Raw genomic sequence first — 120,463 nt, 5'->3', positions numbered from 1 at the left:
GTACTCTGCAGGTGATAAGCAGTGCCTGGTTTCCTTCACACATGATGCTTAGAATTGAGGTTCATCAGACAAGAGAATCTTGTTGGTCCTTAAGTGCTTTTTTGCAAATTTTTTGCAAGTGGGTTTTCATGTATCTTCACTGAGGAGAAGATCGACTCAGGCCACACCGACATAAAGTCCAGATCGGTGGAGTGTTGCAGTGATGTTTGTCCTTCTGTAGGTTTCTCCCATCTGCATATATGATCATGGAGCTCAACTAGAGTGACCCTTCTCCATCAGTTGCTCAGTTTGACCAGGAGGCCAGCTCTAGTAAGAGTTCTAGTTGTTTCAAACTTCTTCCATTATGGATAATGAAGGCCACACAGTTCTGTGAACCTTCAATGAAGCAGATGTTTTTATGAACTCTTCCCCAGATGTGTAGCTTGACGCAAACTTGTTTCTGAGCTCTACAGGCAGTTCTTTTGACCTCAGGGCTTGGCGTTTGCTCTGATATGCATTTTCAGCTGTTAGACCTTTTATTAAGATGTGTCTGCCGTTCCAAATCATACCCATCCTATTATATTTGCCACAGGTTAACTTCACTTGAAGTGTAGTAACATCTACAAGCAATATGAATGTTTCTGAGCTAAATTTCAACTGTCCCAGATAAGGGTTTGAATAATATCAAATTTTAATCTGATTTCTAAATCAATTTTTTGTAGGTTCTATTCAGCAGTGTTGGGGCTAATACATTATAAGTAATGTGAGTTATGTATGCAGGTTACTTTTTTCAAGCAATTAGTAAAGTAATGCATAACATAAATAAATAATTAAATAAATAAATAATGCAAGTTACTTTGTTTTCCCATTTATTCACTGACAGCTCTCCTGTCCAATGTTGAGAGAAATTGGGAGTGAGGTGTAAACCAGAGGCACTTCCTTCAGCCTGAGGTTTATTAATTTCACTTTTTATTTGGTGTGAAAGGACTTTTACAGTTGCCAAAAATACAACTTTTTTTTTTGTTATTAAAAATAAATAAGCAAGCCCAGCCCAGGTGACAAAAAGTAACTGTAAAGTTAGTAAAAGTTTTTTATGGAGTAATGCAATATTGTGATGCATTACTTTTAAAAGTAACTTTCCCCAACTCTGGTATTCAGTGACTCACTCATCTGCCATTTAAGGGGCTTTTCTCAACAAATATGGAGAAATGTGATTAATTGTGACTATTTTATTTAAATGTTTAATTGATTGACAGCCTTCTGTACTTTATACACAATCCACTGCCACTCCATATTCAGTTCTGCTCCATCCTGATATGGAAGAATGAATTAGTCGAATCCTGGTGGATAAAATAAGTTTATTGAATATCTTGTTTCACTCAGAAATACCACACTATGAAAGTAAAATAAGATAGAAAAGTTGTTTCTGTCACAGCATGGTGGCAAGCAAAGGATAAAAAAGCAGTCTTTATTAATAAAAAAATTAAAATAACAAAATACTCATGTACCTCAGAAAGTTTCAGAAACGCAAACAGCTTGCAAACACAGACAATAATAGACCTAACTGAATTTCAGGGCTATAAATACACAGGGAAACAATACAGGCTAAACAAAGATAATTAACATGTAACACATGAAGGCAAATCAAAATTCATGACAACTATTGAACAGGGACAAAGTAAACATGACCAAACACAAGAAACAGCGCAAAACTATACCTCAGTCCAACTCAAAACAGAACTCAAACCCAGATGAGATGTTAATCTTTAATTGTAGCTTTAACACTAACATTGTGGGTGGTTGATTGCTATTCCACTTTTTTAATGTTAGTGTGTAATGTTGCTGCTTGAGCATAAACAATATCTGCAAAGTTACGACACTGAAAGTTCAATGCAAACGGAGATAGCGTCTTTTAAAATGAAGGCACTTTAATGCCTACAAAAATGGCTCATAGGGACTATAACGAGATACTTCCCGGGTTTGTGATGTCACAAACCCAGATAAACCCTGCCCCCGAACATGCAGGGTGTACGAAAAAATCTTTTCATATATGAATCGCAATTCTGTCCTCTAACAATAATGGATTCACAAGTTTTAAAATCAATGTTCTAAAGCAGTGATTCTTAATCATGTTCCTCACGTCCCCCTGCTCTGCATCTCTCTCTCTCTCTCTCTCTATCTCTCTCTGTCTCATTCAGATCATCAGTTCAGCTCCGATAATAACCTGTTCCATTTATACACTTATTTTCACATAGCTAAAAGCAGGATATCATCAGCACGTTTATAGGAGAAGGGAGCTGTGTTGAATAAAGGTAAATTATGTGAAAAATAATGTTTTTTTTTTTTTTTTACGAAGCATTAAAACAGACTGCACCCCACAAACACAATCAAGCCTAGAAAAAAACAGTCAACCACCTCTTAAACCATTCCATATGGATTCCTAGAACCAAACTAAGTGCTCTATACTAGTTAGGTTGTAATGAATTCAAGGCTGTTATTAGGATCAGCAGGCTAAGATAAGAACATCCAGTAAAAGCTTAGATTGCTGCAAATCGATGGGGTTTCATTCATTCAGAATATACAATGGTCATGACATGTGACATGGAAACACAGTTCTAAATGAGAACATCAATCATCTATAGTTCACACGTCAGTTCATTAATAGCAAATGGATTATCTGTTGCTAAGCCGGTGGGGTATCTGACCTTTCATTGCGCATGCATCAGCATTCAGCAAACATTGGGGAAAGTAGCCTACTATCACTAGTACAGTGCAGATGCAGCTTTCTTAACAGCAAGCCAGTATTTAGCTTCACAGTATCGTAAAGAACAATGGCTGCCTTAGATCATTGCCAGCACTGTTTTGCAAATATTGCATGAAACAATGCAGGACTAGAGTAGCCTATACATTACTCTAGATTAAAAATCCTGAGGGTCTCTATCTTTTTTCCCTGAGCTTTGCCCCTTTAGTGTTTATTGTGTTTAAATGCTACAGTGTGGTTTTTTTTTTCATTTATCATATTTAAATTTTATGGTCTATATTTAAAAAACAAGTACATTGTTATTTTTGTTTATTGTTTCATTCTCATTTTCTCTGGGTGTTATTTGTTTGAGATTATTGTTATGCTGTGTTACTCTCAGTTAATGCATCGGAGTCCCCTCTCATGTCATGCCCTTTTGGTGTGCTTTCATGCAAGTTTGCACCAGCTTTTAAATAGTAGGTGAGATTCTTTAAATTATGCACATAAAGACAAGTGCTCAGAGAGACAAGTGCTCTGCCTTCTCCTGTATATGTATCTCTCAATGCAGATTTCCGATGCTGTCCTCCATTTAAATAAAGTTAAAGAACTTGTGGAAATGTTTCAGAATCATGCATCATTCAAAGGCTTAGCCAATCGTCTTCATCTTTGACAGACATCAAAAACTGATGCTTCGCTTCATGGAGAGTGAAGGTCTGCATGAATGATCTGACAATTTTGCTTGACTTAGAAAATAACCCACACCATAGATCATCTCCCCACTGTCTGATGCTGGTCTAGCTGCTATTTATTAGCTTAGCCATGCTAACAAAGCTGGTAACAGCCTAAAATGATGCCTGCATATCTTGTTTAATAATGTTTAATGCAATTGTTTAATATTAACCAATGACCTGTATGGCCTAGATGATGTCATGACTCAAACAGGGTCAGATTTAGTTTCATGTTGATATTATAGAAACTACATGTCTCAAGCAACAGTAGTATTAAAGTGTTAAGTATTAAACCAGCAGATCAGCAGGAATTTGTGAGTTTTAGCGTAACATTAGAAGTGACCTTTAATTTGGCAAACCAGTCATGAAGTTCAGATGGGTTGTCTTTTATTGCTCTGTACAGGTCAGCAATCTGGTGGACACAACAAGGATGGATAGGAGGGATGGAGTGAAGAGATGTGTTTGTTTATATTTTTTTTATTAATTTGTTTGGTTGGTTGAGTGAAAGCCCTGAATGGCTCTTTCCCTTCCTCAAAACTACAGGCACTTTAGTGCATGTTGCTTTTTAGTCTCTGCAGCTCTTCCAAGAGCAATATAAATCTTGCAAATGTAGGAAATGGCTTGTTCGAGCAACATTATTTAGCCAATGTGTTCCATATGGGTCATCCCTCTGAAATGCTCAGTTCATGTTTGAATAGAAATTAAAGAAATAGTTTACTCAAAAATGAAAATCCTGTCATCAATTATTCACCCTTACGTCATTCCAAGCACAAACAATTACTCAGCCTCATTGGTTCTTGTGCGTCAAACATGCATGTTTGGATGTACCATAAACAATGTTTATAAGTGAATAAAGGCCTACAATAAATCTGTAAATCATCAGTGTTGGGGGTAACGCATTACAAGTAACAAGAGTTATGTAATCAGATTACTTTTTCAAGTAAATAGTAATGCATTACTTTTTAAATATCTGGGTTACGTTTTTCAAATACTGTACTTTTTACTTTTTGTTTTTTTCATTTTTTTTGTGTGAAATCTCCTCTCATGATTTTGAGAGATATTGTGTTTTTGTGAAAATTTTTCTTTAGATAAACATAATATTTGTGTTTCTTTTTTTAATTGCTGAGGAGTATTGAACTTTCTTCTCCAGCGTCCTTTTCTTCAGGCAGTCCAGAAAAGCAGCACAACCGAAACCCGACTTATTTCCTTTATGCCTGAGGCTTATTCAGTTCACTTTTGGCATGGAAAGGCTTTTGCCAAAAATATTTTTATAAAGGTATTAAAAAGAAACCAGCAAGCCCAGCCCAGATGAGAAAAAGTACATTCCACAACAAAGTTTATGAAAAAATGATCATGTCTTATCAGAAAACATTATTCACAAGCAGTGACAGAGTCAGAATCTCATGTAATTTGTGCACAAATGTTTATTAACTAAGCACTAACACACATAACTAATCTAAACATACAAACACATACAAATCATACATACAGTACATGGGGGAAGGGCAAGTGAGACTGGATGAACCATTAGAGAAACAAGAAAATGCAGCTATAAAAAAGGAGTCAGTTAACCTTTGAGTGAAACCATCAGTACCATTTTACAACGGGGTCTATAGCTTGTGCTAAACCTCTGTTTTGTTTAGTTAAATGTATGATACTTGCATTGTCTTGGTCGTTGACGAGTGTCCGGATGCAGTCTCGGATGAAAGTCTTGATGGTTTCAAGGTTTGGACTTGCGATCACATTCTTCCAGGTTTGAAGGGTGATGAACTCCAAAGATGTTCTGACTCGATGGTGATTGGGAGTTACTTCCCAGGTGGAAAGTGAGGAAGAGACAAGAGAGACATCAGCTGAGATCCTAGGATCTTTGTTGAATGGAAAGTCAAGGCCGAAGCATGGCACAAACTTAAGGGTTCTAGAAGAGTTCTAGCTCACATCCTCATCTTCTCTGAATCTAACAGAGCTGCAGACTGGCTGTGTCGAGGTCTGCCAGGCACGGCTGTGTCTGCTCTGGGACTGTGCAACCAGAAGATGGGAAGGTGATGAGAGACTAATGAAGAGACTAAAAAGTGAGGCAGGTCACTGAAGGGAGGCCTTTTAAGTTCTGTGGAGGTCACACCTCTCAGGGGTCAAAGAGCCAATGGTGACTTGCACTTTTAGACGGAAAGTTTATGACTCTTTGTCTTTTGCATATGTAATTCGATTGGGTACTGATGCAAAAACTACTAAAAATTCTTAGAACACTAATATGTTGCATAGGTATAAACATATAATATACACTCTCAATTAGATCATCCGAAGACGACTTCATAGAGACCAAACTTGGTATGGGTGAGGTTACATTAACTAGTGATCTAACATAAGCATGCATAAAACAGTATACAATACACAAGACCATATACAAGGAGGCAGTAATCATACACAAAGACCTGGGGATATGCATGATAGGAAAGTCATAGAAAAATTTGTCTATGACTTAATGAAAGAAGTAATTTCTTATAGCAGTATGTGTCTGTTTTAGAGAAAATTAAGTAGGGAGGAAGATTCTCTCTACATACTTTTAGGCCTCCGTCCACACAGAGACGCGTTTAGTAGTATACGCAAAAATTTTGTATCGGATTGGCGTTTCGTCCAGACAGATCCTGCGTTTTAGGAGCGTGAAACTGCTATTTTTTAAAACCAGGTGCCAGAGTGAATAAATCTGAAAATGCCATCCTTGCGTTTTTGTGTGTACAGCCAATCAGTATATTTTGTGAAACAATGATGTCATCACCCCACGTCTCGACCCTAGTCAGTCACCGCTGTGTCACGTCACAGCAACAACAACATGAACAAACACTGAACGATTGTCTTTTTATTAACTTACATTAACACAGATTAATAAATGTATTGTTCCATGTTCGTTTGTATACCGCGTGCAAGGTTTATGCGCACAGTCCAAGTCTTCTTCTCCATTTTTAGTGAATCTCTGTGGCAGAATTACAGCGCCACATACTGGTCTGGCATGTATACTACATCTTTTTGTTAGTTATATGGTTTTGTGTGTATGCAGATATTTCTTGAGATGAGAGGGAAAAAAAGATAGGGAAAGCTCTGGCTTTGTGTGGATGTAGCCTTAGGTAGTAAAGTTTATCTGATCTGGCTGAGGTGTCCTGGTTACCATAGTAACCAGGGGCCTGGAGGTCGTTCACAGACTTATATAAGCACAGAGTCTGGTGTTGGGTGAGGGGTCTGTGTTTGTTTGTTAATCTAATGAATAATTGATTTGTTAAATCTAATGAACAACTGTGTTTCTGATTGGTCCAGACACTACATATGTTAAATTCTGGCATGTATTAATCAATTTTGAGACACCAAAGAAATAATGTTTTTTTTTTGTTTGTTTTTTTTTGGTCACTATGTGCATTAAGTTCTATAGAAAAGAGCAGCTCTAAAATTCAAAATATCTCCTTTTGCATTTCATGGAGGAAAGACAGTCATTCAGGTTTTAAATAATGTTAAATACACAACAAAAATTTTAACTTGTCCATTCTTTGGATTACTGGAAGCATTTTTTCCCTCTCTACACCTCATGTACAACATACAATCATGTTAAGACCACAAATGAGCCTCATTTCACACATGTTGGCAGATGCATTGTTGGAAGGTAACAGGACACCATTCAGAGTTAGTGTTCTGTACACGAATTGTATCAGAATTATGAAGTTTGTTCCCATGGATCAGTTGTGTACAAGGAGGGTTATGTGATGCTGTTGTTGGCTGCTGTCTCCTCAGTGAATGGTTAAGCACACCTTTAGTTGAAGGGTATGAGGAGTTCTAGCACAGGGTAACATATTTAGAAGTCTCTGGGGTCAATCCGAACACCCCCTGCCTCTCCCACGACTGGAATGATGGATGAGGGGGCACTAGAAGAAAAGATAACGGAGGTGGAGAAAGACAATCCAAGAAAAGCCAGAATTAGTAACAGTAAATGGGCATCTTGGAAGGTAACTGCTCTAAAGAAAGAATAGAACTGATGAGACGATGCCAATGTGTTGCCAAACTCAAATGAGTTTTACATTTTAACTTTTTTAAATGTCTATAATGCTAAACTGTAAGCCTCTAATTCACTATAACAAAGTGCTATTGTTTGTGGAATGGAGAGTTGTAGAGAACATGAAATGGGATTTGTAACCCATTTTTTTATTTCGTAATGTGACATATTTCTGGGTAAACAAAGAACCCAGGTTCATTGAAAACAACAAACAAACAAAATACTTGTGGTGACATTTCTGTAGGCCTATATAACATTGCTTCTTGTGAGCAATGCTGTTCAGGTTTATCTGAAACGGATGAAACTTGAATCTAGCAAAGTATTGTTACGTTGGTGGTTGTACATTGCAGCAGTTCAGAAATGAAATGTCCGTCGGGTTAGGTTAATCACATTTGAAAAAAATTACCACCTACAACAAACTAGATGAGTAAAGTTTGTGATCAAACTTTAGGTTGGCTTGAGAAAGCCTAGCCTGAAAGTTTGAAGCTGTTGTAAAAGCTTTAAGTTTGAAAGTTTAGATAGATAGATAGATAGATAGATAGATAGATAGATAGATAGATAGATAGATAGATAGATAGATAGATGGATGTTTTAGCTTATTGCTAGTCTCAGCCTCAGACGTCATGCTCACGGACCGTTGGCTAAACGTCTGATGCATATGGGATACAAAAGTGGAAACACTTCAGGAATGTCAAAGTCGTCATCGGACTGGTTGAATTCTACAGGATTTCCGCGAGACATTTGTGTCGTGTTCTTTAACATTCTGTCTGGAAACAAAGATACCGTGGCGCCAAACCTCCTCACAAAAGAAGAAAGCCGCCGTGTTTACATATATGATGACGAGCGCTTATCAGGATCAACTAAATGCTGGATTTTCAAAAGTATGTGAAATATTTAACGTTCGTGGCATAGAATCTTTAATATATATCCGAGAGTTTTACGCACCGGTCTGTTATTGTGGCGACATTTCCGCACCCCGAAACGTGATGCTGAATGAAATGAACTGTGATTGGTTGTTTGACATGTCGGTCAAACGGCCTCATGGGCGGGCCTTGGCCAATGAATGCTGCCATGCTGCGTGAGACTAGCTTGTTGCTAGCATGATTTAAAATTGCTATCATGTTTTAGCTTGTTGCTAGCATGTTTTAAAACATTGCTAGCATGAATTAGCATGTTGTCCTAGGATAGTCATTAAACTTTGCTTGTGACAGATAGCTAAACACTCGACAAGTCTTACTGAACAAAAGCTTTGACCCCCTCAATGAAAGTCTATGGGACTTTTTCATTATCCGTTTAATGAAAACCATAAGTCTGATGATATAGCAGTCCGAGTCACACAAGTCTCAAGGTCTGACCCAAGTTTGGTGGTTGTAGCTTCAAAAACTCTAGGAGGGGATACAGTCCAAATTTAGTCTTGAAGAAGAAGAACCTTAAATAGTACATCAGTTGGCTCTACATACTGTATATACATTCTTATGAGTTTTCATAATTAGATTTGTTTTACTCTGAGAAATTGAAGTTGACTCCATTTCAAAACCACATTCTTTCCCCAACTTGTATTACCTTGAGATCCACTATTTTCCTGAAGAAAAAAATCTTTTTTTTTTTTAAAGTCATCTTTTAATGTTAAGAAATGGAAAAGTGTGTGCATATTTCAGGATAACTGATTATGAGCCCATTAGACTGTCGTGAGTTCTGACAGCTGTGGTATTTTTATAGCTCTGGAACTTCGGCCCTTAGAATGATTGTAAGGTAGAAGGCACATTCACAACCAACACTCACACCATCACTCCAAACAGTCAGAAAGTACTGAATTGATTTACATATGTAGTAGATGACGCTTATAAAATAATAGCACAGCACTCCTCAAGCCGCATAATTTGAGTTTAAACACACTGAGTTAGACACTGAAGGTATGAGCGATAAGTATGAGCAATGGTGATACTTGTATCTATAGTATGGCATGGCATAAGCCTATATATTATTTCTCAGATAACAAATAATATTTGAACAAATCTGCTTTACTGCTTTTTAATATTAATTGCTTTTTAAGGCCATCCAACCAAAGGCATATTAATGAATTAATCCACTGCAGTTTTTTTTTTTTTTAACTTTTATTTTTGTATAAATTTGGAAAATAATGATTAAGATGTGGACACTCACATGTATCCAAAGTGTAAGGTACTTTTAATCATTTTAGACTCATTAATTTGGATATGGTATAATGTATGAACATGATTATTGAAAATGGTATAAGTTTTCCAAAATCATAAAAAAGGTGTAGAATTTACTTTGAAACAATTTTAATTTAGAAACTGCTAGTAAATTTTGTAAATAATTACTAAGAAACAGCAAGTAACACATTGAATTAAATGTGAAATTTTGAAGCACAAAGACTGAAATAGCATTTTCGTGTACAAGAATGTGTTTATAGAATTTCAAAAGATTTTTTCCTTTGTGCACTGTAAAAAAATATTGCACAATGTATTGTACTGAAATAAAGGATTTTTTTTTTTTTATTTTACATTTCATTGCATTGTGTTTTGGGGTTAACAGCAATGTCTGTAAAATCTATGGATAATGTCCAGGCAGAAAATGTCAGTTTTCCATTTTTTTTATTTAGTCATTTATTTGTTATTTGCTTGTTTGATTTTGTTTATTTATTTAACAGTGTGAACACACTTTTTGCAAATAATTTAGAAATAGAAATTCTCAATATCGTTCACATGGCTTTATTTAAGGTTGTCAGTTCAAATCTTCCAGTGGTGGATCATAAACAAATACTCTGGGAATGTGTCTGCGTGACAGTTTGACCAATTGTGCCATTTGGAGACATGTACACTCGCTGTAAATCTCACTATCACTGTAAAACCTCCTCAATTAGTTAATTAACTAATTGAACATGCAAGACCATTGATTTAGACCACACCACTCTTTCAAGTACACACTTCCTTCTGCATAGCCAGGAAGGACATTCATCAGGCAATTCTATTATCCTTGTGCCAAAAAGGCAGACAGACCCCAGGTGCTGGGAGTAGGGCAATTCATTCTGTTCTCCTTCCAATCATCCTTTATGACAGCTCTTCTGGGAGATTTGCCATCTTATCAGCCTGTTGTTACTGTGGGCTCTGATGGTAAAGCAAATAATGTGAGTGAGAGTGCTTCTTTCAGTAATGTCCACCTCCAGCACTTAGAGGATTACATTATGAGAAATAATGAGTCGAACACATATCACACGCTTAAATGTCATCACATTTACATGAAATGCTATTCTTTCCAATAACACATAATGGAGCTGAAGTCGTAAACAGAGACATTTTCAACATAAACAGAGCAACTGCGAAAAAGATGTGTCTTGCATATTTCCCCAAAGGCTCATAATTAGCCAACAGTGATATCTAGCTTGATTATTTATTATTTCATTGTAATTTCTTGCAATCATAAAATAAGATATTTGTGTTTGGAAACTTAATTGTTAAGTACTTAATATTTAGTTTTGGTGGCTTCTGAGTCAACATGAAATCTTGATCCTATTTATTTCTCAATGCAAACTCCTGATCTTATTGTGCATATATTATTGCAAAGGAAAAACAGTCTATGAAATCTCTGATATATTGCCTTTTGAATATTAAGTTGTTTTTACTTTGTCTTTCACACATGCTAAAGTCGCCTTGACAGTTGTAAATCATAAATAATTATTTGGAGTAGCTAAAGGATAATGGTAACCAAACAGCTGACGGTCTCCACTGACTTCTATAGCAAGGAAAAAAATAAAACAGAAGTCAGTGGGAACTGCTTGATTACCCACATATGCTATTTTGTGCTTAGCAGAAGAAAGAAATTTATACAAATTTGAAATGACTTTGAAGCAAATTTACTTAACTAAAGCAACTTCACTTGATTATCTAGTCATCCGTTTTTTTGATAATATTAAAATGTAAGTATATCAAATACGGATTTTGAGGAACGTACTGTATATTCTCAATCATCTTTGTATTGTATCACACTGCATATCTTGCCCTCCCAAAATAAAAACTGAACTTTGACCATAAAACAAAATCATTTTAGACATACTATTGGGAGACATAGAATGATAACTGATATCCATATGCATTTTATGTAAGTAGTCTGCTATGCTATTAGAAAGATCTTATTGATTTTCAATTCTATATCATTCTATATCGACCATAAAACCTGATGTATCAAATGATACGAAATAAAGCACATTGTATTGCACACTTTATATATATATATATATATATATATATATATATATATATATATATATATATATATATATATATATATATATATATAAAACAGGCTTTACAGGGTTAATGAAACCTTCATGTATCACAGAACTCATTTTGTCTATAAATCAGAACCCGCTGAGTCAGCATCAAATACGCTGTGTACTTCTTCCCTGGTCCATGTCACAGAGAGCAGTGATCTGATGTGATCTCCATCTGCTCGCAAAATTATGCATGTTCATTGGGCAAAAGCCATCAAATCAACTGTCTGTTTCCCGGCTGTCCATTTGTCCCCAGCGCAACTGCAGAAGAAGGACATTAACTGCCATTGCAAAGGAAATATGAACAAGATTGCTTGTATACGTTCTCAAAACAACCTACTCAGCCTTCAGCGGTGACATCTGTCAAATTTTAACCCATCTTATTGTATAATACATCCAGCCAGCTGTTGACACTAATATCTAAAGGATAATGAAAAGCTTACATTGAGCCCATAGGACGCAAAAGGAGGTTTTGTACTCATTGCTTTTGCTGCATTTTATTTTCACCAGTCCTGAGACTGTTAATGTCTTCTGGGTTGATAAATTCTCTTGCTAATCAATGCGCCTTCTTGTCTTGATGACGGACTGGTTAATCTCATTTCAAACCATGTATTTTCCCGGCTTTGTTCCTAACAATTATATCAATAGATTTTTATCCTCCTGTCTCATTTGCTTATCTTCCCATGTCACTAACTGTTTTCTCTTATACCCTTCTATGGCTTTTCATGTTTTAAATTTTTTTTAATCACATAAATACTGTTCATTTTTATATATATATATTTTTCTATGCTCATGTATGAAATTAAAAACTGCCTTGCTTCAATATGACTTGAATGGAGACCCTGCTCTCGGTGGACCCCGACGCACTATTCACAACCCCATCTCGCTGCCTCCCTTATTGATTGCTTCTTCCCACGAGAGATGCATGTCTCAGCGCAACACACAGCGCCTCTCTAATTCACGATGGGGATAATTTAACTCGTTTGTCATTGACCGGCCTCCTTCTCTCCCTGCTTGCCAAAGCAGGCATTCTGGGAATAGTGAGGAATGGATGTGTGCAGATTAATCCATCCCAAAAGTATGGCCTGTTATGAAATTGCCACTTATTGACCATTACTCTTGTCCTTCACAGAAAGATCAGGCCGTAATTGATGATGATTGATGGCCTGTTGATTATTGATTTCTGTCATGCCTCGCTGGAATTATGATTTAAGATTGATCTTGTGGATTTGCCTTTTCATATATACTTAACTTTGTAGTGCAGACTCACATCATGTTTTTCCTCTGAAAGCTTGCTCTCTCCTCTTTCCTTGTTTTCTTACAGTGCATTTAAAGGATTGATGTGAAATGTGATGTAGAAGTGTCAGTCAGAGAACAAATTTTTTTTGTGTTGCACTGTGCATTTTCACTGTGCAGTTGCCTATCCATTAACCAATAATGATTTTTCCTTTGTTTACACTGATTTCTATGACCCTTCAAAATTTCATGCATCATTGCTTCTGACAGTGACTAGTTACTCACACTTGTGTGGTGTGGCATTACTGTTGGATCCAATATAGTAGGGATTTGCATCTCATGACTCAATACGATAGGCCAGCATGATACGCATCTCGATGCATATCCAACCAGACGATACATTAAAGATGAAGGAGCTACCGATGCAATGTGATACGTTTCACCCGTTACGATGCAGTGCGATCCGATTTCGATTTGATTCGATTCATCACAATGAGATTCGATGCAATATGATGCAATGGAGAAAATATGATCACTTTTAATGCCTTGAGGTCTGTTCCATAAAACAAGTTTACCAAATAAGCCAGGCTTATTTCAGTTAGTCTGACTCATTGTCAAATGATTTGGTTCCATAAAGCAAATTTAACATAGGCCTCGATCAAGCGTAGTCACCGTGGCAACTTATGCTGTCACAATCACACAGCAGCAGCGGTAATGAGAGAGCACGCTTGAGAAACAGTTTAGAGAGGAGAAATCAATTTACATATAAAATATTGATCACAGATTATTGGTCACTTTCTAAATAATATAAGTATAGCGCATTGACTAGTAATTATATATAAATGAATCGTTTTTTACAGATGCAAATATGTTAGAAACTATGCATGTCGATATAAATGATAACTTGTAGCCGATGCACACTTTTTAAACCGATGCATCGTTAACTTTTTATGCCGATGCACCAAGCGAATCGGGGAATCTTCCCATCCCTACAATATAGCATCGTCTTTTAGTTGCAATCTTTCTGAAAATCCCACGCTGAATTGTGCTTTGTTTGTAAATGAATCGTTGGTAAATGAAGGGAACAAAAGACCAAGTTCTACCTGACACGGTCTGGCACTTCATTAAAAATAAAATTCATCCACTCTTTCCTAATGCTGCGATCAGAAGGAAGGCAATGCAAAGACTATGTTTTTCCACAACCTGGCACTGCACTGCTCAGCTCAGCGTCTTGTCTTCTTGTTGTCATTGCCTCTATTGTTATTTACACTACATGCGTGAATCAGTGGGCGGAGCTAAACAGGCAGCGATGTAGAAGCAGGCGTTGATGTTCTTCTGTGGAGGCGGTGTTTGTCCACACTATTACATCACAGAGTGGCACATTCCACAAGTTGTCATTTTGGCCATAAATATGTATTAGTAGAGTTTCAGGATGCAACAACTACATTTAAATTCCCTAGGTAAGAATGTTTCACAGGTAAGAATGTGTTGGTTTCTGTTTTTAATATGTATTAACTCATTATTACAGGTTTTTAAACTATACCTTTTAAATGGCTAACGGCTTCGTCTTCTGTCTACTGAAGTCTACTGAAAATATAGATATTCATATAAGCATATAACTACAGTCGCAGTGCAGATTGCGTGTTCATGGACCGGCATTGACATTTCCAATATGGCAGGCAGCTTGCGGATAACAGCCGCTAATAGATCATATAGACACGTCTATGGTTTTGGCAGACTGGCTTCAATATAAGCTGTTTTTAGACTAACAAGAAAGTTTTGAATTCTGAAACTTACAGTATGTTTTTTTTATAGTACAATGACCTCTTATATGTCAAAAGATCAAAGGAATTTTAATTTCTCAGTTCATTTTTTAGCAGTATCGTCTCAGTACTGAGCATAACTATATTGTTGCAGAGATAAAGAGAGTAGTATTCAGCTGGTCATATGATCTTAATGTGGCAGCAACCCTCGAAACACCATGAAAATAAACCAGCTTTTATTAGGCTTCTCAGATGACTGGAGTCTTCCTCTTATGAAAGTGCATTATATAAAAATATTTTTCAAATACTGTAATTTCTTTATGTACAACATATTTCCAATTGTAATTGTAATTTAGTCATTGTATTTCTGAGCGCTTCATTATGAAAGGTTTGTTTTCATGACTAGTCACGATATGCATGCAGTGTAGGCCAGCTCATGAGACGCCTTGTGTTTCTGTGCTTCATAATGAGAGTTCATGCATAATTATGTAATAGCTGTCCCTGAACATTCTACTGAACATGAACCAGCATAAATCGCCTCAGTTATTTAGAAGCCTGATAAATATTGTTTTGTACAAAATCCTTAAGATAGTATAATCTTGCTTGAGTACAGAACATGGGAGTCATTGGACTTTTTACTGGGAGTGATAAATCAACAGTGCAAAAAAAAAAAAAAAAAAGCTAAACAAATTTTAAGAAATATGAGATAAGGTAATGGGAAATAAATCAATAATGTTTCTAAAATAACATTGTCTAACAGTGAAACCTACAGATTGTTTTTAGAGGGATAAAGTGTCTATTTTGACTCCCATCTCAATGTGTTCTCATGGTAGAAACATAATCTAGAAACATATCTGGTGCAGAATAAGATAATGACTGAGAAATTGGTGTATTTTGTACAAGCAAACCTGAGCAAGTGTGCTATAAGCATTACTTTGCTGCCCTCCAGTGGGTATGAACGGCATGAAATATTGGTGGTCCTGAAACAACACTGATTTCCCACTCCAAGCCTGGAATGATATTTATCAAACCCACAGAAACAAATAAATGTAAATTGAAATTCAGCCAGATGCCGACTGCAGATCATAAATGAAGCAACAAATGTTGAATTTCCTAATTAGGATTGCATAATTAATACTTGTTATGTCTCTTTGGGATTGTTTTGCTTTATTAAAGAGCTTCAAAGCATAACTTTCTAAAGTGCACAGTAACTGTATTACAGATGTATATGCATTTTCATATATCCATTCCTGATTAGACATCAATTCTTTGACATATTATTTATTCTAAATATTTTTTCAAGAGCTGCATCTTTCAGGTGATTTCACTTCCCTCAGGAAGTTGTGTTGTGTAGATTGGGGTCCCTGACATTTTAACCCAGACTGATGGTAAAAGCTACAAAACATTTGTCTTTTTTAGCAGTGATTCAGCTAAAAGCTTTTTTGGAGAGGTTTGGAGCATATTGAGCTCAGCAAGAAATGTTTTATCCTTACGGAAAATGTAAATAACTTGGAAAAGAATGCACTATATGTTCTGTTGTAAACATTAGTCGAATTACAAATTATTCTATTTACAATGAAGATATCAAATAGGGATTTTCTCAGAAGAGGGCTTGAATAACATATAGACCTATGATGACAGAGATAGTTCTAATAGCTAAACAACAGGAAGATAAAATAAGTGACCATCCGTCCTGTGGCAATGTATAATGTATTTTTTTAGTATGTCCTGATACTTTATTTAAAGGTAAACTACAGAACCTTTGGCTTTCATGCAAAATCCAGTTTGATACCTCAGATTGTAAGTTCTTCTGTAGTTCACCTAAGTTTTATATTCAGTTAAATTGTTGCAGCTAAGAAATTGCTTTGCCTTTAATATAGTCAAACCACTGCATTATAATATCAGTTTCGTTGCATGTACTGTACTGTAGACACAGATGTCTTTTCCGCCGCTTCTTCGAGCCCACAGGACAGCTGAGTTATGTAACTCCATTACCCGTCTTCATGGCTCGTCCCCACCTGGTTGCCTGCTACAGTCATCAGCCAAAACCTAAACCCTGGGGCTCCATAAAAACCAGCCGTTCGGTTGGGAAAGTCCTTCACCAGAGTTTCTCTTCAGCTGTTTGGGGAAACAGGAGCACCAGGGAGCTCACATCACTGAAGCTCACCGGCGTCATGCTGTACAAACAAATGGATACTGGAGAATGAGGTTGGTTGAGTGTAAAATCACCTAAACCAGTGGGTCTTAACTGTTTTTCTTCAAGACCCAGACTGTGCAGTACTTGGACTCATCCCAACAAAGCACCAAAACTGTTTATGATATAAATTCAACAAAAAAGTGCCTAAAATCAAATGTTGAAGGCCCAATGATATTCTAAATTATTCACATATTTATATTCTAAACATCTTGAATTTCAATAGTGTTGTGGTGTCTGCTATCAATAATTCACCATATAAATCATGTGGTTGACACAAGCCATGTTTTTCCTTTTTGCAGTTGGACCCAAATTTAATGTGGGTCTTATGTTCGAGTAGGTTAGTTTATGGTTTTTAAGGGTGAGGCAGTTCAATCAGCCTATCTATGTTGGCATCTGACCCATATTATAACAAAACAGAAACCCATTTTTGGATCATTACCCATCAGTTGAAAACCACACCTTAAATCTGAGTCTACTGTCATTAAAAGCTCATTAAAAACTAATTGTTGGAACAACAAACCATTATTTTTTTTTAATTGAATACTTTATGCAGTTTTTTGCTGTAATGGTCATACAGGACACTAAGTTATTTAGGGGAAAAAAATGTAATTATATTTTATAAGTAGAAAGTTAAAATAGTTAAAATATGCAGCTAAACTTACAGTTCCACTGAGAGGAAAGATTTTGTTTGATCTTAACAGATTGGATGCCTGCACGTTTAAATCCAAGGATGCTCAGCAGGTTGCCAGAACCATGTTATGGGGAATGAGTTGATTTGTTTCTCATGAGTTGGCAATTTGTCAGCTTTTTAAAGCCTGAGTTTTGATTATTACATATTTTTCCAGATCACGTTCAGACATACACTACAGATGAACCTAAAATGCTCCAAAAGTTGTGCCTTGATTTAATGGAGAAATTCTGTGTGTAAATCAGTTCGCAAACTTTCACAACCATAATTTAAACTTGTGTGTGAGAAAAGTGTAAAGAATGCAGCTTGAAAGAAAAGGACCATCCAATGTGCATCTGGAAAAACATCTACACTGCAAAAAATCATTTTGCATGTAGCAAATCATGTTTTGAAGAAAAAAGCATACTTACAACAAGATAAATTTGCATTTTAATTAAATAGTTCACCCCAATATATAAAGTGAGTGACTTAAAGTGATACATATTTGGTCGTAATTCGTCTTAGCCAGTCTGTAAGTATGAATAAGTAATAAGTATGACAATGAATAAGCACCATAAATTACCATATTATTTTCTATACAACTTTTTAATTGATCTGAAGCTCTGTATTTTTCAATTCATTTATCATTTTGAAGCTTGACCAAACAAAAGACCAAACAATGCATTCTTTCCATCAACAAAGATTGGCTTTGGTGAGTAATAGCCCATTTGTCACTTTTATAGACAAATCCATCCCTCGCAGCAAGTACAAGATGGTCACATGATTTACTTGCAGGAAAAGAAAGCTGCAATGTCTGGTAAACCTTTAAAATGAATGAACTGATAGTGATGTGTTACAAGGGCAGAGCATTCAGCAGGGCTGAGGGTCATTCAGTTTAAACAAAGACAGTCCAAATTTGACAGCAGTTCTGAGTAGTCTAGAGCTTTAAGTTTAAGAGTAGAAATAATTCACCCAGCATAAGCCAATATTGTTCATTTTTCTCGGCCCCTGTCTTGTTTATGATGAGCAAACATCTGGTTTGGATGAGCGTTTTGAAAAATGTGTCTTGTGAATAGCCGCATCTGCCCTGACATTTCCAAGCACGCCTCTGTTTCCTCTATTCCCAGTAATAAAAAGGTAAAACTGTAAAAATGAAGGTACATTGCTTTCTAAGACAAACATGACCAAGTCAGCTGTCATTCACATTGTTGTTACTGGTGAGCAAGCAGTTTGAGTTCTGGTGGATGCCTCTTTTAGTGTGCACTTTTTTTTTCACTTTTTTTTTCACTTTTGGTACGAACTCAAATCTGTTTGACGTCAGAGTTTGGTTTGTTTGGTTGATGTCTGAAGTCACCCACTTGAGTACACTTGAACATGGTCTAAGGTACAGTTTTTCTGGACTCCAGTACAGTTAAGAACGAACTAACCCACATAAGTGAAGACACAAGTAAGACACAAACCCTAATTGAAATTCTTTGATGACTGCAGTGTAAACATGGCTTTAATGTCCAAATAGATCTGAAGTATTCATAAGAGTGAGAAGTGTCAACATCTTCTGGTCCTGAGGTTCTTGGCGTCTGTTAGATGAAAAGAGCTGTTTGAAGTTTCCATAAACTTTCTGGATTGATTTCTGCTTTGCTTTGCCAGAAATAAGTTTGCATGCAAACAAAACTCCAGCAGTCAAAACAAGTGAACATTTTTCTTTGAAGAATAGCTTCAATTCACACGCTTATGTTTCAGACCTCATCTCAGATATTGAGGTTTATTCTGATTAGGTAACAATTCAACCGAAGGACCTGCTCCATTGTTAATGATTTCATCCACTAGGTTCTTTCTCAACCTTTTTAATCTAATGTCCTTCTTTCCAAGTCCTTTTTAAGGCCCCTCTCTTTAACTTATGTGTATGTAGGTTACCTCTGGTACTTCTGTTTATTTTTATTATTGTTGTAATATTGCAACTAGGATTTGTCAGGATTGTGGACCTCCTTGGTTTGTTAATTTGATTCCAGGTGTGTCTAGTTTCTTCCCCATGAGTTCCATGTCCCCGTTTAATTAGTCATTCCATGCACTTGTGTTCCCCTATTATCCTGCCTTTATAACCCATGTCCTTTCAGTTAAATTTTGTGCAGGTCTGTAAGTCAGTATGTGTGTCTTCCTCCTGTTTCCGGTGTTGGATTTACCCATGTGTTGGATTAATAAAGACTATTTTGCTTATCCTTGGCTCTGTGTTCCTTCCAGTACAGTAGTGTGACAGAATTATGTTAGTATAACTAAATTTAACTAATTGTAAAACTCATTGAGTCCCTCAGGAAATTTGCAGAGGCCCCCTGGTGGGCCCTCTAGTTGAGAACCACTGTAATAGAAACACTTGTTTTATGCTGACTATGTCACTGAATTTGCGATCTTTATATTTTTGCAAGATTAGAACTGCTGTTTATTTTATTTTTTTATAAGCATTTCATGGAATAAGCAGCATTTTCATAACAAAACAAATGTTATTAATGTCACATATGCAATGCTAAACTCCCTTGAGCAATGTATTTGACATTTCTCATTGTATATAATTGAATTTCCCATGGCAACAGTTCAAGACATTTTCCAGCTGTTCATTGTACATCTGCTGATTTGTCCGTTCAACAAGCCAAACCAACCCCATATTTCTCATGTGTTTGCATGTTAAACAGCTACAATGCTTCTGCAACTACTTTATTCTTCTCATGCAGTTGATTTCCTGTATCAGCTGACGTCTGCCACACGGGCACAATTTAGCCTTAGGCTGGGAGAATCAAGCTAATGATTGCAAGAATGTAATTGCCGCTCCTTATCACTCTAATTTTTGCAAGGATAGAGAGCGAGAGAACAAGAGAGAATTTAATGTGGAACTGAAAAGTGTATAAAATGAAAGCACTGGAAGACTAATGGAGGTGAAGAGACAGAGGATAGCAAAAGCAGCTGGTTCAGTGGGGGAGAGAGTAGAGGGAGAGCGACAATGTACAAACATCGGTGTTCTTGTTAAGGAGGCATTTCCTTGAGTGCCTGCACACTCTCTGGCTCCCGACTGTTTATCACACAAAGATAACAGCAAAGGAAGAGCAAAGTTCCACAAGCTTGCAGCCAGCACTTCAATGGCAGTCCCATTTGTCACTACTAATGTCTTAAGATGGCTTAGTTGGATTTGAGGGCCATGGAGGGGGATTGTGAGCCTGTTGGGACTTATTGGGTTATCTCTACACTGGAAATGCAGGCAGTCACGACACAGTGAGGTCCTAGCACCGGTCGTAAATGTGCATGACAAGAGAAAATGAGATGAGATATTGTGGGGGAAGGGGACATGTTGTAAGGGTTCTCTCCATGGGAACATTCGTCTTTGTAGTTGTGGTGTTATGACCAGCTCATCTCCTCAGTACATACATCATCTTCGCACCCACATCAACAACATTCAATGCTTCCAGAGATGTTAAGCTGTGGTTCGGTTGAAGGCCAGTGCATGCCAGGTGTGACATGCTCTGCTGAATTGCTCTATTACTCTAGAGCTAGGTTAAAACTACATGAGTAACAATACCTTGGCTAATTAAGGTTGCAGGTGTTGAAGTAAAACAGAGGGTGATATGACTGCAAGGTTGATGATACAGCAAAGTGCCTGTGGGCACTGATAAATGTCCTTTTTCCCTGATTAAATGATATTAATGGCAATCATACTCTGAGCCTGTGGTACAGTATCTTAAAGGGATAGTTTACCCCAAAGTGAAAATTCCGGCATTAATTACTCACCCTCATGCTGTTCCAATTCTGTAAGACCTTTTTTTCATCTTCAGAACATAAATGGAGATATTTTTCTGACCCTGCATAGACAGCAATGCAACTACCACGTTCAAGGCCCAGAAAGGTAGTAAGGACATCATTAAAATAGTCCATGTGACATCAGCATGTGCTGTGGTACTCCCATGAATGGTGGCGGAGACTGACACAGAAGAGAAGAATTGTTGAATAAAGTCATCCTTTTTGTTTTCTTTGCGCACAGAAAGTATTCTCGTAGCTTCATAAAATTACATTTGAACCACTGATGTCACATGGACTATTTTAACAATGCGCTTACTACCTTTCTTGGCCATGAACGTGGTAGTGCCCTTGCTGTCTATGCAGGGTCAGAAAGCTCTTGGATTTCATTAAAAATATCTTAATTTGTGCTCTGGAGAAGAACGAAGGGCTTACAGGTTTGGAATGACATGAGGGTGAGTAATTAATGACAGAATTTTAGATGTTGTGGGTGATATCCAGTGTGAAGCTACTGTTTGTGTTCACTAGGGTGTTTCTAATTAGTTGTTCAGTATGAGTGATTGCTAGGTAGTTTCTTACTTGACCAAATCAATTGACCCTAACCCAAATATGTTATTTTATGATATTCTGGCCTGTAGATATAGCTGTTCCTTTTTCAGGCTAAGTGTGCTAAATGTGATTTTGCATACTTCGTCACTATTCTACACCATTTGGTAGTATAGGTTGTATGATTAATAACCCTGACAAGCATAGTACACTATGAGTACCACAGATGATGTGCTTCTTTAAAGCCATTAGTAACATATAGTTATATTTGACACGTTGGGCTCATCTGCTTACCTGTAAACAGTAAGCATTATCAATAAGGTCTGTATTGTATTTTATCTTTTAATATCACTTTCATACTACATTAAGGCACATTAAGCATATTGAAATGATTCAATTGTTTAAAATGTTGATTAAAATTCTGCACTGTATGCTGTTTATGGATTGCAAGTACCCAAATTTTTTTTATTTAGTATTCATGGCTTGAAAGAGAGTGAAGGAACAAAAAAATATCAATACACAGAATGTGATATTGTCTCTTGTGCCATAGTCTTAGGTGAGAACTCATACAGCGGCCTTGTTGCTTCATTCATCCCTTACCGACACTATTTGTTGGGCTGAGTGAGCATGGACATGGAGAAGTTATGAAGTAAGCGTCCTCTTTCAAAGGTTCTGTCCATTTAGTTTATATGGGTATGTATGTGTGAAAATCACTTTTAACAAGTTTCAAACATGTTGTAGATGGAAATTAAGAATCTAGCCAGTGTACTCTTTTAAAGATTAATATATATATTTCATCCCTCACCATCCTTCAAGTTTGTGCTTGATGAAAGCATGAAATAACTACATTTAGAATGTATTTTCATTAAGCATATACATCAATCTATTTTTAGTATACTTATCATGAATTAAATATATTTTAAATACAATTTTTTTTGTGTGCTTATTATGAATATTTTTCACTAGAGTATATATATATAATATATATATATATATATATATATATATATATGTATATATATATATATATATATATACAGTACAGTATATATATATATACACACACACACACACACATACATACCTTTTTTTAAACACCCCACTATGAAGGAAAGCTGTAAGATGGCTTTGCAATATCTTTCATTCATGAGTTACATACCCAAGTTGGTACTTTGGCTAAGGGTTTATTATCAGTAACAATAGTGATCCAAGTCTTAGCAAGCAAGCCTGTCTAACTACTGTAGCTAATTACCCTAATCTAAAATATCCCAATACAAATGCTGCCCTTGTTTGTTCTGTAATGAAGATTGAGTATGATAAAGTTTTAGCAGCTTGCCCACAGATCACAGATGCCCATGAGCATTCGTGTTTGACGTAAACTGTCATCATTCTCAGATTGGTATCACACTCTGTTCATTATTTCTTTTCCTCACTTTACATTCACATACACATTTAAGTGCCAAATTGTGCATGTGCTGTTGGTATAAAACATATGTAACCCACTTATCTGAAATTGTGAAATGATTAGCTGTTTTCAATATGTTATGGCTGGCTTAATCTCTGATGGTCAAGATATGTGGTGATTTTTGCTACACAAAGCTTTGTTGTTTTGCTACCCAAAAATTAAGCTTATCTATTCATTAGATCGGAAGTTATTCACTTTAAAACTTTTTCTACAACATGGGAATATCTCGGAAAACATTTATGATAAAAATAAACTCACTTATTTTCCTTTTAGAGCTGGGAATGACTGAAAATTGCACAAGTCTACAAAGTAGCAATAACAATTTATGGTTTTGTTTGAATTAATGTGCAGGCAGCCACTGAAGTTCACTTTGTCTCAAAGAGCTTCCCTCATCCTTGGAAGTGCCCTGATCTGCGCTTTCTAGATCGGTCCCCTCTGATGGGCCATTCACTGTATGCAGCCTTCCCTTTCCATATCTGACAATCTTGCTATTAAGAGAGGAACTTTGCCTTTTAGAGAGCACCAGTAATACTGGTTCAAAAGTTTAGCACTGAGTGTTTCCTTTGGCCAGCATATAAGTGCCTTCACCTAAGCCAGTAAGAAAACAGGTAATGGGGTTTTAGGTTGATGTGATGTCAGAAAACCATATTCACCCTTTATCTTTGCCAGTGCATCCTGTTTCATTAAAGTGCAGTTTAGCTAAAACCATTATTAGAGATCTGATGATATTCTTAAGATGACTACATCAAATATTGCTTTTTGGAGAACTGTGTATTTAAGGGAGGAATACCTGACCTTCTGAATGACCTTTCCCAAAACTTTAATTCCCAGTGAACAGTGTTATCTAAAAGGTAGGTGAACCTGTTCTGACTGCATTTATACCATGGAACAATTCCATGCTCTCTTGATCCTTCTGACGCAGATGTGAGCCAGATGTTTTGCCAAGAAGTTTCCCAATGCATCCAAGTTCTCCTGGTTTAGGATCTCAGTCCCCCGGCTCATTGTAAGGGAGTGATGTGGTTTCAAAGTCCAACTGAAACATCCTCTGGTTTGCCCTGTATCACTGAATCTTTGCCACTATCTGAACTCATGGGATTAGAACATTAGCAAACAGAATCAAAGCTTGGCAGTTTGTTTGTTCATGTCATGCTAATGTACATCTCTATTATTAGCTGGAAGCTTTATAAATCTGGTTTATTTTCCATACACGCAAAAACATATTTGGGTACCTAATTTAAAAATGTATGAACTTCATTACATGGATAACAAAGTTTGAAAGCAAATGGCATCTACGAGAATATGATACTTCCGCATTATTCACATTAGAGGTGAACTTTTCAGTTGTGTATTTCAAAATTGCTGTATTACGTTTTTCTCCTCAATCACGAAAATGTGATTCTCTTATCAAGGAACATTTTTTTTCTTTACAGCAAGAAGTACTACATGAGTAGCACAAAACACCCATATAATGCTTCCCAGTTGTGACTGATATCTCATCCCTTTATACACAAACATACACAAACAGAAACTTCCCGCCATATTTGTTATAGTACTCCATAGGGAGTTCCTGTTCCCTCTACCAGCCCCTTGTTTACAGACAGCTTGTCCAGCAGCCCTGTGACCACTCAGAAAGAGCAAACCCACAGATATGTTTATATCGAGGTCATTGCCAAGAGTATTAGCCCAAAGACCTCAACAAAAGAAGCCACAGAGCTACTGTTTATAAGAGTCCACACAGAATTGGTGGTAGTGGTTTTAAAAATAGGTGCTTGAAAAGGTGGTGATATTTGCAGCACTGGAGGGTTCAAGAGGCCATTAGAAGGTAGGGTCCACACACTACAGTACTTAACAGATCCCCAGACAAAAAAAAACTCTTTTAGGAATGTCACAGTTCACCTCCAACAAAAACAATAGTTACAGAAACATAATTGACTTGGGTTAAACACAGATATTTGTTTTACCTAGAGTCTGCCAGAGTATATTCAACTGGGAATTGTCAAAAGCAGACCATTTCACCGAATTGCCTTGTTTTTTGTTGCTCCATGAGAAAGTACAGGAGCTGTTGGATGCAGTCCATGAAGTTTGCAGTTCCACCTTACCATCAGCACTGTGTGCCTCCCACGGAAAGGCGGGTGCTCTGAACATGTGATGAGGTTTCTAGGGACTTTGTCCTTCCCATGGTGCTTGTGTTCTTTCGGTGTACCCCAGGGAATGAGGAGGCTGAGGGACTTGTTTCAGGAGGGGGCCTGAGAGACTGAGATAGATTGAGATAGTGAGAGAGGCAGTCAGATGCAGGGAAGGGGGGAATTGAAAGGAAATGTGTAGGGGTGAATGAAGGAAAAAGGGTAAAGGACAGCCAGAAACCAAGAGAGAGAGGGACATGCTTTGACGTCAACACAAGTTGACAATTGACAAAGTGAGGGAAGTTAACTGGGAGCGAGATAAAGAAGTATATGGAGCGAGGGAGAGACGTAGACATCTGCTTCTCATCTGATATGGGAAAATCCCCCAAATCCGGGAGGATTAGGCTGGGATTCCTCTAACAAGTTTGCCCAGTCAGTTGGAGATTCTCAGATTGTTAATCAGGCCTGCAAGATGCATCTAGTGTCTGTGCATTCAGTCTATATTCAAGAATAATACTAAACCAGGTATTCACATAATCTAAACAAAATGCTAGAGCTGTGCGTACCTTACCAATGCAAGAGTGGCTTTTAAAATGACAGTGTGTCTTGGGTGGTTGCCAGGGCATTGCTATGCAATTCCTAATGTGTGGCTGGTTGGTTTTGTAGGATTTTCTGCACTGATGCTCATGGCCCATTCTTAGGTGTCTGTGTTATTTGAACTTTTGATATGACCTGGATCCCTTCTTCAGTGTAGGTGCATGGTAATATTTCACACTTTTTATGGTTCACTAGGCTAAATGCTATAGTCTGATCACTTAGAAAAGTAATAGCACACCACTTCTCAACAAGCTGCCGGATTCTAGTTACCATTCATACCCATAACACACGGTGCAGGTGTATGCAGTCCAGCCAAGGCCACTTTCCTGCAGAGTTTAGATTCAACACACCTGTTTATTACAGCTGAAGCCAAACTCTGTTTGAAGGTGGCCCTCCAGAAGCTGGATTGGTCGCCCCTGACTTAATAAAAGGTAGGGTATATTTAGTTTGGTTCCTGGAGTGCCACAGCATTTAGTTTTAATGCTGCATTTCATTTACATCTTAAGTCAGAGCTGGGAATGACATCGCACCCAAGTGGACCGTATTCCAGTAGAGAAATCAGAAAACCAAGATGGACACCATTGTTAGCAATACCAGTTGATTAAAAATACATAAAAAGCAGTATTTTTTCACAGATAATGCCACAGTATCATGTCCACAAATAATGCTGTGTGCACCACTGAGTTTGAGACAGACAAACATAATTGCTAATAAACAATATATTACTACTGTTTCTCTGCTGTTGATGCACTGAGCATTCTGAAGTTGGAGTTGTTGCGATTCCTCCAGTATTCCGAATCAGAACTCTGACTTGGGTGGGAGTTCCATTTAAAAGTTCCTACTGGGAACTTGGAATTTCCAACTTCAGAATACAATGCAGCCTGTTTGTAATAACCAAATAATGCTGTAGACCTTAGCTGCCTTCCTATCGACCTACCCTGTGCTCCCTGAGAATGTGATATCTGTTTTCTTCACTTGATAAATGCATTTATGCAGAACACTTTGCAACATCATCAAACAAACATAGATAAAACTATTAGAGGAGGTTAGGGTTTGATGCCATATTTCAGTCACAATGTAAATATCACATCTGCCACACTTTATACCTGTAAACAACTGTGTACAAACCACACCATAGACTAATTAAACTCAAAACACCTGAGCTTTGTTCTCATCTTATTTATTTTAGTAAAACATCTTGCAGTACTGTGGTGATGTGTAATGGCAGCTGGGTAAATTTCCATCTCTACCTCCTGTTGTGTGACGTATTGATGCACCCTTATTCCCTTTGCTGTTTGCAGTGCTCTTCACACTGAACATGTACGCTACCTTCAGATTGAAATCTCACTTAAGTTGGTAGAATACCCTGAGAAACCTACTTCGCAAGGCACTTGTGGTTAAATGGAACACACCTCTCGATTAGCTAATTCTGATAACTATTGTTAGAACTGAACTCTGCAGGTCATGGCTCTCCAGGAACACAATTAAATAGCTCTGGTTTAAGGACTTCAAATCCCTAAATCCCAGCAAGCACCTTTAAAATTAGTCTAGTAACATATTTGAGATTCTTCAAGGCAGGGGTGTGTTGTTTTCTCCTGGTATTATTCATTTATTCATGTTCTGTAGTGGTGGTGTAGGGTTGGTTTGAGGGAGCAGGATAAATACATTTCACTAAAATAGCTCTCTATTTCTTGGAAGTAATTTTGCAAGATGAATGCCAGCCCTCCAATCCACTTCTCTCTTATGCCTGCTTGATAAATGTGTTGTGTTGTTGATTATCTCATAAACCCTCCAAAAGCGCAATCACAACCTTTCTAAAAATCGCTTAGAGCTCTGCTTTGCCAAACATTAGCCTCAATAATATAAGTGAAAACAAATGTCTTCACAACGTTAGCATAACAGATCTTGTTCACTGGCCAAATACACAATTTAAATAAATCTAAATAAATAGAGGTAGCATCACATTTAATAAAGGGGGACATTAAGCTGCTTAAAGAAACACTTCAGCCAAAAATCATTTGTAATCTTTTATGCAATGTCACAAAAGACACAGCAGTGTGTTTTACAAAATATATTTTTGTCTGTTAATTAAAAGGATCCTACATATGTATTTTCAGACTTTATTCTGAAGTATCACCAGCGGTAGTGTATGAACAGTAATGTGCTGCATTCGGAAGGAGGCTAGGGGTGTGTGTGGTTGTGTAATGATTTATGCCCCGGGGCATGTCCTGTTTCTCTGATAAGATGGCTGTCTTCTTTGTAATGAGTCTCAAACAGAGATGACTTCTGAGTCTCAGAGTGAGTGTAATACAGCTGGCTCAAAGCTAGATTGTCCAAATCTATTGTATGTAGCATTTAGTGTAGCATTACAGCAGAATGACAGAGACGGACAGAAACAAAGAGGGCAAATAAAGACAATACAAAGATACAAAAACGGATGCAGACAGTCATGCATTTACTTTTGTACTCAGTCCTGACTTGGATCAATAACTCCCTTTGTCTTCTACAAGAAAGAACAACATCAGCATGGTTTAATATTTCTGGTGTAGCATTTTATAAAAAAAAAAATCTTACAATTTAATGATGCAATTTAAAAGATCCTTTTAAGGAAATTCTTTTGGCTCGGAAACTGACACATTGCATGTTGGTTTTTCAGCATGAGTCAGGAATAGTGATACAAGTTGTATGTTTCAGCAAACACAGAAAGACTGAGTTTGTACAACCAAACATTTGTAACCACTGGGTATTTAAGAAACAGGCCAGGCCTCTCCATTCTCACAATCCTGCTCGCGCCATCCTGGAGCTTCTCTGTTTATTTGTTTACACAATGTGAGGGAACCGGTCATGGAAAATCAAACATCACATTCAAGGCAATGTGACTGAGAAGTCCAACTGACATACGTCAAGAGAAATGCTGGTGGACAGGCACAATCTGTGGAGTTATGAAGGGAGAAACACGATAAAGGTGTTCATATTTCATAAAGGCATATGCAAGAGGGAGAAGGTGTAGAACATTCCAATTCTGGAATTCCAGTCAATTCCGGCCTGCTAATGAGCTAAAAACCCACTTTGGATTCTTTTTTTTTTTTTGATATAACTAATAGGATAAGCATTTATCTGTGTACTCATTTCTACATCAAGCCTCCCTCTATATTCCATGCCAAAACCAAATTCTGTTCTACAGTGGTGGTCTTTAAACTGAGGTTCCCGAAGGGTGTACGTCCATCTGGGACCAGTCCTCTTTACCAGCCCTCTAGGACACATGGCACCAGACCAGTCCATTATGAGACAGGAGTAAAACAACAAACAGACAATATCAGAGGAAATCAAATCCAGTGTATCAGCAAGTGCACAACGGCCCTGGAGCTCTTGTCTCCGTTAATAGCCAGATCAGCCACGGTGAGGAGTTGCGCCGCTGCCAAATTCTCATCGTCCGGTTGCGCTGTGTATTGTTTTAAGATATTAACTTTCCACAGCTCTAAACCCATCGTCCTATACACCCCTCCTTTCCCTTCAGCGTTACATTTTTCCCTTCGACCCGCAACAGACCGCCACCTCCCCCGTTCCTTCCCCCCATTCTTGTTCTACAACTGGAGGCAGTGGTAATAACTATTTAGGTAGTTGTCTTTCCCCACACAAAAATAAACTCGAATAAATAATTTAGCTTGGCAGCGGTTCATATAAACACAACTCCGGCAGATGGATTTCACCTTGCATTCGCCTCTGGCATGTCCTACTTTAAACGGGATATGCTGAGGCTCTCAGCCTGACAGCCGTCCCTTAACCTTACTTTTGTACTGATAAAGATTAACCTTAGTGTTTGTGGAATAATTAGACCAACTTCCTGTGAGGAGCGACTGAATTTCTTTGGGTTTCGTCACGTAGAAGAAAAATTTTATCATAAGGTTTAAAGTGGACCAACAAGCCCTCACAGGAAATAACACCACTGTAGTTGAAATATGAAAAAGGGGAAAAATTATTTATGTACAGTCAAGATTGGGGTGAATTTTAACATCCATCAGTGTACCTTCACATTTACAGTAATGTAATAATCTGAGTCTTTGAGCAAAAATATTAGCTTCACATGTCTGGTTTTAAACCCTCAACATATGTTTAAACTATACTGTGCATGCATTTCATAAATTCAAAATAATTTGTCATACCTGGCAGTATGTTTCATGCACTGTTTTGATCATAACCCAGAATGTGTGTGGTTGTAAATTTATTTATAAAGAATACAAACATTTTAAAACACTTCCATTTCACCCTGGGGAAGAATAAACCTATTAGCAGAGAGAGAAGAAATATTAATATATTGTAATAATAAGCAGTGCTGCTCCAGCAGAGCAGATGTTTTTGTATGACTCTTGCATTTGCTAATGTCATTCAAAACAAATATAATTAAGCAGTGCAACCTTCCTCATATTAGCTGCCGTCCTGCAGCATCTGTGTGTGGGAATACTAGTCATTAAATAAAAGGTTTCTGTGCAGATATTTTGATTCACATTTGCTATTTGAATATGAAAATGTGGGTTATAGGGATAGTTTTGATAGTTTTATCCTGATTTACTCACCTTTGTGTTTTTTCTGTATGTCTTTATTCTGTGGAAGAAGATATTTAGGAAAACTGTGGGTTTGTTGAACAAACAATAAAAATCATGGGGTCCAATGTTTCAACACCAACATACTGTCTATGAAATAAAATTAGATTAGGTCCACGGAAAACAGAAATGCTTTTTTATATCATTTTTTCAGTAGTTGATATGACCATCAACTTTGACTCATAATAACATCTAGCAGTGTAAATAAAGCATCATAAAAAAAGCTAATGTTTTCAAAAGAATCCACTGTAGAAATTTTCATTCACAATGAGATATGAATAATTTTTTGAACTTATGAAAGTGTCTGATAAGTGTAATTTGAGTTGTATTTTCCATGAATGTGATGTCACAAATCAATTATTTTCAAATATTATCATTTCTATTTTCATAATACCTTATTATTAATAAAAAGTAAATATACACCACCATCAAAACATCTGGAGTTGGTACATTTTTTTGTTTTTGTTTTTTTTGAGAAGAGGAAGTCTATTATGCTCACTAAGGCTTCATTAATTTGATCAAAAATTATTCAGTAAAAATACTAATACTGTGAGATGTTATTACAATTTAAAATAAAGTTTGCTATTTCAATATATTTTTTATTTCTTTCTGTTATGGCAAAGCTGAATTTTCAGCATTTATTACTTCAGTCTTTATAATCACATGATTATAAATTATTTTATGTTTATTTGTTTCTCAAGAAACATTTCTTATTATAAGTTTTGAAACAATAATATCAATATTATTATTGAAACTGTGATATTTTTTGGTGATGATTCTTTGATGAATAGACAGAATTCATCTGAAACAGAAATATGAAATAACAATACAAATATCACTTTTCGTTTAAAAAAGCATCCTTTCTAATTAACTGTATTAATTTATTAAAAATATGATAAGTAGTAATATTTAACATAAAATTATGTTTTGAGCCTTCAAAAATGTAATTATAGATTTTTTAATAATGACAACCTTCTGTTCTCTATGGATGAAACACATACTGTATGCTTATACCAGAAGTGTCTTATACTGTACATAAAGGATAGATGATTATAACCAAACCAGCCTTATTTTAAAATAGAAGCTTTCAAGGAAATGACAAAGGTGTCAAAAACAGTGGCAATTTAACTTATGAACACCTGAAAGATGTTCCGACTGCAGTTGTGTTTATGTAAACAAATAATGCCATGTGACACATCATTGTCAGACAATAACCACACGTCAGACATGTTGAGGAGGACTTCCTGAATAAACAGAAATCACCAGCCCATACAATAGAGTGGAATGCCTGAGGAAACTGCTCAACACCTGTCTGCCTTCAAGACGTGACGAACACTGTCACCTCAGTCTTATAAATAGGAAGTGATATGGAAAAACACAAAACTATTGCTGTAATATCGAAGCCATTTTCAGCAACAATGAAGAGGGGATTTTACTGGTGACCGGGTCACTTCCAGGGCTGCCAGTCTCCTATTCGCGCTTACGCTGGAAACAGCAGGTGGAGAGATGCAGTGCAGACGTATACATGACCGAGACCGGTCAATTGCAGGAAGCTGACTCATGTAATATCCGGGTGAGGTGCTGGCCAGATGGTCTACGGTAATGACAGTCTCCAAAACACACTCCAGTAATAGAGATTGCCGAATACCTTTAAGCTTCATGATATCCGATAATTTTGTTCCAATGTTTATCATGTCAACTCAGATTAGTGTTCCCATGTGTAAAATGAACCTTCCTCAGAGGAAATCAGACCTTCTAAACAATGAGGAATGGATAACTTTAATAGATTGTGCATTCCCCCTTTACAGTCATAAAGATCCAAGGGGAATATACAGTACAGTCAGAACATCCATTACACTGAGAACATAATGCTTCTGATAATAACAGAAATGTGAGAACTGATGTTCATGAGCCCTTTTTCTGAAAGACTCTGTTTGTTGTCTCTTTCAATGGAGAGCTTTCAAAAAATATGTTACTCAGGCCAGTGCTTCTGGTTTTGCTTTAGGACCCAAAAACAGAATCAGATCAGTTCTCCATGGTACCATGTTCAAATGTTGATACATTTCTTTACATACATTTGTATATTTTTAAGCTACTTTTGTTAGGTATAAATTGCTTATAATAAGGAAAGCAAACCTTTTAAGAAAATTTCAATTGATTCATTATTGATTATCAATGCTAGCTTTTCTTTTAAGTAGACAAAGACATGAATCTCCCCTCAGGGACTTCTGTACTGAGAGTTCAGTGCATCAGTGTAATGTGGTTTTCTTGAGTTTGCGCTTGTCTCCAAGTCTTGCCTGCGGCTTTACACCACCCTACACTGTTACACTGGGTATCTTATTGATTCTTCAAATAGTTCAGAAAAAAACTGCTGACACTGAAGCTGTATTTTTCCAATCCAAACAGACACATTCAAATGTGAGTGAATATGGATGAGACAGCACATAGAAAAACACTGAAACTTCAGTTCCTCTGTCTAAGCAACACAGGATTGTTACAATGCATTGAGAGATTATCTCCAATAAAGATTTTTTCTTTTACCCTTGCTGATCTTCGCAAAAAAAGCAATTTATACTACAAACACATTTCAATTCCTTGTTATATGATCTACATTTTCCAAAACCAGCATATTAGCTTAGTACATGATCAGGCACGATTCATCCAGACGTTCTCAAAACTAACATCTTTTCCTGTTTAAATTTTTCCTGAATAACCCCCAAGGTTATTCTAAGCCTTTAGTTAATCTTCAGAATACAAATGTGGATGTTTTTAATAAAACATAATAGTTTTTTTTTTATTAAAAGGTTACTAAAACTTTCAAAAGTTCAAAAAAGCTTATAAAGATGTCTTAAAATTCATATATTCATTTTCACAAGTTTTGGTAACCTAGACTTTCAATGAAGGTACAGAAAACTCTCAGGCTTCATTACAGATATCTTAATTTTAAGTGTTTGGAACAACATGAAGGTGAATAAATGATGACACAATTTTCATATTTGGGTGAACTTATTTGTTCTAAATGCATAGCAGCTTCAAACATGAATGATATCTCAAATTGTGCAGCTTTTTGAGTTGTGTTTTTACTTTCCTAATGGATTAGACATTGATTTTCACCTGGCAGACAGTAAAACAGGCAAATACATCAATACCGCAAGTAGAATATCGTAGAGTGGAAATTGGCTCTTTTGATTTTAAATATACTAAGATTCCATCAGTATACCCAGAATACCTAAGTAAGCACTTAGTAATGGCATGGCAACCTAAAACATTTGAGATGGACAGGCACTACTCAAATTACCCCTATTTTGAAAAAGATAATCTTCATGTTGAAATATACTAAATAGCATAATTCATTTCAAAGCCTTTCCGGGCCGAAAGCTCGCTGACTTCTTCCATTTGGTTGGCGCCCAAGAGCAAGTGCTTTGAGAATGGGGGGGGGGGGGGGGGTCTGAGGCAGCAGAACTCGCGCTGTTTGCTGACACCATCTAGCAAAGTGTGCTCTTTACAATAGCACACAGAGACCCTGTCAGTCAACATGGTGTGAAGAATGCAGTGAAACTGAAGAATCTTCAGACTGTGCATTCCAGTGCTACTGCAAACAACACACACTTATATATATACGCTGTGTGAGTAAGGAAAGAATCCTTACAGCTCAACCCATAACACAGTCCTTAACCCCACACTAATAAATAGGCATGCATACATGACAGAGCATGGAACAGTACATCTCCATGCATCACTGATTTGTTGCAATAATACAGTCTCACATGTCTTCTTATGAGTGTGCTTCACTACTGGGAGGCTACTTTATAATAATACAGTGTACTCAGAGAAAGTCTTTGTTTGTTTCTCAGGGTGTCTATTCTGAGCTTGTGCTTTTTCTGGTCTGAGTGACTGTGGACCCCATACAGCTTTGCTCAAAATACTACTTTTGACCACATAAACTATATCTGAAAGGATCAACATGCATTAAAGTTTGGGTATTGTTTTATGACGTGATGACAATTGCCAAACCCGTAGCATGAAAGTATCAGCATGAAGACGGGAGAATGAAATGGGAAATGCAGTTTTTTTTTAAACACAGAGGGTGCAAATTTTATTCATGTAAAACTGTACATTATACAAAGTTACAGATATACATAAATGTATATAACTGAAACTGCAGCAGCTATTAAGATAAATTTATTTCAACAACAACAACAACAATAATAATAACAATAATAATTACCATTCACAACTGAAAATGCCCTCTTTTGCCATTAAAAAAAGTTATACTGTAGGTAAGCTCAAATCAGGTACAAAAATATAACCTGAATCTGGATTTCCTGAATATTATTAACTGCAACTTCCAAGTCGGCAGCTCATATATACAATAATTCTGACAGCATGTGAAGCATATGCACGGTTATCTTCTAGATGCATAACTTTCTCAAAATTTAGAAGAGTTAGCCTACGTTTTGAACAAAAAAAAAAGTGCTTCATTCATGTGTTTTGTGGGTAACGCTTTGCCTTACAACTTTAATGTACTGCAGTTAACATATACAATTTACTAAATTTAAATCATGCGAATCTCAACATTTACTAAAACATTTTTAAGATCTGTTAACATTAGTTAATGTACTGGGAACATGAACGTTGACATCTTCATGAACTAAAGTTTAATAAGTGCTGTGAAATATTTTGCTCCTTGTAAGTTTGTGTTGATGCATTAACTGTTGCTAACAAATTAAATCTTATTGTAAAGATCTCATTTATGCACTGAGAGCAATAACCTATTTATCATTAGAGATTTTTATTATTAATTATAAAGGCTTAAAACACTGAAATAATATGCTTAATATCATTGTAGATGTTTACCCCACACGGGTAACATGTCAAAATGTTATTTAACATCACTGAATCCACCTAAATAGGCTATATTACGTCACAGCAATAGAACTAAATCTGGGGATTAGACCAGGTAAATCCTTAATATAACAATTATAGGTTACCACTTTTTACAGGGCTTTTTTCACAGTTTTTCTCTACTTTTTTTGTGGCTCTACACATAATTAGTGAGAAAAGTGAAATAAAGTGTGAGATGTGAGTTCATGGAGGGGAGGGCAGTGGGAGGACAGTATGAATATGAGCAAGGCTTCAGGAGGAGGAGATTTAAATGATCAACTTGTTGAAAGGTAGTCAGGGCGCTCATATGGAAGTGTGCCACTGTATTTGGGAAATGCATGAGCAGGAATCTTGCACTAGGAAACAGACGCTGGATCTCCAGTGGCGCGTGAGGACGATTAAAACCGGCAAGCTATAATTTAAAACACTGTTTACTTCATAAGGACCTATTTTAAACACTTTACCGGTGGCATTCGCGTACATCTTCCGAGGGAGAGCTAGATTGGATGCAATTAAGTGACGTGTCACCACTGATATTTTATGAAACCAAAAAGAAAACAACATTTCGAATATGTTTAGCGCATTTTCCGGATTGTTTCATTTTATTTGATATCTTTGAGAAAGCAACGCACACTTTACTACAGACGAGCAAGGCGCGAACTGGCCACCTAGAACAGTTTTGTGGAATTTATGGTGAAATTTCCATATTGACATCACCATTTGGATGGACTACTGTTTGGATTTTTCTACGATTAGACCTGCTTTGGCAGTCGAGATGGGTTATTTGACGGCACTGTTACAAATAGTTGCTGCGGTCCAGTTGAGCCTTTTACCTGCACAGGTGAGCATATGGGCCGTCCTTTTTTAAACTTAACCTGCATAAATTAAAAATAGCCCACACCACATGCGCTTCAAGCGAGTGATGGTATGTTACAAAACGAGAACGCTATTTTGAATCAATGAACGAGGCGACTCGATCCTAGCGTTATAGTTTTACCGCCTGAGTGGGAGAGAGTTCACAAAAGACGCATTCTTTGTCAAATTAAAATTAACTCAACTGTAAAAAGTTAAAGAAAAACGTGTTTAGAGACCTATTCTGTTGCTCAGTTCATAAACATACTGTAAGAATGCGTCCAGTGTGAATGCTCCATAATGACCCTGTGTGAATGTAAGCCTAAACGTTCTGTGAAAGTAGCTTAGGCTACGTGTTCATATCAGAGATACTCACTGATTAGGCATCCTTAATTAAAACAGAACGAGGAGGATCTGAACGTGTCTACGTGCAGCTGACAGTCAGAACTGGCTTAATGAATGGAGTCAGTTTACTTTCGACACGGCTTCCAGTAAAGCCTCCAGACGGCTGTTTTTATAACACCCTCTATAACTTGATCCCTTTTTTATAGTGCTGGAAGAGAAAGCGTTGAGTCATGAAACGGAACGTGACGAACTGCATCTCCCTCTTTAGCCCACAGGCAAATGTGATACACTGACTCGTTCTCCTTACTCACTAATGATGAATGAATGCCAAAATCATCAGACAGACAGATTAAGTCTTTATATGCCTTCTACTGTTGTCAAAGATAATGAGAGACCAGTATATAAGTACAGTATAAGTATGTTTCAGACATAACAAGCATGTGCTTTTAAGATATAAACAAAAATTGCACATTGTCTATATCCATTCAGACTATTCATTTTGAAATGTCAAAATGTTAAATAAGAAGGTCATTGCCCCACAACTCGAGGTAAAATATCACACCTCATGTTCTGTGAGATGGCAAAGTCGAGCTTTAAAGAGAAATGTTGGCAGGAGAGTCCACTCTTATCTGTTCCTTCATAACAGAAAAGCAGCATGCTTTGAATAATGATATTTCATTGTGTTCACAAATGGGCTTTTTATATGTCGCATTGTATGCACCTGTTAATAGGTGTAGCCAAAAGTTGTTATAGACCTCTACAGTTCATTTGTGGAAGCGACCTCAAGCTTGACAGTTTGATCACTCACATTATCTTTCAGCTGGATATAAAACCTCACATCCAAGAAAATAGTCGAGAAGATAATGTTTTGCTGCAGATTTGAAGCTTAAAAAGAGCAGAGATGAACATTAAAAGAGTGTAAATTGTATGTTGCCAATCAATATTAATCCTACTACTGGCAGGTCAGAACAAGGTTTATAGGGCGTAGTAAAACATAAAACCACACACTTCTTCCAGACCCCACAAATGACTTACGCCTCCATTCACTTTTACCAAATGCACATATTATCACATCACATTTTTTGGACGTTCACATTGCTTTTATGTAATGTGTTCATCTCCTGTTCCTTCTTTGAATCTCCTGTTCTCTATTTCAGGAGGATCAGTATGTAGTAATTTTGTAATGATCACTTGTGTAGGGAAGGGAGTTGCTGTATCATTTCCAAAGTTGGATAATCGGCTCACAGATGGTTTCTTTAAAGTTGAGTAAAATCTGTCAGGGAAACTTCAATGTTTGTGTGACACAGGTTAAAATGCTGAACACAGCATAAATCTCGTCAGTATGGTATTACATGGGATTGCACATAAGTATGTAAATGCAAAAGTTGTAATTAAGCAAATTCAATTTTATGCAGTGTTGCGTTACATAATGTGTCATCCTGCAATTAAAATATGTCACAATCTCAGGCTTGCAACAAGGGGCGCTAGTATAGCACTACACAGTTATCATGGATAAAGAATTCACGATAACAATATTTCTGCAGACTAGTGTGTGTGTGTAATTTTTATGTAATCCCAAAAAACAAAACAAAACAAAAAAAACCCTAAAGCACTTTTCAATTTTATAAGTAGCAACCAGCATTAAGGTGCAATACTGCCACCTACTGTTTTGGAGTGTCACCTAGATCACATTTTGCATGTCTCCTCAATCAAACATCTGATTCACCTCATCAGATCATTAGCGACTCAAAGCAAAGCTGTTTTTTTTTTTTATTTTATGGATGTCAATAGCCATCCAAAGTTGCGAATATAACTTATGCACAAAATTGGAATATCACATAAAACATACAGGTCCTTCTCAAAAAATTAGCATATTGTGATAAAAATTCATTATTTTCCATAATGTAATGATAAAAATTAAACTTTCATATATTTTAGATTCATTGCACACCAACTGAAATATTTCAGGTCTTTTATTGTTTTAATACTGATGATTTTGGCATACAGCTCATGAAAATCTCAAATAATTAGCATATTTCATCCGACCAATAAAAGAAAAGTGTTTTTAATACAAAAAAAAGTCAACCTTCAAATAATTATGTTCAGTTATGCACTCAATACTTGGTCGGGAATCCTTTTGCAGAAATGACTGCTTCAATGCGGCGTGGCATGGAGGCAATCAGCCTGTGGCACTGCTGAGGTGTTATGGAGGCCCAGGATGCTTCGATAGCGGCCTTAAGCTCATCCAGAGTGTTGGGTCTTGCGTCTCTCAACTTTCTCTTCACAATATCCCACAGATTCTCTATGGGGTTCAGGTCAGGAGAGTTGGCAGGCCAATTGAGCACAGTAATACCATGGTCAGTAAACCATTTACCAGTGGTTTTGGCACTGTGAGCAGGTGCCAGGTCGTGCTAAAAAAAACGAAATCTTCATCTCCATAAAGCTTTTCAGCAGATGGAAGCATGAAGTGCTCCTAAATCTCCTGATAGCTAGCTGCATTGACCCTGCCCTTGATAAAACACAGTGGACCAACACCAGCAGCTGACATGGCACCCCAGACCATCACTGACTGTGGGTACTTGACACTGGACTTCAGGCATTTTGGCATTTCCTTCTCCCTTCTCCCCAGTCTTCCTCCAGACTCTGGCACCTTGATTTCCGAATGACATGCAAAATTTGCTTTCATCCGAAAAAAGTACTTTGGACCACTGAGCAACAGTCCAGTGCTGCTTCTCTGTAGCCCAGGTCAGGCGCTTCTGCCGCTGTTTCTGGTTCAAAAGCACACGCCTGTGCACGGTGGCTCTGGATGTTTCTACTCCAGACTCAGTCCACTGCTTCCGCAGGTCCCCCAAGGTCTGGAATCGGTCCTTCTCCACAATCTTCCTTCCCACAGACTTCCCACTGAGGTGCCTTGATACAGCACTCTGGGAACAGCCTATTCGTTCAGAAATTTCTTTCTGTGTCTTACCCTCTCGCTTGAGGGTGTCAATGATGGCCTTCTGGACAGCAGTCAGGACGGCAGTCTTACCCATGATTGCGGTTTTGAGTAATAAATCAGGCTGGGAGTTTGTAAAAGCCTCAGGAATCTTTTGCAGGTGTTTAGAGTTAATTAGTTGATTCAGATGATTAGGTTAATAGCTCGTTTAGAGAACCTTTTCATGATATGCTAATTTTTTGAGATAGGAATTTTGGGTTTTCATGAGCTGTATGCCAAAATCATCAGTATTAAAACAATAAAAAGACCTTAAATATTTCAGTTGGTGTGCAATGAATCTAAAATATATGAAAGTTTAATTTTTATCATTACATTATGGAAAATAATGAACTTTTATCACAATATGCTAATTTTTTGAGAAGGACCTGTATATGAATAAACACCGTTTCCATCCAACGAGTCAAAGAGAAAAGAAAATAGTCACTTCCTAATAATCTGACACCAAAATATTACTAAGAAAAGTAGGAAAAGCCTGAGTTTAATAATAAACCTCATATAGACTTTGCTCAGGCATTTAAGAATGACTTTAACAATATTTCTGATGCTGTGCAACGAGATCTGTCCACTGGTTAGTCAGGATGTGCCGTCCATAGTGCAAAGTTACATTGACTTTTTTGATGCACATGGAGAAATGTTTTCGCTAAATGCATTTCAATCTCTCATTATTCACATTAATCTTTTTTCACACAAGTCAAAACCCACCTCAAGCGAGCCTAATAACTTTTTTGGGAAGTAAGGAATTTTTTTTTTTTTTTGGCATTTCCATTACATATTTCTGATGCAATACTTCAAAATGCACATAAAAACAGGGATGGAAACATTGCAACTGAAGGAGAGACTTCATTTTGCTGAATAAACTGCTTTGGTGAGAGAAAAGCATATGATTTAATGAATCAACAGCCTTTTGGAGCATTTTGAGTTGTTTTCAATATGTTTTTCATTTATGGTTTGTTTTTTTTTTGGTCTTTTCACAGAAAAAATGCTGTTTTTAAGAGAAGGATAATTTCGCAACAGGTAGGATTCAGTTTACGGAACTTGTTATTAATTTCTGTGGTATCCGCAAACAGTAATTAACTGTCACACAACTCTGACAGAAACTTACTGACAACAAGGCTGTTTAAAAAGCTTATTTAAAAAAAAAATAAAAGGCTGTGATGTGATTGGTTATCAAGGCACACATGAATTTTACATTTTCTCTAATGGTAGAGACGCAGACTTTGGTATGTCCCAATAATAAGACCATCTCTGCTCCAAGATCTGAAAGGGGTGTGTCAAAGAAAGGAGACATGAAAACTGGAACATGGTTGGGAACCACTAACATAGATAGTTAATGGTGCTGGATTATTTACACTGCATACTCTCTGAATAGGTACTTCTTTTGAATAAATAATAACTTTGCGCCAGTTAAAAAAAGTATGTTCTATATAGTATGCATGTGTGTAGTATAAATTTGATCTCAACGTACTACATTCACCATGTTGTCATTTACTGCCATTTTTCTCCCAGGGTCCATGGGATAGTAAAGCATCCATTGGATGTGCACTTCAGAATCTTTAGGAAGTAAAAGTAAGGTTTTATGAGCATTCAGACATGTTACTCTTTCCAGATACAATTTTTGCCTGCTATATGGCTGGGAAGTATGCCATTTCAGATGCAGCCAATATTATCATATGTGTGGCATTAAGTATTACAAGTAGGCCTATAATTATTTATATAATTATTTCATTATGTATTATTATACCCATATCTTGAAGGGAAATTTGCTAAACTTAAAGATACTTGCACAATAACACATATGGCCCTCTTGAACACTGAAGTTTGTTAACAGAACACAAAAACTTTGTGTGCTGTCAAATGAGTGCTATTGAATTTAGCACTTTTTTCCACTTTAAATAATTATATGGAGACAAGCTAGTGCCAAAATGCACAGATGCTTTAAATTATAATTTTAAAAAGCTCCATGAAGAAAACTGCATAATAGTAAATTCAGTGGATTGAGCATGAAATACCCTTTAAATGGTTTACTTATGTGCAAGCTTAGATGATGGAAAAGTTCGAAGATCGTTCGATGCACCTAAAAAGACATGCTCTTATTCCAGTATTCCAGCTGCACTCTTCCAGTGCAAAAATACAAAGCATTAGTCTTCAGTTTGTGAATTTTAATTAACCAAGGCACACATGCAGATGCTGTCTCGTTTGGATAAGACCAACCATTTAGTGCCAGCTGAAGCTATTTTGGTACTGATACTGAATCACTATTAAACCCGTTGCTGTCCAGACTGACCACCTAGTACTAACTGGTGCAGTGCATTCGGATCACCTTCTGCCCCTGGGTGGAATGAAATGCAGGTCCCAATGGACTAGGACAGAGTCTTGCTGAATAATGGGAGCTCCCTCCCATGAGTTTCTTTTTTTCTTCTCAAGGGAGGGATGTCTCCTTTGAGCTGTCTGTCTCACCCGTCCCTTCTGTCTCATCTGCTCTGCCACTGTTAGCCATCTCTGGAGAAAAGCAAACAGAATGAGAAAGTAAATATTGTCCATGTGGTTGTAAAGACCATTTATAAATGTCTTCTCCTGCCCTCTCGTGTCGGGTGGAGCGTTCCAGAAATATGTTGAGTCAGGCACTGGGAAAAATTCTTCCATGTGTCATTGTTGTATATCCTGTCCTCAGCATAAGCTTACGTGTCAACTGTGATGATGTGTCTGTAATGGCAGCTGAGGTTTAAAGGGCTGCGTCACCTTTTTTTTCTCTCTCTTTTTTTTTTTATTTATATTTGACGTAAAATGGCAACTTTTTATTTTGGTTTATGTGGGTGGTCTGGCTTAGTGGTAAACGAGAAATATCCAGTAACCGAAAAGTCAATTGTTGGTTGAGCTTTTATGTCTGTGGTATGGTTTAGTGGTAAAATCTAGGCTAGTAACCCAACGGATTTGATATATGAGCTACTGTGCCATCAGCATGACTTTTAAGGTGCTTACTCATGTTGTACTAGTAGAATTCTAAAAAGTGTCGGCTAAATAAAGAATAACTGATTGTTAGGTGTAATATATAATGCAATGTGGCTGGCATTATAAATCATGCATTCTAAGTTGTACATGAGACAACAATAAAAATTTACAATAAATATTCTTATTTTTCTAATTAATTTCCAATTTTTGATTAGAATACATATCCTTACACACACTACCATATACCATTTAAACATCTGGGGGTCAATGTTTTGTGTGTGTGTGTGTGTGTGTGTGTGTGTGTGTGTGTGTGTGTGTGTGTGTGTGTGTGTGTGTGTGTGTGTTAAGCAATGATAATAAAAAATAATTTCAACAATTATAAATTTCTTGAGCGCCAAATTAGAAAGACACTGAAGACTTGAGGAATGAATGCTGAAAATGCAGCTTTGCCATTACGGCAATAAATTACATTTTAAAATAAATAAAAATAGAAGACAGTTATTTAAAACTGTAATAATATTGTACAAAATTACTGTTTTACTGTATTTTTGATCAAATAATTGTTGCATTGGCGAGCAGAGGAGATTTTAAAAAACATTACAAACTCTTCCTTACAACAATTATTTGACATTTGGTTTATTAGAAATAAAACACTACAATTACAGACGAAGTTATTTAATTTAAACTTAATTTAGAGACTCCACACCCATAGCACAAATTGCTGTTGTTTTATTTGTCTGCTTTAAAGGGTTCATGAACTGCTTTGTTATTATTTTGTACTGTCCTCTGAGGTCCACCTATAATGTTATCAAGATTTTTACATAAAAAAACAGCAATTTAGAAGTACAAAGTTATTTTCTGTCCTGTTTTGTCCCCCCTCATCAGAACACTCTGTTTGAATAGGGGTGGATTGTAGACTCAGAAGTAAACACCCACTGCTATAATCGGCTAACACTTGTGTATGTTTGACAGCCTACGTCCTTCACAGAAGGATGCTGCTATGATTTAGGTTAAAAACACATACTGTAAATACTCAGTACAACAAACAATCTGTAATAACAGGCAAAGCAATAGTTATCACGTAATAAAAACAGTTACTCACACTTGTGGTGTGACATTACTGTTGGATCCTGTCTTTCTGAAAATCCCATGTTGAATTGTGCCTTGTTTGTAAACAAATCTATGCTTAAAAAAAAAAAAGTGAACAAAGGAACAAGTTCTTACTGACGCAGTCTGTGTCTTAATAAAAAGTGTCTTTCCTAACGCTGGGATCAGAAGGAAGGCAATGCCAAGACTTTTTTTCCCACAACTTGGCACTGCACAGCATCTTCTTGCATTCGGAGCCATCATTATCATTTATTTTCTGTGTAGACCTGCATTTGTCTCTCTCGTTATTTACACTGCATGTGTGAATCAGTGGGCGGAGCTAAACAGGCAGCGATGTAGAAGCAGGCGTTGATCTTCTGTGGAGGCGGTGTTTAGACACACTATTACATCATAGAGTCATACATTCCACAAGCTGTCGTTTTGGAAGATTGGCATCAATATAAGTTGTTTTTTATGGGATGTTTTTATAGTACAATGACCTCTTATATGTCGAAAGATCAAGAAAATGTTGATTTCTCAGTTCTTGACCCTTTTAAGTGCAACATGTTCTGATATTTTGCCAGAAACTTTCAGCTAACAGGAAAGATTCTCACATTCACTAATATTTTTTAACAGTTATATAAATGTTAGGACAAAGTATTCTTAATGTTTACGTTCTTATAACTTTTTTAATATTTGATATACATTCTCACAAGGTTAAGAGAAAACATTCTTGGAAAAACATTCTTGGAAAGTTCCCATGATTATATTTTTACTTGATTCTGAGATCAACATTCGAAACGTCCTTATGATGTTATTTGTACATGATGAAGGTACTTATAATGCTAAGAGAAAATGTTCTAACATTCAACATTCAAATAACATATTTTGGGTTAAAAGGTCATAACCACAATAAGAAAACTGGACATTTCAACATTTTAGAAACATTTCAAAACAATGTTCCTACAAGGTTTTTATAACCTTAATTTGTTTCCTGACTTTGTCTAAAATGTCTCCATAGCATACACCTAATTTGATCAAAAGTGGTGCTGAAAAGTTTGAGAACCACTGAACAAAGTTAAAAAGTATTTCAGACTCTTAAAAGTCTGAAACCTCTTATTGTCCCCGAGTGTTTAGTGAGTAAGCTCTGATATTTCTCTCTAGGCCTAATAGCCTTGTAGTTAGTTTGAGTGATGGGCTGAACATCTGGGTCATGCTGTTAAATACATCCACAGTCACCTTATTATAGATTCCTTGATTGCTTTACCGAATGTGCAGCTTTATTCCTTCTTTGCTAATTTTGCAGCCATTCTGTTTGCTTAATATCCTGTCTTTTTTACCTTCCTGTCCCTGTCTCCTGTCTCATCTGCAGTGTGCACTTCCATAGTCTTTCCTCCGAGTGTTAATACATTTTCTTTTCGGGGGGTCATGCGACATGCCATCTTTCATTTCCTTCCTCATTGTATCATGTACATTGTCTCTCTCCCTTCGTGTAACTTTATATTTTGGTTCTACATGTTTGTGTTAGATCTTAGTCCCTGTGGACAGGACAGTGGGGCTGGAATATTTTTGAAGCTTTTGTGTTAATTCACAGATTCCAGCGTCCTGGTAGAGTGAACTTCTTATGTCTGCTTTGTTGGATATTTCGGTCATCTGATCTTATGTCAGAAGATGTTGTTGGCAATGCTCCCTCTAAGCGCACTTGTGATGTTGCCGAGTTCCAAAATAATTTCACGTAGAGGGCAGACACATAAATGGGCTAGAGATTCTTGAACCAGAAGTAAATCAATAAGCAGTGTGGATGGAAACTTTGAGCAATCTGTGTGAAATATGCAGATTTATTTGTGAAATAAAGGCAGTGCCATAGAGCAGAGAATTCAATGAAAATTGTAGGATCCCAAGTTTCCAAACCCAAGGTCATCCTTGCGATCTATGGAAGCCTGTTTCCACCACTGAATTAAAAATAAAAAAGGTAATTGCGAGTTTTTATCTTGCAATTCTGACTTTTTTCCCACAATTGCAAGTTTATATCTCAAAATTCTAAGGAAAATAGTCCGAATTGTGAGATAAAAAGTCGCAATAACCTTTTTTCTTTTTTATTCAGTGGCGGAAATGGGCTTCTATAGTGATCTCTACATAATATCGCAAATGGAAATCTTTAAGAAAATTCACTTTTTGCATAATGTTTCTTAATAATAAAATAAGGACTGTCAGTTTTAAGGTGGGGTATGTATTTTTTTGAAAACGCTTGAGAAAACTGAGTCGGGCCGAGTACCAAAACAAACTTGTAGCCAATCAGCAGTAAGGGGAATGTCTACTCATGATGGGGACGAGAGAGAGAGAGCACTCAGTGCACAGGATGGACATTAGCCGAGCTGAGCGACGACAGAAAGATAGAGATGGCCGATAAAAATCAAAAGAGGAAAACGTCTGCGGAACAAAAAAAGGCTCACTATACCTCAGACCCATACAGTGTTTCACAAGTATGTAATATAAAATCTAAATCTTATTTATTACTTAACTGACCACAGACATTTTCCTCTTTTGTTTTTTTTTGTCTGCCATCTCTATCTTTCTGTCGTCGCTTGGCTCGGCTAATGTCCGTCCTGTGCGCTGAGTGCTCTCTTCTCCACATCATGAGTAGACACGCCCCTTACTGCTGATTGGCTACAAGTTTGTTTTGGTACTCTGCCTGACTCTTTCTAAAGTGTTTTTGAAAAAATGCATACCCCACCTTAAATTAGTTATAAAAAAAAAAATAAAAAAAAACGCGATTTAAAATATTTTAATGCAGTTAAAGCACTGGCCCCGCCCCCAGACCTGTACATCATCTTACATTTCATACATTTGACTGCTGAAAAATATAGTGCACAGGGCAAAAACTCCATAAATGCAGTTATGCCCTAAATATTCAAGATAATGGGACAAAAAATGCCCCGTATGAGTTTTGCCTCATACTCATATCATATGATAAGCGATATCACACCAGCAGCAAGAGCAATAGGCTATCACACGAGTGCTGTTTTTGTCACAAGGAAGAACACGAGTGCAAATGTGATTTTATCCATCAGTTCAGTAAATAAGAATTTAATATTGTGCAAAATCTAAACACTATATTGTGCGTTTTGTTCAATTTTGCCTACGAAAATATTACCTAAAAGCCACAGCAGAATTGTTGTGCATCTCTGAGCAACACAGCGATGTTTAGTTTAGTTTAGTTGATCGATTGATTGATTGTACCAAATCAGCATATTATAATAATTTCTGATGGATCATGTGATACTGAAGACTGGAATAATGATGCTGAAAATTCAGCTTTGCCATCACAGGAATAGATTACATTTTAAAATATATTAAAATTGAAAACAGTCAAGTAATAAATAAGATTTTGATTTTATATTACATATTTGTGAAACACTGTATGGGTCTGAGGTACATGAGGTCTGCCTAAAAAAAAATAAAAGGTTGAGATCAAATCTTTGAAAGGCAAGATCACTGAAAATCCTCCAGAATTGTCTCAGACAATAAAAGAAACATGGTGAAAAGAAAAGAGGATGTGATTCAGACAGCACAAAGAAGTATACCATAAAGACATACGGCAGAGAAAAAAGCTAAAGAAACAAGTCGAGAAAAACCTACCAAATAAGGGAAGAGAGGCACGAAAAAGTGACAGGAGCAACAGCACACGTGTCTGTTATGTGCACTGAGGCTCGGGACAACATTCAGTGCAGGTGCTTCCTCTCCGTCAACACATACAGCAAAATAATACTTGAGGCTGACCATCTGTGTCTGCTCGGCCTTCCTCTGCCTCCATAATGTGGAGTGGCAGCTATTTATTCAAGCTCCATTGACGGACTTGGTGGCAAAGTAAACACCTGAGGCGCCACTGTTAAGTGATCCTGCTCAGGCTTCCAGCACTTCAGATTATGTGATGAGTACGAAGTGTTCCTAACCCTAACCACACCTGTTCATGATCTGCCAGCCACAGAGTAATGTTTCTAGTGACAGCACATTCAGTGCATATTGCATTTCTGTGTTGAAATTCATCTGAACTGTGTGCAAGTATTGTTGTCCTTTCCAGCTGGTTCAAAAGGACACTCCACTTACAACAAACATGTCCACTCATTTCCACAGGCCATCACCTTTTTGTGTCAGTAAAACCAACAGAAAACATGAGTCAACATGCACACAGCGACACCTCCTAAATGTTTCCCGCCAAATCGAATTTAGGCATGAGGAAGCATTTAAAGGGATAGTTCACCCAAAAATTAAAATGGTCATCATTTACTCAACTTCATGTTAATCCAACCCTGTATACATTTTTTCTTCTGCTGAACACAAAAGAAATTTTGAAAAGTCTGTGTAACCTAACATTTGATGGTCCCCACTGACTTCCATAGTATTTTCGCTATGGACTTAAATGGCTATCATCAGTTTTTGGTTATCAAAATTCTATAAAATATCTTCTTTTGTGCTCCATTGAAGAGAGAAACTCATACAAGTTTGAGTCAACATGAGGGTGATTAAATGATGACAGAATTTTTTCGGAGAACTATCCCTTTAAGATGCTACTAGGTAAGAAAGAAAACAAAATTCACAGATATAATATATTTGTATTTGTGATTTTAAATTCTACCATTTATTTATTATTTTCAGCAATTTTTAAATGTATTTATTGTTTAATATAAAAAGTGCTGTGACCATGAAGTATATTGGAATTTTAATTTATTAATCGAGTTTGTCCATTTAAAGTACATAAGACTAAATAACCTTATTAAATAATAGAATTGAAAATTAAAAATAAATAGATTCTTTATCATTTAATAATTTGTAAATAGTAAATAAAGTAAAATAATTAATTTTATGAATAGTAAAAGCCCTCAAAACATAATAATTATTAATAATGTCAATCATATTAATATTAATGCATTATAGTAACATTATCCTTTGTGTTTCCTATAAATGTAGTAATAAAGTAATGTGATGCAAGTAAATATTAATTTATATCTTAAATAAATTGGTAAAAACACTTTTTCATGTTACAGTATATGGAAATGTTTAGCTTGAAAATGTATGTATTTTTTCTCCACTGTTTTATATATACTGTACATACAGTAGTTAACATTTTAGAGCTCAGTTGTTACACATCTCAAAATTTTTTAGGCATTTCATATATTTCTTTTTAACACACTGACCAAAGAGTTTTGTATCAGTGCAAGTATCACACAATTTAGTACATTAATTAATACAGTGAATTAATTTAACTATGCAGAATTTATTTTATATGGAAATATCAGGCTTGTTGCCTTGAATTTTATATAGGACAGTTTTATGAACGGAGCAACTTCTACTATATGGATCAACTACATGCACATGCATTAATTAACACGCATACGCTTCCAGACGTCTCAGTCAGCGGGAGTTGTTGTAGTGACAGGACCTTGGCTCTTTCCTGTACAGGCCTGGTAATGGCCCAGGGGACAAGGTGCAATCACAATCAGGAAAAAATGGATCTGTCCTTCCTTCAGTGGCACTCAGGGGACTGTCATCCACTCTGTAGGCTTTAATCTCTCATCTGGAGGCAATTTGCTCCCATTTATACAGCCACAACAGGGCTTACTGTAATAAGGAGCACAATTATCCATGGTTGGCCAATTTCAAGGGAGTTTATGTGGAGATGTTTTTAACCAAGAAAATATTGTTTGTGTTGTCCTCCAGGATCTTACTCACTGGAATCTGAATTAGAATAATCTGAGCAATTTATAAAAATGTTCATTATGGTATATATTCTGTATTAGTGTTCAAAGTTATTATTTTGCTGAGCAATTGGAAATCATTGTCGATAATGAAGCATTCCTTTGCACAATACATTTTCATTTCAATTATCGTTAATTAAAAAATGCTTAGTGCTTAGATTAGTGTCTTTTATTGTATCGTCGTTCATGATTTATTCAAAAGCAGTCACTTGACTTTTGTGCATTATAATGATTTTACCATGGGTAGAGAGATTATATGATTATTGCTTTAATCATTTCAATAAAGTACCATAATATTAATAGCAGTAATAATATATTAGCCAGGATATTAGTACAGATCTGCAAGTGTAAAAACAAAACAAAAATTCAAGAACAAAATTTCCTCTAATTTTATTGTTTTGTACATTTTGTATTATGTAACTCACAAATGTGTTGCAAAAGCTGGATAGCAATTGAATGTGAAATATTTCTGTTGGAGAAACAATGTTTGTTGGCTGTTTGTTGGAGTAATGCGAGGCTGGGATTTGACAGATTTGCACTCGGCCAGTAAAGAAGCACTATTCCTTGGGTAGCCTAGTTATTTGTGAAAATAGCAGAAATTCTTCTGGAGAATGCGTTTTTGTTTATTTATTTTGAATGTGCCTTTTATTGTGTGGTCATAGAAGTATGAATTAATGTAACCTCAAGCAACAGCCTGCATGAAACCATGATCACAGGATTCTGTTCTCATTATTAAATATAAAGGAGCTCGTGATTATTATGTGTCACTGAAATGTTCCAGTGATCCACGCTGTCTCACTTAGTTTTGCCAATAAAGGCGTGCAGTCTGGCACCAGTTTTATAGATTTTTTTGTTCTAATTTGTGATGTTGAAGTAAAAGTTCCCATAGACTTTATGTCTGCTTGAAGTCTCTTTTTCAGTTTACTCAGACTCTTCCTGTTGAAGCAGGCCAGCCCTCTCCCACACTGCTGGATCAATTGGAAAAGACAGGATGGAAGGATACTCTTGCTGCATGACTTCAGGTCACTGTGGATTATTATTTCAGAGACAGGTCTTTCTCGTAGACATACTGACCTGAGCGATATCTCTCTGAGTTACAGCTGGGAGTGAAAAAAAAAAAAAAAAAAATAGCATGATTTATAAATTGATCTGATTGCTTATATATAGTTGTCACTGCATTTTAACATTATTATTATTTTCCTTCCTTAGCCATTCCAGAGTCAAATTATTCAAAAATGACTAATTTCTGAAAGCGCTTGACACGGTTTGCAGTGTCAGTAACCAAACACATCACAACCACTAGTATTTCAATATATATTTCACCATCACTGGAGCCAGCACATTTTCCCAAACAACCTCTCATATTTTCCTATTTTCATGTGTAATGCACTGAGTTTCTATCATAATCCACATTTTTAAGAGGAGCCAAAAGTCTGCAGAATTGTTTGGTTACCATTTTGTTTGCTTTCCTATTTTGCTTCAAACTTCCTGCCTTGCATCCTTCGTACTGTATGACTGGAGGTTATTAAACCTGATGTTTTGTGTTGTAAGAGACCCTAAAGTTCAGTATGCACTCAGAGTCCTAGATAGATAGATAGATAGATAGATAGATATTTCTTATATAGAAAGATATAACTTTCTACATCTCAGTGTTTTCCAGGGCAGTCTGTAATGTCTGCAATTTAAGCATTGGCCTAAGGCACTAACATCATGGACTCTTCAAAATAATCTGAACAGAATGAGGAGCCATTAAAATATTAGACACAGATGGATGTCAAAACTTATCCCAATTATGGTGACAAGTTAAAATGATCCACTGAGATGACAATAAATATAATACATTAGAATAGTAAATAGTAATCAGCATGCTGGGAACTCAAGTAGGCATAGAGTATTCCAATTTGTAGTGTTCATTAGCATTGTGAAAGAAAAACAAGATTGAAATTGATTTTTTTTTTACTTCTTTCTTTGTTTTTTGTTGTATGTGTGGGTGGAAATAAATAAAAACACCAGCATTTTTTGTTGTTGATGATGTTGTAATAGTAGACAGTACCTTTAAGCATTGATCTTGTTTACAGAAGTTCCTGGTGGTGACATTAGGGAGGTTCTCTCAACATTCCTATTCAGTATTTATGACCCGTATAGAACCTTCAGGAGTACTTTACTTTCACACAGTCCATCTGGTTTCACACACAAGGACAAAGAGGTGCTACGTGAGGTCCCTCACATAGCTGAGTTGATGTGCCAAGTTTTTGAGAACCTTGCTCTTCTGTTCAAGACCAAAGGAGCATGGAGATGCCAAGTGCCTGTCTTCTCATGTCTGAAAGTCCTGCATTGTAGAAACCTCCTGTGAATAGGCCTACCTTTATCCTTGACTGTCACTGAACACTTGCTGCCTACCTAGATGGCATAATCCAAAGTCGCAGCAAAATTATTATGCCTTATAAGCATATTTAAGACTATATGCAGCCTATGCAGAAAAGTCTAGAATGCACAGTGACAAGCCTAGTGAAAAACATTGATCATTATTAACATTATTCCTTATATATGGCACAGTCAAGAAAATGGCTCTTGTGTCTTTCCATAACACACACTCAAGTAAAAGGATGCTCAACTTTTATAACTGTGTTATATGTGTTTTTAATGAATGGGCCCTTAGCCTTGTTTAAGTTTTTTTCAATAGGGAACAAGAAGTTGAAACTTCTGCTCTGCCAGTTGTGATATATAGCATGGGGTTAATGGAAGTACTTTCTCTTTACTGAAAATGTCTCAGTAAATTCCCTCTTTTCAGAATGAAAATTGCAACACAATGACCACATTTTGACCCTGCAGCATTTCCCTTCCACTTTCACAAACTAGTCTAGCTGTGGTGGATGAAAGTTTTGACCTAGGCATTTAAATTCTTAATAGTAAAACACAAGAACACTATTGATTGCGTATACAGCATATGTGGTGTATTTAGGATATATGGTCATTTTTTCAGTCATTTACAGGGTTTAATGTTTGAAAGGGGCTGTAAAGATGGAGAATGGAAATGGAGACGAGCCCAGATCATTTTTATTGCCTAATCATGACCCTAGTTTTTCTCATTTATATAGGCTATAATTTATTGACTACAAAGTTCTGCAAAGAGCCTGTAGCATTATCTGTAGTATACTGCAATACAATATAACATAATACATTGCAGAGCAAAGGTTAAGAGATTTATTTGATTCATTTAATTCACAAACACTTTTATATTTCCTAGGGGTGGAGAGCTTGGTGGATGTACTGTATCTATCTCCCATCCAAAAGTATTGAATGCAGTATCACTTAAGGCACTGACTTAAAACCACACTGATTTCTACATTTTTTTTAATAAACACAGAGGGAGATGGACAATGGGAAAATAGCTACATTTAATACTACAGGAAGGAGATGTTGAACTTGAACAGACACACACAAACGGGAATATGATAGGGCTCTAGGATCCTTGTCCTGGCACACGTGAAAGAAAGATTTTCATAGAGCAGATGTCCTATAAAATGCATTATTGTTTCTTGCCACCAGTGAGTGCTTTTGCCCTGTTATTTAAGTGTTATTTATTGGTTGTTGAAGAAGTGATATATGATCCTTTTTGATGACAAAAAGGGGGACTGTTTGATGGGACTGTGGGATGACAAAAAGAAAAAAAAACACCAGAAACACCGCTTTAAGAGTGTATTGAAGGAACACTCCACTATTTTTGAAAATAGGCTCATTTTCCAACTCCCCTAGAGTAAAACAGTTGAGTTTAACCGTTTTCGAATCTATTCAGCCGATCTCCGGTTCTGGTTGTAGCACTTTTAGCTTAGCTTAGCATAGATCATTGAATCTGATTAGACTGTTAACATCTCGCTCAAACAAAGAGTTTCGATATTTTTCCTTTTTAAAACTTGACTCTTCTGTAGTTACATTGTGTACTAAGACCGACGGAAAATGAAAAGTTGCAATTTTCTAGGCCGATATGGTTTGGTACTATACTCTCATTCCGGCGTAATAATCAAGGAACTCTGTTGCCATACCATGGGTGCAATGATATTACGCAGCACCTGAATATACTGTAGTCTCTCCAGCTAGTTTGTGTAGTTGCAGAGTTGCAGCCGGCAAATTTCAGGCGCTGCATAATATCATTGCATCTGCTGCACCCATACGGCAGCAAAGTTCCTTGATTATTATGCCGGTCAAGTTTTAAATAGGGAAAATATCAAAACTCTATGGTCAAATGTGCAAGGTCTATGTTTCTAACCTTTAGTGTATTTATTTTATTTACTTACTTTCCACAAATATCATTAATTTGTTTAAATAAGGTCAAATGTAACTATATAATGTTCTTGGTTGAAGATGTCACTTGTACTCATGTATCACCAACCTTCTGTTGTCAGTTTCCTTTATTTATTAAAATAAGGCTTATTAATAATAATAACAATACTACTACTAATATTATCATGGTCTTTGTTTATACTTATATTGAGACTATATTATAATCTGTCTCTTTTTACACTCTTTTTTGCAGAGTTCTTCCTTAGTAAACGTAAACAACACTGCTAAAGGTAAGAGAATGACCTCATGATGTAAAACATAACAAATACAGTCTTATATACATCAGTGTGTTTGCAAAGTTTAGAGCAACTACGACTCAATAAACATCTTTTTTTTCTGTTTTACATTTTTTGTCTTGGTTATGAGGATCAGACACACATGAGAAATTGATATTTTACAGCAGGAACTGTACAAAAGATTTATTTATTAAGTATTTATTAAGCAGAACCCTTTTGGCTATTTTTGAAACAAATATGCTGTCAGATAAATCTCTATAGTCTCTGTATTTCAAACGTAAATGAGAAACTATATTATTTGTACATTGTATATATACATTTGCCTTGAGAAATAATGACAAAAATATTTTGATTATGAGGTTTGGACCTTTAGTAACTACATATGATTCTTATGAAAACTAATAAGTCTAATGATGCATATTAATACAAATTTCTGTCATGAAACTCTGGATGGCACAGGCCCGATCGGTTCTAACCCAGTCTGATATAATCACATGATTATTCACATGGCACAGCTGATTGGTTTCTTTTACATCAGTAACCAATGAGATTGCTGCTCAGCTTCAGAAACCCTCCACCTCCCCCAGCTCCACCTGTGTAGATCTGCTACAGGGTGATTTCATGTATGTTATAAATGGGGGTTGTTTTTTATGTTATATGTGCAGCAGTAGTATTTCTTACATGCTCACAGCAGCATGTTGTGGATGTATTGGCATTAGCAAGTCTCTGTACTTGCTCTGCAGCAGCAGCAGCAGCAGCCATGTAGCAGATCTATTTCGCCAAGACCAGACAAATTAACATTGCCAAGTATATTACCATGTTAAACTCTCCAAGAGTTGTCATGACAGAATTATTGTTAATTGTGCTAGAATGTGGATCATGTGGCAAATAGATATAGTAATCTCATCTCAAATGAGTTACTGCCATTTTGATAGATAGATCTCACACTCACTAATCAGTTCATAGTTTGCTCAGTGATTGCTTCCAAATGCTCAGTAATTTCTTCTTGTATATTCTTGTAAAGGTCAATGCCTTGTATTTCTCTTGCTGTGTTGCAGTGATGCTGTTTCAAGAGGTTTGGGGGAAAAGCTTCTGCCGCACTATAGAGAAGCTAGTGGAAGTGGTTCAGGAGTACCCTGGGGAGGTGGAGCACATTTTCAGCCCCGCCTGCGTGCCATTGGTCCGCTGCGCTGGTTGCTGTGGAGATGAGAATCTGGAGTGTCACCCTACACTTACTTCTAACACCACCATGCAAGTACGGATTTTTCATTCGTCAAGGCCAACAAAATTTACTGTTTCAAAAGTATCACAAAAGATGGTACCAATAATTATTAATACTAGCTCATGCTTTTATATATCGACTGTTTGGACTTTCACTTTGGATGCTTTTTCACTAAAGTAATATCTATGTACTGTAGGAGACTGTGTCACATGGTTGCTATAGATATTATTATTATGACTTTTTGCAGTTATTAAAGATTAAGCCAGCGGAGCAGGGCCAGGAATATGTGGAGATGACCTTTGTGGAGCACAAAGCCTGTGAATGTAGGTAAGGAAGAGATCCATTTTGTTCATGTTTTGCATTGTGGCACAGCTTTGTATTGATATTGTAGATATGAATATTGAACATAAATGTTGAATTTAAAATATGCATCAAGTTCATAATGATCTCTCCGCTTTTCTCTCTGCTTTCTCTTACATTGTGATGCCAAGACAAAGAAAGCCTACAAAGAAACAAGACAGGTAACAAGTTTGTACTCTGACGCAGTTACACTTTAGCAGACAAACAAACTGAAATTACAATGATGCTTCATTTTGTTGTAGATTGAAACCCAGAAACAGGGGGAGAAAAAGGAAGGAGAAAAAGAGAGTGAAAGATTGTGACACGTAAGTTAAATATTGATTGTTTTACATTAGCATGTAGCTAAGCTAACAACTCAGTACTCTAATAAGCATAGATAAGCACAAAATACGCACAGAAATTAAGTAACCGTCTATTTTAAGAGGACTGAAGTCATTTTTAACAAAACTTTCCTGTACCGAATGAAATCTAAATATATTTGTTATCAGCATCTGCCATATTTGATTCATTTTTTGGTCACACTTTATTTTAAGGTCCAGTTCTTACTATTAATTAACTATTAACTATGACTTTTGTCTCAATAAACTCCTAATTACTGCTTAATAAAGTAGTTTTAAGGTAGGTCATGTACAGTAGGTCAGGATGTAGAATATGGTCATGCAGAATATGTGCTTAAATTATAAACACTAATAAACAGCTGATATGCTAGTAATATGCATGCTAATAGGCAACTAGTTAATAGTGAAAATTGGTCTCTAAATTAAAATATAAATGATATACAAATGAACCTCTACTTGATCTGGCCCTTAAAAATGTTCTTGTCCTTTTTAAAGGCCCTCATTGTCCAGAGCAATATTTAAAGGCTTCTAGTTCACTGTGATGTACACAGCTCACAACAAGTAATAAAATATTCGCTTAGCATAGTTCGATTTTTTTTTTTAAGTACTTTGAGAAACTAAGAGAGGGTAAAATAAGAAATATCTTTAGTCAATTTACTTATAATCCTAATGTTTGTTTTGACTTTATTTTTAATTTTTCAAGTCATCTTGAGGCCCCTTTAGAAGTTTAATGATGCCCACTAATGAGTTAAGAACCACTGGTGTAAACTAATGTAGTCTGGTTGATTGAAGTTTAATGATGCCGAATTTTGAGTTAGTTAGTTCATATATAACCTCATGAAGAACCTCTTCCCTCTAGTTTAGGTTCTGAAACAAAGCTGTGATGAAGTCTCAACATTTCAGTGACATTTTGATAAGAACAGGGGAGTTTTATGCACTTAAAGGACACAGAGTACAAAGAGTGCATTGTTCTCTGAGCGGCAGACTTGTATTAATTTGTGCTCTCTTACAGGTGTCAGCCTCCCCGTAGGTAAATGCTGTCTCCCCGTGATGCCAGCCAATCGCGTGCATCTGCCCCCTTCTGTGCAACCCTCACCATCATCATCATTCACTTACGGACACTGCCACTGCTCTGCACCCCATCATCCCTGATGCAGAGTTGTTATGGTGACGGGGCTTCTGTCAGCACACGGGGGGCCTTCCAGTCATCTATACAGGAAACTCCTGTTGTGAAGCTCTCTACAGAAGAAAAACAACCAAAGACCAAACCTAAAATCTGAGACTGAAAAAAAAAAACCTAGGGACTTATATTATTACAATATTATTATTTTATAATAGTAGTAGTGAAAGTAATAAAGTAATAGTAGTGATAGTACTGGTTTAGCTGCCAAGTCTTCCCCTTTTATTTATTAAAACCCACTGAAGTAAAACTGGTGCATTCCATTAATCAATACATTAACAAAGCCATTGTGTATTTGTTCATAAATCTAGAAGGAAGCACAGAACAAAATGCCAAATGTCATCTCTTTAGATTCTATGTTACTGCTATACTAAGACTATATTACAGTTTACTAATGTGAAAACCATCTTAGAAGATTTTTTTAACACATAGTATTTTCTGTTGACGTTCTAAAGCTTCTCGACTTCAGCATTAAATTGACATACTGACCTCTAGTGGTGATAATAAAATAATCACGTTTAGTAAGTGTTTTTCAAATAATACTGATCTGAAAGCCATCCCATTATGATATATATTACTATAATATTTCCACTTTGGCCAAGATAAGAGTGTGCACTGTGTAAGGACAAAGACTTTGCTCTGAAAGGGCCAGTCAACAGGAACCGAGACAGACGTTCATCACGATATGAGTGAATGTTGGTGCTTTGTATTGTTTTGTCAGTGAAAATGACTGAATTTTCCACACTTTAGACTCAGGTCTTTAAAGTGTTGGAATTAAACCAAAGAAGAATTATTATCTATGCTGCTGGCCCTAAATATAAATACAATAGTTTTCACCAAAGGGCTATTTAATTCCCAGTGTATATAATGTTTTTGTTGTTATTAATATTATACAACTTTAAGAGTACCTTTCGTAATAGAGTGACTATTGTTTGTTATTTCTGATTATTATTAAAAAATATTTTGTGAAACATTTGGCCTATGTGTGTGTGTGTGTGTGTGTGTGTGTGTGAGAGAGATTTTGATCAAAGAATGGAATGGGTTTTTGTCTATGATTTATGTCATATACAAAACTTACTAAAGTTTCACTTTATTAATTGCATATAATTAACATAAATATTGAACAAATTAAATTAAATAAGTATAGTGCCATGTTCTTCATATAGTCAAGAAATTCAATAAAACAGTAAGTAAACCCAATAAAACATTTTTAGAATGATGTTTGTGTTTCTTAGGTTTTGGTCTTTTCGTGTATGCAGTGTTCACATTGATTTGATGTATATGATTTCCATTTTAATGCAATATATATTTTGGTATTATATTATTGCTGGGGCTGGAGTTGTAGTGAAAATACTCAAGAGACTTTTCTAAACCTGTTGGGAGGGCAATTCTGTGGTGGTTGCACTTTGCCAGAATCTATGTACTTTAGGCATGTGGAAATTAATTTGTGTTTAATATTTCCATTGACTTTGAAAGCAAAGATCTTAAGGATCAGTTTCCAAGTGAATTCAGGGCCATCTGGACACGTGATCGCCATTCAGAAAGGAGGAACACCTCTTAATAAATTACTTTTAAAGTTTACAGCACTTGTGGACATGGCAAATACATAAATAAGATGTGGTTCAAATAATTGCAATATATATATAATTGTGAAGCAAACTTTTTGCGTGTCATTGACGTTTGAATTGCGTAGAAAACAACAACAGTTTTGTTTGTTACGTGGCTTTCATTATGTGAACTACGTTTTTTAAACATTAAAAATGATGGGATGGAGAGGATGACGCTGCAGCGCGTGCTAGATTCGCTGTTGACGCTGCAGTGCAGATTTCACGCCACACTTCAGAGTCACGTTTACAGTCGCACGGGTTCATCTCTGCACCAATCAGAAGGCGCTATGCAAATATAAGGCGGACCTTGCATAGTTAAGCAAGTGACGATTCGGCGGTTTCCCTGGTAACAGGCATTTAAACCAGTCGAGAGGGCGGAGCTGTTTGTAAACTCACGTTGCTCTCTGTGCAATCCAGTTTCCAAAACAACAGAAATATAAGCTTAGGTTTCTCTCGCCAAGCGTCGTTTCATACACAAGCTTTATCAAGAGAAGGAGTTTGAAGAGAATTGTTTTCGGTAAGTAAGGAAAAACGTGCATTTTGTGCTGTAGTGTGTGTTTATCGGGAGAGTCTCGTGTTTGGCACCGTGTATCAGGCGCTGCAGCGGCGGGTTCGCGACACACAGTCTCCCTTCATACTGTCTGTATGTATAAACTATTCTAAAACCAGGTGCCACTGTGGTTGTCAAGCTATATTTTAAGATGTTAAGATTTTTTGTTGTTGTTGTTGTTCTGAATGAGGGTGAATAAGGCCAGCACTTGTATTCGTGGACTTGTTTACTTGTTTTCATGGTACTCTCAGTCTCTGTTTATGATTCATTCATGGGCTGTTTATTTACTATGAGAAACTTTGCATAGTAATAGTTGCTAATTCATGAGAAAGTGTTTTTTTAAACCTTATATTTGGTCTATTAGTGAGTAGGAGCTGCATTTCATTGGCTTGAATCATAAATGTGCTCATGTTACACTGGATAATCATTTAGGTTTTTGACTTTATTTAATCCATGACTCTGTCCTGTTTTCAGTTATTGCCTGGATCAGGGCTGTACCGATGGACTGAAATCCAACAAATTGGACCACCAGAGAAGATCCAACATGGGCAACAAACGGAAAGCCTCCAGTGAGATCGACAGAGATTCAGGTTTGTTGTTTATAGATTTTTCCAGCTTTGTCTTCTTTCTCAGCTTGCGTCTGAAAGTAGATTTCACAGCCCTTGTTTTTTTCTGTGTAAGTATTGTGGTTTTAAGCAAAATATGGGGACAGTACTTATCTTTCTAAAATGCCGTGGTATGATTATTACTAATCCCCTATTACTGATTATATTTATACCATATTGCCTATAATTACTTTGTTATAAGTGTATAACTACACATAATTACTGGGTTTTACCCTTACAATATTACAATATTTTCTCTCTGTAGATGCCAGCTCAGGATATTTTAGTGCTTTGGACCAGACAGAATTGGAAGACGCAGGACCAACCAGTACTGCAACACAAAGCATGCCGACAGCTCCTCGGGTGTCTTTCATTCCTGGCTCACATCCAGGAGTCTCTCCCATGATCGTAATGAACAACCTTGTTCTCAAGCAGGTATGACACATTTCTATAAGTCTCCTTGTCTCTTTATGTTGCTTTTCTGGAAAAGCTTTAGCTCATGACACGTAGCGGTTTGTTGCAGTTACGGTGCTGTTTTGGTTTCAAAGTTATATTTACTAAATTTGTTGGTAGTTACAGCTCATTACAGACATTTGCTTTGTGATTCTTGGATTGAATACTTTCCAGTGCTTTCTGTTCAGCATCTTTGGCTAACAGAATATTAACTAACAATAAGCTGAATAGGACGTTTGTAAATGATTTAAACTGTTTCTATGTACCTTTCTTAACGTAGACAAACATTTATTTCTAATATTATATGTATTTAATCTTAATTTTCATTAAATCTATATTAAAAACAGCGATTTATTCATAACGAAAAGGCATTTGAATTACCCTTTAAAGCAGGTTTTCCCTACCCTTTCAGTTGGGATATTGATATTGAGTAGATATTTCACAACACGTTTCTTCAGCGGACCTAATTTAATTTATTGGTGTGGATAATTAAATGTGTCTATGATATGCAATAGGAGACAGGCTTTGCTCATGCTCTTATTGCCTCTTGTGTGTACAGCTGTTTTCCATACACACAAGATGTGATGATATTGCGCTTGCACATTTAATGCCTGCTGCTTCTTATCAGAGCTAACAAGCGAAAACATGCTGCATAACTGAATGAGGCGATTACTATAAATATTGTTTTATAAATTTTGCAGCTGGGTCAATGACATAAGGGTATTTGCAATGAAGAAAATTAAAAATCTAGTCATACATTATATAAAAATTGACTTTCGTGTGGTTTTGAAAAAGCTTATATATTGACAAAAGTTTGTTTTAAGAAGAAAAATGTCATGTCATGTAACATCATATATAAAAAATTATATATTTTTCACCTGGAGTTCATGTGAGAGCTTATGTATATAAACATACACAGCACATATACATATATTATATAAACAAAAACTTTTATTTTTTATTTTTTATATTTTTTTTTTTGTGTTTTTTTTTTATATATTTATATATATATTTATATATATATATATATATAATTTTTTTTGAATTATATTTTTATATAATTCTTTATTTTTATTTTTATAATTTTTTTTTTTAATTTCTGAACTAACTTTGCCAAAAGTCAAATATGTTTTTTAAAAAACTGACACACAAACATGAGGATCTGTTTTTGATACCAAGACAGTAGCATCACCTTGACATTTTTTTTATTTGCGTGTCCCCCTAAAATAATCAATTTTAATAAATACATTTTAATTCAGAAATTACAAACATGCTACTCATAGAAGAAGTGTATTGAAGTCATTTTATGAGTTGCATTTTAATCTATTATTGAATAAGACTGAAAAACATGTGACTCGTTGTTGACCCATCCTGTTATTGTGAATGAGAACTAAAGAGTATGTGTCTGTTTTACAAAAATGTTCATTGATAATTCTTGTTTCAGCGTAACTCTGTGGCCCCTGCATTAAAACCTTGGTGCTTAAACACTTCACTGGATGTGGTTCCTCAGTCCCAGCTGCTTTTCCTACAGCCAGTCATGCCAGATGGTGACTGTACCGGCCAAAGCTCTGAAGAGCAGAAACATTCCAGAAAGCATGTTCCCATCCAAAACACCTGTCCAAAAATGTCCCCACATCTTGCACAAGGGTCTACAGTTAACGAAGGTCCCAGTGCCATCAATAAGAGGTCAAACCACAGTCATGCTGGAAGACATCAACGACGCCGTTATGATGAAAAACCTTTCCATACTTCCTCTTTGAAACAGGATGTGTCCGAGACATTTAAAGATTCCGATGTAGACCCCAACATTGCTTCTTTGGGAGAAATTGGTCATGCTATTGAAGACGTGGCTGTGGAAAACTCCTCATCCAGGCTTTCTGACCTTCAGGAGCCCCACACCACCACTTCACCATTCTCACTTTGCACTGACTCCTTCCTCGCTTCATTCCCTCAAAAGAGTCCCAAAGCTTCAGTCACCCAGAGCAGTGATATGGAGAATATCCCAGAGGCCCTCTCTCCAAGCTCCAGCAAACGCGAACGCTTCTGCAACACCTATAACATTTTGAATCGGTCAGGCCTGCTGGGTATCACACTGCGCACAAAGGAACTTATTCGACAAAATAAACGTTCCCAGGCCCAGCTTCAGAGTCTGCAGGCTCAGACTGACCTCTTCTTGGAGGCCATGTGTAGTGGAGATCCCAAAGTCTGGACGAGATTGCAGCTTATCCTCCAGAACTCTGGAAACAGCGAAGAGACACCCGTGGACCCACTGGTGGACTCTGTAAGGGCTGCAGAGCAGGATATCACAGATGTGGGTTGTAAGGGGTAGTAGCAAATTCGGATTTTATTATTTCAGCTGTTGTATTCTGCGGTTTTCTAGAATAGCCACCTTTGCTCCATCCGCCACTTTTCTAATCAGTCGCTTAGCAAATTTTCAACATCTTGTCATAATATCAGTAGGAAACATCAAAGATTTGAGTCTTGGGTAGAGTCCAGAGATCTAGTTATCACTCCAAGCATTGTCTATCCAACATTAATCATCATTATCCTTGTTTCAAAAGTATATAAAAACAGTGTTTAGGTTACATTTGCACCTTTTTCTAAATAAAGTGATACAGTGATTCAGAATTTATTAGCAAACTCAATTTGAAAAGAACGCTATTAACTGTTCTGATATTTCAATCTAACTGGTTACTATTTGGAAAGAAGGCCTTGGAAAACCAGAACTGGAATGCAAAAATAGTTTCTGCTCAGAATCAAACAAAATGGAAAAGTTATTTTCTAATCACTGTAACTAAAAAATGCCTTTAACAAATGATAAAGATATGAGTACTTATACTTAAGTGCATAATAATGATTTTTTTTTTTCAGATGAAAATGTGAAATTCAGTATCATCCTCATGAATATTTGGCAATTTGTAGAAATGTGTTTGTAATAATATTGTTTGTGTGTGTTTAATGTGTTCTCAAATGCATCTCCAAGTAAATGTTTTTGTTGTTATCTATGAGAAAGACCAATGGACGTTAAAGAGTAAGGCTACTAATAACCGTTTGTTCTGGTCAGAATGTATTTGAAGTAGCATTTCAGATGTGGTTGTTATTTGTAATGCCTTGATGTATTATTAAGTGAGTTGTTTACATTCTTAATGGAGGGTGTGATTTTCGTTAGGATTGGATGTGAATGAGCGAAATTGGCAAAGGTACAATTTTTTTTTTTTCTTTAGCAATCTGTCATATTGCATGCATACAGACTGTTTATTGTGTTTGGAAAGCAGGTACTAATAAGCTTTGATGACAGAGGTCAGGTTTAATGAAGTAATGAATGCACTGAATGAATGTGATAGCATGTACACTGTGCAAGTGTACTTTGCTGTACAAATGTTCTTTTTTTTCTTTTTTTTTCTTTTTTTTTGTCGTTTTCTGGATTGCATTTGTATTTGCTTTCCAAAATTATAAACACATTGTGTTGATTTATCAGAACCCGATACTAAATGACACATTTTTGCTGTAGAAATCTATGCAATAGTCTTGTTTAGTTTTAGCATTGTACTGAAGTGCAGTTTTGTATTCTGTAGGTGTCGTTTGACTCTTTATGTGCCTTCAAAAATAAAGGCATTTTAAATATATATTCAAGCTGTGCCCTGGTTATTAGTTATTTTAAGTTTGAACAATTTGTTCAGTAAATCATAAATTAACATGTTTTAAGATTGAAGCTGATCTCCAAGAAAAGCCCTCAAGGTTGTTTTTTGGTTAAAGTCATTTTATATAAAGATAATGGTGGTAACCTAATTAGTTACAAATTAATCAATCACAGAAAAATATTCATCAACAGAAAATGTTCATCATCATTGCATGCCATATTTTTCATGCATCAAATACAGGAACGTGATATTAATCCACAACAGTATAACACTAAAAAGGTGGTAGAAATTGATTATATGAAAATATCATTTTAGCTGTGATAGCATAATAAATTCCAGCTTCTGAACAGCTAACCTGCATCTAAACCAAGCACAGACATCTGATCCAGTCAAGATAGACATGAAGGATATTTTGATAAGATATGATGCTCAGTTCAACTGCAGCCAAAGGATGTTGAGGGCCATGTTTCAAAACATCAAACTGGACTGAGCGCAGAGCAATTGTAAGCGTGCACTTATAAAAATTAAAATGCTGACACGAAACTTAATAGTGGATTGCTGTTTTATAAGAGGGTTTCAGTTACAGAACAATGACCCTCCATTATTACTAATTACTTTGTCCATGTTGGACAGATCGCAAAGAAAAAAATGTGCACAAATTTACTGCTTGGTTTGCTGGAAATCTTTTTTTTTTTTTTTTTAGTATCTGTCTTCTATGGGAAATGTAGAAATAAATTTTAATGCTTTCTGCAAGCCTTAGTGACAAAACCACAAGATATCTGCCATTTACTGTAAGTAACAGAAAACAATCCTGCAATCGAGGGTTAAAAAATGTTTTTTTAATATTTTTTATAACTAATAAAATAAAAAGTAATTAGAATTGATTATAATATTTAAATATGTTATGATCAATAACTTTTTAATGATATGAAACCACATATTTTTAGAAAAATGACGTTGTTATTAAGTACATGTGTGCTTATGAATTGACAATTTAATTCTGGTCCAGTTGAAGTTAACTGAAATGAATTTGAATTGAGGAAGCAAACAGGATGAATTTACATTTCAGAAATTTGAATACTGAATGGAAGTGGTATTAAAATAATTGGAATTCAAATAAGTTTATATAACTGCAATGTTTAAACAGAACTGCTAAGTATGTGAAGACACTTCATGTTCACTAAGGCTGCTTTTATTTGATCAAAAATACTGTAAAAACAGTAATATTATGGTAATATTACAATTTAAAATAACTTTCCAATTTATCAACGTTGAAAATTGTTGTGCTGCTATAATATTTCTGTGTAAACCATAAGGATGATGAATATAAAGTTCAAGTGAACAGAAATTATTTAAAGTAGAAATCTTGTTGCATTCTAAATGTCAATTGAATGCATTCTTGTTGAATAAAAGTATTAATTTCATTAAAAGTTTTAAGCCATTAAAAGGATACTCCACCCCAAAATGAATATTTTGTCATTAATCACTTACCCCCATGTTGTTCCAAACCCGTAAAAGCTTAGTGTCTTCGGAACACAATTTAAGATATTTTGGATGAAAACCGGGAGGCTTGTGACTGTCCCATAGACTGCCAAGTAAATAATAGTGTCAAGGTCCAGGAAAGTATGAAAAGCATCGTCAGAATAGTCCATCTGCCATCAGTGATTCAACCGTAACATTATAAAGCGACGAGAATACTTTTTGTACACATATAAAACAAAAATAACGACTTTATTCAACAATTTCTCTCCTCTGTGTCTCTCCCCACATCAGTGTAGCGCCATTTTTGAGAATATGAGCTGGAGGCAAGCGGCGTACGCTATACTGTGTCAGCCGTCTTTCATACCTTTCTGGACCTTGACAGTGTATTTTACTTGCCAGTCTATGAGACAGTCACAAGCCTCCTGGTTTTCATCCAAAATATCTTAAATTGGGTTCCGAAGAAGAATGAAGCTTTTATGGGTTTGGAACGACATTGGGGTTAATGATTAATGACCCAATTTTTTTTTATTTTGGGGTGGAGTATCCCTTTAACTCCAAAGGATTTATAGTTTTTTTTTCTTCTTCATTTTCAGTTTTAGTATTTATGCATTGCCTAAATAAATATGCATTGTGTTTTTTTTTTTTAATTGCAAGAAAAATTCTATTTAAGTTACAATTGAACTTCCTGTGGTGTGTGGCCATTTCACTTCAATATCTAACTAAATGTCACCCACATTTTAGCAGGACACTTGTGTTGTGTAATAGTGTGCTGATTACTTAGTGTGCGTTGTTTTGACAATACCCATCCAACCTTTAATCCTGGCCTCCTTCTCTGATGTTACCACTGCTAATCACTGCTGCCCTGAACTAGGGCTGAAATTGAGTTTCAACACAGTGCTGATAGACATAGATATGGGTGTTACAACCTCTTTGTGACATAACGCTCTCCTAATTTGCGCAGCGTTGACAGAAATCCACTGAAAAGCTAGATCAGTTGCATGCACTGAAGCCCTTATCACATTTAATAACTGGTCGACTCGGGTCAAATCATGATGAACACACTGATATGGCAAGTTCTTGGCTTTTCAGTCATGTTTGTGATCATGGTAGACCTGCCAGTTCCCAGGTTTGGTCTCCACAGTCTGAACTGGCAGGAAAAAGCCCAGAGCCCAACGGGAACCGAAAACATCAGTCAGGTTGGCACGCCAGGTCCCACGACTCTCTGACAGCTGCCCTTTCTGCAGCTCGCACCAGGTCTGCCCTCGGGCTACTAGTAGAAGCTGCTGACAGCAGAAACCGGCGCTCACCAGTCCGATACCCAGCCAGACATACAGCATTATAACCAGAAAGAAATGGAGACCTGAAATCAAACCTGAGGGGAGAAAAGAAAAATGTTCTTCTCAAGGATATTTGAACTACTGTAGGAAAGCCTCAAGCAAACAAAATTAAACCTACCGAGGAAGAAGTAACCTGTTGAGAGCGGCAGAAGAGTGAGGAACGTCAGTGGGTTCTCAAAGGAAATGGAGTATTCCGTTGTAAGATACGCCACCCCGATTACCAACGAATACAGACAACAGCAGGACGTATAGATGCTGAACATAATAAAGTAGCGCATGTTCCTATTCCCGATGCAGTTTCCTGTGAAAAAGCAGTGGTGGTCCCGTTTTAGAATCACTTTCTTACACACTTTACAGAAGTGGCGTCCATTCAGGAGGTAGTGGGCGTCAATTCGGTCCGGGCAGTCGGGTGAACAGACTGGAATTACTGCCTCGTTGGCACTCTCAGATGGGTACCATATAGTCATTGTGTAATTACCCAATGCGTTCCCCATGAAGAAGAGAAAGACAGCGATGTGGACCAGCATGGTGGGATTCAGCGCCACATCTGGACTTCGGAAAACAGTGGGCATGAAGAGGAGGAAGTGGAGGGCGAATGTGACCACTGTTGCAGTGTAGAAGTATGCAGGTGCAATCGTGTTGAGTAGTCTGAGTTTTACCATCCTGAACAACATGCCTGTGTTAGATTAATAAAAGAATGTCTTAATTGAGAAAATGCATTCAGCTAAAGATGATAAAATGATACATTTCATGATGGCCTTTGAAGCAATTCAACCCTATTGAATGAAAATGATAAAGGAAAGTTATATGTTACTGACATGCTTTATGATGCTGTAGAGATTTTAACTGGCTGTCAATAAATAATTTTTCTCGGCCAACAAGTATCAAGCAAGTTCAAACAAAATTTGTGTTACAGTATATCTGAACCAAATGAAATTTCAGATATAAAGGTGTAGTGTATTCCAATATGTTTCCCAAAAACTTCCCAGAACTCTTCCATTGGTCGGCAAAACAGATAGCCCCGCCCCCAACTCACGCCATTGGTTCAGTCTATGTTGCTAAGTAGGGGTAGTCTATAACAAAAAATAAGCAATGCTGGAACAGCCACAGTGTTTACATTTTATATGCTGGAATAAATTAAATTTGTCTCTTAATCGTCTCTGCACATTAAACTGTGACTGGATTTAGTATTTTTAACAGAAAAATGAATGAATAAATGCATGCATCAGCTTGTATACAACATATCATCAAGAAACGGATAGCCTACATAACCCTAAAACCCTCAATCGCTCAGAAATCACATTTTTATACAGACTACCACCTTACACAGAACAGAATCGACATCATTTAGGATTTAAATATATACACCATGTTTTTATTAGTAATAATGAAGCTAAAATGCATTGTTTTCAGACAATGGAGTGAGAAGAGATGTGATGAACCGTATGATGCATTAACTAAATAGGTATATCCTAGAATTAATCGCAATTTCAAATTTTTATACAAACGTATATATTACAGACAGGGTTCGTGACAAATAGATTAAGGAAGAACAAAGCCTGAAGCATCTCATCTGTTTGAAACAGGAGCTTGATGATGATATTTCTGGGTTATTACCTGACGCCGGCTAGACCAGAAGAGCCTCGCTCACGCTGCTAGGACAGATTAGCCTATAATTCATTCAGAAAAAGCAAATCAGTTATAATTTCGTAATACTGAGAGCATCTGTTCGCGGTGTGTCTCGGTAGTTTAGCACCGCCTGTTGGTGTGGACACAGCATCCAGCTCAACTGGAAATAAGAAAAAACAGTCAAACCTGTATAGCTACACTCGTTATATGAATATGTTTAGGTGTTTATTCATTATTCTGCATTACTATGTGAGTTATATCAATATTTTATATATGTATGCCGCTGAATAATACTGTTTTCCACACAAAATGTGCATTTACAACGTTCACCAACAGATGGCAGTGCAAATCAACGCTTATTTTAAGCAGATAACGATTATTTAATTATTTCTGCAGCGTTTGATACACGTAAAACCATGCCTTAAGATTTAAAATGAGCATTTTAAGACGTGGTTCGTGCAAACAAGCCCGTGTCTGCGATACGCAGAGACACAACGTCAAAACTTTTCGTTTTCGTGTTTGTTGAAGGCGTGTCTCTTTCCAGACGGTCCCTGGGCGGTGGGCGCTCCCCGAGTGCGCTGGTGCTGATGCAGACAGACAGAAGCATCCAACCGGACGTACACCACAGGACGTGTCTGAAAGGTAAGCCGCACTATTGTTATATTCACCTCGCTTCTGATGAACTATTCTCAATTATATCCTTCAAGAAAGGATTCAGCAAACGACTCAATGATTCATTCCGAACTTCAACGGGTTTTAAAAGTGGGCGTTTTGATGTAACAGTTATAGACATTGCGTTTTAAACGCTATTGCTGCAGAGACCTGGGCTATGCTCGGGTGCTAAACACAGAGGAGGGGTGATACTTAAATAAATGAACTGCTTGAGGTGTCTGGCAATACTATGGGCGTATTGATGACATGAGAATGGTTTTACTTTGGCTTGTTTGTTTACCGTCTCATGTACAACATCTCCAGGAGCCCCGCTGTTATTGTGCGCACGTTGTGCGTTCATTATTGTGAGATCCTAATATTATCTTTTTAAAGTTATGGTTGCTGTGCTGCTGCTTCTGCTTCTGCTGCTGATAATGGCTGTATTAGTTCTCACATGCTGACAGCTGGGAGTTTAATGTCTGGATAATGTATTGAATGGGGATCAAGTCAAAGCTGCGCGTTACAAATCAGAGGATGGGGGCGGATAGATTTCTCCACGCTGTTGCCAAGAAGCTGAGATGATGCTCAAGCAGATAATCATAATAACTTTCACAATTAGAAATGCAGTCTCTAATCATCCCTTTGAGAATCAAACATTACTTTAAACAGGTAGAGGAGGAAACACACAAACCTGCCAGGGACATGTGCTGGTTATATCAACACAAAATAAAATAAAGTAGCCTAAGCCTGTTTTCATTGTTTCATAACAATAAAGCATATTCTCAAATGAAATAATCACAATGCGTTATAATTTATTATTATTATTTTTAATTTATTTGTATATAATAGCCTAAGTGCAGAGATGTCATTAATATTATATAATGGCTATTAAACATAATGATTTTACTTAAATATTTCATTAGAGGTCATTGTGATTGTGAAAGTGATTTATTAGATTTAGACATTATGGTAGTATATTGTTGTGTACCTCCTTTAATTTAAACAACTATGACTAAAAAAGTGATGCAGTAACAAAAACACTGCATTATAGTCATGAAAATCTAGTGAGAGTAATCACTGTGCTTAAATGGAATTCGTTAAAAATAGCCTATTTTAATAAAATGTCTAATCACTGTAAAAACTAAACGTTCCTGGAGGCACCTTTTGGGGTTCTTCACTTTGCCACACCAGCGGAACCCTCTGTAGAGCCTCTAGGCACCGTTCTGAAAGGGGTGGCTGTCCGAGGAACTTTTGACGGTTTGGGTGCTTCGAGGCACCAAAAAAACTGTAAACAAGTAAATGTGACTCAAATATCTTAGAACTTTAAAAAAAAAAACCTTTTCATGTACCTAAAAACTAATACAATTGAAATCAATAAATTCAATTACAAATTTAATTAAAAATTTATGTACAGTGCAATCAATAGTAACATTTTATTTCCTGTTCTAAATGGAGGTCACTCTTTGGAAAATTCACACAGGAGATTTTAAGAGATTGATCAGCGTCAAGATAGCTGTATGTAGCTTAATAAACCTTTTTCACATTTCCAGGTTTCTCAGCAGCAGAAGTTGTCATGGTTGGGTAAACTTCGAGAGCAGTGAATGGGAGAGTACCACAAATATATTTTTTGCATTCTCATTTGCTCAAATAGCAAAAGAAAAACTCTATGATAGCATTTTCACGTCTTTCAGTCAAAGGAAAAAAATTGACAGAGACTGATAACAGCAGTCAGAAGAGAGAACAATGTCAAATTTATCTTCCCTCCCAAAGACGCTGCATTAGAAACACCCTCGCATTAGCCTTAGCTATTTTTTTTTTTAATTTGATACACATGTGATATAATACAAAGTATAGTGTTATAAATGAACATCATTTTTTAAAAATCAAAATATACAAAAATTGTGAGGATTTACGATGCTGATGACCGCTGAAACGCATCATCAGTCTTGTGAAAATGGTCCATGATCTCCTCCTGAATGTCCAACAGATACAGCAGAAAAATAGTGCACTTTAGTGTACTTTTAACTGCTTTTCTGTATAATGTTGAACAGAACATAGAGGTGCATCTCAATAAATTAGAATGGCGTGGAAAAGTTCATTTATTTCAGTAATTCAACTTGATTTTTTAATTTTGTGTTTTTAATTTATTATGTGTATATAGTATGTTTTTGTTTGTGTATTTGGTTCTTTTAATTGTGATGATTTTGGCTCACATTTAACAAAAACCCACCAATTCACTCATCTCAACAAATTAGAATACTTCATAAGACCAACCAAAAAAAAAAAAAAAAACATTTTTAGTGAATTGTTTGCCTTCTGGAAAGTATGTTCATTTACTGTACATGTACTCAATACTTGGTAGGGGCTCCTTTTGCTTTAATTACTGCCTCAATTTCTGCGTGGCATGGAGGTGATCAGTTTGTGGCACTGCTGAGGTGGTATGGAAGCCCGGGTTTCTTTCACAGTGGGCTTCAGCTCATCTGCATTTTTTGGTCTCTTGTTTCTCATTTTCTCTTGACAATATCTCATAGATTCTCTATAGGGTTCAGATCTGGTGAGTTTGCTGGCCAGTCAAGCACATCAACACCATGGTCATTTTAACCAACTTTTAGTGCTTTTGGCAGTGTGGGCAGGTGCCAAATCCTGCTGGGAAATGAAATCAGCATCTTCAAAAAGCTGGTCAGCAGAAGGAAGCATGAAGCGCTCCAAAATTTATTGGTAAACGGGTGCAGTGACTTTGGTTTTCAAAAAACACAATGGATCAACACCAGCAGATGACATTGCACCCCAAACCATCACAGACTGTGGAAACTTAACATTGGACTTCAAGCAACTTGGGCTATGAGCTTCTCCACCCTTCCTCCAGACTCTAGGACCTTGGTTTCCAAATGAAATACAAAACTTGCTCTCATCTGAAAAGAGGACTTTGGACAACAGTCCAGTTCTTCTTCTCCTTAGCCCAGGTAAGACACCTCTGACGTTGTCTGTGCCTTAACAAGAGGAATACGACAACTGTAGCCAAATTCCTTGACACGTCTGTGTGTGGTGGCTCTTGATGCCTTGACCCCAGCCTCAGTCCATTCCTTGTGAAGGTCACTCAAATTCTTGAATCAATTTTGCTTGACAATCCTCATAAGGTTCTCTCGGTTGGTTGTGCATCTTTTTCTTCCATACTTTTTTCCTTTCACTCAACTTTCTGTTAACATGCTTGGATACAGCACTCTGTGAACAGCCAGCTTCTTTGGCAATGAATGTTTGTGGCTTACCCTCCTTGTGAAGGGTGTCAATGATTGTCTTCTGGACAACTGTCAGATCAGCAGTCTTCCCCATGATTGTGTAGCCTAGTGAACCAAACTGAGAGACCATTTTGAAGGCTCAGGAAACCTTTGCAGGTGTTTTGAGTTGATTAGCTGATTGGCATGTCACTATATTCTAATTTGTTTTTGTTAAATGTGAGCCAAAATCATCACAATTAAAAAAAAACCAAAGACTTAAACTACTTCAGTCTGTGTTCATTGAATTTATTTAATACACGAGTTTCACAATTTGAGTTGAATTACTGAAATAAATGAACTTTTCCATAACATTCTAATTTATTGAGAAGCACCTGTAGTCACTCATAGTAAGGTCATGTCGGCAGGTTAGTAGCTCCTCACCATCAGGAAAGTCTGCAGTGCTGCTCACACAAAATGGGTCTCCTGTTATTACCACAGTTGTTGTGAGATTCTGTGTAGGCTGTTCATTGAAAAAAAGAGGGATTTACATAAAATTAAATAACAAAGTATTTACATTTCTTCTTTTAGCACAGGCTTTTTTCAAAGTATCTTAAAAATGAGGAACACCACAGGTATTTTTTTTGTCATATTAGTGCATTGATTAATGGTTGTGGACTAATTAAATGCACAATGTCTATTACAATAACACACACAGTGTATGTAATGTGTGTGTGTGTACACTGTATATGTATACACACATGCACAAACTCAGACTTTCCTCATTTATTATATACAGTCATCAGTAGCTGTCCATATTTGAGGTGTCCACTACAGAGCCATATTCATGAAACAATTGCAGAATGCATTTTTTTATTAACTGCTGAATAAAAAAGAATACATGGATAATTTTTTAACTGTTTCATTCAGTTCAATGTAACAGTGTATACAGTCATATATAATTTTGGATTAGGCCAACATGAAACACTATTTCAGTTTTTTCAATGTCAAATAAACAAATAAAAAAATACTTATATAGTGCTGCTCTGTGAACCCTTTGAGCATTTTAAGAGAACTCATGTATACTGGAAGTTCGGATGAGAGGAAATGCTAAAAAAAGAAAAAACGTTTTTATGTAAATTACTCAAAAAATAGATGATGGTTTTTACAAATAAGACCTTCCAGGAACCACTGCAGTGTTAACATATTTTACAATAACTAAAAATTGAGTTCCTCCAGGAACCTCCAGAGCACTTTGAGGTCTCAGTGTAATGAAAGGGTGACTCCAGAACCTTAGAACTGGAAACAAAGTGCTTCTAGGATCCCATGAGTTCCTGCAATACTTGCAAAGAGTAGTTCCTCCAGGAACCCTATTATGAGAAAAAGAGCTTTGAGGCACTTAAAATAAATTTTTAACCTTTAGTTTTTACAGTGTGCAATGGACCATCCAAAGGTTTGGGGAGGAAGTGCTTCATTATTATGAAAGTGATGTTATTTCTAAAAATCGTCTTCAGTTACTACAGCATTTATTTATTTGTTTGTTATTATGGATTTTTGAAATTGACATATTGTTCATTTAAACTCCTACTGTGCAACCATAAAGAATTCATGGATGAATAATAACATATTGTAACATTGTGTTATCAAGAGGTTTTTCAGTACCCAGCATGCTTTGCGTGAGCCTAAAGGGCATGAATAAAAGTAGACAGTTGAGGGTTATTCTATGTTTTTTTGAGTGATATGAGCAGGGGAAATGTGTGACTGCTTAATGTTCCGTTATGCCAGCATTTAGAAAGGATTCTGTTTTTTTAGGATTTTTAGAGTTTGCTACTGTGCTGAAGAGTGAGGTTTGTGCTCTGTTCAGAGAGAACTATGCTAACATTGGCTTTTCTTAGTAAAACAAGGTCTCCTCTGCCTTGTACCACCCACCTGCATCCTTGGCTACAATATCTGCTAATTTAACAGGACAAACCAGTATAATCATGCTGTTCACCAGCAAAAATAAGATAATAAATTTGGCCTTCTGCTAATGAATCAGCAGGTTGTTAATGTGATTTTTCGGCTTTATTCCATGTGCTAACCAGGTGTGACACAGCAGTCTTCAATGCAAATCAGATCTTTAATCAGATACATTTTTTGTGCCACGACAACAAGACATCTATAAAAAGTGAAGCAATAAAAATGTGGAAACAAACCTGCACACCAAAATCAAAACCCAGCAAACATTGGAAAACAACTATGCTAGTATTGATTACCTTTAAAATAGCAAACCATCTCATCACCAGTCATACTTTATACTCTGACAAGCTAAAATAAGATTGTAAGCCTCTGTGGCATTTGCAAGACTTGTCATGCTTTCGGAAAGAAGTCATCTCTAAATCAGTGGTTCCTCTACCGAGCGATAAATACCTGACATTTGCAGTCTTCCTCAATGGCCAGTGTCCATCTGACTATTAAGGATAAGACGCAGTTACGGCACCTGTCACCAGTCAGATTTTCCATCTGCTTTACATATAAATGGAGCATCTTTGAATGATATTCAGCGATGCATGATTACCAAACTGACTGTATAAAGCAATTAATAGTAGTCGAAATGTCACTGCACTTGTGACAGAATGTTAGTTGAAGCTCATAATTGGATCATGAATAAATCATCAGAATGAACACCTGCTCTTGGCTGATGTCTCTTTCGGCTCCCATTCCTTACTATTTTCATTAAAGAAGAAATATTAGTGGCACCTTGCTGGAATTGGTTTTTGCTTTGCCAGTTGCATCAGAGGGGTGAAAACTTTTGGCTCTTATATAATGTAGCGCATGGTAAATCTCTCAAAGTCTCCTTTCTGTGTTTCTTTTTTTAATGTTCCATGTTTGTTTGGTTTCTACTTTATCAACAAATAGCTTATATGTGTGTGTGTGTGTGTGTGTGTGTGTGTGTGTGTGTTCATATTAATATACTATTTAATTAAAACAAGTCCATTAAAGTCTTAGAAAGTAATTCTGTACAGAGGCAGAACAAGAAATAAAGCACCAATAGTATCACCAAAAAAACACAGCATCTTGCTTAAAATTTCCCAAGTGCCAAAAACAACCCAATATTTAGGTGGCAGAAATGCACCATTCTTATTCTTTTTCTGCCATTTTTAATGTTGGTTGGAAAAACCATGGCAAAAATATGCATTTCTGCTAAGTTTACATAAGATATAAACCATCATTTTAAAATATGTTTATGATGGTACTCGTGTTAGACTAGAATGCATTAGTATCTCTATTCCATGAGGTTTAGAAGAAATGTAGAGCAAACCGTAATAGCAATCTATAAAACATCATAAACTATAACACTCCAAAAAGACAACAAAAAGATCAGTAAAATCTATGATGTGTTTATAGATTAGTAAATGCATTTACTACCATGATTAAGCATTTTACTAACGGTTTAAACAGCACGACGCTACAATCTTCAATTCTGGACTTCCACAACAATGACAAATATGAATCATAAACATATTTACCTCATTAATACAATGTGAGGGAAGAGGCAGATGTGAGTAGACATTCACAAATGAATAACTCTTTGAAAACAGCTGTTACAAATCGTGCCAAAAACATTTATTTAGCCAGCAGGTGTGACTACATCAAGAGAGGCTTTAAACAACCTTATTTTAGTTCATAATGTTCTTTCCCAGAGTTTGTAGACATGCTTCTTAGTCATTTTCCGAGACTGCTGCTTTCTCTCCAGTGGTTCGGTGATCAAAAGCTTGTAATACATTACTGACAACACACAACAAATAATCCTCAGTAAAATATGTATTTGGCATCTCTACGCAGCACAGGCATGAATATTTGATGGTGCACTTGGCTGAGATTGAAAGTTGATACATCCTTCTGCAGTATACTAAGAGCCACAGAGGCTGGAGCGTGAGCTATAGAAAGTTCGCATAGGTAGTGGTTGGATATGATTTCCTTTTGCATAATGACATCCAACAGCTGGCATGTAGACCGTTTCGGGCCTTGTTTGTCAGTACTTTATCATCATCTGCTTGATTTGTTGTGTAAGGACCACATACAGGTTTGTTTCTAATATTATCTTTGGTGCAATATTGTCTCGTTTACACTTAGGACTGCATATGCGGAGGCTAGTTGGATGGTCTACACTGAAAAATAAGCTTTTCTATGCTGTTTGAGCATAAGAAACAACATTTATTAGACAGTTGTTGTCAGATTTCATTGGTGATTTCAAGGATGAAATTGAATCGTAAGTTTGGTGAACAGCTTTTGTGGATTTAATGTTTCCCCATTCAAAGAGTTATACGCTATAGTTGCATGACTGAAATAGATGCCCAAGAAGTGTTTCAAAGATAGCTGTTGAGTGAAATGACTTACCTTAAAGGGACTCTGGTTCAGTTGGAAGTTTGTTTCCACCACTGAATAGAAATAAAAAAGTCAATTGCAACTTATCTCACAATTCTGACTATTTTCTCAGAATTTCAATATAAAGTCACAATTGCATGTCATAAAGTTGAAATTGTGAGATATAAACCTGCAATTTTGACTTTTTCTCAAAATTGTGAGTTTATATTTTGCGATTCTGACTTTATAACACGCAATTATGAGTTATAGTAAATTGTTATAAAGTTAAAATTGTGAGATATAAACTTCCAATTGTAAGAAAGTAGTCAATCTTTTTTAAGCAGAATTGGACTTTGTGAGTTTGTGAGTGCAATTGTGAGTTTATACAACCCAATCTCACAGCAATTCAAACATATTTTATGAGGTGGCTAATTTTCACAAATTATCCAAATTCGTACGATTTGTAAAAAATCATATGTATGTTATGAGGTGGCAAACTCATAGGAATTCATATGAAGGACCACACCTAACCCCAATCCTAAACCTACCCCTCACAGAAATTGTACAAAACGAGGGATGTCATACGAATTCATATGAATTAGCCACCTCATAAAATACGTACAAATAGGTCATGAGGTAGTGTTGGTTTATATCTTGCAATTGGTAATAGACTATTATGGAATGCACAACATTGAAGCTCAATATTGCAAAACTGCTCAGAAGCAGATAGAACCTTATAATTCCAAGGAGACGAAATGTACAGTCGTTTTAGACCATTAACAGGACATAATCATAGAAGTATATTATTAGAAAAATCAAACAGCTACTTATCAAATAAATAAATGGATATTGATCAGAGTTACTGAAAAGACTGATTTTGAAAATAATAATAAAAAAAATTGCCTATGTGAAAAGAAAGAGAGCACAGAGTAAAGGCCCCTTCCGAAGAAGGAAGAAAACTATATAACATCAACACCAATCCACGATTATAAGTGATGCAGTTATGTCATCTGTTGTTTTAAATGCTTAGCTTTTTAAAGTTGGGAGGATTCTAATTGTCTGGTTATGTTTTTTTTTTTTTTCATCAGTAGGAAACAAATAATTCCCAAAGTGAGGAAAAAAACAAAAACAACTTTATTTTAAAACTGGTTTCCAGAACACTCCACATATTTGCTATTGGTCGTCAAACAGCCACGCTATCTAATCAACCTATGAATGGCTTACATATAGCTAGTTGTTCAAATTAAGAAAATAGGCTAGTGCATCATCAAAAAAATGACTTCCTTTACCTTTAATATTGGCTTGGCTGATGCAATTTGCATGTGTGTGTGTGTGTGTGTGTGTGTGTGTGTGTGTGAAAGAGTGAGTGATAAGCCAGATTGCTGCTTTGATGTCACATTACTGCATTCATGACTCACATCCTTTCAGTCAGGAATAGATCTTAATAGAACATAAAGAACATGCTGAAATAATTACCACTGCACAGTTTATGCAATAAGATAATCTATATAAATGTGCATCACTCAAAAAGATAATTGAATGGGATGACGGGAAACCATAATTAGCATGGTTTGCTTAGGCAAGCATCAATTACGCGGGGCCATTTTGGCACGCTAAATGAATTCCTTGTGTATAGTTATTTTACAGACGTGTCATTCGTTTAAAAATGTGTAATTTCAATATATCCTGCATCAAATATTTGTCTTTCTGATCACCATCTTTTCTTATGCTGAAAGCAAGGAACAGAGGTTGGACTTATTAATTAACAAAACAGAATTATCGTAAATAGGCCTACTAGTTTCCTAATCAGAAATTGGACATTAACAGCGTATTTACAACTATGAAACTCATTGGCTGCGTCTACATTAATCTAGATACATTTGAAAATGGCGTTTTTATTTTAAAACACTAGCATTCATACACAAGTGGTCATATGTTGCGATTTCAATTTTTCCTTTCTCTTTTTAGTGTTACAAGCTCTTGGTGCATAAAGAAGATCTGTAAAGTAGCAAAGACTAAAGTCTCAAATCCAAAGAGATATTCTTTATAAAAGTCCACGCCCCCCTGAAACGGCTTGTTTAAACACGCCCCCACATGTCTACGTCACTGCGTGGGAAGATTCACAAAACTCTGCCCAAATGTTCATGCAAAGAAAGAAGGCGTACATTTTATTCTCGCTGTTGCCGCCGGCGCCATTTCATGGAGAAGCTGTGTTTCATTTTGAAAGTTAAACTACTTTGTTTGGCCTTCCAAAAGAGCATGATATCCGCTTCGTCATGCCTAGAGCTGATCCGTGATGGTCGCTGAGGAAATACATCAACTTCGCGCTCACCGTGGACGAAGCTGAGTCCAGCCGGGGGTCGTCACATGTGGTTGGCGCGAGCCCCGGCCGCTTCTTCAACGAATCCGCCGGCCGTTCCTCATTATAGCCGCTGGCTGGCGCTCACTCAAACCGCTGGCCATTCCTTACTCAAGCCCCCGGCTGTTCCTCACTCAAGCCGCTGGCCATTCCTCACTCTTTGCAAGGACAGTCTGGTGCTTCTGACTCACGTTATGTAAGTAGGTTAACATATGTAAAGGATTTGCCACTGATGATTCAAACATGAATTTTGAGCAGTGTAGAATAGCACTTATTGTTTGTCATTTCTCCGATCACAGATGCAGACATGGTTTATGTTTACGCAGTGTGATATGCAACGCAACGCGTAAAAAGACAGTATAAGTCATTATAATCAGTAATTATGTCCCCACTGGATGCAACAACTGCCTCGTTTGTAATGGGATTAATAGTTTTTGTCCTGTCATGCCGGTGTTCTGACCGGGACACGCCATAACAGTATATGAGGGGCATAACATTTCTGTCAGACGCTTGGAACATTTGGCCAATCACAACACAATGGATAGCTGGCCAATCAGAGAACACCTCGCTTTTCAGACCGATGAGCTTTGTAAAAATCAACGCGTTTCAGAAGGTAAAGTAAACTTTAAAAATAGTGTTTTTTGAACCTAAAATCGCATAAACACATTTCATTACACCAAATAATGTTCTTTTTAGCATCATCATATGACCCCTTTAATGCGCATGCTTAAAAATCCTCAAAAAAGCTCACTGAGACAATACAGACGTAACCGACATGATACATTTTTATGCAATTCTTCTGCCAGGATCATTTTATTTAAGAAAATATCTCACCATTCACTAACGCGTTCAGGTTGCGTTCACTCACGATTGTATGTCTGCTCTAAAACGCAACTGCTCTTATGTTTTGCAGCAAACGCAAGTAAATTTTCTGTCATCTTTGCAGGACTGTGATATGAAGAGTGTACAAAGTAACACATTCGTACCAATAGTGTTAAAATGAATAGCACATAACAGGCACAATACTGGTATAAACAAAGATATATATTGGTACAATATGTGTCACATGACTAAACATGCGCCATCATTTCACAGTCCACACTACAATGTAAAAAAAACTGTGTTTTCAAATGTGTCCACTTTGGAGAGCGTTTTCAGAAATCTCCTTGACAAAGCTTTCTTGATATATACAGTATTTGAATACTCTAAGTGAGATTCCAAATTGTAGGGAAGCAATGAAAAGCACAGCACATGGCATATAGGGAACATATGTACTTTGATATTGAGTCAAATGTACAGTATAAGAAAAAAATAATTCACCTTAGGAGTGTTGCTAAGCAGTTGTGGGCAAGTATAAAGTGCACTACATATGGTAAGAAGACACATGCATATTTTAAATGAACCATATCATACTTATTTTCACATTGTACATCACAACTGTTTTTATCAAGCTTTTAAGTATTATGCATTTTACAATCATTTACATATTGGACACCTAGAATCTGTGTGATTCAAGTTTGATGATGTAGCAGGGCATTCCAAAGGAACAAATATTATCAAGTGAAGTGAACTTCTACAGACACCCCATGCTGAGTTTGTAGGGAGCTGTGAAACTGCGTAGGGGCCCTGTGAATTGTAACACGGCTTTAAACATTGATGCTCAGCAGCATTTGTGCTGTGGACACGGACACACAGTAGGCTATAGAAGCCACCAGTAAGCAACCTAGCAACTGCTTAGAAACATGCTACAAACACTCAGAACACCTTGAAGACCCTATAAAAACTATAATTGCTATACTACAATAATTCATATCTATATTAATATAATTGTATAACAGCAGCTTTTATTAGGTTGTTCTTATATAATGAGCATATTTAATTGCAGCAAGGCTTTGTCATGTGGTCGATTCATTATGTCACCAAGTCTGCTCCAGGACTGTGAGCTTTATGAGCTCTAGATTGATGAGAATGGGAGTTGTGGATGGTGGGGTGTCTAGAGGAGGGCTTCTTTCATCTTGCCAGGAAGCCTCCTGGATATTCTGTGGCTAATCTATCCATTCAGTCACAGTGAATCAAGCCAAGGGATTCCCGTCTGAAGTATGAGTGGGAAAAGTAATGCAATATTTCCTGCCTAGCAGGATTTTCAGTAAGTCAGTGATGAAATTAGATTTTTTTCAAATCTAAAAATGTATCAAAAAATAAAGTTAAATGGAATGAATATATACATTCTTATTTAAAAAATAGGTTATTAAAAGAAAACATATGTAGTTTAGCATTTTTTTATATTAATATTTCATGTATTTTTAGTAGCATATATTAATAACACACACACACACACACACAAATATATACATATATTAGTCATTTTTATATCAAAGAAGTTTCTTATGCTCATCAAGGCTGCATTTATTTGATCAAAAATACAAAAAAAGAGTAAAATTGTGAAATATTATACAATTTAAAGAAACAGTTTCTATTTTTATATAATTATAAAATAAAATATTTATATATATATATATATATATATATATATATATATATATATATATATATATATATATATTATTTTTATATACTTATAAAATATATATATATATATACATTTATTCTGTGATATAAAGCTTGAAATTTGATCCTTCAGAAAACACTCTAATGCTGATTTATTGTTAGAGTTGGAAACAGATGTGCTGCTTATTTTATTTTTTATTTTTTAATCTGTGATACTTTTTTCAGAATTATTGTGTAAATAAAAAGATCAGCATTTATTTAAAATAGAAAAATTTAATTAAAATTCAATTTTGCATCAATATTTGAAATTGTGATAATTTCACAACATTCATTTTTTTCAATATATATAATTGTAAATATTTTGTTCTAAAAATATAGAATGCTTCATGGCTTATTAATAATTGCTTAATAATCTTGAATAAGATATAAATGTTTTTTTTTTCTCAAATAAAAACCACAAGAAAGCTGTTATACTGTAGCTGTAGCCTGCACCTCTCTATTTAGAAAGCAAGATTACTTCCAAAACGCATTGAGCGAATGCAATAAGAAGGAATTCTGAAATATGACGCTGTGACTCATTTGTATTCAGGAGCCCTTCAGATCTGAGAGCTGATTTGGAGGAAACAGAAATGTAACCTACATTCAGTGACTTTGCAGTAAAAGATGCAAGCACAACACAAACCAGAAGTACTGTGAGGATAAAAGCATGTTGAATCATGACTCACTGATCTCCCCGCTAGAGCCATCAGACTGATATTGTTTTATTAAAGGAAATCATTAGTCGTTTCATGGGGGCATAACACTTTTATCTTTATCCTTCTTATTTGACAAGTTTCATTAAATGAGTCGATTCAAGTTCACAGTATAAATGTCTTGCCTTTTGCTGTCTCAGCTCTTTCTCCTTTTTTCATACATACTCAAAGTTCATGTGCTTGCTCAAGCAGGTAATGGGACTTCAGCTGACAAAGGGTTTTACTGTGTGGACAAGCACTGTAGTTGATCCTTGTGGTTCAGAAGTCAGAGCAATCTATGCTATAATATATATATAAACAAAAAACAATATAAGATAATCTAATAATTTGTGGATCATATATCTATATGGCACTGGCGTATGCAATTTTTTTTTAACCACTCTTTTGGGGAAAATTCTCAACAAAGTTCTCTGAGAAAAGATCAAGAGGACAAAACCACTTGCAATAATGTGTTCGAAATGTCCACCACAGAAGAAAATGTCGTCATATGATTCTGGCTGCATGGTGTTGTGATAAACATATTTTTAATTGTTCATTATGTTGCTCATTCAGTTGACTGACATTTGGGCAAAATAAAACGTTTTCTTATATTCAAACTTAAATCTTTAAATCTTTTGATTTTGCTATTTTCAAACTTCACAATATGTTGAGTTTAGTGTGAAGAATAATCACACTAAAGTAGAATTGAACATCATGATTTCCTTTGCACTGCCTTGCAATTGTGAGCAGCATTGAAGGGTCTGTTTGTACTGAACCAGAAAGCTCTCATTGGGTTTACACCCAGTGACTCTCTGCCGCATGAGAGGTGTCTTTGTGTCATTTTTCAGCATTTCATCAGGAGCTCAGGTGGCTTTAGCTCTATGCATCTCCAGCTGCTCACCCCACAGTCATGGGACTATAGACGCTTATGTGTTTCTTCTGTTACTCATTGTCTTTTGAAGTAAACTACAAAACAATCACCTATTAGAGTGAGATGACCCTTAATTTTGAGGAATATGACATAGTTTATCTCCCATTATTTCACTATTACGGTTTATATTATTTGTGTATATAAATAATGTTAAATAATGTATTTTAATACAGCATGTTGTTTATTTATGTGTTGTACAGCATTATATCGTATACCACGTGTATCCAGGTGTATCCATTATATAGTATACCAGGTGTATCCATTATATAGTATACCACGTGTATCCCCCCCACCCCCAACCCATAGCCAGAAGATGGGAGTCAGACTATAAAACAAAAGAGCCATTTATGCACCATCTGTCCGATAGGAAGAACTCATCTTTGTCAGCTACAGTGCAGTGTCCTTGGGTGCTATTGGTTATTTGTTTGAGCTGACAGTAGTAAAGTAGTGAATTATGTGGGATGTTGCATTAATTTCTATCAACAATATTTTTCATACTGGTTGCCTGCTGTACAACCCTATTTCGATAACAAGCTTTATATTCCAATGTAAACATGGTTTGTGGTACTGTGTACTATGTAACTGTAACTGTTAGCTTAATGCAAAGATATTCAAATCTTAATATATTTTATATAAACTTATTGCAATATTTTATTGGATATTATTTTTATGTTTTAAATTGTATAATAAATAGTATAATATTTCTAAAGAAAATTTTGAAAAATAAAATTATCAATGGACTTGAAATGTTGTCTGAATTGTAGTATGTAGTAAGAGTCACATACAAATCTAAGGAATACTTTTTAATCAGAGTATAGCATCAAGTCACATAAACTCCTGGGATATTGATCTGGTCATTTAAGTAGCAGAGGGGGTTGTTAGTCAGTTTCAGCTGCATTGGTCTTAATGAAATTAACAACAGGGGCACCAGATGGGCAACAATGAGAAGACCCTCAAAACAGGAATATTTTTACAGGTGGAGGGTACTGACATTTTTTTCCCCTACTCACCTTTTCTGACTGTTTTTTACTAGTTTTGCATTTGGCTAGGGTCCATGTCACTACTGGTAGCATGAGGCAATACCTACACCCTACAGAGGTTGCACAGGCAGCCGTACTCCTCTAGGATGGCACATCAGTACGTACCATTGCCAGAAGGTATGCTGTGTCTCCCAGCACTATCTCAAGAGCATGGAGGAGATTCCAGGAGACAGGCAGTTACTCTAGGAGAGCTGGACAGGGCAGTAGAATGTCCTTAACCCATCAACAGGACCTGTAACTGCTCCTTTGTGCAAGGTGGAAGAGGATGAGCACTGCCAGAGCCCTTCAAAATGACCTCCAGCAGGCCACTGGTGTGAATGTCTCTGACCAAACAATCAGAAACAGACTTCATGAGGGTGGCCTGAGGGCCTGACGTACTCTAGTGGGCTCTGTGCTCACTACCCGGCACCATGGAGCTCAATTGGCATTTGCCATTCATAACCAGAATTGGTAGGTCCACCACTGGCACCCTGTGCTTTTCACAGATGAGAGCAGGTTCACTCTGAGCACATGTGACAGATGTGAAAGGGTCTGGAAAAGCCGTGGAGAATGTTAAGCTGCCTGTAACATCGTTCAGCATGACAGATTTGGTGGTGGGTCAGTGATGGTATAGGGAGGCATATTCATGGAGGGATGTACAAACTTCTACAGGCTAGACCATGGCACCCTGACTGCCATTAGGTATCAGGATGAAATCCTTGGACCCATTGTCAGAACCTGTGCTGGTGCAGTGGGTCTCCTGGGTTCCTCCTGGCGAGAGTAGGCAGTCCCTGGAGGATGAAGGAATTGATACCCCCACGCTGGCCTGACCAAATCCCATAGAAGACATCTGTGACATTATGTTTCGGTCCACCCGATGCCGCCAGGTTGCACCTCAGACTGTCCAGGAGCTCAGTGATGCCCTGGTCCAGATCTGGGAGGAACCCCAGGACACCGTCGTCTCATTAGGAGCATGCCCCGACATTTTCAGGCATGCATACAAGCACATTGAGGGCCATACAAACTACTGAGTACCATTTTGAGATGCTGCAATAAAACTTCAGCAAAATGGACTGGCCTGCTGCATCATTTTTTCACTTTGATTTTTGGGGTGTCTTTGAATTCAACCTTATGTACTGTAGGTTGATAATTTTCATTTCCATCAAACAATATGGCATCCTTTCGTTCCTAACACATTACCAAGTCCATATCAGTATAGATATATAGCATGATATTTTTCCCCATTGAGATCTGATGTTCTAAGCATTCCTTGAATTTATTTGAGCAATGTATATTCTACGAACTTGAAGTTCAGTTCCAGATTGTATTAGCATTTGCGTCTGTATATACAAGAGCCAGATGCTGGGTGGCATGTGTGTTGGAGTGGTGAAGTTAGTTATCGTATGACTGTTTGACTGGGGGAAGAAGAAGGAGAAAGTTTGTGTACAGGATACAGGAGACTGTGACCTGATACCAGCACAGAATGATCTGGAGCGGCCTCTCACTCTCTAAAACAAAGCACTGAGTGTCCCATGTCTGCCGTGACCAGACTGACAAACTCAATTGCAAAATTGATTGCTGTGAACTTTACAGTAAGTCACATTGAAAAAATTGCCTGGAATTCACAGGATTAAAGAGTATTATTGTAACATTACAGTAATTATATATTATAGTTTTCACATTATAACGTTTCACCTTATATGCCATGATGATGATTAGTAATTAGTATTTGTTTGGTATCTTGGACCTTGTATATTCATATTCCAATTTCTGATCTAGTAATGTCAGAAGTGTGACAAATGAAACATTTGTCAAAATTGACGACAAGCTAGAATATGAAATAAGCTTGATTTTAAGTTAGTCAAACTATTCTTAGCATGAAGATTTTATTTCAAATATTTACTCATCTGCCACAATAATGTAATATGATTGATTCATCTGCATATTATTAATTTAATGAACATTTTTAACTGACCAACAGCTGTCATTTTTAATAGTACTGATAACATATGAAATCTGTAAGCATACAAAAAAAAAAATAGTTGAGACAAAATTTATTTAATTTATATGATCTTTGTTATAATGATGGGATTTATTTCACGAATTTATTCTCACAGTGCCATAACAGAACTAGAGAGTGAATTTGTTAGGACAAACTTTGATGTTGGCTTGAGAAAGCCTTAAATGTTTGAAACAGCTAATATGGTTTTAGCATTTTTAGCACATACTGTAGCTAATATGTTTTAGTTGTTGCGAGCATGTTTTTTAACATGTTGCTAGCTTGAATTAGTATATCACTAACATTTTAAAATGTTAACATGGTTTAACACATTGCATGTTTCTAACATGTTGTTAGCATGATTTAACGTGTTGTTTGTTAGCATTTCATAGGCTAGTTGCTAGGCTTTTCTGGTGACACATAGATAGATAGCTAGATATATAAATGAAGACCTGATGGTCTTGCTAGTTAAATACTCTGTACACCTTTGTATCTTTTAGGTACTATGTACACTGACTTTAGGTAATAATATGTACCTTTAAGGTACTAATATGGGCACTTTAGGTACAAAGATGTACCTTTTGAAAAGATACCGTCCCAGTGACAGCTTTGTACCTACAGTAGAATAGATAATCTCAAGCCAACATAATAAGGTTTTGTTGTGTGAAATTTGAACATTGAGTGTTTTGGTTTTATTTTAGATGGCCATCTGATTGACATTACGCACAACAAGGAATGACAGCATCATAACAAACATTACCTTCTGCTGCCTCTCTCTCTCATTCTCTTAATTTTGATGATAGGTAATAGGAACACACACACACTTGCTGTGGTTAAACTGCATGTTTAATCCATGGATATTTCAAAGATTAAAAGTGTTAGAGTCAACGTGTTGCTGCTGACTTGAGGATGATGTAGCATCTTAAAGTGATTTTATGGAGATTAACTGACCGATGTAAAGTGGCTCAGTCTATGTGTGAGTTGGGAGATGATTTGTTATTACTATGGAAACCAGAAGTTTAAGGCAAACCATTATCTGTAATATCAACAAACAACCAGTGAGCTGGTTTGTGTGTTCCTGTTAATGTGCTTGAGGGCATTATTCATAAAGGTAATCGAAACACATCTGTTAAACTGAATGGAAGTGGTTCTTCGAGCTGCCCTAATGTTTGTTTAAAGGTTTATAAATGTTGGTTCAAATTTCACCATAGCCAGCACCAGTTTGCACAATGCTTGAACAGTTTAAACCGGCGTACTTCAGAAAGATAATATAGGGTCCTATGATTTTCATAGTGCTGGATAAGTGGATGAAATTGTGAAATCCAGTCATAACAACTGAATGTACTATAGGCCTATAATGCAGAATGACACCGATTTTGGTAAAATTTTGGATTAATAAATGAAAAGTAGGGTTTTACACTCGCGCAGTTTTATCTGTTTCACACAAACTCTTGTTTTCAACATTTCACTATATGAAGATGCTCCACATAAACCTAATCTCCAGAGCTGCTCTGAGTCACTTCACAAGCATTTCACCATTTCATTTGATACAACATAGAAACTCAAAGGTCTTCACTACAACTCTCCAAAAAAGAATAAACAGTAAACCTCTGTTGTGTAGCAGTTTGCTTGCCAAATTACATTTGATTACTTTTAAAAGATTAACTTTGTGATTTCCACTGTTTTTTTTATAACAAATTTGTATTAAATCATAAAACTCAGAATCCAGAAAAAAATAAAATAAATAAATAAATTAGACAGTTCATAGTGCACATTTTTGTAGTTTCATTCATAGTTTTGTGAATTAAATTGATTAGACATCTTTTTTGGGGGGTGTTTTGATCATAAATGCAGTAAATAGTTCAAAATGCTTTGAAATACTATTATCATTTAAATATTATTATAAAATATCTCTTTTCTGTTTTAATATATCTTAAAATGTAATTAGCAGTTGTTCTGCTTAATATTTTTGAGGGAATTCTGCTGCATTTTTTGATCACATTTAATTTAATGTAATTATTAATTATTAAAAAGTTTTAAATTATTATTTTTTAAATCTTACTGACCCCAAATGTTTGAACAGTGATGAACATACAATTATTTTACATATTTGGATAATATTTTAAAAGTATTACTATTAAGCCCCTTTCACACTGCGATTCCGGCAAATACACGGTAATGTGTCCCGGCATTTGTACCCGGGTTGCTAGATTTTGCACTTTCACACTGCCAGTGATTACCCGGAATATATGCTTGCGTTCACACACAACCCATCAAGGTCCCATGAAGACACGTGATATCAGGGTGTGACGTGTAGTGTACGAGTCGAAAACGCTAGGCACGTTAACTTTCACTTAAGCTGGTGAACGATCAGTGTGAAAGGGGCTTTAGTAGTAGTAGTAGTAGTAAATAATAATTTTAAAATGTTACATTTATATAGCACTTTCTTACACTCACAGCACTTTTAATCTAGAGTCAGTTCCCTTCTCACTATCAATTGGTTTAAGGATGGGAAAGTGATCGTAGATCGGCAGTCACGGGCAACGTTTTTCCGCAACAGCAATTTTAATTCCGTATTGCTATGTTCAGATGGCCTATTACATGACCAGGATAAGGCTAAGATTTCCCCTGCTTTACACATACTTAACTAAAAAAGAAATCATCTTCTTTTTTCATCTCTACTCTTTCTTCTAGACAGCATGAGATTAAGTGGTTGGGGAAAGACCCCAGTTATCTCTCCAGTTTCAGAAAAAATCTGAACAATGTCTCAAACTGTGCCCTGATATGCCAAAATACTAAAGTCTGTGATCAAAAGTCAGAGATCTCGATATAAACGTTATTTTAGGACTATTTATATTATATTATTTATTAATACTTTTAATCACTTTAAATTGCATTTCAGTACTTTTTTAAAATAATTTGTACAAATTTTTTGCTGAAGTTTTGAACATTTCTCTTTAGCTTTAATGTATTTTTAATGTAATGTTTTTAATGTAGCACCGATATGAACTCCAGGTTCCAGATTGACAGATTTTGTAGTTGACATCATCATTTGTGTATAGTCTGTGTTATCTATTCAAACTTTTCACCTAATTCAATTTTTTGTCTCCTGTTGTCTCTCCTCAGTTATGCTTTGACGTTCGAAGGGCTTCCTGAGACTCGTGCCACTGGCATGGCGGTGCGCTCTGACCTGTGGGGTACGGCTCAGCCGGTGCTTGAGTCCTGGCCCGCAGGCGCTGGCAGTCCTGTGGAGGAGCTGGATGTGAGGAGTTTCCTGGGCTCACTGATGGAGGAGAACAGCACAGCGGAGAGATGTTATCGCTCTCACTCCCGCAGCAGCGTCCTGCAGGGCCTGCCTTTCGGAGGAGTCCCCACCGTCCTCGCCATCAACGTCGTTGTGTGGCTGGTAATATATTTACAAATTTCTACAGCATCGTTTAGCTGTAGTTGCGTGACATGAATTGGCTTTCTTGATTTACTGATCAAGCGTTCATTCTGTGCAAGATGTATAACGCCGACATATAATGCCATTGTGCTATGGGCGTCCCGAGTTCGAATCCTTGCTCGAGGACCTTTCCTGATACAACCTCAGTCTCTCGCACTTTGCTTCATGTCTATTCTACACTATCCTATCTTAATAAAGGCAAAAAAAATTTTTTTTATTTTTTTTATTTAAAATGTATGTAAAACTGACACCTTTTAAACCACGTTTATCAGATGTTTGTACACAGCAGATGCTTTCCAGATGAAGAGCTCTTTAACAGACATCTTGCAGATGTACGTGTGCTATCTGGGAAGTCATATTGCGTAAAATTTAGCTCTAAAGTCCCACTACACCCATATTCAAAATTGAGTTCAAAAGTTTGGGGTCTGTACATTTGTCTTTTTTATGTTTTTCACCGTCAGACTCAAAAGAATGAATCGATTATGTAAATTATAAACAGCAGGAGTGGTTTTTTTTTTTTTTTTGTGACATTTCCGGGGGCAGAAACGACACGCTTCACCTTTAAAAACAAGTTGCTAACCAGCAACCAAGGAAGCTCAGTAGAGACCTGTAGCTTCCCAGCAGTTAGTGTTTTAAGTTGTCTTATTGTTGACTCTTCCTTCCGGAGTCATTATGAACACGAGTGTGCATGCAGACCTCACTGCCTGTTAGTTTCCAAGACAACCACTCACCTCGTCTCTCTCCGGACAAAGAAATGGCTAATTATTACTGCTGGCCAGGGGTCTAGTGAGTGTAAGTGCTTGCTTACACAAATAGTTCTTACTCAATTTATATCAATAGCTTTGACACACATTTAAAGTGATGCAGTGACTTCTGGGTATATTCTGGATTATTCGCATTCTCTATATGAGATAATGTTCACTGTGCACATCATTTACTAACAGTTTCCCTGTAAATTACTTAATTTTTTAAAATTATTAAGGCCACTCTTAAACACAGTATGTATGCTGATATAAGTGGTTTGGTGTCTCTGTGTTTTAGTTCCTGCTTCTGATCTTCTCCTGTTTGAGGAAGGCAGCGTGGGACTATGGCCGCCTGGCTCTGCTTATGGAAAATGACAGGTATCATCTCAGAACTGTTGACTGTTTGAAGAATGCATTAAGATGTAAATAATTGAACAACTGTGCGTGGTGTTTAGGTCAGTGTGAGATCCTGGTGCCACCTGCTGGTTACACAGGATTTTTTGGGATCATGATGTTATATTATTGGTCTGATTATTTGGTCTGAAACATATATTCTTATATATAATATATACATATTGATTATATAAATAAACAATTGTGTGTATATATATATATATATATATAGGAAAAAGGAATAACTGACGATGGTCCGTTGAAGAGCAAATGATAAATATATATATGTGTGTGTGTGTGTGTGTGTGTGTGTGTGTGTGTGTGTGTGTGTGTGTGTGTGTATATATATATATATATATATATATATATATATATATATATATATATATATATATATATATATATATATATACATAGTCATTTGTTCTTCTTCTGCATTTCATTTTAAATTCCATTTCATTTGTATTTTGCTCAAAAAAAGGAAAGAAAGAAATTTCAGCTCATACACACGGTGTCCCTGTGGGAGCAGTGGGTGGAATTCAATCATAAGTCTTAAGACTTCTGTTGCAGCAGCGCTGCTTTATTCTGCATCAGCATGTAGCATTAAAGTCTTTGTTTATGTGAATGTGCAGCTGATGCTTAGTGGGTATATCTGCAAAGCATTGCATCAGGCCACAGAAGAGAAAAGCTCTGGCTCTGGCACATTTGTATACACTAGCATTTCACCTGCTCCTTTTCATTGCCTATAATAGACCTGGATGGAAATGCTTGCAGTTTTCTGATCTTGAGTCTAGTTTTGGATCTGGCACTGAGTTAAGACTCTGAAAAAATGCTTTCATGCCTATCACTGATGGTAGCTTGAGAGGGATATTTGTATTAGAAAAAACTTCATCCAGTGATGGGATAAACAACATACTCTATTTACAGAAGACTGTGGCTAGTTGTCACAGGGGTTATATCTTAATACGGTTTTGAATCAAAAGTTAATTTGCTTAAATGGTTGTTTTATATGTGGTTATCTGGGTAACACTTCAGATTAGGGAACTCATATTCACTATTAACCAAGAATTTTTCCTCAATAAACTCCTAATTTGCTGCGTACTAATTAAGGTAGTTGTTGTAGTTATGTTTAGGTATTGGGTAGTTTTAATGGATCTTAAATATGGTCACACAGATGAATGCATTAATATGTGCTTTAAAAGTACTAATAAACAGCCAATATGCTAGTAATAAAGTGTTACCCAATTTAACAAGTATAAAAGCACACATTCAAGCATTCATCAACTACTAAACTGTATAATGAAGGTAGGTTTTAACTGAAATGTTCAGTTGTGTTCACAGGATGAAGGTAAACATCAGGTCGTGGCAAGTTATCACAAGTGTTTTATAGTTTGTAAATTATCGGATTAATTAAATAACATTTCTGTTGGGTAAAACAATGTTTTACTGTCTTTTACATGTTTGTTTTGTGGTCCAGTTGCTTTACTTTTTATTTTTGCTGAAAAGCTATTAAATAGCCTACTGTATAATACATTAATATAGAAATATGAATTTCGATGGAAGTTTATATTTCAAAAAATATGTTATTTTGTGTTAAATTTGCTGTATCTTTTTCTTGGGCAGTTATGGAAAATATTCAATAGCTTTTTTGTAGCCACGGGTTAGTACATTATGAGAAACATTTAATATTAATAATATTTGATATTAACATTTAAAGTGTTAATAATATTACTAACAAACAAAATATACCCATCTTGAAAAATATGTAGAAAAAACTGATAACTTGTCCCAGTCTAGTATAATCCTTCAGAGAGTTCATAGAATTTTCCAACAGTGTGTGAAGTATTTTTTTTAAGTGTTTCCTGTCATTTTTATTGTTACTCTTTGTTCTATAGCTTGACATCACTATTCTATGGAGAACAAAGTGAGAAAGAGAAAACCCCGTCAGAATCCAGCCCATCAGACTCAGAGACCAAGGACATGGTGAGAACCTTTTGTAAAAGAGAAGAAATAGAAAGCATCACAGACATTTAAGAAATGTTTGATCATGCAGAAACAGGATCTTTGCTAGAATTTGGCAGTGCAAAAACCCACAGGGCGTTGTCGTTATCAACGACACCCCGTCTAGAAACAAATAAAAGCACGAGTACAACTAATAGATTGTGTTTTAATGTCATATTCACAGTGATGCGAATTTACTACCACTGAAACGTAAAGAAATACAGAGGCACAAACAAATTGAATCTGTCGACGTGGATTATTAGGGAGCGTCGCCCCAGAGCTGATGTCATATAAAAGAGCCTGTGCACTTAGACGCTATTTTCTTTTATGCACACTATCTGTCCGTTTATATTCTGACCTCACTCTGTCTCCTTGCGTTTTATGTGCAATGACAGTTCAAGACATCACAGCCACGTTAAAGATATTGCATGCATTCGCATGGCTTTTTCCACTTGTTACACTTATCCGCGTTCACTTAAAGGACAAATGATTCTGACAGATGCTAAGCTAGCCAGACGCACTCTTTTTTTATATGCCAGACCTTTTTATGACACCGTTGTCTTCCCTCCCTCTCTTTATAGGGCTTCTGTTCCTGGCTCACATCTCTGTACCACATGAAGTAAGTGTGCAAGAAATGCATGGTGATGTCATCAGCCAGCGTCCTGTTTGCTCATGTTATATCTCATTAAGAAGGGAAAACACAGGGTGAAGGTGGACCAGCACGTCTAACGTCTGGGCACGCTCAAAAGCCTTTCAGAACCGTAAACCAGCCGCTAGTCTGTCTCCACGGTTGCAGAGATGTTATTTGGACAACTGAAATGGCATGTTGGTGCCATATTTAGCTGGTTCCCTTAAAAGCTTCTTGAACTCCCCGGCGACCGAGAGGCCACGCTGAGAGTTTCCTCGCTCTGTGTGAGGCGAGGACAGAGGCGTGTGTGTGTTTGTGTGTGTATGAGGGCTCCTTGTAATCATAATAGCCCCCAATGCCTTCATGTATTTGTGTGGTCTTTTAAAAAGGCTGCCACATATATATTATTGACTGAAGTCAATAATTCATTGGAAACACTCTGAAAACTCTCAAAGATTTTGTGTTTGCTGTTTAGTTCAACTAGTGCAGATCTAGCAAAAGTCATAGGTTTGCACATGGAATGCACATGGGTCAATAATATGTTCACGATTAAAAAAAAAGAATTTTTTTTACAAGGAAAAAAAAATATGTTTCATGTGGTTTTGAAAAACTTGAATATACTCTACCATTCAAATGTTTGGGGTCAGTAAAAGTTTTTTGTATTTTATATTCATCAGAAATACAGTAAAAACAGTCATACTTTTAAAATATTATTACAACTTAAAACAACTGTTTTCTATTTTTTGTAACATTGTAAAATATGATTTATTCTTGTGATGGCAAAGCTGAATTTTCAGCAGTCTTCAGCATCACATGATCCTTCAGAAATCATTTTAATATGTTGATTTGGTGCTAAAGAAACATTTCTTATTATTATAATGCTGGAAACAGCTATTGAGTGTTTTTGTGGAAATTGTGATACATTTTTTCAGGATTCTTTGATGAATAGAAAGTAAAAAAAAAAAAAAAAAAAAAAAAAAAGCATACTGACCGCAAATATTTGAATCGTAGTCTGATTTTCAAGTAAAGCCTCAATTTGATTCTAAAATGTCATGTGGTATACTGGAACCATCAAGTAATAAAAGTATGAAAACATTATCTATGTGAAAAAGCACATTATTTTCCAAAAACTGTAGGCATAAATGTATTTTTTCAATGTAAAAAGTATGTTTTACAAATATCACGAATGATTAATTCATAAATAACGATTAGAGACTTGCAATACATGACTTTTTACAACCTTTGTAATAAGGACAAATTATCTGATATTTTGAGAGATTTATTGACCATGTCATGAGTCTGTTGTTTGTTTTGTTTTGTTTTGCTTTGTTTTGCTTTGCTTTGTGTTTTGTTTTGCCTTGTTTTTGTTTGTTTTGCTTTGTTTTGTTTTGCTTTGCTTTGTTTTATTTGTTTTGCTTTGTTTTGCTTTGTTTTGCTTTGCGTTTTGCTTTACTTTGCTTTGCTTTACTTTGTTTTGTTTTGTTTTGCTTTGCTTTGTTTTGTTTTGCTTTGTTTTATTTGTTTTGCTTTGCGTTTTGCTTTGCTTTGCTTTGCTTTATTTTGATTTGCTTTGCTTTGTTTTGTTTTTTGTTTGTTTTGCTTTGCTTTGCTGTTTTTTGTTTGTTTTGCTTTGCTTTGCTTTGCTTTGCTTTGTGTTTTGTTTTGTTTTGTTTTGTTTTGTTTTGTTTTGTTTTGTTTTGTTTTGTTTTGCTTTGCTTTGCTTTATTTTGTTTTGCTTTGTTTTGTTTTTTTTTTGCTTTGCTTTGTTTTGTTTTGCCTTTTTTTATTTGTTTTGCTTTGCGTTTTGCTTTGCGTTTTGCTTTACTTTGCTTTATTTTGATTTGCTTTGCTTTGTTTTGTTTTTTTGTTTGTTTTGCTTTGCTTTGCTGTTTTGTTTTTTGATTTGCTTTGATTTTTTTTGTTTTATTTTTTTTTTTGCTTTGCTTTGTTTTTTTTTTTTTTTTTTTTTTTTTTTTTTTTTTGTTTTGTTTTCTTTTTTGTTTGTTTTGTTTTGGTTTGGTTTGGTTTGGTTCGGTTCAGTTCTGCATGTATTGTAGGTTGAACCGCATAACAGAAAATGCCAAAATCCAAAGTAGGGTTTTCTTTCTTTCTTTCTTTTTCTTTCTTTCTTTCTTTCTTTCTTTCTTTCTTTCTTTCTTTTTTTTTTTTTTTTTTTTTTTTTTTTTTTTTTTTTTTTTTTTTTTTCTTTACTTTTTCTTATTATTTTATTGGTTTTTTTTTGATTAAAGTGTCTGCCAAATAAAAATAAAGCAATTGTAAATAGGCTTTTTTTAAATAGACTTTTTTGTCCTTGTTCTTCCCGTAGGGATGAGGAGATCCGCAGTAAATGTGGCATTGATGCGATCACTTACCTGTCTTTCCAGCGTCACATCATCCTGCTCATGATGGTGGTGTGTTTGCTGTCGCTCACAATCATCTTGCCTGTCAACCTCTCTGGAAACCTCCTCGGTACCTCCACCAGATCCATAACTGCTTGGTTACTATTTACTCTAGTAGTGCTCAGCCATAAAGGATTCATGACAACAGACACAACACATTTGGTATCCAGGAAAAGGCAGTAAACTTTAAAACAACATTACAGCAACATTACATCTTATGTCATCAGTGTGCTTGCACCTAAAAAAAGACTCTTCAGAATAATCTCATGAATTAGTTTTGACAGATTGTTAGTGTTAGAGTGAATATATTCACTACTGTTCAAAAGTTTGAGGTCAGTGAGATTTCTGTTTTGAATAAATTCTGTTCTTTTGAACTTTCTATTCCTCAAAGAATCATCCGGTGTCCAACAAAATATAACTGTTTTTAACATTGATAATAATAATCAGCATATTAGATGATTTCTGAAGGATCATGTGTTGCTGAAGACTGGAGAAATGGATCCTGAAAATTTAGCTTTGCCATCACATGAATAAATTATATTTTAAAATGTATCAAAATTGAAACAGTTTTTTAAAACTATAATAAAACTTTAGTATACCACTGTTTTTATTGTATTTTTGTAAGCATAAGAGACAAAAACAACAAATCTGACCGACCCTAAACTTTTGACGGCTATGTACATTTTCTGTATTGACTTGGAGGGAATTCTGCTGAATGTATTTTAACATGCTAAATGTATTAAATGTAGCTGAAAGTTTAAAAAAGGCACAAAGCTGGGAGAATGTGTAACATTTGCGTATGGTTTTGCGGACGCAGATTCCGTGTGGGCCTGAAGAATGAGTTTATGAAAAGCCTGGGAAAACTCTTGAAGATGTAGAAGAGCTCAGTTTTAACCCTCCATTAGTGGACGTGTGTAAAAGCATAATTCAGACCACCCTACAGTGTTTGAAGATGGTTGGGAGGCACGATAGAGGGTTAGAAGGGCCAAGTTAAATATGGGAAAGGCCTTGACTTTCCACGCCACAAGAAGAGCATTGTGAAAAGCCACTGGCTTTACCTCTTGTTGTTTCATTTCACCTGCAATAAGCTTTTCATATGACTTTCATACCACCTTGGTGGCAGAAGTTTACTGCGGTCCTCTAAAAGTGTTAAATGTGGATGTGTGGTAGACCAGTTTGTGGTGCAGCTCTGGGGCCGGCTGGTTAAAACAGGGTGGGGGTTTTAACGCTTACTGTCATCTCTATGCAACAATTTGACACTGTATTTGTGAAATAAACCGGTACATTTACAAATTTGTCATAGCAACCAAACTCAAAGCATAATGATCGAGGTGTAGCAAGTTTTTTATTTCAGATTCAGTTTGCGCTGTACCACAAAGGCCTCAAATTACTTTCAGAGTTTTATTTTTGATGCTGGTATGTGAGAAGAGGACGAAATGTTACACAAGTTTTTTATTTCTATGTTTTTCAGGAGATAGCCCACAGAATTTCGGCCGAACAACAGTGGTTAATGTCCCCGCACAGTAAGTTTGTTTTTTATGATGAATGTAGACCTAAAAAAAAGCATATAGCCTTGTTGTGCATGTACATATTCATGAAGTTGTTGGCATGATCTTGATAACTTTTTTTTCTTCGTGCATTAGGAATATATTTCTGTGGCTGCACAGCATCTTTGCTCTGCTGTATTTTGTGATCACAGTACTGTGCATGGCCCATCATTCCTCACGACTGGAATACAGAGAGGATGAGAAGGTTGGTGAAAAGCTGTATTTGTGCGCTTGTGTTATTACACCTTATTTCTGGTTAATAAGGGGCACTGCTTTTAACAGTGCTTTTAACAGGTCTAAAATAGGCTTTAAATATTTATATATAATTTAGAATTTTTAAATAAATAAGTATAATTTTATGAATAATTATTTATTACTAATTATATATTTTTTATTTAAATTTAAAAGGAAACCTAAATCTAAAGAAAAATAATTATTAATAAATTAATAAATAATTACTAATACAATTGTATAAATTATCCATCCATCCATCCATCTTCTGCTGCTTATCCGGGGCCGGGTCGCAGGGGCAGAAGTCTAAGCAAAGACGCCCAGACTTCCCTAGACACTTTCCAGCTGAGAGACATAGTCCCTCCAGCGTGTCCTTGGTCTTCCCTGGGGCCTCCTCCCGTTGGGACGTGCCCGGAACACCTCCCCAGGAAGGCAACCAGGAGGTATCCGGAACAGATGCCCGAGCCGCCTCAGCTGAGCCTACTCTGAGCTCTTCCCGAGTGGCCAAGCTCCTCACCCTATCTCTAAGGGAGCACCCAGCCACCCTACGGAGAAAGCTCATTTCGGCCGCCTGTATCCGGGATCTTGTCCTTTCGGTCATGACCCACAGCTCATGACCATAGGTGAGAGTAGGAACGTAGATCGACTGGTAAATCGAGAGCATCGCCTTGCAGCTCAGCTCCTTCTTTACCACGACAGACAGGTACATCGACCCCATCACTGCAGAAGCTGCACCTATCCACCTGTCAATCTCCCGCTCCATCCTTCCCTCACATGTGAACAAGACCCCAAGATACTTGAACTCCTCAACAGTAGGTCTCCACCAACCTAAAGGGGACAAGCCACCCTTTTCCGGCTGAGAACCATGGCCTCGGACTTGGAGGTGCTGATTCTCATCCCAGCAGCTTCACACTCGGCTGCAAACCGCCCCAGCGCACACTGAAGGTCCTGGCCTGATGAAGCCAACAAGACAACATCATCTGCAAAAAGCATAAATGAAATCATGTGATCCCCAAACCGGACACCCTCTGGCCCCTGGCTGTGGCTAGAAATCCTGTCCATAAAAATAATGAACAGGACCGGTGATAAAGGGCAGCCCTGCCGGAGTCCAACATGTACCGGGAACAAGTCTGACTTATTGCCGGCAATGCTAACCAAACTCCTGCCCTGGTCGTACAGGGACCGGACAGCCCTTAACAGAGGACCCCGGACCCCATACTCCTGGAGCACCCCCCACAGGAGGCCGCGAGGGACATGGTCGAATGCCTTCTCCAAATCCACAAAACACATGTGGATTGGTTGGGCAAACTCCCAAGAAACTTCCAGCACCCCGGCGAGGGTATAAAGCTGGTCCAGTGTTCCACAACCGGGACGAAAACCACATTGTTCCTCCTGAATCCAAGGTTCGACTATCGGCTGAATTCTTCTCTCCAGTACCCTGGCATAGACTTTCCCAGGAAGGCTGAGGAGTGTGATCCCCCTGTAGTCAGAACACACCCTCCGGTCCCCATTCTTGAAAAGAGGGACCACCACCCCTGCCTGCCATTCCAGAGGCACTGTCCCCGACCGCCACGCAATGCTGCAGAGGCGTGTCAGCCAAGACAGCCCCACAACATCTAGGGACTTGAGGTACTCAGGGCGGATCTCATCCACCCCTGGTGCCTTCCCACCCAGAAGCTTCTTAACTACCTCTGTGACTTCAGCTTGGGTGATAGACAAGTCCACCTCCAAGCCCTCGGCCTCTGCTTCCTCAATGGATGTCATGTCGGTGGGGTTGAGGAGATCCTCAAAGTATTTCTTCCACCGTCCAACGATATCCCTAGTTGAGGTCAACAGCTGCCCACCTCCACTGTAGACAGTGTTGGCAGGGCACTGCTTCCCCCTCCTGAGACGCCGAATGGTTTGCCAGAATCTCTTTGAGGCCAACCGATATTCTTTCTCAATGGCCTCACCAAACTCCTCCCAGACCCGAGTTTTTGCCTCCACAACCACCCGGGCTGCAGCCCGCTTGGTCTGCCGGTACCCGTCAGCTGCCTCAGGAGTCCCACAAGCTAGCCAGGCCTGTTAGGACTCCTACTTCAGCTTGATGGCATCCCTTACTTCCTGTGTCCACCACTGGGTACAGAGTTTGCCGCCTCGACAGGCACCAGAGACCTTACAGCCACAGCTCCGAGTGGCCGCATTGACAATGGAGGCGGAGAACATGGTCAAAGCTCTGCCGGAGGTCAGACAGAGGGCTCAGCCAAACGTTCCCAACTGACCCTCACAATACGTTTGGGTCCGCCAAGTCTGTCCAGCTTCCTCCCCCGCCATCGGATCCAACTCACCACCACGTGGAGATCAGTTGACAGCTCCGCCCCTCTCTTTACCCGAGCGTCCAAGACATATGGCCGGAAGTCAGACGAAACGACCACAAAGTCGATCATCACCCTCTGGCCTAGGGTGTCCTGGTGCCACGTGCACTGATGGACACCCTTATGCTTGAACATGGTGTTCGTTATGGACAAACTGTGACTTGCACAGAAGTCCAATAACAGAACACCACTCTGGTGTTCCCAATCACGCCCCTCCAGGTCTCACTGTCGCTGCCCACGTGAGCGTCGAAGTCCCCGACGGAGTCCCCAGTCGGAGCACTTTCCAGCACCCCTCCCAGAGACCCCAAGAAGGCTGGGTACTCTACACTGCCATTCGGCCCGTAAGCACAAATGACAGTGAGAGACCTATCCCCGACCTGAATGCACAGGGAAGCGACCCTTTCGTTCAACAGGGTAAACTCCAACACATGGCAACTGAGCTGAGGAGCTATGAGCAACCCCACACCAACCCGTCGCCTCTCACCGCGGGCAACTCCAGAGTGGTAGAGAGTCCAGCCTTTCTCAAGGGGCGTGGTTCTAGAACCCAAGCTGTGCATGGAGGTGACCCCGACTACCTCCAGTTGGTACCTCTCAACCTCCCGCACAAGCTCAGGCTCCTTCCCTGCCATGTTATATATAATTTAAATATAAAAATATAAAGACTATTTTTACATACATTAGATTTTGGGGAGAATTGTGATGTGATTTCATTAAAAATAAGCAAGTATCTTATTTCAGAAATGGTTTCAGATGTTTGTTTGTCTGCAATTGTAATTATTTGAGCTTTTTCTCATTAGATTCTATATAAGGTAAAACAATAATGAAAATCAGCCTGTCTGGTCAACTAGTATTTTATTATTTTTTTAAATCACAATTAAAATCAAATGTATTGCAACAATATGATGTATAAACACTTCTACAGTTTAAACAATTTAAATTTTATATATATATTTTTTTTCATTACAATTTTGACAGTGGAGTGAAAAATATGATATTCACTTTAAAAGTTAAATAAAAGTTAGATGATATTTCATTGCACTCTTAAAACTGAAGATTCACAGAGATGCCATAGAAGAACCATTTTTAGTTCCCCCAAAAAAACTTTCAGTGAAAAAATAAATAAATAAATAAAATAAAGTCTTACTATGAAGTATATTTTAAAACCTTTTTCCACTATAAAGAACCTTTTGTGCAATCAACAGTTTCCATGGATTTTAAAGGTTCTTCATGGACCCAAATATGCAAACAAATAACCTTTATTTTTCATTTTATTTTTTAAATATGTAGCGTTCACCATTCAAAAAAAAAACACCTGTGATGTAATTGATCAAGTTTCTACCAAAAAACCTCAACACTGTTTGTTTGTTGGTTTGCAAGCACTGTATTTCTTCAAAAAATGCACTTCTAGCTTTTGTTTTTGATTTATTATTACTGCAGGTGGCCAGAACTCTAATGATAACTTCAATTCCCAGAGAAATCTCAGATCCCGGCCTGATCGCCAAACACCTGCAGTGAGTGAAGAGCACATATCTGTTATCCACAGAATTACAACTATTGTTTGATCTCCATATTTCAGCATATCTGATATTAAATGTCAACACAGCTGAGGCCGTTCAATTTTCTGTCTCTTCTATCTCCAAACAGTGAAGCCTACCCTAGCTGCACAGTAACTGATATCCGGTTCTGCTTTGACGTACAAAAACTAATGAGGCTGGACTCAGAAAGGTCATTTGCATTTGCACATCTCCTGCATGACATAAAGCTGAGTCAGCAAATATTGCATATTAAACCCTATTAAAACTATATCCCTTACAGGCGAAAAGCAATGAAAGGAAGGCTGTACTTCACAACCAAAGCTCAGAAGGAAGGCAGGATCATGATAAAGAATCACCCTTGTGCACAGATCTTCTGCTGTGATTTATGTGGCTTTGAACAGGTAAATGTCCCTCACATAGTCATTAAAGTTGTCAGAATGGATATATTTGTATATGTCCAGATTGTATACATATAGAATGGCTGGAACTGCACCTCCTCATGTTGGCCACTGGAGATCACCATACACCAACTGTCAGTCATGAACTGCTCTGTGAGGAGATGTGATACACATCTCTCATGTTTTGTCATTGTCATTTTCGTCAGGTGGATGCAGAGCAGTATTACAGTGAACTGGAGGAGAAACTGACAGATGAGTTTAATGCAGAGAAGAACCGTATCTTTATGAAAAGGCTGGGCATTGCCTTTGTTACCTTCAGAGATGAGAGAATGACTGCAGTGTAAGTCACATCGATAAATAGCTGATTATTGAGGTGATTACTGAGAATAACCAGAAATACTGTAAGCATAGGAATGTGTACCTACATTTAAGAATATAAAAGTATTTTTTAATAAAAAGGTACTTTATTAATATGAAGCACATTTGCTGTCAGCTAAAGTTGAGGTCAAAAATTTACATCCCCTTTTCAGAATCTGCAGAATGTTATTTTACCAAAACAAGAGGGATCAAACAAAATGCATGTTATTGTTTATTTAGTACTGACCTGAATAAGATATTTCACGTAAAAGATGTTTAGTCCACACGAGAAAATAATAGTTGAATTTATTAAAAAAATAACCCCGTTCAAAAGTTTACATCCCCTTGATTTTTAATACTGTGTTGTTATCTGAATGATCCACAGCTGTGCTTTTAATTTTTGTGTTTAGTGATAGTTGTTCATGAGTCCCTTATTTGTCCTGAACAATTAAACTGCCTGCTGTTCTTCAGAAAAATCCTTCAGGTCCCACAAAATCTTTGGTTTTCCAGCATTTTTGTGTATTTGAACCCTTTCCAACAATGACTGTATGATTTTAGGGACAACGGAGGGACACATATGCAACTGTTACAGAAGGTTCAAACACTCACTGATGCTCCAGAAGGAAAACCCATGCTACAGTTCATTCTGGTCTTAGCTATTGTCTGGTCAATACAGTTTGCTAAAAACCACATTATAGTAATTAAGTAGTCTACTGAATATATACTCCCATGTTCTCTCATGCCTTATTGATTAAAATACACTTAATCTTTGTGCTTATGTTTGTGTAGTATTGTGAAAGACTACAGCCGTGCTCGCTGCCGCCACAGACCCCAGCAGTCTAGCATCACCACAGTGGTGCGGTCCCATCAGTGGGGTGTTTCTTACGCCCCGGCCCCTAATGACATCATCTGGTGAGTCAAAACTATAGCCACATCAACAACTATCTTGAAACAATAAAAAACAAAAAAAGTATAGGAATAACCGCAGTGTTGTTGTTTTTTTCTTCTATGAAATGATCTGGATTTACAATGTTTTATATGATGTTTTATTTAACGTTTACTAAATATACAGTGATCTGCAAGCTGAAGTCGTATATATATTTTTCATGACATGCTTTGTTCCAGGCCATTACACTTGGATTTGAGAGATGAAATTGGATTAATTAAGTCTCAAACTGAGTGTGTGCCTAGACAGCCACTGTGAAAGCCATTATATCTCTTACATAATATGTGTTGAGAATCATATATTGAGTGAGTGTGAGTGTGTGTGGGTGTGTGTGTGGGGGGTGGGGGGGCAGTGTCAGCCTGTCTTTCTGCTTGACTGGGCAAGTGTGTGTGTGTGTGTGTGTGTGTGTGTGTGTGTTTGTCTGAATTCAAGACTTTCTTTTTTATGGATATAAGCTCTAATGTTGTAGCATGTTTGCTTCTTATTAAAACAATTTATTGAAGTGTGAATGTTTTCCAGTTCAGTGTAGCCCGTGAGTTCGATGTTTTGTACCAATGCATTTAAAGAGTAAATGGTTTTGCAATTTTGGAAAATTATTCAGTGGAAACAAGGTATTTGTTTGCATTTTATGTAAACCTCATTCTCATTGTTATGCCTTTCATGTGCATTGCTATTACTTAGTGACAGTTCACCAAAAAATGATATTTTTCTTTTGTGGGACACAATATACGATACAAAAGAAGATATTTTGTTACTGTTCATATAATGAAAGTCAAAGAGGTTCAAAACAACACTGGACCACATTTACTTTCATTATATGGGGAAAAAAATGGTAACAGTTTACAAGGTTTCATTTTTTTAACATTAACTATATTATATTAGCATATTGCATATATAGCATTTATTAATCTTAGTTAATACTAAATTCAAAATTCACTCATACATTATTACAATTTTAAGTCGTATCTGTTCACATAAGTTAATGTACTGTGAACTGATATGAACTTGAACATTTTTATTAACTAACATTAACAAAGATTAATAAATGCTGTAGAAATACATTGTTCATTGTTATATATACATATCTATCTATCTATCCATATATATATCCAACTGTGAAACTTTTAATAATTTTATAAAGTAGACTTTCTTAATGACTTTTTAAAAAATCTCATTGATTTACATTATAAGCTATCAGAATGTCATATTGTTTTATGACCATATAAATATCACTCAACTGCATCATATTTTTCTCCATTTGGTCCTCTGAATAAAATTTAGGCATGTATGAGTTTCATATTTTCCTGTATCATACAATATTATATATAAAAGCCTGATGTATAATATAGTATACTCATCAAAACACATTTTTGATTCCATTTCAAAAAAAATTTTTTTTCTTATTTCATATGCCAGGCTTTACAGGGCCAAGAGTAGAAACTTTTCCAAAGTCACCAGTTACAAAAAAATAAAATAAAAAAGGACTTCGACTGGCCTACACTTGTTTCAGTGGGATTTCTTACACTTTGCTGGTTTTCGAAGGATTTGGGTCAGTTTTGAGCAGATGGCTGACTAGCTAAACCAGCTGAACACCAGTTTGTTCAGTTTTGGAGACCAGCTGACTAGCTTAGCCTGGGTTTTCCAGCAAAAACCTTCCCGTTTATGTAATAGTAACTGAACATCCCACTTACTCTTGGAGAGTGCACAGTGTCTGTCCTGTAACTGCAGCTAAGACTGTCGTGTTGATTGGTGCTTGTGTTCGTCCAGGGAAAATCTGTCAGTGTGCGGTTCTCGCTGGTGGCTCCGCTGCGTCCTGCTCAACATTCTGCTCTTCCTCTTGCTCTTCTTTCTCACAACGCCTGCTATCATCGTAAACACTATGGACAAGTTCAACGTCACTCGGCCGGTTGACAGCTTAAGGGTCAGTGACCATCAAAGCCTTTTATAACTGTAGGACTGTATTACACCACATTAGAATGCAAAATAAAACTGAAAGTGCTTTTTGTGTTGTTTTCGGAAGTCGAATGTTTTGAATTTGATCTTTTACTGTCTTCTACTGTCTAGAACCCAGTAATTAGCCAGTTCTTCCCCACTCTGCTCCTGTGGGCCTTTTCCATTCTCCTGCCCTTCATTGTGTACTATTCATCTTTCTTTGAGCACCACTGGACCAGGTATGATGCTGTGTCCTCCGTCTGACTTTAAACTTTTCTAGTCTGTGCATAAATTTGAGAGGGAGATCTTTTTACTCAGTTATACATTAAAGTATGAGTTGTACTGTAAATATAATTTAAAAAAAAAACATAATTATTGTGTTATTAACAATTTTTTATTTTTTTTACTAATTGAATTGCAAACTTATTGCAATCAGTTTTGAATGTGATCCCAGTTATATGTTAAAACAACATGATTATGATTAACAATGAATCTAAATTATACACTACCATTACAAAATTTAGGTTTGGTAAGAATTTTCTTTTTTTTTCTTCTTTTTTCTTTCTTTTTTAAAAAAGGTGTCTTATGCTCACAAATGCTGTATTTATTTGATCAAAAATACAGTAAAATGTGCCATGTGATGGCAGAGCTGAATTTTTAAGCATCATTTCTCCAGTCTTCAGTGTCACATGATCCTTCATTACTTGTATGTTGATTTGGTGCTGAAGAAACATTTCTTATTATTTTATTATCTGCAAACACTTTTGCTGCTTACTATTTTTTAATGCTCATTATTTTTTTATAGTTTTTTCAGGATTTATTTATTTTTAATATTTTTAGAAATTTCAAAATAATTTATTTTAAATACTCATTTATTAATATTTAATATTTGAGCTTTAATATAGTTTAAACATTAAAATTAACATAAATTAAAGGCAGTACAAATACTACCATTATGCATGAAAACTTTTTAAATTAACAAATATGTTATTATTTATATTAAAATAGTGAGATTGTGATTTTCTTGCATTGTGGTAATGAGAATTGAAGGGAAGGTGTGAATATTGAATAATACACACATAAAAAAATTAAACATAAAGCAGCTTCAGCCTCTTTTTACCCTTCCTAATATATTTAAGAAGACATTCCTTACACATATACATTGGTCAACACACACATAAATGGGATTGTTCATTAAAAAATGAAACTTCTGTCATTCCAAGCATATAAGCATGTTTTTGGTTCGCATTGACTTGCATTGTATGAAAAAAAAAAACATAAATAAATAAATAAACAACAACACCAAGACATTTATCAAAATAAGTCAAACAATAAGTCATACAACACATACATGGAAAATTAAATCAAAATTATGCTGTCCCAATAAGCAGTATAAGTTTGTGCTATTGATAATTGTATTTGCAATGCAGCTTAAATCTATTGCATAAACATGTTCATATCAGCACACAAACATATTGCATAACTGCAGAACAGCCCCCAACCCAGTCTCCCACCCACCCATGCACAACACGTTTACATGGTGTCCCTCTCTCTTGCTCTCTCCGCTTGCCTCTCCAGGCTTGTTGTCATAGTGATCACAACAAGGGAATAATCATATGCACACTGGCGGCGTCTTTCACAGAGTCATATTATAGTTCATGTGGATCAAACACTCTGTATTGTGCAACTGCAGAACCTGCAGTATCTGTTGTATTTCCACTGATGATTAATATACACAAGTCAACATAAAATCTCATTTTAATATTTACTTAATACATTTAAAAAAAAATTTAAACCATGAAATATTTCACTTGAGGCAAGAATTGTGTTTTATGTTGACTTTAACCACAAACAGTCTGTCTAATAGAAGAACTGGTGTGAAAATGCAAGAGAAAGGAATAATAAATCATGTAAACATCTGAAAATGTGTTTATTTATTCTTAATATATTCAAATTGTTTTTTTTTTTTTTTTTGGTTCAGGTGAAATCAGTAGAATTTTCTTATTATGTGTGTCTCTTTCAGGTCCGGTGAGAACCAGGTCACCATGCATAAATGCTTTTTACTGCTTGTCTTCATGGTAATCATTCTACCATCACTGGGTCTGTCCAGGTAAGCATCCTATAATCTGAAATACAGTAATTATAGGCTATAATACCATGTCAATAAAAGCACTTCAGGCTAAAATATACCTTTTCAGTAATCTACTGTTTTGTGAAACATGTAATTTTGTCTCAGAATAACATTTTTCCTTTATATACACTACTGTATGTGGGTCAGCAATAAACAATCATGTCCCAGTTATGCCAACATTTTAATGATGCTATTTTCTTTTTTACAATCTCCAGACAGTTACACCACCTAAACATGTTTGAATTTGAAACATGTCAAAAAAAAGAAAACAGTTCATAATAGAAGATTCTTTTTTTTTTATGAACCTCATTTTAAAATTGTGTTTAATTTATAGCAAGCATATGTTTTAACACACACAACATAAAACAATAGATAAAGGCTATCAGAGAGTATCCAAACACTTGGCTGGCAAAAAACATTAGTTGATCATATTCATAGTTAATATGATGAACTGTTGGTTACTCTGCTAGAGGTAATGTGTGGACTGGAGGGGAAATGACTTCATACACCCCTATATATCACCTTAAAACCAGTTAGTAAAATGAATGGCTGATATATTGCCATTAATAAAGTTTAAGTGTCCAAATACTTTTGGTAGCCACTGTATATATAATGTACATTATTATACATTATACTGTATATCTTCTTGTCTGCTCCCCAGCCTGGATTTGTTCTTCAGGTGGCTCTTTGACATCCACTTCCTGGATGAAACAGATGTAAAGTTTCAGTAAGTAGCCTAAATCTACAACTGTTGGTTAATTTAATTAGAACTGCAAGATTCACAAATTGTTGAGACCTGAATCCACTTTGTTTTATCCCATCAGATGTGTGTTTTTGCCTGATAATGGAGCTTTTTTTGTGAACTACGTGATCACGTCCAGCCTGATCGGAACGGCTATGGAGCTTCTGCGTATTCCTGCTCTTCTGGTGTACTCTCTACGCCTTTGCTTTGCCAAATCTAAAGCTGAACGCATACATGTTAAAAGAGTGAGTGAGTCCATACAGTTAATAGTGTGCGAAGTCTCTTATAGCTGAAGGCTTTGTTTATTTGATCATTATTATCTTATCAAATATAGTAAATACAGTAAATGACTACAACTTAAAATAATTGTTGTATATTTAATATGTTTAAATTGTTATTTATGTCTGTGATAGCACAGCTGTTATTAAATTAAAACTTAGAGGCAAGTAAAGTAATAATATAGTATAGATATATATATATATAGTATATATATTAGTGCCGTCAATCACGATTAATCGCATCCAAAATAAAAGTTTTTGTTTACATAATATATGTATGCATACACTATTAAACTAAAGAAGAATATCTGAAGAATCTTCACACAACTCTTTTCCATCAAGCGACTGTTCATAGCACCAGAAATAAGACACTAACACTAACACCCTGTTCTCATCCTCAGAGTCAGGCCTATGAGTTTCAGTTTGGTCTTGAATATGCCTGGACCATGTGCATATTTTCAGTCAGTATGACCTACAGCATCACCTGCCCCGTCATTGTTCCTTTTGGTGAGTCTGCGTAATTTTAACAACAAACAGACTTTTCTTTTAGTACTTCTTTTCCGCTCCATAATTTCCTCTTTCCTCCCAATTTGCACTCAAATCCATTTGTCTGTCGTCTCCACTGCACCATTTGTGTCGTGTTTTTCTTTTCCTCTCATTTTCTCTGTTCCTTTTTACCCACAGCTCTCTTTTTTCTTTCCGTCAGTCTTGATTTCTACCTCCGTGCCTGTTCTAATACCTCGTTCCCGTCCTCAGTCAGTGTGTGGGCGTCTGAGCCGTATCTCCAACAGCATCTCAGTATCACGGTGTGACATGGCCGCTATGTGCGAACCCGCTGTAGTCTTCCAGACGCTCCGACCCGTCTAGCCGAGATCCAGACGCCCACTCCACGCCTGTTCTGTCACCAATACACACCATGACTGTTTATTTACTATAGACTGACATCCATCATCATGATTTTTCACTTAGTTCTGAATTCATTTGGCAACTTGCACTCACGTGTGGTCTATGTAAACAGGTAAATATTTAAATATAATTCCTGTGCAGTCAGCGGCCCAGATAGGATTTTTTAACTGGGGGAGACCAAGCTGTCCAGCAGTCAAATTTTTTCAGTCCAGAAAAATCTCCAGCTCAGTCATAGATGATAGTACAGGTGCATCTCAAAAACTTTGAATATCATAGAATAGGTCTTTATTTTTTTTAATTACTTCAAAAAGCTTTTTTTGCTTTAATTCTGATGGTTGCAACTTACAGCTTAGGAAAATTAAAAATTCAGTATCTCAAAAAATTTGAATATTCCATTTGAGCTTGATTAGTTTGATTAATTTTGAGTATAAATACTGGGTACCTTTTGGGTATAGTTTAGAACATTTAACCACAGTTATAGGAAAGACTGTGGTTGTTCAGAAGACAATCATCAACTCTCCACAAAGAGGGTAAGCCACAGAAGGTCATTGCTGAAAGGGCTGGCTGTTCACAGAGTGCTGTATCAAAATATATTCATAGAAAGTTGACTGGAAGGAAACATTCTGGTAGGAAAAGGTGCACAAGCAACAGGGATGACCACAGCCTTGGGAAGATTGTCAGGAAAAGCCGATTCAAGAACTTGGGAGAGCTACACGAGGAGTGGACTGGAGCCAGAGTCAGTGCATCAAGAGTCACCACGCTCGGACGTCTTCAGGAAAAAGGCTACAGCTGTCACATTCCTAGAACCAAGCCACTCCTGAACCATAAAAAACGTCAGAAGCATTTCACCTGGGGTAAGGAGAAAAATAATTGGACTGTTGCCCAGTGGTCCACGGTCCTCTTTTCAGATGAAAGTAAATTTAGCATATCATTTGGAAATCAATGTCTGGTGCACTGGAGAGGCACATAATCCAAAGTCCAGTGTGAAGTTTCTGAAGTCAGTGATGATTTGAGGTGCCGTGACGTCTGCTGGTGTTGGTTCATTGTGTTTTATCAAGTCCAAAGTCAAAGCAGCCATCTACCAGGAGATTTTGGAGCACTTTATGCTTCCATCTGCTTTATGGAGATGCTGATTTCATTTTGCAGCAGGACTTTAGCACCTGCCCACAGTGCCAAAACCGCCTCCAAGTGGCGTGATGACCATGATATTACTGTGCTTGATTGGCCAGCCAACAAGCCTTACCCGAACCTCTCAGAGAATCTATGGGGTATTGTGAAGAGGAAGATAAGTAACATCTGACAAACAATACAGAGGAGCTGAAGGCCACTATCAAAGCAACCTGGGCTTCAGTAACGCCTCAGCAGTGCCACAAGCTGATCACCTTCATGCCACGCCCCATTGAAGCAGTAATTCATGCAAAAGGAGCCCCAACCAAGTTTTGAGTGCATAATTAAACCTGCTTTGGAGATCTTGAATATTTCTGTTTTGTAAATCTTTTTTTGATTGATCTTTGAGAAAATATTATAATTTTTTGAGATACTGAATTTGTACTTTTTCTAAACTGCAAGTGGTAACCATCAGAATTAAAACAAAAGACTCAACGAATCTAGAATATAAGAAAGTTAGCTTTTTTGAATGAAATTACAAAAAATAAATAACTTTTCCATGATATTCAAATTTTTTGAGATGTACCTGTATATGATCACAGGCACAATTGAGGCAGCGACCAGCTCCTCATAGGACCCCAGGGTCAGGAGTCGTAGCATATACACACAGAAGAAAATGTAAATGTCGAAACGTCAAACAAAAAATGGGTACTGTAATTATGCACAAATGAACCATTAATTTACTACTCTAACCATAGTTTAACCATGGTATTTGTACAACCGTGGTTATACAAATGGTAATCAATACGCCCCCCCCCCCAAAAAAAGTTAATTTTCGTTTTGTTGGGGTAATTTTGTTTGTGTTGAATATTTGCAGCTCGTTTCTGTATTTGTTTGAGTTGTGAGCATTTGCAGTGTGTTCCTGGTTGTGTTTTGAGTATTTGCAGCACATGTGCTGTCAAACTGATGAAGATGTTTTCATAATTTGCTGGTGCTTTTTCTATTTTTTTGTGTTTTTTTGAGTTGTGGCGCGTTGAGCTCTCTCAGCCACCGTGCTACCTCGCCCCTATTTTAAAATCTTAGCCCCACACGTACATACGCAACCATGGCAACGACGATCTCGGAAACAAGTGAAGATGACACACAAGCATACTCAAACAGAAAAGCCAACATGGATAAGTTTTGTGAAGCAAAGCAAAATCAACGTTACTCACCTATCAAAAAGAAACAAAGCAACCTCGGCGTCCAATTTGAGCCCTTCCCACTCCTTGAGTTTCTCTCCACCATTGGAAATTTGCTCCGATATTTACGAGGGTCCTACCTCTTGCCTGATTGTAAGCCTTTTTTTTAATGTTTTGTTTCTCTGATATTTTCCTCTTTTTTATGCCATCTCTCTCAATCTACAGACGATCTGCTAATATGCTAATTTTGAATAAAAGCGTCTGCTAAATGACTAAATGTAAATGTAATGTAATATGCTTCCTGTGCACTCAAATTGAGTGCTCTCTTCTGGCTATCAGGACAAGACACGCCCCTTACTGCTGATTGGCTACAAGTGTGTTTTGGGAATTTGTCAGACACTGCGGTCAATAGCGTGTTTCAAAAATTGCTTAGTACACGTTTAAGGAACGGCGGGCAGGGTCGCCAGACTCGTCACTACTTAGGCTAATGTACATAGCGGAAACCCTGATTAATCCTCTGTTTACCAATAGAGCTTTTCATTGAGACAGTGAGGGGGACAGTGAGGGTCATTATGAATCTGGGGGGGGGGGGTCATGTCCCCCCTGTCCCTAGTGCAATCTGCGTGCCTGTGTGCAATAGCATACAAGGACAGGAACACTACATGCAAAATGACTTTACTTGCAAAGCATTGCAACTGAGCCATCGGAAAAGCACTTTTAAAAATGGCACTGTTATTATTTGATAACTCCAGCTCTTTTCATTTCGCAGGGTTGCTGTACCTTGTACTGAAGCACATGGTAGATCGCTATAATATCTACTATGCCTATTTACCAACAAAGCTCAGCCAGCGGATCCATTCGGCCGCCATCAGTCAGGTGGTGGTGGCGCCCATTCTCTGCATGTTCTGGCTGTTGTTCTTCTCTGTGCTCAGACTGGGTAGGTTCACACAGAAATATCATGCCTAATATAATTGGACTGATATTGATAGTGATTGTCTAATGCCCCCAAGAGTAAAATTATTATTTATTCACATATATGTCATTCTAAACACTGTTTTTATTCTTTTTTCTGTGGTACACTAAAGAAGAATGTTTGAAGAATATTCATGCTGCTCTTTTCCATTAAACAGCTGTTCATAGTGACTGTCAGGCACAAGAAATCGCATTAAATTCACCAGTGACATCTCTTGTACCTTTTTTGTACTCGAATGACTGCATAACCTATGGATGAAAACCAAATGGCAACATTAGGATGTGTTCACGTTTTACTGTAGAATACATGTTCACTTGGAGTCAAGAAGACAGTCACTCCAAGACCCAGACCAGAACCCTTAAGGCCAGCTTGGAACAAAACTAGACCACTCCAGGCCTAGATCCAGACCAATATCTAGGCACCAATGCTCAGATTCCATTTACAATGAACTAGAAAGGAGAAAATGTGGAAATTATTACAGCATAAATTCTAAATGCTAAGCCACTTTGACAGCAGCTAATTAGAGTCATGAAAATCCTTGCAAAATCTCTGTAATGGTAAAGATACTTTGCTGACCTTTGCCTGAGGTAATTTTGCAGTCAATACTGTGGTCTTGTCTAAGTACATATAAAAAAATACATTTCCAAAACCAGACCCAAACCAAGAGACTAATAATGAGACCCAGACCCAGACCAAGGCCATGTTTATGTGGTCTTGAGAGATCTTAAGACCAAGACCACAAGATCATGTCTCCTTCTCTGTGCCATATAAAAACAAAACCTCATGGTTTATCTCTTGTGCAGGTCCAGTGCAGCCCATCAGTCTGTTCACTTTCATAACTCTCTTGTGCTGCATTGCCTTCTCCTGCTTTGGCTTCTGTCTGAAAAAACTACGACCTGACAGATCAACAAGCTACCAGGTCAGCGATTAAACCTTGATCTTGATGACTTGTAGAAACAGGGTGCATATGGTGGTAAAATGATAAGTTAATAAGTGAATATTTCACACCAAAACCATCAGGAGAAAAAAAGTAATTCTGTTTTTACATTAAGCAAAATCGCATTGTTGCATTGTGACATTATTATTATGAGAGTTTAACAAGGACATGGGGGCATTTTACATTTATATTATATGATATAGTTAAGCAATATCACACAAGCAGAGGGTTTTTTAACAGCCATGTTATATTGATTCTATACAACAATTAAACAAATTTTAGATACAATATTGAGGATATTGTCTGTTTAACATTGTGCATTTCTAATCAGCACAAGTGGTGTTTTGTTACTAAATAAATCTGTGCTTTTAAATGAATCGGTTGGGTGAATGATACAATGACCCATTCATAAAGATGTCACTTGCTTCATTGCTGTACGATTTATATCACCTATATTAGCACCCAGGGTCATGATTCTGATTCCCAGGGAGCACATGAGCTAAAAAATGATAAAGATATATAGCTTGAATACAGTGTCACTGTTGTTTGCAGTTGGCTTATCTGTTTCATCCATGAATACCCCCAAATGTGTACATATATAACAAAGTTATGTTTTAAAAACAGGAAAGTTTATGATTGTTACCTTAACAACTGGATGCATTTGTCAACAGTGCAGCCTTGATAACACTGAAATGAAATTATTTTAGATGGGCTTTGAAAATAAGCTCATAAAGATGATTTATTGAGGAAAACAATATCTTCAGGAAGTTAAAACTGATTGCTGGTTTGTTTTGTTGCAGATGTCCGATCAGACGACAGAAGGAGGCTTCACTGATGTGGAAAGAAGCACCGTTTCCACCACAACAACAGCTAATGTACCTGCTCATCCTGTCACAGCTCATTTCATTCATCACACTCTCATTTCTAGTCTTTTTATGAAATTAATTTGTCTCTCTCCTCTCATCAGGCATCCACTCACAGTGTCAAAAGCACTTCACATGTAGCATGTTGCATAATCAAAAAAAGAAGCTTTTAAGATAATGACACTCTTGCTGTCCACCTACTCACCTCTCGTTCTTTCCCTCCTCAGCTTTTTATAGCCTCTGTCTTGCTGGAGCCAGAGCTGGGCCTGACTCCCATGCCTTCTCCGGCCCACCAGAGCTACGGCACCATGGGGAACAGCCAGAGTTCAGTGCGTGACGCCGAAGGGGTGGAGGAGAAGGATCTGGAGGAAACTTTGGAGACTGAACTCAAAGATGAGCCGGATCCCAGTTGTCCGAGCCCTCTCATGGACAGTCCTGTGGGTTTCCAGTGACCAATCTGCCCCCAGTTCCCACTCCCTAACGCTCAAGCCCCATGCCTCATTTTAGCTTGTGGCTGATAAAGAGGCACTGTGCTGCAAAATGTTTCCTCTACAACCCCCATTTACGAGTAAAAGACAACAAATTGCGGACATCCATGCAAACTGCTTCAAAAAGCTTGTTGGGAATTCACTGAAATGGTGGTTTTAGTTCTGAGGACTTTGATGAGCTTTCAAAGAAGTATCTGAAGTGGATAAAAGCAAAGATCTGTCAGAGAACGAGACCAGCTACTTCTCTTGCTCAGACTACACTTTCTACTTTCTTCTGTATTTTTCTTTTCTCTCTAATGACGTTAATGGGTGTCTGGTGGTTTGGTTGACTGAGGCTTGGAACATTGTATTTCAACAGATGTTTTGATGTACTTTTTTATGCATAGTCACATTGTATAGCTCCAAAGAGTTGAGACATCCAAATCTTATTTGCTTATTATTAATCCTTTTGCTGTTGTTGCAGTTTGTGCTTATTATTGTTATTTTTATTCAGTACTTGTAATTTAGCAATGGTATGTAATTGTGCAACATTATGCTTAGAGCACATTGTTTTCATGTGATTACTATTATTAGATTATTATTACTGTTATTAACACCCTCAACCTTTATTGCAGTGTGCGCCAGAGTCAATCACTCCCAGGAATTGTTTGTTTTGCAGTGACAATAGCAGTTGTGTTGTGCATACTGCAGTCAATTGCCACTACAGTAGATTTCAAAGTCAATGAGGCACTCGTTCCATAATTTGTTTGTTTTTTTCCTTTGCTGTGAAGTTCAGTTAGTTGTTTGGTCTGTGGGAGAGATTTGAGGACTTTTTCTGACTAATATACAGTCTAATTAAGCAGACTTCACTTAATGGACTGAGAAAAAAAAATATCAGCAAAACAATCAGTTTGTAGGAAAAAAGACAACAAACAGAGATGTTAAAGGAATGAACAAAAAGTCTTAAGCTTTGTTGGCATAAATTTAACAGTTTCTACAGTAACGCACTTACAATATGGTCTATGGAGCATTACAGAAGGATTAAAGCACGAAAAATCATTTATATTAATGCTCCAGGCAAATAAATAGCCACAGACTTCTAAAATTAAACATGGTCTTTTTTGGCCAACAAAATATGTAATTCCTACAGTATATGTTCAGAATCACTTAAGTCATTGAGTTCATAACTTCCTACTTCAGCATTTAATACCAGTTATTATAAACTATGAGTTATAGAAACTGTGATTTGTTTTAATAGTTGTATTTAGTCAAATTTGTTTAATTTGTATTATACTATTTGTGCCATAAATATTACTCTGCTTTGTAAAAATGACTCGCGATCAACTTGGTAGCGGCTCTGAACAATTCCTGATGGATTCAAATAGTAATTCATGAGCGAACTCGAGGCTGTCACGTGAATCGATTCGCAAGAGTCATTGTTACGAATCGGACATCCCGCTCTTTTTTGCGTCACGTGCATGAAATATTAGCACGCATTCTAAGGAATGTCTGACAAAATCACATTTGAGCGCGAAGTCTTTCACAGCTTGTTGTTACATTGTTGTTACGCATTTTTAGTCACCGTCTAGAGCCCTGTATATTAATATAAACATGTTTTATTTCAACTGTAAGTCATTTTAGGTTTACATCATCCAAAAGATGAAAAATTAAGATTTAAATTTGATCAGACAAGGTAAGCGGTTTTTCATGATGACATTTTTTTTTTGTGGTTTTAGAATTGAAACATCATGTATTTTAGCATCTATTCTGGTCCAATTGACTAAGCCCATTGACTTTTATTGTATGTTTATTACTATAAATATAAAGTTTTGTTTGTTTTTACAAACTAAGGGATGAGTTGAAGTTGCTGATGGAGCTTGGTATTACTATCAGAACATTCCTTTAGGAATCATCAAATTCATGAAATATGTTTGTAAAATAATTAACAGGAAGTGTTATGACAAACTGAAAATGGCACATTGGCTGAGCCTACACACAAGTCTTCAGTTCCAGAACTGCATGTTGTTTAACTCATGCTCAAACAAGCCGCCTGCAGCTGTCTTTAGATCCGTCAAGTGTTGCTCTGGCTTCTGTAACACTTTAATTTTCTTAGTAAATTTTGTATTCTTGGTCTTTGCTGCTAGTGGTTCTAGGACTGGAAGGGAAGGGGTGGGTGGAGGGTTTTCTTGCCAAACTGAATGTAAATGAGTTTGTACCGTGCTCTCTTGCTGTGCCTTGAAGAAACAGATCTAAAGAAGTAAACAGAAAAAAAAAAAAAATGTTATGTCTGACAATCCAGCATGACCTGCAATATGCTGCATGGACTACAGAGCAAGATAAGACAAAGAAGCTAAATTCTAAGCGCATTCCACCAATGAATCAAGCAGGTGAGAGATTCCTAAGTTTTAAACTGACTTAGCCTCGAAACATACTCTGTGCAAGTACGTAAATAATTCTAGCTAAGTTGTTGTTTTTGATTTCTGAAATGTGTCAGTCCGCTATTTATAAAAATGCTGAAATCTGCATTGCATGTTGTCTTCTACAGTCATTTTTATTCTTTCAGGTCAACCACTGTTATGGCGAAGCAGCAGTTTGAGCAAGTTAATTGCTAGCACGCTAAACGTATCCAACAAGGCAAATGCATTGAGCAAATATTTGCGTCTGCATACTTGTGGAAAAGTGTTTCTGGCTATACTGTTCAACAGTAAACAATTGCTTTTCAATCGCATCGAATTAACACTAATTATCATTAGCTTCAAAGTATCTATGAGATACACAAACTTATGCATACACTCTTATGTCAATGTCTTCTACCTACCTGATAAACTGCTCTTGTGAGATACTTTTTGATATTTACTTTTATTCTGTTTGTATTCGCAAGCTGTTGGTGTATACAACTGTGTTTTCATTATTCAGTGCTGGTTTAAGGAATGTGGCTTGAGGTGCCATGTCATGTGATGGGGCGCTTATGACAGTAAATTGCTGCACATTGTTACATTGCAGCAGCACAGCTTGTAAGGGTATAAAACTAAATTTACAAAAACTTTATGCTGTCTAGTAGTGTCTCTGTTTCATCATTCTATATGGGTTTTAACAAATTCCTAGCCTAACTAGTCATGCACTGTTTGTGCTACGCTGAGAAACATTTGGTGTTTGAAAACTATTTTTACTCAGAAACTGCTAGTAAAAGGGATAGTTCACCCAAAAATGGAAATTCTATCATTAATCATTCACCCCTGTGTTGTTCCAAACCCGTAAGACCTTTGTTCATCTTTGGATCACAAATTAAGATGTTTTTGATGAAATCCGAGAGATTTCTGACCCTGCATATACAGCAATGCCACTACCACATTTGAGGCCTAGAAAGGTAGTAAGGACATAATTAAAATAGTCTGAATTTATTCAAAAATTTCTTCTCTTCCATGTCAGTCTTTGACACATGTTCATGAGAGTACTACGACGCATTGTTTGTGCATTCCTCTCCTTTCAAAGCTCTCGGATTTCATCGAAAATATCTTAATTTGTGTTCTGAAGATGAACAAAATTCTTACATGAGGGTGAGTAATTTAATTTTGGGGGGAACTTTAAGTTACTTTAAGTTCCATTTAAATTACTTACAAGTAACACACTGAATTAAACTTGAAACTTTCAAGTAGAAAGATTGAAATAGTGATAAGACCTACATTAAAGGAGGGACCAATCCTGATATAGCGGCATGGGGACTGGGCATTCAGAAGACCTCAGGATCCATTAAGGTACCCCTGGTGATCTTTATAGCAACATTACCATGGGCAGCCACAGAATTTTTTATTCACAAAAACAAAAAAAAAAACAAAAAAAAAATTTTGTTTCGTGCAGCAGTCTCAAAAACATTTTTCCTGTAAGTGTTCTTCAGACTCAGAAAATAAAACGTTGCCCCTTAATTAAATCTCCTGCCACACCAGAAGACGACCAGTGGTCACTTGACTGGTCAACACATGAAAACTGACAATTATGTTTTTCCTGCACACTAGATGTCATTACCATGTGTTATGCGTGTATATGTGTGTGTGTGTTATGAGACACCACAGCAGCACAACAACTGAAGCCGCACATGAGAAATGCTTCCAAAAAGTAGGACATGCACATCCAATCATAATGGAGCCGAATAAAATGTGGACTCTGATGTTCTGCTTCACTGAGCTTCTAGACACAGCCTCTTAAAATTCATGATTTCTTTCCCTGTAAATATCTGTTACTTAGACTTATTATAAAAACCACAACAGTAGGTTACTAGAACGGAATTAAGTTACAGTATATTCCAGGATCTCATTTATGGAAGTTTCCATTTCTATATGGAAAGTTCCATAGGTTGTGTAGTGCTGATAAATGGAATTACATGTGTCCCACCATCAGATGCTTGTGGAAATACGAAATAAACCCATAAAAATGAAAGCTAGTTTGATATTTAATTGATTTGCCCTTTGAATCGCTGTGAATGTCCATCCACAAGCAGTCTTTGATTTATTTGGGGTATTCAGCGGTTTTTGTCTCAGCTATTATTTTCCTTTCTTTTGGAGAACTGGCAGGAATATCTGACAGAGGGCCAAAATGTGGATACATCTAAATCTCTAAACATTTTTCCAGAAGTAACAACCCGGGAGACATTCTGTGATTCTATACTGAGCTGTTTGTTTGTGCCACTGCTGGTCTGTATGCATGTGCTGAGATGTTCTTATGCAAGGACACTGACCCAACCATTTGTCCATGCACACATTTAGATAGAAACTTACATACAGTAACTGCAATGGGTGGAAAAGTTCAAATGTTCAGATTAAAATGATCCCGTGTGGACATAGTAGCACAACGTGCCTTTGCCAGGATTTTTTGGGATTAATTACACTGATGTTTACCTTTCAGCGGGGTGAGAATTCCCTGATGGTTGCGGTGATTAATATGTTGGAGGCATCAAATGTGGCTGAGTGTATGCCACAGCTCACCTCTTTAATGACAGGCTGTGAAAAGAAGTGAGTCTGCATACTAATTACCACAGTTTGGCCTGGCCCTGAACAGTCAGCCTAATTATTTATGTGTGTGAGTGTGTATTGCTATAGAGAGATGGAAAATTACCAGTTTAAATGATAGTAAGAGTCAGATGTCACATATGAATACTAAATATTATATTTTATGCTGCAAATATGACACATAAACAGCACCTGTAATAGCAAAAAGAATACAAAATTTGCCATTTACATAGACTATACACTGAAGCTGCATTAATGTTTCACATGCTTGAATGTTTCTCGTCGATTCTTATGCACCAAAGCTTATTGTTGCCACATAGCATTACTTCTCATTTTCATTGTTAATCTCTGCTCAACTATGTTTCATTATCAGCTGTAGTCATTCAACTCCTATTGAAATGAAGGTCTTCCATTTTTGGTCCTCTGCATATCCTTGCCAGTCTGAATAGCCCTTAATATTATGCAAATTAGTTGCGAATACTATTAAAATTGTCATGTGATCTGTAGTCAAGTTGAAATGACAAAAAGTGCAGGTGACATCCAAACTTATAAATGTATAGACAGTGCAGAAATGCTAAAACAATACTTTCTCAATATATGATGATAAAAAATCATCCA

At 36.7% G+C, this 120,463-nt stretch overlaps 4 protein-coding genes across 6 annotated transcripts; 3 read left to right on the top strand and 1 right to left on the bottom strand.

Annotated features, from left to right (window-relative positions):
* Positions 1 to 35,912: 35,912 nt before the first annotated feature.
* Positions 35,913 to 57,345, top strand: LOC109107093 (placenta growth factor-like). Of its 2 annotated transcripts, none has more exons than XR_002020693.2 (7): positions 35,913 to 36,468; positions 54,145 to 54,181; positions 55,246 to 55,442; positions 55,657 to 55,732; positions 55,901 to 55,930; positions 56,012 to 56,074; positions 57,120 to 57,345. XR_002020693.2 is itself a non-coding variant. In XM_019120371.2 (7 exons), exons 1-7 carry the CDS (start codon positions 36,352 to 36,354, stop codon positions 57,139 to 57,141), a joined length of 546 nt encoding a protein of 181 aa, XP_018975916.1. In that variant the 5' UTR covers positions 35,913 to 36,351; the 3' UTR covers positions 57,142 to 57,345. The 2 variants fall into 2 exon arrangements, 1 of the variants encoding a protein (XP_018975916.1); XM_019120371.2 differs by having other exon boundaries at positions 55,657 to 55,736.
* A 1,901-nt stretch (positions 57,346 to 59,246) lies between these two features.
* cipca (CLOCK-interacting pacemaker a) lies at positions 59,247 to 64,383 on the top strand. 2 transcript variants are annotated; one of them, XM_042742761.1, is made up of 5 exons: positions 59,247 to 59,411; positions 59,919 to 60,034; positions 60,315 to 60,484; positions 61,947 to 62,751; positions 62,830 to 64,383. In XM_042742761.1, exons 2-5 carry the CDS (start codon positions 59,989 to 59,991, stop codon positions 62,832 to 62,834), a joined length of 1,026 nt encoding a protein of 341 aa, XP_042598695.1. In that variant the 5' UTR covers positions 59,247 to 59,411; positions 59,919 to 59,988; the 3' UTR covers positions 62,835 to 64,383. The 2 variants fall into 2 exon arrangements, with proteins under 2 accessions (XP_042598695.1, XP_018975914.2); XM_019120369.2 differs by having other exon boundaries at positions 59,248 to 59,411; positions 61,947 to 64,383.
* Positions 64,384 to 66,162: 1,779 nt separating this feature from the next.
* Positions 66,163 to 68,737, bottom strand: zdhhc22 (zinc finger DHHC-type palmitoyltransferase 22). Its single transcript, XM_019120982.2, has 3 exons — positions 68,580 to 68,737; positions 67,081 to 67,638; positions 66,163 to 66,997 (listed from the first exon to the last, which is right to left on the bottom strand). The coding sequence occupies exons 2-3, from the start codon at positions 67,634 to 67,636 to the stop codon at positions 66,711 to 66,713; spliced, it is 843 nt and encodes a 280-aa protein (XP_018976527.1). The 5' UTR covers positions 67,637 to 67,638; positions 68,580 to 68,737; the 3' UTR covers positions 66,163 to 66,710.
* A 285-nt stretch (positions 68,738 to 69,022) lies between these two features.
* Positions 69,023 to 117,879, top strand: tmem63c (transmembrane protein 63C). Its single transcript, XM_042742759.1, has 23 exons — positions 69,023 to 69,233; positions 89,475 to 89,754; positions 90,835 to 90,914; positions 92,825 to 92,912; positions 93,512 to 93,549; positions 95,885 to 96,027; positions 97,429 to 97,480; positions 97,601 to 97,709; positions 101,527 to 101,600; positions 101,734 to 101,814; positions 101,905 to 102,025; positions 102,229 to 102,362; positions 103,169 to 103,291; positions 105,093 to 105,246; positions 105,390 to 105,496; positions 107,281 to 107,367; positions 108,050 to 108,115; positions 108,213 to 108,375; positions 108,810 to 108,915; positions 112,372 to 112,539; positions 113,379 to 113,494; positions 114,313 to 114,387; positions 114,603 to 117,879. Exons 2-23 carry the CDS (start codon positions 89,521 to 89,523, stop codon positions 114,825 to 114,827), a joined length of 2,544 nt encoding a protein of 847 aa, XP_042598693.1. The 5' UTR covers positions 69,023 to 69,233; positions 89,475 to 89,520; the 3' UTR covers positions 114,828 to 117,879.
* The last annotated feature ends 2,584 nt before the right edge of the window (positions 117,880 to 120,463 follow it).

Source organism: Cyprinus carpio, chromosome B17, assembly GCF_018340385.1.
Source record: "Cyprinus carpio isolate SPL01 chromosome B17, ASM1834038v1, whole genome shotgun sequence".
NCBI classification, from domain to species: Eukaryota; Metazoa; Chordata; class Actinopteri; order Cypriniformes; family Cyprinidae; genus Cyprinus; species Cyprinus carpio.
This window is presented reverse-complemented; position numbering and strand designations above follow the sequence as displayed.

What these genes read in the sequence shown, in the direction of transcription:
- LOC109107093 (XM_019120371.2), top strand. Translation starts at nt 36,352, where the DNA reads ATGGACTACTGTTTGGATTTTTCTACGATTAGACCTGCTTTGGCAGTC. An exon ending in CGTAAACAACACTGCTAAAG is followed by an intron (nt 54,182 to 55,245) that starts GTAAGAGAATGA and finishes GCTGTGTTGCAG; the next exon opens with TGATGCTGTTTCAAGAGGTT. An exon ending in CTTCTAACACCACCATGCAA is followed by an intron (nt 55,443 to 55,656) that starts GTACGGATTTTT and finishes GACTTTTTGCAG; the next exon opens with TTATTAAAGATTAAGCCAGC.
- cipca (XM_019120369.2), top strand. Translation starts at nt 59,989, where the DNA reads ATGGGCAACAAACGGAAAGCCTCCAGTGAGATCGACAGAGATTCAG. An exon ending in TGAGATCGACAGAGATTCAG is followed by an intron (nt 60,035 to 60,314) that starts GTTTGTTGTTTA and finishes TTCTCTCTGTAG; the next exon opens with ATGCCAGCTCAGGATATTTT. An exon ending in ACAACCTTGTTCTCAAGCAG is followed by an intron (nt 60,485 to 61,946) that starts GTATGACACATT and finishes TTCTTGTTTCAG; the next exon opens with CGTAACTCTGTGGCCCCTGC.
- zdhhc22 (XM_019120982.2), bottom strand. Translation starts at nt 67,636, where the DNA reads ATGTTGTTCAGGATGGTAAAACTCAGACTACTCAACACGATTGCACCT. An exon ending in AACAGGTTACTTCTTCCTCG is followed by an intron (nt 66,998 to 67,080) that starts GTAGGTTTAATT and finishes TTCTCCCCTCAG; the next exon opens with GTTTGATTTCAGGTCTCCAT.
- tmem63c (XM_042742759.1), top strand. Translation starts at nt 89,521, where the DNA reads ATGGCGGTGCGCTCTGACCTGTGGGGTACGGCTCAGCCGGTGCTTGAG. An exon ending in TCAACGTCGTTGTGTGGCTG is followed by an intron (nt 89,755 to 90,834) that starts GTAATATATTTA and finishes TCTGTGTTTTAG; the next exon opens with TTCCTGCTTCTGATCTTCTC. An exon ending in CCTCTCTGGAAACCTCCTCG is followed by an intron (nt 96,028 to 97,428) that starts GTACCTCCACCA and finishes TATGTTTTTCAG; the next exon opens with GAGATAGCCCACAGAATTTC.